The sequence below is a fragment of the Rhinolophus sinicus genome, chromosome 4 (assembly GCF_057876585.1).
Source record: "Rhinolophus sinicus isolate RSI-liver-muscle chromosome 4, RSI-T2T, whole genome shotgun sequence".
Lineage (NCBI taxonomy): Eukaryota > Metazoa > Chordata > Mammalia > Chiroptera > Rhinolophidae > Rhinolophus > Rhinolophus sinicus.
Genome location: NC_142504.1, coordinates 76810697 through 76954875, shown reverse-complemented (window position 1 = coordinate 76954875; position 144179 = coordinate 76810697). Strand labels below are relative to the sequence as shown.

Genomic DNA, 144179 nt, shown 5'->3' with positions numbered 1-144179 from the left:
AAGGCAAGAGTAGAATTAAGAAGACCCCCTAGAAAAGTATAGTACTTGTCCAGGGGAGATGTGATGGTATTGGGGATCAGGATAATAGCTGTAGAGCTGGAAAGAAGTGGATAGATTTGAGATGTAATTAAAAGGTAGAATAAATAGGATTTGGCTCGTGAGGGAGAAGAAGTTATCAAAGATTCACTCATTTAGTTATCCCATCCAGGAAATGTATCGAGTGTTTACAATGGGCTAGGCACTGGGCTAAGCGTTCAACTAGAGAGCCAAGTCCCTACCCTTCCTGGAGTTCATGTTCTAGTAGAGAGACAGACAAGAGACCAGCACACAAATAGGTAAAATATTAACATGCTTGGGAAGACATTGGGATATCAACTGTAGGGCTCACATTCTTTATTTCCCTTCTCTCGGGAGTCATGGTCCTGCACTACCTGTTGTCCAATCAACCAGTTTTCCAATCTCCTGAAAATCATTGCTGATATTTTGTTGTTTTTCAGTCTAAGAAGAAAGGGTGAATTTACTGTCTATTATTCCATCATGGCCAGAAGTGGAAGTGACTTTTTCTTCTGTGACTCTGATACAAGGGATGAAGGAAAGGGAGGAGTCAAAACTTACCACCAGTGTTCTGCCTTTAATAGCACAGTAGATGGTTGTGAAGCAGAACCAGATGGCTTTGGGTTTATTTTCCTTCCTTGTTTCCTTCCTTCCTCCCTCACTCCTTCCCTCCCTTCCTTCTTTTTGTCCTTCCTTTTGCATAGATGTGTTTTAAAATTTGTTTTGTTTTGAAGATTCTTGAGAGCGGAGTGATGGTGGAAAGGATGCAAACCAGGACAGGTTTAGTTTGAGATGCCTATAAGACATATGATATTAAGGCTGGAAGAGGAGGAGTAGCTCAGAAGTATCTTTAAGCACCTGGGCATAGGGAGATATGAGGTCAGACAATTAAGTTCACGATCTCATCCTAGAAAAAGTGCTATATACCTCATTGCCGACTATTACTATGGTCACCTTCGAAGTACTTCCCTTGGGAGCTATGCACCGATGCCAGTGCCTAGTCCACCGTTCAAAGCAATTTTGGAACTCTTTTTCTGGAATGGCCATCAGAGCTGTCATTGTATTACCCTTGATACCCTGAGTGTCATCAAAATGTCTTCCTTTCCATGTTTCCTTTATCTTTGGATAAAAAAAGAAGTCATTGGGGGCCAGATCAGGTGAGTAGGGAGGGTGTTCCAATACAGTTATTTGTTTACGGGCTAAAAACTCCCTCATAGACAGTGATCTAGTGCATTGTGGTGATGCAAGAACGATGAATTGTTCCCGAAAGGTTCAGGTCATCTAATTTCTTCACACAGCATTTTCAGCACTTCCAAATAGTAAACTTGGTTAACTGTCTGTCCAGTTGATATAAATTCATAATGAATAATCCCGCTGATATCAAAAAATGTTAGCAACATCGTTGCAACAAGTTTGCGAACTTAATTGTTGGACCTTGTATATAGTTCACTGAGATGGAGAATCCTGTAGAAGGAGCAGATTTGTGGAGGGAGATCTAGAGCTCAGATTTTGAGATGTTAAGTTTGAAATGTCTGTGAGATATTCAAATAACAGTATCAAGTAAGCAGTTCAATATTTAGATTCAAAGCCAAATAAGAGCTCTGGGCTGGCTAAAGAAATAAATTTGAGAACCTTCAACATACAGGTAGCACTTAAGTCATGAGAAATGATGAGGTTACTTCAGAAGAGAGAGAGAAAAAAGGGAGAAGGGGAAAGGAGAGGAAAGGAGACCAGAAGAGAAGAGAGACAGGAGGACCCAACAACAAGTCATGAGGATATCAGCATTTAGAGGCTGCACAGAAGAAGAGGAACCATCAGAGGGGACTCACAAAGGACTGGCCACAGATGCCAGAGAGTGTATTTTCAAAGGAAAAGAGTATTTCAAGCGGCCCAAATGTTGCTGAGAGGTCAAGTAAGACAATAAATTTTTAAGAATCCATTGGATTTAGTAACTTGGAAGTCAAGATTTGTGAGCTTATCAAGAGGAGTTTTGGTGGGATGAAGGACGGGAAGTCGGACTAGAGTCAGCTGAAGAATGAAAGGAAGGTAAAGTGAAGAATTAAAGGAAGGTGAAGTGTACTCAGACAGCTCTTTCATGGGGAATGCAAAGGTAGGGTGATCCTGCAGAGACATGATGAGTTAGTAGAGGTTTGTTGTTTATTTTTAAGATGTAAGCCACAGTGTATTTGGATGATAAAACCAAGAGGTTAAAAATGCAGAGTGAGGCCGGCCCAGTGGCTCAGGCGGTTAGAGCTCCAAGCTCCTAACTCCGAAGGCTGCCGGTTCGATTCCCACATGGGCCAGTGGGCTCTCAACCACAAGGTTGACAGTTCAATTGGGATGGTGGGCTGCGCCCCCTGCAACTAAGACTGAACATGGCACCTTGAGCTGAGCTGCCGCTGAGCTCCTGGATGGCTCAGTTGGTTGGAGCGCGTCCTCTCAACCACAAGGTTGCCAGTGCGATTCCTCGACTCCCGCAAGGGACGGTGGGCTGCACTCCCTGCAACTAGCAACGGCAACTGGACCTGGGGCTGAGCTGCACCCTCCACAACTAAGACTGAAAGGACAACAACTTGAAGCTGAACGGCACCCTCCACAATTAAGAGTGAAAGGACAACAACTTGACTTGGAAAAAAGTCCTGGAAGTATACACTGTTCCCCAATAAAGTCCTGTTCCCTTCCCCAATAAAATCTTAAAAAAATAAAATGCAGAGTGAGGGACTAACAGAAGAGCAAGTCTCCTGAAAAAAACTCTTGAAAGGTCCAGAACCCCCCTCTAATGGCCCTTACTGCACTCTCTTCTATTAGCCTTGGCAGACATCGCCCCTAACTGAGTAAGACCTCTCTAAAAGCAGGGACCACCCCCTTGATTCTTTTCTTTGGCCACATGTGGCATAGCATACATTAAGTGTTTGAAATATTTCTTCAATAAATTAATCTATATACTTATATAATTCAAGTGAATGAATAAAAGTTACCTGATAAAATCTGCCCTGAAAAGAGGAGCAAAGATTTCTATATCTTTAATTGCTTCGAGATCAGAAAACACTTTCTGTAGATTTTGGTTAATGTCCCCAGTGTAGAGAATAAACACAATAAAAACAAAATTCTTATCATTCATATTTTAGAAATAAAGAATGTGATTTTTTTTCCAAATTAATCACTACTGATGAATAGCTACTTCCTGTGTAGATCCAAAGGGCTTCTTTCAGCATTCTAGGGCAAAGAGTAATTGCTGTATTTTACATCTGAAATCCTTTCTCATTTATCAAAAAACACTTTAGTTTGGATAGTGCTACATAATTATTTCCATTATTTCCATAACATCTCTATATGTTGACATAGTATTATTATGCCATCAATTCTCAATCATTAGGCTAGTGATAGAATCAAATCCTAGATAATCCACATCAGTGAATAATAAATAGAGTAGAGGACAACAGGTTTGTCATCCTAATTTGGACTCATTTGGGCTAATAGCCCATGTCAACCCACTGATGACAGAGGTTCAGCTCAGAAGCCGTTTGTGTGGCAAGGGATCTGCTTGGGATTTTTTAATTTTTGAGGTTTATTCAGAAAGTGGATCAAAAACTGGCTAAAAGGATAAACCCCTCTACAGGAAGAAGGTTATATAGGTCAAGGACATGGCAAAGGCAAAATTAGATTCATAGCATTTAGAGCCAAGAACTAGAACTGATAAATCACCCAATCCTTCCCCGTCATTTTACTGATGAAAATAAAACTCAGAATGATTGCATGACTTGTTCAAGGTCACACAATGAGTTAATAAAACACCTTCTTAATAAATGATATCCTGTGTTACTCCCAGTCCAGTGCTCTACCCCGTTTTGCATCCCCCAAAGAGTTCTTGTTTCCTTTTGTCTTCTCCAGCAAAAAGAATTGTCTTCAAATTCTAAGCGACATTTAAAAATGTAAAAAAGAAATTGAAATTCAAAATAGATAAGGCACTAAGGTAAATTCAGATTTTTGAAGCTTATGCTACTCTAGACTCTTTCCCAGCTGTCAAACTCATTCATTTTTTTCAAGCCCCTGTGAGATTTTATCCCCGTTTACAGATGAGGAAACAGACTACAGAGACTAAATAATTTACTGCAGGTCATACAACTAGCAAGTCATGCAATCGATGAGAATTTAGGTCTAGAACTCTAGGTACACTTCTCTTTCCACTATATCACACTTCAAATGAGATCACACCTTCCAGACCAGACAGATCATAACCCAAAATACTGCAAGACTCAGAGATGTAATTTTGCAACCACTATTGGCAATCTTTGTGGGGTGGGTGGGAGAGCATGAATAACAAAGAGGTGCCAGAAAACTGGAAAATATTTTTTGATTGTGAAATTTGAGAAAGCCTAGATTCTGGGAACTACAATTTGGTCAAAGCAAATTTTTTATGTCAAACGTTGGCAAAATTCTAGAATAAAATTACTAACTAGATGGTTTGTGACCACTTAGAAAAGAGTGCTGTGATCACATGGAGCCAACATGGGTTCACTAAGGTCATAATGCCAAACCACCGTACATGTCCACTAGGGAATTAGGTTAAGTCTGTTGGGATGTCATTGTGGTCAAATTGAAAATATGTGATTAGGATAATAAGACAGTTGGATATGTTCACATGTTCACAACTAGTTGAAGTTGCCAGTGGCCTGTCATGTGACCCTTCCTGATATAATTCCATTAAAAATTTTAGCAATGTCTTTTTTCAACTTCAGAAATTGTCAGATTTATAGGTAACTCAAAAGTTCAAGGAGAGATGTTATATGATAAAAACCGATAATTATTTTGACAGACTGAAATGATGGTTAACCCCTCCGTTTAAGATTTAACAGAGAAAACTATAGTTATACTTTTAAGTAAAAATAGATGGGTAGATGACAAATTACGTTAGATAGATAAATAGATAGATAGACAATAGGTAGATAGATGATAGATAGATAGATAGATAGATAGATAGATAGATAGATAGATAGATAGATAGATAGCTATAGATAGATACATAGATACATCGATACATTGATGATAGAATAAATCACATAAGTTCCAAATGGAGAAAATCTGACTTAACGAAGATTTGTGGAAAAGACTAAAGTTTAATTGACCACAAGTTCACAAATCAACAGCAGCACAGATGCCCTGTAACATAATGTATAAGAACTTGAGCTTCAGCATCAGCAAAGCTGGACTCACAGTCCAAGTCCACCACGTAGCAGCTGTGTGACCTTGGGCAATGTGCTTAACTTTAAAGCCTCAGGTTCCTATTCTATAAAATGAGTATTACTCAATATCACATTGCTAGGAACAGAACTTGGATTACAACTCAAGCCTTCTGATTTCTCATCTGGTGCTTTTTCCATTGGAGGACTACCTTCCAATGGTTGAAAAAAGACATTTTAAGAAAAAAATTGAGTTATTTCATGGGATCTTAGAAAACCAACCAACATCAGATCAATAGAAAGACATTATTTAAAAAGCTGATTTCAGCTCACTTTTTGAAAGAACATTGTACCTGGTGGGCCAGCATGAAACAGGCTTTCCCATAAAACAGAGTAATCATGGCATGTTGAGCAAAATTCCATGACCAACTGTCAAGGATTCTGCTGCAGTGATTCCAGTGAGGATGGAAAATGGAACCAAAGATCTCTGAGGTTTCTCCAGCTCTAGGATTCAGAGGTCCCTATGATTCTGGGTTTCTATGATTTTGCAAGTGAGGTAAAAAACGATTTTTAACAAAGAATTTATCGTCATTGACTTTGCTTTATGGCAAGGAAAATTGGGATGTCATTGTGACATTGGAAGTGACAGGAAAAGAGATCCCTTTTCTCAACATTCATTTGACGGCAAAGTAATAGGAAGCAAAAATGATTCTGAAGTCACGCTTGATTCAAAGCAGCTCACAGAACAACCAGGAGTTTCTTCCCTGTTTTTTGACAATTACCTTTTTAGCCTTTTGGCAATTTCCTGAAATATTGTTGTCACCACACATGCCCTGTGGTTAATTTTGTTTTGCTACTCTATGCTGTCCCCTAGTGCAGATGCCGAATCTCCTTATGTTATCTCCTGTCCCATCAAAACTAGGTGTAAGCAGGTCATTCTCCCTAAATTACTAACTTAATCACACATTCATTCATTCGTTCATTCATTTATTCAACAAGTATTTATGACACACTATTTGTAAAAATACTTCACACTTAATGAACACAGGCCACTCGTTAGCTCAATTAATAATGTAATCAAGTCTGGGAGATTTATACAGTCTTAAGATAAGAAAATTAAAACGCACAGAATCAAATAAACCCACTCATGATTTGCACAACCAGAAAGTGATGAAATTATGCTGTTCTCTTTCTGCTACATATTACTGTAAGTCTCTGTGTTGTGAGTAAGTTGGGTAAGAGGGAAAAAATCTCTTCTATCCATCAACTTACCCCTGGATAGCAGATATTACGTGGGCACAGATAATTAAATTAAGAGTTTGTACTTGGTAAGTTACATAATACACTCTGGACAGAAACAGGATTAAAACAGCCCTCTAGGGAACACTTTGATAATTGTCATAATTAAGAAGTCTTAAGAAGTTGTAATGGTCAATTTTATGTGTCAACTTGACTGGCTAAGGGATGCCCAGAGAGCCGGTAAAACATTATTTCTGTGTGTGTCTGAGGGTGTTTCCAGAAGAGACTAGCATTTGAATCCATAGACTGAGTAAGAAGTAGGGATCTCTGATCTACTGAGGGCCTGTAGAAAAAAAAAAAAAAAAAGAGCAGAGAGCAGGTGTGTTCTCTCTCTTCTTAAACTGGGATGCAGAACATCCATTTTCTCCCCCATTCAGATATCAGAGCTCCTATTTCTAAAACATTCAGACTCTGGGATTTACACCAGCATCCCCCACTGCACCCTGTCCATTCTCAGGCCCTTGGCCTCAGACGGAGACTCGACATCATCAGCTACCCTGGTTCTCCAGCTTGCAGATGGCAATTTGTGGCATATCTTTGCCTCCATAATGGTGTAAGCCAATTCCCATAATAGATCTTCTCTTATATACCTCTACCGACTGTTTCTCTGGATAACCATGACTAACACAGAAGTCCATATTATTTGACATTCCAGCTGTGATATAGTAGGTTGTAACAGATTACACTAATACTCTCACAGAAAACAACTAGAAAAGCTGAATACAGTACAAAGGAACAACTGTTTGAGGTCGTGAAAGAGCTGTTTGGTCAGCCAGGACATGAGAACCAAGATTCTGGAAGGAGGAGAAGGTCTTTGAGGTAATCCCAACATTTTGTGTGCAACTTTTTTTCCTCATGACATTTGTGGACTCTTGGTGGAGTGATAGTCAGGGATGAAAAACTACATAAAGGACAGCTGTTAAGAGACAGGATGTCAACATATCTTTCAGCAATCCGACAGGATTGGGAGACAAAAATGGAAATTGGGAGAATATACAAAAAAGGTACAAACTTCTAGTTATAAGATAAATAAGTCAGAGAAATGTAATGTACAGCATGGTAATACAGTTAGTAATATTGTATGGCATATTTGTAAGTTGCTAAGGGAGTAGATCCTAAAAGAGCTCATTACAAGAAAAAAAAATTGTAACTGTGTGGTAATGGTTAACTGGACTTACTGTGATCATTTCATTATATATACAGAGGATACCAAAAAAATGTACACACATTTTAAGAAAGGAAAAAACTGTATTAAAATTGTAATAGACAATATATACGGATAACAAAAGATGAATACAAGTCATGTGTATATACTTTTTTGGCACCCATTGTATACACACACACACACACACACACACACACACGAGGTTGGACAAGTAAGCTAACCTTTTGATAACAGAGGGATTATTTATTATAAATTTGTACCAGTGGGACAAAGCATTAACCAAGTTTACTATTTGGAAGTACTAAAAGGCTGCTTTAAAAAGTTAGACGAACTGAACTTTTCACCAACAATTTATGGCTCTTGCATCACAACAATGCACTAGCTCCCACGGCACTGTCTGTGAGGGAGTTTTTAGCCAGTAAACAAATAACTGTATTGGAACACCCTCCCTACTCTCCTGGTCTGGCCCCCGGTGACTTCTTTCCTTACCCGAAGATAAAGGAAATATTAAAAGGAAGACATTTTGATGACTCTCAGGACATCAAGAGAAATACGATGACAGCTCTGATGGCCATTTCAGAAAAAGAGTTCCAAAATTGCTTTGAAGGGTGGACTAGGCACTGGAGTTGGTATATAGCTTCCCAAGGGGAGTACTTTGAAGGTGACTGTAGTGATATTCAGCAATACGGTATGCTTTTTTCTAGGACGAGTTCACAAACTTAATTGTCATACCATGCGCGTGCATTTATATATATAATATATCATATACTATATATAACATATAATGTATATAATATATAAATAATATCTATAAATACATAAAATACATAATATATGTAATATATTATATAACATGTATAATATATAATATATATATTATATACACACACACACAGAGGGCGCCAAAAAGATGTATACACATTTTAAGAAAGGAAAAAACTATTAAAATTACGCTGATGGTAACCACTTTGAGCACCTCCTGTAATAGCAGAAGTCAAACATGACTTGTATTCATCTTTTGTTACTGGTATATATTGAGTATTACAATTTTAATACAGTTATTTCCTTTCTTAAAATGTGTATACATTTTTTGGATATATATATATATATATATATATATATATATATATATATATATATTCACTCTGTTGTACACCTGTTACATGTCAATTATATCGCAATTTTTAAAAATTAAGTTCCCCCCTCTTAGATCATTAGGGCTGCTGTAACAGAATACCATAGACTAGATAGCTTATAAACAATGAACATTTATTTCTTACAGTTCTGGAGATTGGAAAGTCCAAGATCACGGCACCAGCAGATTCAGTGTCTGGTGAGATCCTGCTTCCTCACTGGCAGCTGGCTTCTCACCAGAACCTCACATGAGGGACCTCTCTGGGGCCCCTTTTATAAGAACACAAATTCCATTTATGAGGACTTCTCCCTCATGACCTAATCACCTCCCAAAGGCCCCACTTACAAACATCATCACATTAGGTTTCACCATGTGATACAAGCAAAAGACACAAATAATTTTTTTTTTTTAAATCAGGGTAGTATGGTTCTAAGGCAGCTAGGACTTGAGGTGACAAGATTCCTAAGAGAATGAAGGTATAGAAAAGTGAGTCCAACATTTGACGATTACATCTGAGGCACTTTCTAAATTCTTAAGCTACACAGGGAAAGAGGTGATAGTCTCACTGCACCGAAGAATAAAGAAAAAAATTGGAGTTTAAGAACTGCCATGAAGGGACTGCCCTAGCAAATACTCCAGCCCTTAGTTGAGACATCTGGAAGTGCAAACCACAGAGATGAGAACCAAACCAAACACAGACAAGCCTTACAGAGATGTAGCTCAGTCTCAAAATAGCCCTCTTTTAACTGCCTATTATAAAATGGTGTGAATCCTTTCTGGAGGAAGATCATTTCATCCAAAGTTTCTTACATGTTTTAACAAAATGTCTGGACTTTAACCAGCCGGAGAAGAAAGAGAATTAAAAAAGAGGCAGTAGAAACAGACATACAGGTAACCCAGACATTGAAGACAGGCTTTAAAATAATTGAAATGACGGTGATTTGTATGCTCAAGAAAATAGATGACAAGATGCAAATTTTCACCAAAGAGGAGAAGACACAAAATATGCAGAAGCAATTGATAAAGAAATAACACCCTAGATATTTCAAAACAAAGGGAATCAAGGACAAATCTGAAATGCTCCAGAATTTAAGTAGGATAAACATAAAGAAAACAACACCTTGATATATCAACATAAAACTGATGAAAACAAAGATAAAGACAAAAATATTAAAAGCAGCCAGAAAAAAACACATACATTACTTTCAGAGGAGTAACAATAAGGCCAAAAAACAAACAAAAAACAAAGGAATCGTGTCTTTAAAGTGCTGAAAGAAAATAAATGCCAACCTAAAATTCTATATTCACTGACTGAAAATATCCCTCAAAAATGAAGATAAATTAAAGGCATTTTCAGGCAAATAAAGACAGATAATTCATTACCAGCAGACTTTCAATAAAGAAAATATTATGTGGTGATGGATATTAACTAGACTTACTGTACTGATTACGCTGCTCACTTCACAATACATTCAAATATCTACTCATTATATTATATACCTGAAAGTAATAAATATTATATGTCAATAACATCTCTACAAAAAAGAGAAATATTAATGAAAATTCTTACATAAGAAAAATAATACCAGATAAAAATATAAAAATGCAGAAATAGAAAGGGTAAATTTGGGACACATTAATTTTTATTGTATTGAGCAAGAATAAAAATGTTTTATAGGGTTGGAAATATAGGGTACGTAGAATTAAAATGCATAGGAACAATAACAAAAAGAGGTGAGATGAGCTAAATTATTACTTAAGAAGCATTGTTTAATAGGAAATGGTAAGAGTGTAAATTATACTAGATCCAAAGAAGTCAAGGAATGATATTGTAATCTCAAAAGTAATAACAAAAAGAATGATAAAAGAATATTTAACAACCAAGCTAATAATAGGAAAAGTAAAATAATGAAAAAACAAAACACATTTGATTAAAAGAAAATAAGCAAAAAAGGGGGAGAAAAGGAACCATAAAACTGATGAACATAAAAAAAGCAATTATCAAGCAAATGGATATAAATCAAGTAATCTCAGTAATTACATTAAATATAAAAAGAATAGAAGCTCCAAATGACAGTTATTGTCAGTCTGTATAACAACCACAACAACTACAAAACCAAAACAAGTATGTAGCTTACAAGATACACACCCTACTGTGAGGACATTATTGAAAGTCCTTAATTACAGAGAGATTGAAAGTAAAACATGGAAAGAGATAAACCATGGAAATGCCAACAAAAAACATTATAGACACATTATTATCAATCAAAGTAAACTTTAAGGCAACATTATTAAAGATAAAAAAAATTCATAATGCTAAAAATATAAATCCATCAGGAAAATATAATAATTTTAAATAACAAAGCTTCAAAAAATTGAAGAACTAAAGGGAGAAATATACAATGATAGTAGGAAATTTAGCAAACTCTTTTAGCATATGAGAGAAAAATAGGCAAAAATAATAAATCAGTAAGGATGTGGGCGATATGAATAACAAAATTAACAAATTTGATTTATTTGACATATGCAGAATACTCCACCCAACAATAAAAGAGTACTCATTCATTCCAAGTACACATGAAACAGCCACAAAATTGGCCTTATGCTGTCTGTAAACAAATCCTCAACTAATTTCAGATTATTGAAATCATTCAGAGTAGATCTGCTGACCACAGTGAAATGCCCAAATGTTTGGAAATTAAGCAATTCATCTTTAAAAATAAATTAATATTTTTAAAAACCCACCTTGAGTCAAAGAATAAATTACAATAAAAATTAGAAAACAGTTTCAACTATACTGTAATGAAAATATAACATCATCCTGTGGAATGTGGCTAAAATCAGTGCTAAATGCATAACTAGCCAAAGAAAAGGGCTTAAAATCAATCATTTAAGTATCCAACTCAAGAATTCAGTATAAAAACAGTGCATTGAATCCAAAAAAGTAAAAAAATAAGTAAAAATAACATGAATTAATAAAACAGAAAACAAATGAACAAAAGAGAAAAGAGAAAATCAATAAAGTTTTTTGAAAAGATTAATAATAATAATAAGCACCTAGCAAGACTAATCAAGACTAAGAATGCAAAAGTTGCCAAAATCAAGAATGAAATGAAAAAGGAAACATTACTACAGATTCTACAGACATTAAAAGATAAAAAGAGACTTAATCAGAGGCTCCAGGTGTCTGGTTAGGGCCCAAGGTAATGAGTCTGGTAAGGCACCAGAGGAGTCCCTTGTCCCCCCACCCCCCACACCCTCATCTCCCCCACCTTTCCCACCCCCCACCCACCTCCATCCCCCTCCTCCACCACCACCACCACCACCTGACCTCACCCCATTCCCCCAAACCCCCACCCCCACTTCTCCACCCCCCCATACCACCACCACCCCACCCCCATCACCCCCACCTTCCACCCCCTGTTCCCCGAACAGAGGCATGTCTGAGACTTAACTCCGCCTGTGCTGACTCACACCTGGGCTAAGATAGGGACTACTGGCTGGTCCCTACAGATGATGGTGGCAGCCACGCTGACAGACCCAACTCAGGTAAATGCTGCCTTATTCTCCAGGCCTTCTCTATCCTTATCTCCACCCAAATTCTAATGCCCTTTTTGAGGGGCACCTGCTCATGTCACTGCAGCCCAGGCCCCTAGGTCCAGGCCAGTGAGATGCTCTGGAGTGAGGGGGGTTCCCTATTTCTGATAGACAGTGTGATAGAGTGTAGGAGAGGGTTCCAGGCAGAGGAACCACCATGTGCAAAGGCTCATAAGTGGGACTTTGCTGGGAAGATTCAGGAAACCTGAGGTCCTTCTTGTGTCTGCAGAGAACAGAGAGTGTGAACAGTCATGCCTGGAATGACGGTTGAGGAGTAGTACTTCATTCTGAGGGCCCTGGAGGGTTGTGAATAGAAGGAGGACATGGTCTGAGTTAAGGTTTTAAGAGTTTTTCAACAGCTGCTCAAAAGTAGAATAGACTGGAATGGGGATGATGGGGACATTGAGACTCAGGGAAGTTGATTCCTTGATGGAGGAATCATCAAGCCGGTAAGTGGCAGCAGTGAGGACTGAAGCACAGAGATTAGTCTGTAAACCTGAGGTCACCTGGCTCCAGGGCTGGACAGGGTATGAGAGGCCTGAGCCCCTGGAGCTGGCCCTGGTCACCTGCCTCTTCCTACAGGTTCTGATCGTGGAAGAAGCACTTATGGAATCTACACAGGGAAGTGGAGGGTGAACCAGTCTCTCCTTGGTCCTAATCCCACTCATGGTGTCTGGGATTGTGGTGTCTTGTCACCTGCTATTTTCCCAGCCCTTGGGTCTGGGAACTCTGGAGATACCCTAAGCTCATAGTCCTGAGTCTAGGACAAGGTCTAGATGAAAGTTTTCCCATTTCTGGCAACCAGTGGTAAGAGGTATAGTGGTTTATCCCAGGAACCAGTTGCAGGACGGGCAAATTCTTATAGACAAAGCTGAACCGGCAGTGCTCAGGAAACCACAAGTCTTTTTTTCAGGTGGGAACAAAAAGGATGGGGCAAGAGTCAGGACTGTCATAGCTGCCTGAGAAGTTAGGCATCTATTATAGAGGTTCTAGAGAGAGGTTTGGATCAGAGGAGGGAGGTGGGTTTACCCAGATACATACAGGCTCCATCTGGCTGCGGAAGGGAGAATAGATTGTGGGATGTGAGAGAGGAGGCAGGAAACCTAGGGGGAGGCTACTGTAATACAGTCTGGGTGAGTGTTGATGGACCAGAGTGGTGGCCTTGGAGGTAGCACAAGTGCTTGGATGCTGGGTCTGCTTTTTAAGAAAGGATAAGCAGATTTTTTGATGCAGTAGGTCACAGAAATAAAGGGGGATAACAGGAATGACCCTAGGGATTTTGATTCCAGCAGTTGGAAGGATGAGAGCTCCATCAACTGAGATGGGTATTATTGCCTGAACGGTGTCCATCTAAAATTCGCATGTTGAAGTTGCTCAGAATGTAATCATATTTAGAGATACGGTCTTTAAAGAAGTGATTACATTAAAATTCAGCCTTTAAGGTGGGGCCCTAATTTGATATAAATGGTGTCATTATAAAAAGAAAAACCATGATAATTTCAATAAATGTAGAAAAAACATTTGATAAAATTCAAAACCCATTTGTGATTTTTTAAAACTTCTTAACTTACTATGGCTACAAAGCAACTCACTAAATATCTTTAAAAATCTTAACCATCTTTTTAAAAACTACAGCAAATATAATGCTTAATAGCAAAATATGGAAATATCAGGAATAAAATAAGAATGCCCACTATCACTACTCCTAATCAACATTGTTCTGGAAAGCCTATAGATCAAGAAAAAGAAATAAAAGTTTTAGAAATTAGAAAAAAGAAATAAAACTGTCATTATTTATACATGACATGATTGTATACACAGGAAATCTAAAACACTCCACAATTAAAAAATTAATAAATGAAAAACAGGGTCTCTACTTATAAAATCAATATACAAAAATCCCATATGCCTCAACAAACAATTAGAAAATGAAAGTTTTTAGATGGTAATATTTACAATATGATTCAAAAACCAAATATCTAGAAATAAATTTAACAAAATATGAACAAGACCTCTACACAGAAAACAATGTAACATTATTATGAGAAGTTAAAGAAAACCTCAATAAACAGAGGGATATACCACGTACATGGACCCAATATAGTTAAGACGTTAATTCTTTCCAAATTGATCTATAGTTTACATTGATTAATCCTGATCAAAATTCCAGTCACAAAAAATTTCCATACACTTAGTTGGGCAATAAGACATAGATCAGAGAAACTACTACAGAATGTGATAGTACATAAATAAGAAAGTGCTCCACTTCACAAAATAGCTAATTAGAAACATGTAACTATACATGTAGATGAGATGTTATAAGGAGCTGGAAGATGGAGAAATCAAAGGCACAGATAAGGCGGTGAAATTGAGTCATGAGAAAAAGTCATGAGTAGTTGCCATGGAATACAATTTATATAAAAGGTGGCAACCCCCAACACTGGCATGATTTGCTTTATTTGCTTAAGAAACACCCAGAACTGGAACTGCCTGAGCAGGGATTACAGGTTCGGACGATGGAGCTCTGGCAGGCAGAGGAAAGAGAGGAAGTCATCCTGGGGACACCCACCCACGGCCCTCTCCCCGCTGACATCAGCCTCTCCCCGAGCACTTTGTCAAATGATAACTCTAAGAAGCCCTTTGTATGCCAGTATGGCACTATTGATCCTTTTTCAGTGATGGGAAATGTATATATCTTCTTCTCCTTCCCACTTTCAGTTTCTTACTTCACTAGATTTGGGGTAGAAACAAAATATCACCTCTCCAGAACACCTCCAAAATAAGATGACTAAAAGAAATGAAATTAAAAAAAGACACAGGCAGTGTATACTGCTAACCCACACAAATAAGCACACAAATTTGAGTTCACAAATTGACTAATCTTGGGGATATGTCTCCACATTTGTCCTTAACTCCTCCCGGTCTTGCCTCCTTGGTACTCCAACCTCTACCTGACTTAAGTGGGTGAATTATCAGTTTGTGGATATCTAATCCCCTATTTCTCCCTCTTCCTCTTGCTGGCTTCATTTTCTGCTTTTCACTACTTATTCTAGAATCTGCATCAGAGGATAATGGGGAGAAAAGAGAGGTTGAAATGCAATTAATTAAATGTCAGGGGAAAGGTGGAAAATACCTGAAGTCAGGGTTCTTAAGTTTTTTAATTAGTATTCTTATATGTGGTTTTCCTTTGTGCAGTCTCCCTTTTGCTCAATTTTTGTTTAAAGATTCTCTCCCTGCCTATCTTAAAGAATGAGGGTCATTTGGGCTCAAATGTTGCTAAGTCCTGGTTGACTATGTAACTTCCTGTTTAGACACGCTTTCTGAGGATTTTATTATTACAAATAATTTTTTCGATTACTGAATTACAGATGTAATGAAAGAAAAACACATTTGAATCATTATCTTCCTAGACTGTGAGTTCTTTATATAAATAAAATTTCTTTCAAAAGAAGCAAAATCATCTTCCACGCTCAAAATATGTTCTTCCTCTTTTATTCTAAAACTATCTCAGTTAGTGACACCACCATCCACTCAGTTGCCCAAACTAGATACCTGGGAATCACCCTTGACTCCTTCTTTCCCCTTACTTCCACCCCAGCAATCACAAGTCCTGTTGAATTCCCCGACTGTTTGTTTTTCTACATCCCTGCCTCCCCTCCTTCCCCAGGGGACCTGCCCACAGCCTCCTCACCAGTGCTTGCTCTAACGGCTGCAGTCGTCTCCTACCCAGACCCTTGCCTCTGGTCTCCCCCTCCAATCCATCCTCCACATAGAATGATCTATCTAGAATGAGATTTATCTAATCAATAGCTCCCACAGCCTTCAGGATGAAGGTCAAAGACCCTAGCGGAGCATGAGAAGACTCCAAGATCAGCCTCTTTTTCCAGCCTCCTTGCCCACCATTCCCAGAGTTGTACTTCCCACTCTGGCAACCTGACTTCCTTTCAGTTGCCCCAGTGACCACCGCTGTTTCTCACGTCCATGCCTTTCTCATACCAGAAGCCCTCCTTGACCCATTCACTACTTCTTGTACCTAAGTGCTTTCAGGTGTCTCCTATCACACCATTCTTTACTCTGGCTTGTAACTACCAGTTTGTGTCTGTTGCTTCCCACTATCCATCTACTATCTTCCCTCTGCATCACCAGCACTTAGCTTGTCACGTAGAAGCTGCTCAACAGATATTCACTAAATACAATGAATGGATAGTTGCAGAGGTAACATGTATATTTAAATAGTTTAGAATTTAAGCATATAAAACATAACATGCAAAAGAGTAAAAAACAAATATGTTTTTGAAACTTTTTCATTGCTTCAGATCCAAAGCACAGAACCAGTCCTTTGTTCTTCCCACAAATCAGTGGCATACAGCCAACGCATTGGATTGCTTTTGCTTCCTGAATAATCAGAGTAAACATCTATTGCATTACTTATTAAATGCAGGTGCTGAGTGTTGTCTTATTTAATCCACAGAACTACCCAATTGGGTAAGAATATTTTTACATTTGAGGAAACTGAGGCTTAGTAAAATGAATGTTACTTGTTTTGGTGAAGCTGGGATTTAGAATTTGATATCTGACCCCAAAGTTCATATTCTTAACAATTCTAATTTCCATGGAAGTTAGGGTCAGAAGGCAGTAAGCATATTGAAATATAGAGTCAAAATTACTCTTGGATATATCTTTTCATCAGAAATCTATACCTCTTTGGCAGGAAGTGGGGACGTGTTAAAATTCATAGGCAGACACACATAGTCCAGGTCCCCCAGGCTCAAGTCAAGTACTGTTTTAGTCTTCGCTATAATCTTCTACGCATTGGACTTGTCTCCTTAACCATCACTGTAGTACTCCATGGGACAGCTTGATGGCTTTTTTGTTTTTCAACTCTTCATGACCCCAGTTAGACTGAGCAAATCCATACTTGTGAACCACGTTGGAGACGGACATCCCATCTCTCAGGAAGCTCACCCAGCCAGCTCCTGCGCTAACGCTGAAAATAACCACTGAGCATTAGATGAAGATGATGATTTGCATGTGAGAGCCATGCTGTCCGGGAATTAAAACTGCTAGGATCACACTCAGCAGGGTGAGATGTTTACTCTAAGAGCATGTGAAAAAGCACAGTTGTGCAATAGCAAATTCCTGTCCCCTCATCCTGTCTTCCTGTGGGAGCTTGGGTGGAATGGCAGGCCTAATTGTCAGCTCTATTTAAATGGCTCCCTCCTCACTCAAATGTGTGCATATTTGAGTTCCTGTAAATTAAACACACAGATGAAATGATTCCATTGCTCAGAGTGGGGGCATCTGATATGGACAATGATATGTGTTTTTATGTTGCGATATTGATCTTGGGGAATGTAGGGTAACTAACATGCAGTTCTTCCTTTCCTCTGACCTAAATCCCTTACCTTGCATGTTAAAATGGTTTCTACCTGCTTTATTCTTCTCAGAGGTGGAGAACTAATGCCCATTCCCAGTGGCTCAAAAGAGGTACTTGCGACTCCTAAACTTACCTGTATGATGTTCATTTTTCCTTTGCTGTAATAAAATTAATCAGATGTTTGCAAGGTCCTTGAATGATAGATATAGTCAGATAGATGATGATAGGTAGATGATAGATAGATAGATGACAGATAGATAGATAGATAGATAGATAGATAGATAGATAGATAGATAGATAGATGATAGATGCAGAACTGAAAATATGGACAAATAAATGCTTTTTAATTTATTTGAGAAAGTTTAAGGAAGCCCACTGTTTTCTTGTGGGAAATTATGATTCGGGTCTTTTTTTTTTTTTTTTTGCTGTTTACACTAAGTACACTATGGCCAAATTCTAATTAACTTTAGGTGAAAGAGGTCAAGAACAAAAAGACTGAATTAACATAGAGGAATCATCAACTCTCACTGAACACAAAGAGTACAATGGAATCTACTATATGACTCTTTTTTTTTGGTGAACATAGTATCTTAGCAACACATATTTACTTCCTGTTATAAAAAAAGGGGGGGTCTTATAAAATGAAGAGTTCCTGCATGGTGAATCATATATGCAGCCACAGTTTTCCTTTAGAAATTATGTGTAGAGCCCTAAGAAATAGAAGATGCTCACAAGCTATTATCTTTCTTATAGGAAAAGTTTATGTCACTACCAAGGTTGAATACAAAACAATGAAAACAATGCAACAAGTCCAAAGTTCCCAGCAAAACCACCCCAAAGCAAATCAAAATGCTCCTACTGGTGGTTTTCCAATAACCACCACAGCCACTCATCACAGCTCAGGAAGCCTAGCTGGCAGCAGAAAGAGCTGGCTCCTAGAAGCTCTTTCATTTGGGTGGGGGCACAGTCCACCCAAGCTAGCAGGTGAGGCTAGGTCTCCTCATTCCACACCCCTCAGGCTGCGTGCATTCTCCAGGTTCTAACGTTTTAAACTCTTGTTTTATTTTATGTGTGTGTGGTAAAAATACACATAATATAAAATTTGCCATCTTAGCCATTTTTACGTGTACAGTTCAGTGGCATTAAGTACATTCACATTGTTGTGCAAGCATCACCACCATTCATCTCCAGAATTCTTTTCATCTTGTAAAATTTAATGTCAGTACACATTAAACAAAAATTCCCCATTCCCCTTACCCCAGCCACTGGCAACCACTATTCTACTTTCTGTCTCTATGAATTTGACTACTCCAGGTAGCTCATATAAGTAGAATCATACAGTATTTATCATTTTGTGACTGGTTTATTTCACTTAGTGCAATGTCCTCAAGGTTCACCCATGTTGTAGCATGTGTCACAATTTCCTTCATTTTTATGGCTGGTTAATATTCCATATGTCATATTTATTTTGTCCCATCGGTAGAATATTTGTCTTTGGTGAGGGGAGTAAAAAGCTGATCATATAGTTTACCCACTCCTCTCAGACCCTATGCAGTGAACTGGATACCTATCACTAGTGGGGCCACAGAGTATCCAGAAGAAAAATCCCTTATAGAAAATGTTGTGAGTCCATAGGTTAAACCAGGGGGTTCATGGGCCTTTAACAAGTCCATGGTTGGGCTCCAGGAAGTTTGTGAATTCTCTGAAACTGAAACCAAAATTGCGTGCCTTTGTCTTTTTCTGGGAAAAGAGTCCTTGGTTTTTATCATCTTTTTTAATGAGTCTTTGACCCCCAAATGCTAAGCATCACTGTCTCAACTACATTTCATTAAGGTTGAACTGGATGAATTGTCATTGCTCCCTTCCATCTTGGGGCAAAGTTCCATGAGATGACAGTGCTGCAGTCTTCTGAACTATCCATGACAATGGGAAGTCTCAGACCACTGTACCTTGGACCCCTGGAGTACCTGCTTCTCAGGAGGATGTTCAAAGAATTATGGAGTCAGCTGTGTTTGGTCTAATTATTCTTCACAGTGTGTAAGAAATTATTTCTACAATGACAGAAAAAAATTTAATACTCAAAATATTTTCACGAGATTCAATTTCAAATGAGTATGGTAATGGGAGGTAGAAAAAACATACAAAGCCTGGTCCCTGATCCTGAGAAACATGCAGTCATGTGAGAGAGGCAGAGCTTGAACACCATCGGTGAACACTACTCATGAACTCAACTCATGAACAACACATATAAGCCAGATGTGTGGCATCGACCTGAATTTGTTAGAGGAATTGTTAAAGGGTCACAGTCTGTTTAAATCATGCTGCCCAATAGAGAAAATTCTTATTCATGCTAAGGTCTTGGAAAAATCTGACTTTTGATACAAACTGGTATGCTTTCACTTCTTTCACAAGGAAAACTATGTAACTGACCTCATCTTCCTTTAAAATTTGGCCACCAGGAAGCTCCGAGCTGTATTTCTGGCTCAACAATGGCAATTATGTAAGTCCAAATGTTCTCCACATATTTGTTTTATTATCCAGCCTTTTTCTCCCGTTCCTCATACTTGACCTCTAATTTATGTTTTCTGTGGTCTGGATTCTATTTTTGAATTTGTATTTATTTCTTCATCCTGTGTTGTTTGCACTGCACACTGGCACAATCCTTGGTAGAATTTGTTGTCTGTACTACAGACAATGAATGGAGCTGGGGTACAACCAGGAGATGAGATCGATGTCTGCCGTGCTGGTATTTTCTGCTTCCCTCCAGGTAAACTCCCCACCCTTCTCCACCTGCTCCAGATCTCCCTGCCAAGCTGTGGGTTGGCAGTGGCTGAGTTCTTTACCAAAGTCCCGACTCCTACCCAGCAGCCTTCTCCTGTGCTCGTAGCTATTGTTTCCTTGGGGCTTTGATAACTGTTCCTTCCTCTTGCTCCTGCAGTGCTACTAGGAGTGGTAACAGCTCTTCCTTTCTACTCTTTCTGGGCCCCAGATGTGTCCACAACACTTACTGGTTTCTTTAAGCCATGTCCATACCTACTATGTAAGTAGTGGCTGTGCAGTCTTCCCAATTATTCCTTTTGAGTGTCAGCTGGGATGTTGGTTAATAAGCCCATCAGAATGAGTTGGGGTTTTTGCCATTTCTCTCCACACACTGTATGTTCCAGTCATACTTCTTTGTGTGTATTTCTGTGAAAGCACCAGCTCCCTCTTGCTTCTGAATCTTCCTATATTGTATTTCCTCCACCTGGAGCCCCCTTTCCCCCAGCTCATCTTCCTCAATTCCCTTCTGCACACTCATGGTGTTCAGTGGATGCCACCACCTAGGCTTATCCCACTGAACTGTCACTCTTCATTTCTGAGTCTGTCCCCTCCTCTGAACTGTAAGAGCAGGCTGTGCCTGATTATTTGTTGTGTTCTCAATACATGGTATTCAGTAAAAGTTGTTGTGTGGATTAATGAGTACACAAGCGAATGCAGAGCCACTGGCTTTTCCATTGGGCAGTGACACCTCTGGGCTGGATCCTAAGTATTTGCCTGCAGGGCTGCCAAGTCATCCTCCCCCAAGGCCTGCTGAGCTGGCCAGAGCCTTGCACAGGCTCAGTGCTGCCTGAAGAAGGCACACAGGTGGAATGGCGGCGTCCACGGAGAGCACCCAACGAGGTGTGCCTGAGAGGGACAGCAGATGGAAGATGAAAGAGGAGAAGGGGAGGGGAGGTCACTGCAGGCACCCTGGTTAGACTCTTGGGCTTGACTCTAAGATAACTGGAAGTCACTCAGGCTCCAAAGAACAAGATGACAAACCACAAGTGAGGAGGTAAGTTTGAAAATGGATGTGGAATAAACAGGAAGAGAGGGTGCTCTGCTGAGGGGGTGGAGGTGGCAGTTGAGCTGTGAGCGATAAGGAGGAAAATGACCATGGATGTATCCCACACAACTAACAGCTCCCACTCCTTTTTGTCACTCCCCAAAGTGTTCCCCTAGTTCCTATGTAGCCATGACAACCTTAGCAACTTGTCTGAAGTATGTGGTTACAATAACAGGCTGCTTTTGAGTAACGTCAGTATACTTCAGTGACTGGGAATGTGGCCTCTGGTATCATAAAACCCTCAGTTCCAGGCCCAGTTCTGCCCCTCATTCACCATGTGGTACTGGTCAAATGACCCCAACTCTTCAAGATAAAGTTGTCTCATCTGCAAAGTGGGGAGAGCAATGGTACCCACTGTCTAAGGTTGTTTTGAGTATAAATTCTTTCTACATGTAGAATGTGCAGCATGCTACATGGCATGTCATACAAATTCTATTGTTTTTATTTTAATACTTTAATTTTATGCTTAATTTCTAAGGCAACTCACCATGGGGAAATCAGCTAAGATACTAAGTAAACAAAATCACAGAAGTTCTACTAAATCTGTCCATCGTACTCCATATAAGGAGGGAAAAAAATCTGACAGGAGCTTAAAATGCTAAATCATAAATATCATGCATACTGTTTTATTTTTGTCATTACAAAAGTTTCCAGGTTTTGAATTCTTACCACCGCTGGGGCTGGGTTCAGCTCTTTTCACACATTATCTTAGCTCCTCAGAACAACCCATAAGTTCAGTATAATTTCCCCAACTTTGAAGACGAGGAAACTGGAACTTAGGAGACTACTGGATTTGCCAAAGGCCACATGACTAGAAATGACAGAAATTGGGGTTGGCCCTAAATTCTGTGCCTGTCCTGTAGGGTCACTGTACCTTCTCGAAGTGACACTTTCAATATTCCCAACATTATTTGGATGCAGGTGTTAAACAAAAGCATGAAACTCTGTGGCTACGTCGATTAGAAAACCCCTGTGTATTTATGAAAAAGAATTTGCTGGTTAGGGTAAGTGAATTTCCAACTGCTGACCTATGACATCCATCACATGTACAGAAATGTATTCTCGATTTGTCATTTCAAGTTGTACGTCTGTCGTGCTGGCCTCCTTTTTCTGCATAAGCTGGTCCCCTGAAGCACGCAGGGAATGTTTAGCCCCCACCAATGCTGGCACTGGGTAATCAGCTTGCCAGGGAAATCAGGGCCTGCACCCGTCCCCTGAACATCTCTAAAATTCTTGTCTCCATGTGTAATGTTTGGATCCTTTCTGAGCACCATCACCTGGCCTGTATTATATCCTTCACACGTCTGCAGATACTCTGAGAGAGGTGGAATTGAGCAAAAGAAGTAAAGCCCAGAAACAATTGAGGAGTAATAGTTCCAGCTCTCCACAAGTGCTATTTTGGTATCTTGGACTTGTACCTGACAAATGAGTAGGAATTCAGAGTGGAAACATAGATGTCCTTAGTTTGAGAAATCGAGGAAGGGATAGGCCCCTCATGATGCCTTCTTCGTTCTCAGCTACTCATTTATTTGACCTTATTCTCTCACAGGACAGGAAATACGCTGGGGTCTGGCGATGTCTAGCCCCAACTGCCACTTTGATTAAACGTGTCCTTAAAGTGCCCTACAAGAAAATAAAAGACAAATTATGCTAACACACTTTAAGGCCTACAAAATGTACCCATGTATTGTGATTTATGTGCTCTTCACAGCAAACCAGACAGGTCAGCAGGGCTGATAGTACTATGATTGTCTTACAGATGCAGCAACTGAGGCACAGAAGTTAAGTCTATTAGCCAAGTTCATGGAACTAGTAAAATCAAAACTCAAATCCAGCAACCGGTTAGTCTGAATCCAAGTTCACTGCTCTTTTATCTCACTTTAAAAAAAAAAAAAAAAAAATCACAGCCACCAGCACTAGAAGCAAAAAATACACAGAGAAAATTTGGGAAAGTACTAGGACAGGGTGCTAGAGTGAGGCAGTGTCCCAGTCAAAGAACCCCAGGTAACAACCCTATAAATCTGCCTCACTGGGCCTGCCCACTGCTGTGGCCTCTGCTTCTTTCTGCTCTGGAGGCCACTCTCTTCTACAGGCCTGCTCACGTCAGGAGCCACAGAGCTGGAGCTAGGTTCCCCTTGTATTGCCCCCAAACCACAAGGAAACAGGAACAGAGCACAATGGCTCATCCTTGACACTATGGGTTGGCCCCTTCCCACTGCTGCCCAGCCCTGCATTGTCCTAGAGAGACTGGCCACACCCTGCCTGCCCCGTGAGGCCGACCAAGGCTAAAAGGCCCAACTCCATCTAATATTTGTCATCTACTAGCTTCTCACTTGAGGAGGTAAATATCCTCTTCCCCAGTTTATAGAAGAGCAAAGTGAGCCTCAGAGATAGGAATACTGATTGAGCCCAAGGTCACCCGGCTACATAGTTCGTGGCAGAGCTAGGAGCTACAACACAACAAACGCTGCCCTTTGCTTATCTCCAGCTATCACACTGCACACTGCAGGCCCAGTGCAGGTAATGGAGACCTTGAGGCACTGCAGAGGCGTACTGGGCCAGCCTGGGAAAGCGGCCCAGCTTTCCTGTCTTCCAGTCTGGGCCTCCAGCCACAGGACCACACTGCTCCCCCTCAGTAAAACAATCTGGAAGTGGACAGTGGATCTCACTAGAACAAGGCAGGCTGTTATGGGGGTATTTTCCAGATGAATATTAGGGAAGAGGGAAAAACAAGGAGTTCAGGTTACTGTAGAGATCTATGGCCCAAAATACCAAAAGGGAAAGTACGGTAATTCACAGAGGGCTTAAAAAGAAAACAAAGCAGGGAAAATTGAAACAAAAGCTATCTCATTGACGATCTGCCATTTCCCTTTTTCCGGTTGCTTTTTTTTTCCCTGTTGGGAAACTGGCATCTATCTCTCCCTTCACCAAGCACATAACATGTAAAGACAAGGGCTTGAATAGCTGAGTCTAATGAGGCATTAATAGAATGTGACTGCAGAGCCCAGATATCCACGATCCCCTGAAGTATACCAGGCTGTTCAGTGATAGCCAGGCAAATAGTGTTCCACCTGCTTTGGAAGCTATTTACTGACACTTAGTGATTTAGAGAAGGCCACGGGTTTTAAAACAGGCCTTTTCCTGAATTTTATTGCCTGGTTCCATATTGTTCGACTAAAAATAATTACCTTTCCATAATATTACTTATACTGAGCTTTCATTTAGCAAAAGCAAGGTTAAAAAGAGAGCTGAGAGCTTTGCATAAAATGAACAAATGAGTAAATAATCCAAAAAGAAGGACAATCCACTTCTAGGCTATTCACCTCTTTTAAAGTTTGAAAGAACTACTAAATTTTTCTGAAGTTGCGGAACCAAGTAAACACTCAGAAGGAGCCCTGTGATAAGGCAAATGGCCCCACTCTGCCATCAAATGAACACAGGCGACTCTCAGTTTTCCTTGCTAATGGCTAAAATAGACACTCCATGCCAGGCAGATTTGGCTGGTTCATTTCCTCTGATATGACATTCAAAGGTTGCTGTAGTAGGCAGGATTTCTACAAACAACTCCAAGATTCCACAGCCTAATGCCAAAACCTGGGAATATTATTAAATATCACAACATGTTATATTACATGGCTCAATTGACCTTAAAAGAGGGAGATAGTCCAGGTAGGTCTAAGCTAGTCACATGGGCCCATAAAAGCAGAGAACTTTCTCCAACTGGTGGCAAAAGAGGAAAGTGGAAGAAGACAGAAGGACTGAAGCATGAGAAGGACTCGGTATATCATGGCTGGTTTGAAGATGAAGGAAATCACATGAGAAGGAAGGCGGGAAGCCCCAAAGAACAGAGAGTGGCCGAGGAGGACAACCAGCAAAAAAACAGGACTTCAGTCCTACAACCACAAGGAGCCAACAACCTGAATGAGCTTGGAAGTAGCATCTTCCCTACAGCCTTCAGACAGGAGCCCAACTAGCTGACATCTTGACTTCAACAAAGCCCAGTGGAACCCACCTACACTCCTGATTTATAGAACTGTGACATAATAAGTGGGTTTTGTTTTACGTTTGTGGTCATTTGTTACAGCAGCAATAAAAAACTTATACCTTTGGCAAAGATGAATTATGACAACACTCAAAGACTGGGACAGTAACAGAAAAAGAAGAAAACCAGGACAGGACTATGGAGAAAAAAGAGCAAGGACAAGATTTCAGGGGACTCTCTAAAGGGCCACTCACTATCATTTCAAGTCGTGATCTGGTCAACTCAAATCATCAGAGAACTAAGAAGTAACTAGAGAAACTTCTTCTGAAATTTCTTCTAAAAGAGAGTTTTTCTCCTTCCAAATAATGAATTTTTCTTCTCCTGATCAATGGGTACCAGATTTCTTTAGTCAAGAAGTTCTGCTAGGCTTGACATGAGAGCAATTAGAGCTGTGTGAAATACCCTCCAAGGCACAGCCTCCTGCAGAGAATGGAGAGTGCCTGGGGCAATGATGGGAGGCCATCCTCTCACAGCCATCTCTCTTCCTCCAGGACCCTCTGCCATGGCTCCCTGTCCTATGAGCCACTAGCTCTTTCTCAACTTATTCCACAAATGCTTCCCTTTTTTCTCAGCTTTCCTCCTTGTCACAATCTTGGCCAGATTCCATTTATTTTCTTAGAGGCAGTCACAATACCTAGAAAAGAAATATTATTTGGAGGAAAGTTATTTTTGAAGGATTTTCTCTCCTTACTCAAATCCCATTTTTTCCTTAATGTTGTATCGATTTGAAATAAAATTGAAGTAAAGGAAGATGATGGGAGGTTTTCCGGGGGGGGGGGGGCACAAAATTTAAATTTTTAGATTTACTCTTATATATTTCATCAAAGGGCTCTTACTGGCTGATGTCAGAAGGACTTAACCTGTTCTTCAAGTTTATTCAAGCTTTCATTTATGTCCAACAAATATTTAAGTAAGGGGACCCTACATGTGCTAGGCACTGGTACCTATAGGATCACTCACAGCAGGGAATCTTGGCACAAATAATTAAAGCACAATCACCTACTTGAGATGAGACTTTGTTAAGAATATTACAGAGATCGGTAGCCTCAGATCACTGCCCCAGAGCAACGAGGCAGCAAAGCCACCGTACAGAAGGAAGCACATGGTAGTGGATCCTAGCAAACCGCCGTGCTCATAACCCAAGTACAAATGTCTTCACACATCCATTCACTCCATGAATCCTCCTTGACCCCTTCCTCTGTCTGGGCACTAGGCTGTGGGTTGTGAGAGCCACGACAATAACTTCCTCCAGAATTTTCAGTGCGGCAGTGGGCAGTACTTATCCGCAAAGGTGGCCTTGGAAAAGGAAAGCCTTCTAACCAAATAAAAGAATGAGCCTTTCATTTCACTAAACTCTTTTGGATACTGAGTCAAAAATAGAAGGAAAGGTTTTGTATTTCTGGGTCTCTTCTGCCACCTTCCATCTATCTCGTGGGTGTGGTCTCCCAAAACAACTTACAACTTACGTATTGCTTTCTTTTGCTGGTGTTGGGGGATAAACATCCAGTGGAGATGGAATGATAGTCCTGGCAGAAGGAGCAGTGTCACACGAGTGGCCCCACCCTATCTACTGCTTAAGTAATTCCCCACCCATAGCAGTCAGGCCATCACTGATGAGCTTGGAAACTGCTTTTTAATGGTGAATTCTTTCCTGAATCTTCAGAAAACAAATCATGTCCCCTCTTTCCAGAGTGCCTCTTTCCAGAGTACCTATTTCTCTGTTTATAAAATGGGGTGTTCCATATCTTTCTGTATGGACTGCTTATAATGACCAGCAATATTTATGTAAAGTATCAGGCAAAGAGGCTGATACATAGCAGACAACCCCGATACGGTACATGTTGTTGCAATTGTGATTTGTAATGATGATGATCATTCCCAGCCCTCTGCTGAGCATCTATACTTACATGTCCCAAAGGGCCCTCAAACTCAACATGTCTAAAATTAAACTCATGACCCATACCCCCACGTGTGTCCCGTCTGCTGCATCCTGCTTTTGTCTGATGATACTAACACCACCCAATTACCCAAGCTACGATACTGTATGTCTCTTCCTCCTCTTCCCCTTCTTCCTCTTCTGCTCCTTCACTTTTTCCTCCTTCCCCCTCCTCCTCCTCCTTCTCCTTCTTTTTCTTCTTTCCCCATCCACCCTCTTCTCCACTTTCTGTCCCTCCTTTTCCTCCTCCTCCTTGTTCTTATTCCACAAGGATTGATCATTGGATCCTAACCATTCTGTCTCCCAAAGAGGTCTTAAATCCATCTCATTCACACAGTATTAGTCCAAAAATGTATCATTTTCTGCCTGGACAACTGCAAAAGCCATATAATTTGTCTCCCTTTCTCTATTTCTACCCTACTACAAACCATCTTCTTCATTGCATTCTACAGCTTCAATCTGATCATGGTACTCTCTTCACTAAAACCCTTCAGTTACTTTCCACTAAGGACAAAACAGTGCCCAACTCCCTGGCACACAGAAAATGCTCTTCACAATCCAGCCCCTTCCTACCCTTCCAGCCTTGTCTTCTGTCACCTACCATGACCTACACTCTAGCCACTCCAACCTTCTGGCTAGTCCTCAGATGTGCCATTCCTTTTCATACCTCCCTACCTTTGCATTATATCATACCTCCATTGCTTCTGTTCAGAATGCTTTTCCCATTTGGAAAATGTGTCTGTCGAGAGCTAATTCAAATATCCCTCCCATTTGAAACCTTGGGGTATCTGGATCAAAATTAAACTCTCCTCCCCTATATTCACATAGTTTTATTGAGATAGAATTCACAAACCATAAATTCATCCACTTAAAGTGTACAACTCTGTGGTTTTCAGTATATTCACAGAGTTGTGCAACTATCACCCAAATCTAATATGAAAATACTTCATTCCCCATAAAATAAACCTTATACGGTCACTTCCCCTCCTCCTGTCCCAGCTTTAGGCAACCACTAATCTTTCTGTCTCTATAGGCTTGCCTGTTGTGGATAGTTCATGTAAATGGAATCATACAATATGTGGAATCGTACAATATCTTTTGTGATTGGCTCCTTTCACTTAGCATAATGTTTTTAAGGTTTGTCCATGTTATTCATGTTTCAGCACTTTATTCCTTTTAGCTGCTGAATAATATTCCATTGTGTGGATATCCCATATTTTATTCATCCATCCATCAGTTGATGGACATTTGGGTTGTTTCCACTTTTTGATTATTATAAATAATGCTGCTGTGAACATGTGTGCACACATTTTGTCTGTCCCATAGCATTTTGCACATGACTTCATTATAACATTGCTCACATTATCTTATTAATTATTTTTATATTCTTTTCCATTGAATTACAAAATCTTCTAGTAACATATCCCTCCCAGAAACTGCCATGTCACAAGCAAATCTGATGAATGAATGAATAAATGAATGAATGGATGAATAAATAAATGAAGCTAATAATGAGTGGATGCTCTTTTTTAAAAATAGATGTTATTTTTTAGACTAGTTTTAAGTTCACAGTGGATACTCTGTGGAGAAAGGTCAAGAATGCATGGTCATATTTATTTCAAGGAAAAGAAAATTATTCCTGGCAATATGCCAGGAAGGCAGTGGCAAAGCAGGACAAGCACAATCCTAAATTCAACTACCAAATAAGTGACATCAGCACCTTCCGCGTGCATGTGGATATGGCTTCCCTGTCCTTTCATAAGATAGTCTCATGTGACAATGTCACACTGACAGAAAAGGCTGCTATGAAAATGAAGTGAAGTGTCTTGGTCAGTGCCTGCACCCCAGCTGCCCCCCAGTAAACCAAGGCCGATGCTGCCTGTAATGGAGGACCCAAGCGCTGCCCAAAGCCACCCAGCGGGATGGAGCGGAATTGCAGGGATCCCAGCTCTTCTCTCCCCTGGCCCACCACTCTCCTTCAGTCATGCTGGCTCCCGGTTCAGTTTTGAGACCCACATTATTTTAATCCCATATTTTTTGTCCCTTCAAGTCACAGGACGTCAATACCTGCAAGAAACCACTGGAGACTACCCTTCTTTGATGCCATGGAAGTGGTGCCCAAGGCACCTCCTTGGTGCCCAGACACTCAGAGTAAGCATCAGTGGCCAGCAGGGCACTCACCAAAGGAGTCATCTCTCTTTGGATTCTCTTGTTGGCTAACTTGAACAAATCATAAAAACTCTCATGGGTTTGTCTCCAGAATGGTCTGGAGTTCTCCTCCATGGAGAATATTCCTCATCCTCTTTTGAGCTGATTAGATATGTCACAGAACATTCCAGGCAGAGGGCACAAGTTGGGCGGGTGCTATTTAGAGCTCCCAGCAGGCCACCCAGGCCTCTGAGAGCCTCTCTGCTCCTTGACGTTGCCTCGCTGGACACCTTCAGTCACTCCAGAAGTTCAGGAGGTTCTTGGTGACAGCTCAGGATGCATAGACCCTAAAATAACTGATTAAGAGCTGAGTGCTATTTCTAAAACTGTACAGCTTGTTCTGTTTTGTATGCCAGGGGATTATCTGTTCCCATTACAAAGGGATGCTTCCTGGCCTTCGGAGTACCCACTCCCAACGCCTACTCCACTAAGTGGCTCCTGCACAAGTTGGGGCCAGGAATACCAAGCAGCTGAAAGGTAGGAGTTTCACCTACCATTCCCAAGTGAGGAATAGTCAAAAACATTTAATCAAGAGAACAGGCATTCCAGGTTGACATGTTTCCTGTGTGGGAGGAGGAGGCACCGAAACCCTGAAACTCACAGAACTTTCAAGTGACCTGAAACGGCTGAGAACAGAGACTCACTCCCAGGAAAGAAGAGCAGTTCCTTTTCCTTCCAGCATGTGACAGGTGATATCAGGGGACGGGAAGTAGCCAAGCCCTTTTACCACCATGCCAGGAGTAAAGTAAGGATGCCATGTCTAACCTCAGCTGGAAGAATGTATGTGACTCAAGACCACCAACCACAAACTGGAAGTGATGAAGAGCTGACCCGAGGCTCAGGCTGCTTGTCTTTGGATCCCAATCCCGCCACTTACCCAGAGCAGCCAGCGTGCCTTGGGCAGGACGCTCAAACCATCCCTGCCTCTGCCGAAGGAGGTCAATGTTAATATCTAGCGTGTAGCATTATTACAAGGATGGAATGAATTAATATTAACATTTAAAACCTTTCTTAAAGGCCTGGCACATAACAAGTGACATGTGTTTGTCACATAAAATAAAAAGTTAGACTGCCACCCTGACTTCAGAAGGATTTTCATCTAACCGTCAACCTGTTGTATTTCTGTAGCAGTTTGATAAAGCCTCAGTACCAGCAATCAGAAATCTCTTCATGCACCAACTCTTCTAAGAATGGAGGACTAAAGATACTGTGAGTGATGCTAATGTTAAAACTGTTTATAAAAATGTACAATAAAACAAAGGCAGAGCTGCCCCTGCCAATATAGGTTAGGTCGTTTAGTCAGATCCTTCCTTTCTAGCTATCAAGAAGCAAGGAGCACCTGTGATCTGGGGAGCTCTTCAAAAGTAAGCTTGGAGGAGAGAAAAGAGTCTTTTTCCTCAATCCCTAAATATTTCAAACTACGTAATAGATAACAGAAATGATTATCATCATCAGTTTCTTTCTGGAACAGGGAGAAACTTTCCTTGTGACAACGGAAGACAGGAACATCCCTGGGTCCAAAAATGTCAAATGCTCTGCAACTTTTTACAATATTTTTTGGGGAGAATTTTATTCATTACAAAAGATAGCTTTTCTATTCAGGGACACACTAGGAGCCAAATTGCAGCTCTGGGCTGCGGGGTGCACCTGTGAAAACAGACTCTCCCACCTGGACCTGCCAAAGCCTGAAGCATGTGTGGCTGTCGCCATCCATGGAGTGTGGGAGGGAGGGGTGAAGGCAGGCCTGGGGGTGAGACTCTGCCCACAGCAGGGGCTGAGAGTGGCTTCATTAGAAATGAGCCTCGAACACAGTGGAGTTTCTGACTGCAAAGGCTGCTAGATGACATGGTAACTTCCTATTCCAGCCCCCTTTTATTTTTATTAAACTTTATTGGGGTGACAATGGTTAGTAAAATAACGTACGTTTCAAGTGTACTATTCTGTAATACATTATCTATATATCGCATTGTGTGTTCACTACCCAGAGTCAGTTTTCCTTCCATCACCATGTATTTGACCCCCATTACCCTCTTCTAACTCTCCTGCCCCCTTACCTTCTGGTAACCACTAAACTATTGTCATGTCTATGAGTTTTTGTTGCTTTAGTTGTTTGCCTTGTTCCTTTGTTGCTTTCAGTTTTATATCCCACATGTCAGTGAAGTCACACTCCTCACACAAGCTTGTACTACAGGGCAACAATAATCAAAACTGCATGGTATTGGCAGAAAAATAGACACAGGCCAATGGAATAGAATTGAAAACACAGAAATAAACCCACATAAATGTGGACAGATAATTTTTGACAAAGAAGCAAAAAACACAATGGAGAAAAGACAGCCTCTTCAATAAATGGTGCTGGGAGAATTGGAAAGCCACGTGCAAAAGAATGAAACTACACTGCTATCTGTCACCATGTACCAAAATTAACTCAAAATGGATCAAAGACCTAAACATCAGACCTGAAACAATAAACTGCATAGAAGAAAGCATAGGTACTAAACTTATGGACCTTGGGTCCCTTTTTATTTTTAACTAAATGTCTACCGCCATAGGATTCCCACCTCAGGTGTGCAGATACCACCTGCAATGGGAAACTTTATTAGGATATTAAGAATATCTGTGCTGGGACACACCTCTTACTTATTACCATTTTAAGACATACAATGAGAGAAACAGGAATATGTGTTTTCCCAAGAGGAACATCTCAGGAACATAAAACCAAACACATACTCAGAAGAAAAGTCTGTTCGACTTTAAGAAATCAAAATGAACAAGAATATTTTTAAACCATGAAGAAGAAGGAGAAGAAGAAAGAAGAGGGAGAGGAGGAGAGGAAGAAGTAGGTGAAAAGCAGGTGTGACCAGGCTCTCTTTCCTCATCAGTAAGAACAAACTAAATATTAATATGTTTTATTTTGTTATACATGCACACACAAAAAAGACAGTTTACTCATTTCTTCACTTAACAAACACCTATTTGGCACCTGCCATGTGCCAGGCATGTTCTAAGTGCTGAGGCTCCATCACTGAACCCTACAGCTAAAAATCTCTGCCTTTCTCATGCTTACTTCTCATGGAGGAGCAAGACAAGCAAATGAAGTATATGGAATATTGCACAGTGCTAAGTGCAACTTAGGAGAATAAAATAGGGAAGTGAAGTCTGCAAGCCAGGGAGAGAGCCTTCACCAGAAATTGAACCCAGCTGACACCATTTTTATTAATTTACTTTTTAATTTTAATTGACATACAATATTATGTTAGTTTCAGGTCTACAACTTTGTGATTAGACATTTATAAACCTTACAAAGTGATCACCATAAGTCTAGTGACCATCTCATGCCATACATAGTTATTACAATATAATCGACTACAAGTATATTCCCTATGCTGTACTTTATATCCTCATGACTAATTTTATAACTGGAAGTTTGTACTATTTAATCCCTTAACCTTTTTCGCCCATCCCTCTACCCCCCTCCCATCTGGCAATCATCAGTTAGTTCTCTGTATCTACGAGCTTGTTTCTGTTTTGTTTTGTTTGTTTGTTTTTTAGATTCCAAATGCAAATGAAATCATATGATATTTGTTTTTCTCTAACTTATTTCCCTTAGCATAATACCCTGTAGGTCCCTTCATGCTGTCGCAAATAGCTAGATTTCATTCTTTTTTTCATGTCTGAGTAATAGTCCATTGTGTGTACACACACACACACACACACACACACACACACACATATTCTTTACCCATTTGCCTATTGATGGACACATGGGTTACTGCAATGAATATGCATAGAAGTGCATATGTCTTTTCAAATTAGTGGTTTTGAAATCTTGATCTGGACTTTCCAGATTCCACAACTATGAGAAAAATAAATTTCTGTTGTGTAAGCCACCCAGATTGTAGTATTTTGTTATGACAGCCCAAGCTGACCTGAGTTGGATACCAAGAAGTGGAATACTGCTGTAACAAATACCTAAAACTATGGAAGCAGCTTTGGAACTGGGTATTGGTTGAAGCTAGAAGTTTTGAAGTGCACCATAGAAAAATTCTAAATTGCCATGAAGAGATTGTTGGTAGAAATATAGACGTTAAAGGCGATTCTGGTGAGAGCTCCAAAAGAAACGAAGAGAACTAGAGAGAGAGCCTCCCTCTTCTTAGAGAATAGATAAATAATAATGAAGAGAATGTGATAGAAATATGGACAGTAAAGGCCATGCTGGTGAGGTGTCAGATGAAAGTGAGGAACATATTATCGGAAACTGAAGGAAAGACAATCCTTATAAAGTGGCAAAGAACTGGCTGGATTATGTTCTAGTGTTTTGCAGAAGGTTGAACTTGCAAGCAGTGAAATTGGATATTTAGCTGAGTAGATTCTAAGAAAAGTTTTGAAGGAGTGGCATGAATTCCCTTTACTACTTACAGAAAAACGTGAGAGGAGGGAGATAAATCAAAGGAACTTTTAAGCAAAAAGGAAACATAACTTGAAGAGTTAGGAAATTCTAAGCTTATTCATATTGCAAAGAAATGAGAAGAAAAGTGTTCTGAAGAGAACACTAAGGGCGTGACTGAAACACTTTTGATATGGACATCTGTATGGGTGCAAACCACAAATCTAATCAGTCACTGCAGAAGCCAGGAAAAGATGGTATTAGACCAGCAGAAATACTGCCAGAACTAAGGAAAGAGAAATGAAAGACAAAATGAATAAAGGCTGTTGGACTTCTTGGGTCCTACAGGGCTGGACAATAGAGCTCTTCAGCTGCAAAAGTTTGCTATTCTTCAAGAGAAAGGGAGAATGATCCCAAAGATGATTCAGACATCATGAGCAATGCCTCCATCTTGGTTTCAAAGGGTAAGGCCACTGCTGTAGTTTCAACAGGCTGAGCTGCCACCACCCAGAGCCTGGGGGGAGCGGGGGAAGACACAAGTCAGTCCATAGCATTCCACCTCTGGTCCTCGAAAATTCAAGTCCTTATTATATGCAAAATACATTCTTTCCGTCCCAATAGCCTAAGGACTAGCAGAGGAAAAAAATTTTGGGGGGTGCCTACTACTGACTGAGCAAAGCTTTGAGAAAGCTACAGGACCAAGAGGACAAACGAACATAGATAGAGCCTCACCACCAGGAACTAAGCCAAGCTGCCTGACAGCTCTGTGACCTGGACTATGACATCCCCAAATCACTGCAGGACCAAAGTTGTGAAAAGCCATTTTAAGCCTGGTTCTGACCTGGAGATCTCAGAGAACTGGTAGAGATCTCAAACCCACTAGAGAGAGAGAGGTAAGCCAGAGGGAGAAGACTAATTCAATGAAAGAAAGCCAGCAAAATCAACAATTGGAATAAAACTTATGCCAAACTGAATTCATTTTATAGAACACCAACTATATACAGAGGGTGCCGAAAAAATGTATACACATTTTAAGAAAGGAAAAATCTGTATTAAAATTGTAATATATAATATATACTGATAACAAAAGATGAATACGAGTCATGTGTGTACATTTTTTGGCACCCCTGGTATATTTAGGATGTTCAAATGATGGAATAAATTTCATTTTAAAAATATAAGAAATTATGACACAAAAAGAGTAAGAAATAAAATAACAAACAAATATAAACAATTAAAGACATTGGAAATAAAAATATATAGTCATTAGTATATAGTGTAATGGACATAAGAAATGTCCAAACCTGTAGAGAATATTTATAAGAATTTATTTGAGCCAAACTAATGACAATGCTGAGAAGCGAGATCTTAAATGCTTGGGAGAATGACAGTTTGCAGTTCCTTTTATGCATTTGCAATTAAGGAAGATTACATGCAGGTGGGAGAAACCAAGGCAGAGATTGGATTACAGGATACTTAACAAGATTACCTGCTCTCTGGAGGGTGGTTAGCCTTTGAGGGGTCTGGAAAAGAGGATTACTTCTGGCATTTCAAAGGTAAGTTAACCTACATGTACAAAAACAATGGACAGGGCTTGCTAAAAAAACTTTCACTAGAGAAGTTATAGGCTTGGGGCCTGACTACCCACCATGACCTGCCTTGTTAAGAATTTATGATTAGATTACCCTGTGAGCTTACTTTTGGTTAAATTGATTACAGCACCCCTTTTTGTCCACAGTATAATAACAAATAAAAGGGATAAACTCTGGACACAAACTAAGAGAGACTACGTGAAAAGGAAATAGTTCTAAGGAATGCAAGCAAGGCCTGTACTCTAAAACTGTCAAAGGTAGGGGTCTTAGAAGGAAGGATTAAGGAACTATTCCAGATTGAAGGAGGTAGAAAAAAACATGGCAAACTAATGCATCATGTGTTTCAGGACGGGATGCTGGACCAGAAACAAACAAAAAGACATTGATGGGACATTTGGCAAAATCTCAATGGGATCTGTGGACATTACAGTAGTGATATATCAATGTTGATTTCAATGTTGAGTTGGAAGTTATTAAATGGTTATGTAGTAAAGTGTTGGGGAAATACACCCAAGAGTATTTGGGAGTTATGGAACATTGTGTCTGTAGCTCATTCTCAAATGGTTCAGAAGACTAAAAATAATCATTTGTGAGAGCAAGGGAGAGGGAGTGAAGGAAATGGGTGAAGGTGTTCAAAAAGGTACAAATTTCCAGTCATAAGATTAATAATTTCTGGGGATGTAATGTATTATAATATATAGCATGGCAACTATAGTTAACAATATTGTAATGTATATTTGAAAGTTGCTAAGGAAATAGATCTTAAAACTTCTCATCATAAGAAAAAAATTATAACTAAGTGAGGTAATGGATGTTAACTAAACTTATTCTGATAATCATTTTGCAATCTATACTTAAATCAAATCATGATGCTGTATATCTTAAACTAATGCAATGTTATATGTCAATTATATTTCAATAAAACTGGGAAAAATCATTAGGGAGAGAGAGAGAAAGAAATGGTGCTCGAGCACATGTAGTGAAATATAAACAGTTGGGGGAACTGGGTGGGGAGATGTGGGAGTTCTTTGTACTAGTCTTGCAATTTCTCTGTAAGTTTTAAATTATTTCAAAATAAATTATTTAAAATATAAATAGGGCACAGGGATGTAAAGTACCTCCTAGGGAATATAGTCAATAATATTGTGTAGCAACTACTCGTATGTACGGTGTCAGATGGGTACTAGGCTTATCAGGGTGATCACTTTGTAAGTTATATAAATGTCTAATTACTATTTTGTACACCTGCAACTAATATAATATTATATGTCAATTGTAATTGAAAAAAATTTAATTTAAATTCATTTAGTTAACTTTTTAAAAAAGAAAGTGAGGGGGAGGGAGTGAATATTTTTGAACAATTATCCAATCTAACATAGGCTGTTAAAATGATTAAATGAATTTATGTTTGCAAAGCTCCTTGCATAATGTCTGGCACTAAAGTGTTTAATAAATGTTAGTTCCTTTTCCCTCTTCCAAAAAAAATAATAAAATAAAAATAGGAATTTCATTATTTGTTAATATGACCTACTATAGCCTCAAGCAGGAATAGATGATTTTTGATACCAGTATTTCTTAATCAAACACCAAAAACATTTGTCTTACTATCTAAAAATTATTTCTAAAACCCAGAAACAAGACCTTCCTCCTCTTTGTCTTAAAAAGGAAGGAAGAAAGAAAAAAGAAAAGAAAGGAAAGGAAAGAAGGAAGGACCAATTAAGCTTTATCTCAGGAAGGCAAAGAAATAAGACTGTTGTCCATGCATGTCAATAATGAATTCATTTTTATTGCTTATCCCTCAGAAGGCAAAGCCTCCATAGAGTCAGGAAGGTTTCACTGTAACTGACTAAAGTCAAGATGTGGGAAAGTACTACAGTCTTCCACTCTACCAGCTGAGTTACTGAAGGCAGCATTATGCTAAGTGAGATAAGTCAGACAGAGAAAGACAAATACTGTATGATCTCACTTACATGTGGAATCTAAAAACACCAAACTCACAGAAACAGTACAATGGTGGTTACCAGGCAATGGAGAAAGGGTTCAGGACAGATATCTAAGGGTACAAACGTGCAACGAGAGCTAAATAAGTCCTAGAGATCTAATGCACAGCATAGTGAATATAGACAACAATCTTGTATTACAATCATCAAACTTGCTAAGAGACTATAATTTAATTATTTCAACAACTAAAAATAAAGGATAAGTATGTATCGTGATAGAGGTTCTAATTAATGCTACAATGGCAATCATATTGCAATAATATAAATGTATCAAATTAACACGTTGTATACCATAAGTTTACACAATGGTATATGTCAAATGTATTTCAATTTTTTAGAATGATGTGAGAAACCATCTGATTTCTTTTGGTTATTCGCTTTTCCTTATATTCATGCCCTTTCACATGTGACTTTGCAGCTCTTTAGGGGTTTCCTGGGGGAGGTGCGGTTTTTTTTAAGTATATAGTGTTAGTCTTAAATTAGCAATAATAAAAGTGAACTTTTATTAAGTGCTTACTATTTGAGCGAAGTGTTCTTCTGACTAGCTTTGTTTACAAGATTTGTGGCGAGAGTTAAATGCAGAGATTTTACATCACAAAAGCAGGATACAGTGTAAAGTATTTAATATCCTACATGTGGTTTATATAGTTAGGTCTGCCAAGCACTGTTGTTGTTTTTCTTTCTGTGATAACAGAGAAAATGTGGATGACACATTTTAAGAGTGGCATGTGTAAATGAGAGTACTTCCTGAGGAAGTGACGGGATGGCAAACAGTCTGGGAAATGAGGTCTATAAGGACCAGTCAAAGGAAGTGAAGGTGTTTATACTAGAAGAAGGAGGCCTCAAGGAAACACAAGAACGGCTTTCAAATCTTCAACAAGATAGTGTGTGGAAAAGGGATTACATTTAGTCTGAATAGTTCAAAAGGACAAACTATAACCAACAAATGAAATTCATACAGTGGAAATTTTTTAATTAAATAAAGGAAAATTCGCCAGCAATTCAAATTATGTAATACAGGGTGGGCAGCTGCCCTGTAAACCAATAGTCTCCTATCCGGGATGTCCATGAATAACAGAGCTTTAAAGAAGAATTTCCTAAGTACAAAATTATATCACAGGATAGCAAAAGACTATGCCAAGTCTAAGCTGCTATTGTGACATCTCCACAATTGATTCAATCACTTTGATTCAGTACGCTTACTATTGAATATTGAAATGTTTATACATAAATCTCAGAAATGCGCCTGTGGTGAGGTCAGACTGCATATCAGTGATGTTTGTGAACAGTAAATACACAATAGACTGAGTGAGGATGAGAGGCTATTATTGAACTAATGATTCATCCTTTGGGAAAGAATGGGCCTTTTTAAAGAAATAGTAGAACAATATTTAAAGTCTATAAAATGAACGTGTATTGGGCCACACAATATTTAGTTCTTGTGCATCCCTATTTTATGTTTAAAATCACCATGTCCATTTCTGACTAAACCTCAGCTCTGTCCTCTACTGGGGATTTAAGAGATCTCATAAAGGAGGGGCTTTAAAGATGGGATGCGTTGCTCAGGCAAGGAGAGCCCCATCCTCAGCCTCAGGAACACCTGGGCAGGACTGTGAATCCCTCCAGAGGATGATACCAATCCTGCTTCAGGCCCAAAGTGCAGAGTCTCCCCCTCACATCCATGCTCTCCATGGAGGTAGATGTGACCTATACAAAGTGAAGAAGGAAAGCTCAAAGGACTTAAATGTGCAGAGAAGCGTTGTGTGCATGTGTGTGTGTGTGTGAGAGAGAGAGAGAGAGTGAGAGAGAGAGAGAGAGAGAGAGAGAGAGAGAGAGAGAGAGAGAGAGAGATGCAGTTTGAATATATGCTTTAGCTTAGCTCATTAGAATGGCCTTCAAGACAGAGGATCTGGGTGCAGCTGGAAAAGCATGAGGAGATCCCTGATGGTGCTGGCACAGTTCTGGACCTTGATTAGGGTGGTGGCCACCCAAGTCTGCACTAAATAGATCTCTCTCTCTCTCTCTCTCTCTCTCTCTCTCTCTCTCTCTCTCTCTCTCACACACACACACACACACACACACACATACATGCAAAACTTGGTGAAATCTGAATAAAACCTGCAGCCTTGTTAACAGTTTTATCCTAATGTCACTGAACTGGTTTCGGTATTATATTAAAGTTATGCAAGATGATTCCATGGGGGACGCTGGGGGAAGGATAAAGGGGCTCTGTACTATTTTTGCAACTTCTTATGAGTCTATAATTATTTCAAAATAAAAAGTACAAAAGGGCACCATCCACTCAGAACATGAGAAAGAAGGAACAGGAGGAAGTAAAGGAAGAGGAGGAGGAAGATGACGATGGCCCTTATGTCACTTGACTCAAAGCTATGGAAGAAGAGGGAAATGTGAAAGGGGAAAGAAGGAAAACCCCACAAGAACTGGATTACCTATTTCTGGAGCCCTTAGTTGCAATAAGTCCCTAACAGACTTCTTCTCTAGTCTTGCCTCCCTCAACTCCATCTTCCTCTCGGCCACCAGGTATACTTTTTAAAAATCTCACCAAATCTCTCTCAAGCTTGCCCATCATTAATGGAGCACCTTGCCCCCACTGCCCTCCCCCACCCCATGGACTTGGCCGTCAGAGGTCACTGCACACAGCTTGCCTTCTAACACTTCCTCTCATTAGGCTCAAGCCAATTCCACTGTCTAGGATACCTTTTCCCTCCTCCTTCACCAAACTCTTCCTCCTCTTTCAAATCATCAACTAAGTGACCCCGATTCTGAAAGGCCTGTTTTTCCTTATCCCAAAGCTGAGCTAAGTCTTTCTCCTGGTGCTCTGCTTGCTTCTGCCCAGGGGATATTCAGTTCTATCTGGGCACCATCCACTCAGAACATGAGCCCAAACAGTCAAAATGGAGGCTGGGCACAAGCATCAGGTTTGGCTGAACCAAACATTCAGAGGGAATTTTTCAACCTCCCTTCTTTCTACTCCTCAATTCACCACATTGTTTTGAAATGATATGTTCGTGTTGGTCTCCCCGAGACCGAGTTCTTCAAAGCAGACGTAGTCTTTCTTCTCTGGACTCTTAGCGCCCAGCAGAGTACCCACCACAGGGTTGGTATGCACCAAATCTGTGCTCTGCTTACCTGACCTAGAGGACAGACTTACTGACCACACTTCGCTTAGAAAGAACTACGTCACACCGAAAACCAGTAGAGAGGATGAGTAGCCCTTTCCGAAGACTGTAAAAGAGGCCGCCAGAGTTGCACCCAAAGTTGGTAGAGACCAAAGGGAGTCAGCATCTGAGTCCGATCAGAGGGAAGCTGTGGAGGCTGCAACACCAGAGCCGATGGCCTGGGCCCCAGCTAGAACAGGCGAGGTGGTCGGCGCAGTGCAGTGAGCAGCCACACAGCCGAGGACAGTGCTCCTCACAGATCTGGGAACCTCACCTAAGCATGGTTTTTCTGAACACACAGAGAGAAGTGTCTCCCATAACACAGAGAACGTCATCAAATTTAGAAATGTGCTGATGCAATAAAATCACAGCAGCAGAAATGGAGTAGCAGTTAAGGTAGAAAGCATACGGATTTCAAAAGCAGCATAAACCTGCAGATGGCCTAAGTCTAATATGGACAACAGTGGAAGAAGACCCAGATCAGCAAGGACACACGGATAAGCCAAGGAGGACTACAAAGGTTGGCCAGTCTCTCCTATTCCAGATGATATAGATACTACAACTAACTTCTCTGTAGTCTTTTTCAAAGTTCCCCAGTTTTGTCTGGGTACTTCTCAATTTAGGTTTGCAAACCTCGGAGTGACAGACTCATCTCATACTGTGAAAAGAGAAACCACTTAAACTAAGGTGTCATTACTCATCACCTTACCCTGATTTTCATGCCTTTACCATCACTGCTAATAATTGAACCTTCCAGGTCTCCAATCTCACAGACACTGGTTGCCCAATGGGGCTCTGACATGGAATTCTAGAAATCCAGGCTTCACCTGACCTTGCAAAGGTCATATGCTGACTTAGCCATGGTTTGGACTTGGGAAAGCTCTCAAGTATGTGTGTCTCACAAAGACAGTTGAGGAAGAAGAGGACAATTAGCCTAGCGATGCTTTCAAAAGGACCTGGGACTCATGTACATACAAGTATAAATCTGTTTCCACTACCAGGCGAATTAGGAGGTCAAGTCTGCTCCGCCAACACATTGCTCAGGCTGCCCCTTCTTCTCGAAGGCTCTCCTAGACATACACTGAGACCTGAGTATTTTGTTTCTACAATTATATTCTGGAGAGGGGGGCTCTCAACCAGCAGATATAGGTCTCCTTCCCTTGTCCCTCTCAGTTTTCCCAGCCCTTTAGGATGACAACACTGAACCGGCACGTCCACCCACTGTGTGAAGTGGAAAGCAGTAGGAACAGGGAAGGATGCTTGTGTCAACATAGTACCTACTTTGTGCCAGACACCTCTCACGGACTAGCATTTGGAAGAGGAATAAAAGGCTACCCAATCAAGTGACAAAGACAACTCCCGAAAGATTGGTTTCACTTCCATTTTGATGTTTTCTCTTTGTCATGGTCCATTATTTTTATAAATTCAGAGAGTCCCCATGTAGAAGTAACTCTGCCAGGTATCACTGCCTCTAGCTTAGAATCAGAGGAAGTTGGGGTTTTTTGCATCTCACATAGAACTTCTAAATGCCAATCTCACACCAAGTCAAAGACACATTGCCCTGAGATTTTCAGTTATAGGAGTTGGGGAGCTGGGGCGTGCCTTAGTACAGGTCTGCTTTTCAAACATACTGTATTTACATTCCAACATAATTGATGGGCAGTATCTGGAAATTAGTCATGGAAAATGTTATTTTTGGTAAATGCCAACCTCCTAACAAAACAGAACTCCCTTTTCCTATTACTCTCTCAACAGCTAAAGAAGAAAAGGGATGGACAGTGGGCAGAGGCCAGGGAGAAGCATCCCAGGTTATTTTCCAACTGGGCTGTGTGCAGTAAGTGGAATAATAGTAAGGACAAGAGCGCTTAAATAAGAGAAGCTGATAAAAAGGCAAGGTTTTTACAAGCAGGTGTAATCTTTGGGCCTGGTTTGTGATTCTAGAGCTAAAATAAAAAATGATCACCCTAATAAAGACTCTGGAAGATCACTACGTGAAAGTTCTATTGCCAGACCATGCCTTATGCCAAGTCAGTGGATATTTGCTGGAGAGTAGTTCAGAGGTCAGTCCCACATAGGAAGAAAGAAGGACAGAAGACGTAGAGAAGTAGCCTCTGGAGAAGGGGCTTGAGACATACCTGAGGTTTATTGCCTTCAGACAAAGCAGAGGGCCTCTGTGTGGGTCTCATCAGAGGCTCACTGACTCAGAGAACATTAGACCTTAATGATTTCAGCCCTTTCATCTTACAAATGAGGACACTGAGGCCTGAAAAAGTGATGTGCTGTGTCCAAAGGTTCAGAACAATCTGACAGGTGACACCCAGTGTGTGGGGGTATTTCTCCAAATTTAAAGCATCAATCTGGGCTAACCAATTTTCCTGATTTTGAGCACAGAAGTTGCCAAGGGCTATTTCCTCATACAAAAGGCCTGTCCCATCTACCCTCAGAAGTATCCCAAACAACCAGAAAGAGAGTTACTGAGAAAAACACTCACCCTTGACATATTTTTTTACCAAATGAAAAGAAAAAATAAATAAATAACTCAGCACAGTAGTGACTAATTTCTGACACAATTGTATAAAGTATTTGTAGGGAGCCACTAACAGAACCATTTGGAAAGTTTTGTATTTTTTCCCTAAAGACCTACATGCTGCCCAGAGCCGACTGTAAGCTTGAAAGACTTTGCTCTGACACTTTCCACTTCCTGCTCATCCTCCTGTTACCAGGATGTGAAGGGGGTGCAGAGGATGAGAGAAACTTCCTGCTGCTGCATAGCTGAGGCTAGGCTGACCCAGGCTGGAGGAGGCTCTGTCCAGTGGAGCTGGGAAGGAGGAAATCTTGTTTCCTCTGAAATCACCCAAGAGGTGGTACAGAAGGACGTGTAGGAAGTCAGTTAATTGTTGCTGAAGTCACAATCTGTTTCTTAAACATGAAGATCACCACTCCGATTACCTGCTGAGAGAGAGGAGGGAATAGAAGGAAAGATTTCCTCTGTCACTGGGAGAAGGGGCTACATTGGTCAAAGAAGGTCACATGACATTCCCAGCCATGAAATCCAGAACCCAGGCACCGTGGGTGCCTTGCCCTCCCATAAGCAAAGGCTAATGGCGCCCCACTTAGCTTTATGCAAGCAAGCAAAAAAAAAAAAAAAAAAAAAAAAAAAAAAAAAAGTCTAGTTTTGAAAGCTTCTCCTGTATAGTTCAGACAGGATCATTCACCATGCTTGGGAGGGGGCCCAGGGAAGGAAGGCATTTGGGAACCATTGTTAGCTGGAGAAAAAAATGCTCATACTGTAAACATGTATAAATGGTCTGGGTAACTTAGTTGCCCAAGATCCTGTTGCGAACTTTTACTCATTACTCTTATTGTTATTATCAGAGACATTCCCTCCTACACATCCTTCCTTGCTCCTGGCAGGAGACATGTCTTGATCAAAAGCAAAGAATATTTTCTCTCTCCTTCCAATTATGAAGGATGGGGCTGGTTGGGGTGAGGGAGAAAGTACACTGTCAGAGCAGTTCACCATTAGTAAGGAACGGGGCTTTTCATAGGCATGAGCCAAGCAGAATAACTTACTCCAAATAGTGATTTCTGAAAAGGAGCTACAAGCCCCATGATTTAGGGAATTATGAAGGGCAATTTAGAAATACCTTTCGGAAAGGAGACATTGACAACACAATTTCTATCAAACCCACAGAGACTGGATACCACACATAACCAGGAACTCAATACTCTCATGTAGGAATTTACATTAAAGAAGTCTTGATATAAACAGGGCAACCTGAAATGAAGCTGCATTCTTTTTCCCCATTAAATCAGGGTTTGGTCCAACCTTAGTTTACCAGCAATGAACCCCTGAGATGGAACATGGAAGTTCATCTCTCGAGGCCCAGGTCCAAATGCCACAGTCTTCTCAAGGCCCTCCCTGGATTCCCCAGTCAAAATAATCATCCTTTCTTTGTGATCCCACAACACCTTCCTCCTACCTCTATGGAGAGAGCTTTGCCTGGCACAAAATAAACACTAAATTAATATTCACTTAATGGCTTATTAAAACATAAATCAGTGAATGAATGAAAGATGTGAGAATCGTGGACAAGTCTTTCAAGGTGAAAGCACAGCCTTTAATCTATAAGTGCTGTGCAAATATTTCTCCACCTCTGGGAGTAGCATATCTTAAGGAAATAAACTTTTTGGAAGAAAACAATAATACACTTCCTAAAGACTAGAAATTAAAAGAATAAAGATTGTACTCTGAGATTTAAATTTTAAAATCATACCCAAAACAAGAAAAGGAATACTTGTAACTTATTCTTCAAGTATTGGTAAAAATTAACTCTTTCACCCCTGAAGTGCAGGGTCTTGGTAATTAATAGAGCACAGTATTTCTGATCTAGTTTATTCTGAGGTGAGGGCTGGAGCCACGGTGTAGGAAAATATCTTTCACCTCACATACAAGAGAAAAGAATTGGGGTCATTCTGATATTTTCGATGGCCCTTCTACCTCATCCTCTCCTCTCCCATTGCAGCCCTCCCTCCATTATCAGGGCCATTCCTCATTGATGGTTCCCTTTTTTCATTGAAGAAGTGGCAAGGGTTTAGAGAGCTGCCTTCTTTTCCTCTGACCCACCTCCCTTTCTGGTGCCAACTCCCATTTGGAGGAGAGTAAAGGAATTGTTTGTGTAAGGAGTGGCTCGGCCTTCCTTTTCGGTCCCTGTTGCCACCCCCTCCTCCTCTGAGCTTTACCACCTAATTCCCAGCAGCTGGCTTTGTTGCTGCAATAAGTGGGAAGGGTTTCTTAATGTGGCACAGAGGTGTCTGTAGGCAGGCAACTATGGGACACCGCTGGTCACAGCTGGCTAAATGTGGTTTGAGAGACTTGTTTGTGCTCCTGTGTGACTAATACTTACCTACCGGCTGGCTGGCATGAGACCTCTCTCCTACTCATCTGGCACTTGTACACAATCGATGGGCTTCCCAGACACTGCCAAACTCATTCATTGGCAAGACAGAGAGGCTGGGTTTCGGTGGGACTGAACAGAAGGGCTCCCAGAGGCCCTGGGGACGCAGAGACATCAGGCATGTTCTTCCCTTGAGGGTTTACACCCTCTCAGCTGATGGGGATAATTTATGGATGGTTCTAGCAAATAGTAGGAAATACATGGGAAGGACTTTAACTTCTCTAGTTGAACAAGTCTTTGTCTATTTGCAAAATAATATTATGTTTAGGAAAAGAAAGGGAGGTTTAAATTAGTCAAGGACTTAGAGTGATGGGCAGCATATGACAGGCTTTGGGGTTAAAAGAATTAGTAAATAAACAAATGAGTGAGTGAGTAAATGAATGAATGGACTGATAAGGAAACGTGGAGGCACAGGGAAGGCAAACAGTCTCTGTATTCTAGGAATTTACCCAACAGATACCCTCCATATATGCAAAATGACTAATGAACAGATTAAATAAATTATGGTACATCTGTGTTATGGACTACAATACTATGTGGCTGTTAGGAAATGAAACATCTGGAACTGGCCTGGTGGCTCAGGCGATTGGAGTGCCGTGCTCCTAATGCCGAGGTCGCCGGTTCGATTCCCACATGGGCCAGTGAGCTGCGCCCTCTACAGCTAAGATTGTGAACAATGGCTCTCCCTGGAGCTGAGCTGGCGTGGGCTGGCGTGGGCTGGCATGGGCTGGCGTGGGCTGCTGCGGGCTGCCATGTGCTGCCAGGAGTGGCCAGCAGCCAGCATGAGTGGCCGGCATCCAGTGAGAGCTGCCGTGAGCTTCTGTGAGTGGCTGACCGACAACTGGTGACCGACTGCCTCAGCTGGGGGAGCACAAGGTTCATAATACCAGCATGGGGGCCAGCCCAATGGTCAGGCGGTTGGAGCTCCGTGCTTCTAACGCTGAAGGCTGCCGGTTAGATTCCCACATGGGCCAGTGGCTCTCAACCACAAGGCTGCCGGTTTGACTCCTCAACTCCCGCAAGGGATGGTGGGCTCTGCCCCCTGCAACTAAGATTGAACATGGCACTTTGAGCTGAGCTGCCACTAAGCTCCCAGAGGGCTCAGTTGTTTGGAGCACGTCCTTTCAACCACAAGGTTGCTGGTTCAACTCCCACAAGGGATGGTGGGCTGTGCCCCCTGCAACTAACAACAGGCAACTGGATCTGGAGCTGAGCTGTGCCCTCCACAACTAAGATTGAAAGGACAACAACTTGACTTTGAAAAAAATCCCAGAAGTACACACTGTTCCCCAATAAAGTCCTATTCCCCTTCCCCAACAAAAATCTTTAAAAATAAATAAATAACACCAGCATGAGCCAGGGAGCTGTGTCCTACACAACTAGACTGGGAAACAGCAGCTTGAACCAGAGTGTGTGGCGGGGGAGGCGGGAAAAAAGGGCATGGGGGTGGAATGAAACTTTGTGTGAATAAAACAAAAGCTAAGAATAGAACAGAATGGATAGCATGCTACTATTTGTATGGATAAAATATTTTTTTATATATTTCTGTAAATGCATAGACTGTCTCTGAAAGGATACAGCGTAAATAGCAATAGTGATTGTGTCTGAAAGGAGAAATAGATGGCTGGGGCCCAGCGGCAGATGGAGACTTTCTTCTCACTGGGCACCCTTTTATATCTTTTGAATTTTACACCCTATATGTATATTACCTATTCAAAAAAATCAGTACATTTTTCTATTAATCAAAAATAAAATTAAAAGAATAGGTGAATTTATAGCTATAGAAATAAACATATCAATCATATATTTAAAATTGAAAAAAGTCACAAAACATTTACAGTATGATACCATTTATGTTTCTAAAACTATGTTGCATGTGTGTATACATACACGTGTGTATGTTAAGACATTTTTAAAAGTTGTGGCAGGGGAATGGTGAAGAGGAGTTTACTTTTTATTCTATATATTTCTATAATATTGAAAACCTTTATAACGTGATTATTTAGTAATTAAAAATATAAATCTTAAAAATCAGACAGCTCTATATGTACTGACTAGTTATCTCTAAAATATAGTGTTAGATAAAAAAGGAACAAAATCATAGACATATATATTATGCAACTGTTTGTGTGGGAAATTTGCATATAGAATGCATAGAAATTCTCTGGAAGGTATATGTGGCATTGGCACCAAGGGTTCCCTCTGGGGAGGGAAAACGAGTGGCTAAGGAATGGATCAATAGGAATATTTCCTTTACGTGGAGTACAATTTGTGTATTTTGACATTTTTGTGCCATATCTATACACTACCTAGCACTCTAGTCAAATTTTTAGCTTATTTTAATTTTTAAAACATGGAACTTCCTTATTAGACTAAATTGTATTACAAATAAGATTAAAAACCTGAAAAAAGTTGGAACATCAAGTGGCTTATTTCCCTCAACACACGCACTCCTGATTCCCATTCTAGAACCTATGTTTTCTTGGAAGCTAGTTTTTCTAGGCACACAAAAAAACACTCCTCAAAAGACCAAAACACAACTTCCTTTCTACTCTCTCTGCAATCATCATCCTTTTGAAATCCAGCCTAGAGGCCCGCCCCTGGGTAAAAAAAATATTGAGACAAGACTAAAATCAAACTATTGCAATATTTGCTGGAAGCAAATTATTCTAATCATTCAAGATTGTTTATCAAGAGCCTATTATATATGTACAGGGACTGGCAACTCACACCCCCATATGTCTCTCGTTTTTTTTGTTTGTTTGTTTGTTTTTAATAGTAGCTTTGTTTTATAAATTGTCTTTTTTCCCCCCCTTCTTCCACCCCCCTCCCCCACTCCGGTTCAAGCCATTATTTCTCAGTCTAGTTGCGTAGGACACAGTTCCCTGGCTCATGCTGGTATTATGAGCCTTGCGCTCCTCCCGGCTGAGATAGTTGGTCGCCAGTCGTTGGTCGGCCACTCACAGCAGCTCACGGCAGCCTCTCGCCCCTGCCAGCCACTCACGCTGGCTGCTGGCCACTCACGCTGGCCACTAGCCACTCATGGCAGCACACGGTAGCCCACGGCAGCACACAGCAGCTCACACCCCCATATGCCCCTTAAATGTGTCAGGCTCACAGATATTGAGGCCCACTTTTTAAAACTCAGATTAATGCAACCGATGGAATGTTTATTTTTAATTCTACCTGTTTCAAACCCTTCTCAGCTACCAATCTGAAGCCCACCATCAAGACCAACCGTAGCCTGGGCCCTTTCTTCTTTCTCTAACCTCCCATCCTAAACAGCTCTCTTCTTTCACACTATCAGTCCTTCCATTATTTTGACTACTTCTTTAGCAATTCACTGTGCACCATCCTGGGACAGATGACTCTTCTTTTACTGTGAATCCATGATTCATATTTGCTGGTAATAATTACAGTGAGAAAGATCTAGGACTTACGAGGCAGGAAGACAAGTGGGCACATTTTGGTGGTACAGCCTGGCAAAGAGGAGGGAAACCAGGTTAGATGCATAGAGCTTTTTCACTGCCTTCCTGGCAATGGGGGAGAACCCAAGAGAGGAGAGGGAGGAGAGAGGTGGGGCAGCTTCAACCCCTTGGATCATGACAGGCCCGGTCAGCGCTCCACAGCCTGAGTTCTAGAGTGGGGTCTAGAAGCCAAAATGTTGGTGCTCCACCCATGGCACTCCCATCCCTCCCTCCCACACCCACTTCAATGAGCTTTAATTCCCGCAGCAGCTCCCCCAGGCTTCCCTGAAAGACCAACCCTCGAGCTACTGGAGCCACTTTACGCAAAGAGCAGAAAGCCAGAGGGCCTGCAACTTCTTCCCCACAGCAGCCCTGCCCAGTAACTCAAAGGTGCTGGGATAGTTCTGAGGTATAATTTACATTCTTGGATTGTGCCCCCTGGGGACTTCTCCTGAAACCACACCCTGGCTTGAGGACCTCTGCTTCCCTGTCCTGCTTCTCCTGCTCCCTTACTTGTCTCCCCAGGGATCATGTCCTTGATAAATCACATTCACAGGCAACCTTCTCTGGGGGCCTGCTCTGAGGAGGTTGTCCTAAGACAAGCAAGGTGGGGGCTGGGGAAATGCCCTTGGCAGTTGGAGAAGGGAAGCAACAGAGTTTTGTTTGCTTTTTATTTTCCTAAAATATCCAAGTTCTTTTGTGCAACACCAGTTGATGCAAGCGAACAGGATGACGCTTTGACTTCTGGTGTACTTGCATCTCATTGACTAAACTGGACTGTAGTGACCAAGGGCAAGGCCAAGTAATTAGGCTACATTCATGATCGTAACCTCCACTTACTGGACCACTCTATGCACTGTGCCAAGAAGTCTCAGCTCGTTCTCTCCCTGTTTTCAATTCCTCAGAACAATCCTACATAATAGTGTCCGCATTTTATAGACTAGAAAACCGAGACTGAGAAATGAAGTAACTGGCCCAAGGAGACACATCAGCGAGCAGGCTTGCCTTCTCCTGTAACTCGTTTGTGCGTGTTGAACCACAATGCTAGATTCTCTGTATCCCCTGCAGGCCACACAGCACCTTGAAGACCATACTTCCTCAAAACTCTTTCCTGATTTCTCTGAATGGGAGAATCCTCAAAATAACAAGAAATAACCCTTCAAATTAGCAGATTGCAAAATCCTGATATTACTCAAATCTAAAATAATCTAGTTGGGGGAGGGGAAGCTAAAAACAGTTTATTTTAGGATCACAGATGCCCATCAACTCTCCCATACCCTCCTAAAAAGGCATGGCTAGAAAACAGGTCTGCGGTCTCCATGGTTGATCTGATTTCAACTTTACAACTTTATAACTTCCACTTTCTCCCTTGTTACACATGAGCTTTACCTTTGTCTTTCCCTCTTCCCTCCCAAGTAGGCCAGGTGAGAATTTTTATAGAAATGTTCTTTGTACACTTATAAAAAGTAAGAAAAAAAGTGAACACTGAGCTTTTCTGGCTGTCAGGAAATGGTATCTATAAAATAGTATTTACAAAATTAAACTCAAAACATTGTGGGTCATAGTAAGAAGGGATACCACATAGATGCATATAAAATTCTTAAGATGGATTAAAATTAATTCTTTGTTTGCTTCATTAATTGGAGAGTCATTCCATGCACTAGCTTATTCAGTGGTTATTAATATATTTTAAACGACAGCACAGCACCATTATAAAAAATGCTGAGCACTACTCATTTAAAATTAAAAAGAAAGCTCCATTTTATTTATCAAGCTTGCTGCCTCTCTTCTCTATCTTTGTTTTGGGCTCAGATTGTGGGTGTATCAAATAGGACCAGGGACCTTCTCTTCCCTGTGCAGAAGCAGCAGTGTGTTCAGGGCTGAGAAAGCATCAGAGGTGGGGATTGGAGTAGGGGTGGGGGCATGAAGGCAATGGTGTGCCTGTGGAGCAGCAGAGACAGGGAGGGGAAACTGCAGAGGTGGTGGCATGCCCAGTGGCCAAGCCAGAGGCAGGATGGGGAAAATGGGGACCACAGAGGCAGCTCACCAAAGAGGCAGTTGGAGTAATAGGGAGATCAATGGCATACAGGGCATTGAGCAAATAAGTATACACAGTACTGAGGATCACGGGAGGCTGCTTCTCATCATTAGAGATGAATCTGCAAACATTGAAAGGGAGAACGCCAAAAAGAATATTGAGGTGTTGGATTCAAGTTAGATGCATTGGTGTGCATTCATTTTATAATACATGCACAGGAATAGTGTGTGTGTGTGTGTGTGTGTGTGTGTGTGTGTGTGTGTGTGCCAGATCTTGGATTTCTAAATATCACCCTCTACTAAAAGAAATTAGAGAGCCCTCTGGAGACATGACTGATTCCTAGACTGGGGCAGTGAATCTGAAATATCTTGTTGTGCAGGAAAAGTTAAAAAAAAAAAAAAAAAAAAAAGAAAGAAAAGAAAAAAATGAGGAGGACATGATTGGAGCCAGTTTGAAGAGGTTCTCTCTGGTCAAATATGTATCACTTTGAGCATCAAAAATAAATAACGATAGAAGCAGATAGCCCATTAAATAATAGGACTCCATGCATCTATTCATATATGAAAAGCAAATAAATGAAAAATGGAAAGTTCTGCTTACAATAGAATGTCAATAGATGGCAGAAGAAATGACAAAAATAGAAAACCATTATTTGACAGCCATCACCTTGGTGGTTGATTCATAAGGGAGTCATCAGCGGAGACTTAGGCTGGTGGGAACAGGATATCGATGTGGTCTCCTCACAAAATCTTAATCAGTTATGAAAGGAAAGTGGAAACGCTATGGTGGAAAAAGCAGATAACAGAGGCTAACATCTCCAGTGGTGAGAGAGCTGACAACTTCTCAGTGCACGGCATCATTTCTATAGGATTCGTGCCAAGAATGCATGGCCTGAGTCTGGTCATGAGAAGATATCAGACAGACCCAAGGGTGGGCCACCCTACAGAATGAAATGTCAGTACTCTTTCCACTCAAGGTCCTGAATGATAGGGGAAAACTTAACCAGTCCAGATCAAAAGAGTCTGTAGAGACTTAACAGCTAAATGCCACATATGACACTGAATGGTATCCTGGACAAGAAAGAAAGACGTGACATCAATGGGTCAGTTGGCAAAAGGTAAACGGAGTCTGTGGGTGAAATGATAATGTCTAGAAGTGACTTGGATGGCTGTACGGTGGTTACGTAGGACAGTGTCCTTGCTTTGGGGAAATACACACTGGAATAATTAGGGGTGATGGAGTAGCACGTCTGCAACTTGCTCTCGAGTGGTTCAAAAAAAGACTATATATAATTATTTATGTATAATATGTATAATCAAACTACATATATGGAGAGAGAGAGGGAAGGTAAGAGAAAGAGCCTGCAAATATAAAATATTAATAATTGGAGAATCTGGGTGAAAGGGATACAAGGTTTCTTTGTATGGTTCCTACAACTTCCAAAAGTTTAAAATTATTTTAAAACAAATTATTTTTACAAAATAGAATCTAGGCAGCACTTGAGATGACCAAGAGAGGAATTAGAATGGAAAAAAAACTAAAAGCCAACAAAATGGGAGTTGGAAAAAAAATCAATAAAGCAATTTATGACCTTCTCCCTCTTGTCCCTTTAAAGCAAATGGATTGGAAAATACCTCAAATAAAATTCCAACTGGTTCCCTCCCAAGCCAAACCTGACTCTATGTGTTAATATTGTGCAGCAGAACAAGCAGGGGCTTTGCTGTCAGACAGACCTGGATATAGAAGCTGCACGTGGAACTCTGTGCTCTTGGGCACATTATTTACCTTCTGAGCCTCAGTTTTCTCATCTGTAAAATGGGGCTGGTCATAGATATTTCACAAGTTTCTTTGAAGATCGAGGGGAGATAATTTATAGACAACACATAGATCATCCAGGAGCAGACCGTATGGAGACAGTTGTTGAAGCAAAGTTCTCACCGAGAACTCACTACTCTTTGGGGTTTACATTGCACATCAGTGAGTTTTTGAATACTGAAAGCTTAACTTTCACTCCTGAGTTTGTCATGTAACAGTTTGTGTTTAAAGGAAATAAAGCAATCCAAAAACTGTTGCAATTAGGGATCGGGATTGCTATACACAGAGAACGGTATAAAGGGGACCTCAGATGCATTTATGATTCTGATACCTGGTGAGACAATTACTGTTTAAACAAATTTGTAACTTGCTGGGTGTTATTTATTTACCCTGTGCTTGGCAGAATGTGCACAGCAAAATTCCCTCCATCTACTTCTGAAACAAGTGTTCCTCAATCACAGTCCCTCTATTACACCCTGAAATTTATGACATTTCAAATAAAATGTCTGTTGCTGACATTTGCCGGCTTTGTGAGAGGGTTTTGGTGTTAACCAATATTGACTTGTCAGTTTTCTTGACTGTAAGCCCCTCAAATCCCATCTTTGTAACCCACAGAGGTAGGCGGTGATGGGTCCAGAATTTCTATACAGGAGACGATGAGGTTAAAAGGAGAGAATTGGGGAACTTATCTTGACCGAATGTTTTTACAGCAAGCGCAAGTTTGATACAAATAGCTAAGTTCCCTCAGAATTTCACACAGAATTGAAAAATAACAATTGTCCAGATCAAAAGACATTCTTAAGATGACTATTATCATGATTGCTGGGTCGGCCACTGTCCTCAGCCCAGTACCTGGCACAGAGCAGACTTTCACACCAGCCCACCCCTGTACTGCCAGCTGAATTGTAGACGTTTAGATTCAGCTCTCAATGACAAGGCAGAGTCAGTCACCGTGCCTTCACTGGGCTATTATCAGGTGCTACTCTGTCTGTCCTGAGACTCTTACACTCAAAAGCACAAGACAAAGCAAACACCTGTGGGAAGTAAAGGCAAACGTAACTCAAAGAAGGTGTATAACCACAGCTATGTCGTCCTGGGTGGAGAGGGGCTGCCAGAGTGATTGTGGTGATGGGCCACCTGGGACTAATGTGGAAGGAGTCGGAGGGGAGGTCAGCAGACCTAGCCGCACTGTTTCTTGCTGCCAATTGAAAACAAAGGTCTCAATTTTTTTTTTTAAACTGATGACACCTCCCCAAGGAGTCTAAATGGTTGAGCCACCCCCAGATTCCCAGGTTCAGCCCTTCATTCTTTCCAGGGACTGTGTATAGCCTTGACTTGCCTGTCTCTAGGAAGATCTTTCCGCCAAGAATGGAAGCAGAAAAAGCAGGCTTTGGGATATTTTGGCAAGTTGACCCAGCGGCAGGCCCACTTCTGATGGCTACTTTGCATCCATGTTTCTGTGCGTGGTTGCAGGACCAGGTGCCCTATAGGACTCACCAGCCCTCGGAGGACAGCCTCTCAGAAACCACAGTTGGTCCTCAGAGGGTCTTTGAAAGCACAAAAATGTTTGAAGCTCAGAATATTCTCTCCCATCCACAGTAGCCATCCTGTAGATCTGAAACACTTAACTGATCATTAATCATGAGGAACAGGTTTTGTGGGCAGACACCCGTACAAACACCCAACTGCCATTAACTTGTATGTCGATAGGTGAAAACACTGGGTTCTGAATACCAGGAATGTGTTTCTCGCCAATTGGAGGACGATTGGGTGAAAAGAGAAATTTATGCAATGCAAGCTATCTCTCTTCTTTCTTCCTCGGATTTTTCTCTATCTTGAGTAAAGTTCATTTTCTAGAGATCAAGCCTGGTTGTAAACACAGTCTTTAAAACCTTTGCACTGCTTTACTGCAGAATTTATGATCTGTTTACATTTGAGGCGAGGAGCAGGCAAGAGGGGTAATCCTGAAGCCTTTGGTAGACTACTCAAAAGAAAAAAGGGAACGTAAGACACATGAATAAAAATACTTCCTTGTTCCATCCATGATTTGTGTGTGCAGAATTCTCCCGAAGGGAGAGGTCATGCCCTAAGGAAATTGGCCCAACCAGCCCTCTGTAACCATTAGAATAAGCCACTGAGATCTTAAGACAAACTGCCAGAAACGCACAGATTTCAGCATTTGGAAAATGCACATGAAAATATCTGAGGTAAATGCCTCAGTGGCAATTTGGAATGATGCCAGCACTAATGCCTTCTGGGAAATAAATGACAATTGCCAGCGTGGCATTGGATCTTCCCCGAGTGGAACTTAAGTTCAGCTGGGTCCAGGGCCACAAGAGAGTCTGGAACTGTCCCAGTCACTCGGTGGACACCTGGAACGAGAACCTTCCAAACAGGAACTGCCATTTTGGTGAGGACTTCTGAAAATCAGAGGCCAAGGCTTAGTAAGAATCAGATAATCCAAGATCTTTTCAACATAAATCACAGAAGATTTAAATTCCTCCCTCACAGCTACAGAATTATTTGTCATCTCAGTAACAGAAGTTTTAATGTAAATGAATGGATAAAGGAGAAGAATTAAAAGACCTCGGTTCTAATGAGAGCTGAGACCTACTGGTTATGTGACCTCCAGCAAATGACACCCAGCCTCCAGTACCTCACCAGTATATTGGACACCAGTACTTGCCACTCAAAGGTACAATGAGGATAAGATAGTGCATGTGAAAGTGTTAATGAAAAGTTAATATCACAAAACGTAAAATATTTTATTACTAATAATGGTGATAATGGCTATGATAAATACTTTTGAAATAAACTATCAGCCTCCTACTCTAGAATGAATGGGTTTTAGAAAGAGAAATGTTCCCATTTTCTTTCTTTTTTTTTTTTTAATTGGGGAAGGGGAACAGGAATTTATTGGGGAACAGTGTGTACTTCCAGGACTTTTTTCCAAGTCAAGTTGTTGTCCTTTCAATCTTAGTTGTGGAGGGTGCAGCTCAGCTCCAGGTCCAGTTGCCATTTCTAGTTGCAGGGGGAGCAGTCCATCATCCCTCGCGGGAGTCGAACTGGCAACATTGTGGTTGAGAGGACGTGCTCCAACCAACTGAGCCATCCGGGAGGCAGCTCAGCTCAAGGTGCCGTGTTCAATCTTAGTTGCAGGGGGCTGAGCCCACCATCCCTGGTGGGACTCGAGGAATTGAACTGGCAACCTTGTGGTTGAGAGCCCACTGGCCCATGTGGGAATCGAACTGGCAGCCTTTGGAGTTAGGAGCATGGAGCTCTAACCGCCTGAGCCACGGGGCCAGCCCCAGAAATGTTCCCATTTTCGTAATAGGTCCCCAGTTAGGGCACCCAGGACAGCCACAGCTTCTGCAGATCAGCTTCACCTGTACGAGCTCCTATCTCAAGGTACAGTCTGACAATGCTTTCTTCAGAGGGGGTGTTGAGGTCATGGCTGGGTGTGGGCACTGCCATGTTAGTAGAGGAGAATCAACAGGATAGGGTCAGGAAAACGGGCTTCTATTCCTGGCTTGGTCACTTATTATCTCTGATATTTCAAAGAAATTGTTTGATTCCTTTGGACATTCAGTGTTTAGGACTGATGTAAACCATAGGCTTCCTAAGTCTTTTCTAGTACTAAATTCCTATGCTTCTCTATCAGGTAATAAGTAGATAAATTCAAAAATAATAAATAGTTGACGTCAGGGGGTGTTTTTATTATAAGCCATATGTTAAGTCACAAAAGGGATTAAACTGAGATCTACTGTGAATCAACATCAAGCAAGAATTAACTTGGGTTTTGTTGAAAAGACTTTTCTAGTTACTCTACCACTCATATCTGCACTGGGCTTGGCAGCCATTCTTACAGGGTACACTTGCAGTGCGCTGTTTGAAAGACAAGATTAAAAATCTGTAATCATTGATTTAAGGAATTTGAGTAATACTGTCTGGCTTTTTACCAGGCATCTTAAATATTTAAGAGAGAATGTGTCAATATTTGGATTAAACAAAAGGAAGATACAAGAACACATGCACTCTTGGTTACGGAGATAGCCCCCACTTCAGTGAAGAGGCAGATTTTCTTGCCAGCATAAAGCTGCCCTAGTGTCAAACACGAAGAAACAAAGTACTAAACAATTTGAATTCATGTATGTTCTATCCTCCTTAAGGCTTCTTTGAATCTGCTAATATATGAGACATGAAGTAAATTGGATTAGATCATACAAGGTTTGGAGGGAACTAGTTCCTTACAGGTTTAGCTCACATCATTCAATTCCAAAATATAAGGGAGAGAATGTGAGTGAGAAACTGTAAACACTAAATCTATATAATAATAGAGTACTCATTTAGAGCACGTCAAAATTCTGGAGAGTTGAAATTTCCAAGCAAACATAAGAAGATATAAATGACTTCTGAAATGTTTTCAGTCTAGCAGGTTCAGGATGCATTTGCCATTGCCTAATTTTGGGAAAGTCACATCATTTATTTATGGGTGCATTTGTTCATTCATGCCTAATAAACCATGTGCTAGGCTGTGCAAGGTGCCTGCTGGGTGAGCGGGGCTGGCTAGTCCATCCTGCCATCTTTCTCTCAATACTCTTATGAATGAGTATCCATTGCCATGAACTTTGTTTTAGGAAGTGTGGCGGGTGAATTCTCCTGCTCTTGGCTTAGATTCTCTGACATGGTGGGGGGGAGGGGTGATGGGGAAGGGGAATAAGCAAGATGATGGCAAACAAGGTGTTGACTCCTGCAAAAATAAGAGGACTCAGACTGCTAGGGCAGGCAAGGAAAGAATGCTAACAATGGAAAACTCTCACACTTTCTTGTCCCAAAAGACGTCCTTGCGTATTTCTTTTAGTAAAACATGCTACCCAGAATGAACTGAGGGGTTTTCACTGCCTTGGGCCTTCTAGAAAACTCTATGGCCCTTAGGAGATGTTCAAACTTTGTTGACTATTGACAGAATGGGCTTAACACATAAAACATGGCTACTAAATAAGTGAAATTTCACCTCAATCCTGGAACTTGATTTATCCACACAGGGCCCCAAACTCACCCACATTATAGCGTCATCAGATGTTATGGCTGCAAGACCCTATTTAATACAATTTCCTTATCTTACAGATGAGCCATCTCAGACCCAACATCACCACAGAGACTATAGCAGGAGCACTAGACTGGGAATCAGGAACAGACTCCAGGCCTATCATTTCCCCTGTTTATCTAAAGGGTCATCTGGAAATTCCTCCAGGAATGCAGGAGGCAATGCGGTGTGCTGGTTATGACTATGGTCTATCGGCAAATTTGGGATGTCCCCTGACTGAATGTGGCCTGAATGTCTCTGAACCTCAGTTTCTCACCTGTAAAATGGGGAAAATAATAGTGCCTCCCACACTGGACTGTTTTAAGGTATAAATGAGGGAAGGCGTGTAATCCCACTGCCCCTGTGAAGCCGAGAAGATATGTTGCACTGTACGTGCCATGCAAGCCAGCCCAGGGAATCTTTGTGCCCCTTGTACACTGCGAAGAAATCATAGCCATCATCAGAAGCCACTGGGCATGTCTGAGAGACATCAGAGCCAACCTCTGATGATGGAAGGGACCCATCTACTGGACATCCCTCCAGTCACTACATCTCCCTTTGAGGAGAGGAGCCAAGAGGCTGAGGTCTGGGGAAGACAGACATGGTCTCAGTCTCTCCAGACCTGTCTGCTGGAGAAGTCTTTTGGGGAGGAAAAAGTGACCCAAAAAAAGTGACAGGCAAACTGATGAGTAAGAGCATAATTGCAGGATATTCCTAAACTCCAACACTAAAGCAAAAGGATTATTGAATAATGTTAACTTTACGCAGCATTTCAAAGAAAGGGTCATAGAGGTTTGTAGGAGGAAGAATTTCCATTGCAGTTGCCCACAGCAACTTTAAAAATCTTTATTAGACATTTCTCAGCAATCTTCTCATCTGCTGCTCCCCCTCCACCGACCCAGAGAGCGGTTCTGTCTCGCTCCTACCCCATGAAATGCCTGGTCCTGCTGGCTACTCTTTCTCTGTTGGATGTTTTCCTCTTCCAACCCCTCAACTTTGAATCCTTCTTTCCACCATTGTATAGACTGGTCAGCTCTGCTACCTCATATTCCAAATCTGGCACATTTTCAAAGACATCACCACAAAATGCTGTCCATATAATAACATCCAGCATTGTTAGAAGGCAGCTGTGGTTATAGATAGCAAAATTTTTCCCTTTTCATCTTATCATATTGCTTTTATCCATAGTATACATGCTTACTGGTCAACCCATCATCCATTGGGCCCCTTTTCAATTGAACCCATACTCCCCTTTCAGTAACTACCCTCCTCCATGCAGTCATATGTTTCCAAGGACATTGACCTTTATCCCAGCTCCAGTGGTAAACCCTGATTAATCTGAGCCAATTAGAGTATAACCATTGCCTTTGCCAACGGATGAGTGTATAATTAATTAGGGACAATGAGAAGTGACAGGAGGCTTTCTGAGCATTTCTGGGAAAGGAATTTCCTTGCTTTTCTAAGAGAGTTATAGGATGCCAACTCTCTCCCACTAGACGTGAAGAAACAGCCTTAAGCCTGACTGCTATCAGCTGCCATCCTACAGCCCAAGGTGAAGCAGCCTTGGGATTGGCAGACAGAAATGACTGAAAGAACCTGGGTTTTAGATGTTTGGGGGCCTCTGGACCTCTAGCCGAAACCAATCCTATCTCTGATGTCCATTTACTTAACCAACTACTTGTTTAATCCAGTTTCAGTTGAGATTTTTGTTTCTCACAGTCAAAAGCATCCTGAGATAGACCCCATTGTTACCTATGTACTGATCTTAAGATCCAACTAGACCACAAATTCTTGGAGGACAAAGACTTAGATTTCTGTTGTATGTCCCACAGTAGGTGGGACAGCATTGCATGTACGGCAGGAATGCAAGTATTCAACAGTGGGCTGGTTTGTTGTTATAAGATCCTTAAAATAAGGATCGTTGGTTTTTGTACATTTACACTGAAGTATTAGTTGGAGCTCAGATACCCAGCAATAAACAATTATTAGTTACTTAAAATAATGGCATTGGATATTCTGGAATTTTAACCATTTTGGAATCATAATTATATATTACAACTCTGAGCTTCAGGGAATTTGAACATTCTCCTCTATCTTATCCTCTGTATTCCTAAGAATCAACTTCCACATAGGTAGGGTCTGGCCAAACCCCCACATTGCAGAATCTCGATGGTTTTTAATAAATGTGTTGTTGAATTTGGAAACAAGATTTTAATGGACATATTAACAAACATTGAAAAAATAACCCTTTCCAGGTAAATTCAGCTGAAAATTCCCCAAAGTCCAAGACGGAAATAAAAACGAGCTTAATCAAGCAGCAAGTCAATGAGCTGCACCTGCTATCCCACAGGGTACAGACTATATTGTTTCAGGAACCATACAGCAAGCAAAATATTCAGAAGCACCCAGAGCCTTTGACAAAATTATAACACACAGCAGCACTGTACAGTCTGTAGTCCAAGCGTCAACTCTGACCAGACTCGATGGCGTACATCTTTAGCAAATACATTTGCACTTGCACAGAAAGCCTGCTCAGAAGCCACACACATCCTCTGGAGGCCTTCAGTAAGACTCTATGCATAGTAAACAACCAAGCACTTGTGCCAAGTTTAGGAAAAGAAAGATATCTTTATTAGGCTTTCAGACAACACATTAAAATTCTCGTGTTGGCTCAACATAGTGTCGATAATTTATGTAAGATTTCCTGCATATTGCAGTGATCAACCTGCAAATTTCTATCCCAGGCTCCAAGTTCTCTCTTGAGCTTCATTCATCCTATGCCTGGAATCCCCTACCACTCATCTAGAACTCTTATGCTGTCACTCTGAGGGCCCCTGAAGTCCCCAATTCCCTAGGAGATGGGGACATTATCAGGCACCTTACCTGAAAATAAACTTCACAGCGTTCTCCACTACTCATCTCCCAGACTGCATTTACCATAATGGAGATACTTTAACAGATATTTGCTAATGTTTTCAATGTGTTTACTTATATCTCCTTTGTACCATGATCATGAGCTTCTGAATGACAAGGACCTTGTCAAATTTATTCAAATTGGGCAACAGGAAAAAGACATAAAGCAAATGGGCTTTCATTGTTCCTTCTCCTCTGTTCTGGCATGCTGCTCCTCAGACATCTAGTGCCGTAGATACCGCCAATCTCTGGTCATTTGCTTCCTCTCCCTCTTTTCCCATTTCAAAATGGATCTTTCCTTTGCCCCAGCACCTCTGCTTTCTGCCAAATTTTCAAATACGCTACATTATAATGAGTATGGGTTACTAAGCTATCCCAGCCAATTGGCATAAAAGGAAGACAAATGATAGGAATTTGATGTAACATGACAATAAAAGAGATTTTGGCTCTAGGAGCCTACAGAGTTCAGTCAGGTGGGTATCTATTTGCATTACATACTAAAGCCAGCTTTAGAAAATGGCCCACCATGACACCCCACAAAAAGTAGAGCTTTAATATATGGTGTTAGTAACAGAGCAATAACAATAAGAATCACTTTCCTATATACACTTCTTTCACTGCTTACGAAGCACTTTCACATATATTATCTCATTTTTGACATGTGTGAAAATAAAACCTTAGAATCTAAGTGGCTCTTTAAGCATGCCACTCAACATTTTTTAAGGCAGTTCTTACAAACTTAGGGAAATTGCTATTTTGTTTGCAGGTTCACTCTTCTACTTCCATAGACAGGCAGGAAAGGACTTGAAACCATTATCGTCTTATTTTCTATTATACATCTCTACTATGCTATGACCATCTCTGTGTCTTGGAATGTTCGTGGGAGGGAAGGAGAAGCTATTTCTTCCTGCTAAGAAACCCGATAGCAAGGCAAGCAACATGTCAGGAAGTAGTGTTCTTCCGCAGAGGAAATGCTTATGACTTTTTGACCTTCAAGGACTACATAAAGGGAGATATCCTTCCTCACCCCCTCCCCCATGACCCCATTATGCCACTTAGGAAGGGATGAAAGAAGCAACTTCAGGGAAAGGGTGGAAGCTGGAGACCCAGGAAATTGGGGGTTGATTTCACCAGGCATCGCCAGCATGTTGGACCCAACCCAAAAGATGAGTTTCCAGCCAGGACCTCTACACCTTCACACAAACATAAACACTGTAGGGGTGTGCCTGCCGAATCTCCAGGTGGTAGTGCAATTCCTGCCTTCTCCCCAAACACGCACATTCACAACTCCCCAGATTCCAATTGGGAGTAGGAGGCAGAGAGTGGAAAGGCAGGTCAATCAGATACTTAGAGATGAAACATCCCAGGTGTGAGGCCAGAGGCCAGGTGGCTCTGCATGAAAGGAAGGTGGCAGTTTTTGTTTATCTAGAAAATGCAGGAGGGAAGGCCTGGCATACTCAAAATACCTGTTTCTCTATTCTTTTCATCCAAATTAAATCACTGGAGAAAGATAGGATTTCACAATGTCTTGTGGATATAACAATTTCTAGTCTCTGCTTACCAAAGTCTTCCTCCTCATAAAATACCCCAGGAGATATAAAAGCTAATCAGGTTATGTTTTATAGGAGGGGTACTCAAGGGAATTCAAGAGCAGTGAATGGTTCACTTTTTAGTTTCCAAAACTTTGCTCCACAGTTGGGGAAATGCTACATATGATTTCTCCCTCAGGAAAATTCCCAGTGCCTCTGAGCATATTCAGTGCTCTTAGGATGCATGGATGAATAGACAGATAACTATAGTAAAATCTGTATATCAAAAAGACAAAAGATAATAAGTGTTAGTGAGGATACAAAGAAAAGGGAACACTCGAACACTGTTGATGGGATTGCACATTGGTGCTGCCACTATGGAAAACAGTATGGAGGTCCTCAAGAAATTAAAAATAGAACTCTGATCCAACAATTCTACTTCTGGGTATTTATATGAAAGAAATGAAATCACTGTCTCAAAGAAATATCTGCACCCCTATGTTAATTGCAACATTATTTACAATAGCTAAGACATGGAAACAACACAAGTGTCCACCAACGGATGGTGGAAGAAATGGGTAAATGTGGTCAAAAAGTATAAACTTCCAGTTATAAGATGAATAAATCCTAGGGATGTAATATGATGCAACATCATGACGATAATTAACAATACTGTATTGTATACTTGAAAGTTGCTAAGAGAGATTGTAAAAGCTGTCAACACAAAATAATGTAACTATGTGAGGCGATGGATGTGCTAACTAACTTTATTATGGTAATCATTTTGCAATATATACACATATCAAATCATTACATTGTACCCCTTGAACTTACACAATGTTATATGTCAATTATATCTCAGTAAAGCTGGAAAAAATAAAATCTCTAGCCCCTACGTGGTTGCATCTAGGTGTGCCCACCTGGAACCCTTAGGTTGCCAATAGTTCACTTTGTGAGCTCTAAATAACTACTGAAGCAGCCCACTTTGGAGACATCTGATGCTCTTTGACGTTTAATAGTTTGCCAACCTAAGATCTCTCACATGTATTTAAAAGCATGTGTTTATTTGACACATGCAAACTAAAGAAGCCCAGAAGAGTTAAATACAAATTCAGCATTAAGTATAATAAGTACTTGCCTGAAAAGCTACACATTAGAAACTTCTTATAATAAACCTTTTCTGGGAGAGGATGAGATCTTTTTAAGTAGAATTCCAGTGACCACCACCATGTTTCCCCGAAAATAAGACGTAGCTGGACAATCAGCTCTAATGCATCTTTTGGAGCAAAAATTAATATAAGAGCTGGTATTATATTATATTATATTATATTATATTATATTATATTATATTATATTATATTATATTAGACTCGGTCTTATATTATAGTAAAATAAGATTAAGTCTTATATTAATTTTTGCTCCAAAAGATGCATTAGAGCTGATTGTCCGACTAGGTCTTATTTTCCAGGAAACACGGTATAATTTCTAGCACATACTCAATACATGTTTGTTGAAGGAACATAAGAAAGCAAATGAATTTCAAACTATCTCTTTCCATTGAATTTGCAGACACGTGCCAAGTTTCAGGTCAGTTACCTTCCAGCTATTCTCATGCTTACCAGATTCATAGTACCACCAACTTGGAGAAACAATCTCAGAGAGATAGGGTTATAGACTTCCCATTTTTATTAATCTGTTTGTTCCCACATCCTTGACTTTCAGAAATTAACCTTCTAAACTTCTGGCCTTCTTCACTTCAAGAGATACAGTAAAAACACGGAGTTAAGTTCCTTACTTAATCTAGAAGTCCTAGAAGACCTGAGTCATGAACATCTAAGCATGGTACATAGGATTCTGAATGGTCCTGTCAGTCACTGATTTGCTGACACTTCAAACAAATGATATCTACAAAACGGATGTGAACTTAGGCCGTTACCTCTCAGGGTCAAAGAACTGATTGAGCAAAAGAAGCCAGTGAAGTGAATAAAAACAAACTGGAGAAAGGAGACAATGAAAATGTATTAGTGTCAGCCTCCCAGTTGCTCACAGGACCATCAGGCACCGTTGTCTGGCTTTCCTCCGCATGGCCTGGTCACCCTGCTCGCTCCTGCACTGTGCCATTCCAGGAAAGGCAGCCAGACTTGGAGCGGGACTCGCTCTCTGAGCACTGCACACACAGCACCTACACTCATCCCTTCCGTCGTCCACTCCCCACGTTCAAAATTGTATTCTGCCCAACAGTGTGAATCTACTTAATGCCACACACCGGTATGCTTTAAAATGGTTAAAATGGTAAATTTCAAGTTATATATTTTACCACAATTTTTAACAATGAAAAAAAAGAACGTATTTATCACCAGTTGAAGAGCAAACCTAACAACTATAATACATTAGAGGATAAATGAGCATTTATCATAATAACAATAGTTAACATTTATTGAGCCCACACCAAGGCTCGCATTTAAACAGTCAATCCACATAATAACTCCATGTGATAGAGGCTAATATTATAGCATAAATGAGGAAACAGAGACACAGAGAGATGAAGTCACTTGCCCAAAGTCACACAGTAGTAAGAGTAGATGTACCAAGAGACCCCAAAGACATAGATAAGCAATATATGTGATTTAATTAAATGCAATTTAAACAGTTATGTTTACCTGTTAGGAGTTCACTCCTGGTAGGGCACCAAAATGGGTATTAAGGAGAGCCTAAATCTACTGGAGATTCAAATCAGCATTATCACGGCAGATCTGCAGCATTTCTGGAGCAGTTATAACATTCCAAAAATGACTTACAAGTGCCAACTCTTCTGCAACCCACATGTCAGAACACTCTGTTTAAATGCCTCATGTGGACTTCACATGGTAGCTAATGGCTTCTTTTAGCTGACTAGCTTTCCTTCTCTTCCCTCTTCCAGGTCTGTTTCCTGAAAATACCTGAGGCTGCCATTTCTGGGCCACATGTATTAACTGTTTCACCAATACAAAGTCCAATGTGTTCGCTGGAATTTTAACAACACAAGAATGACTCCCATGAGACAGAAATCCTATGAGAAGAGACAACAAAAGCAAATCACAGAATACTTATAAAGAAAAAAAAATGATGAAGTTACACCAGAAATCACCATCATTTCCCGTATCAGAGAGACAGCACAACACTAGACAAATACATGCTGAGTTTAAATTCTGACTCAACAATTTACAGCGTGAATCCTTTGCATTCTTTTGCCTCAGTGTTCACTTCTGTAAAACGGAAGCAGACCTATAGCTACTTCACAAGTTGTTATAAGAAAAAAGAGAAAATGTATATTAAAGCATTTGTTGAACTATAGAACAATATGTAAGCAGAGTTATAGGTATCCGTCCTATGTAATTTATATAAAAATAACAGCAAATTCATAAGCATCAACACATTTCAAATACAAAAACAGATTCTGCATTAGAAAGAACCCATTTGTAGAAACAGCTGATTCATCTAAGTTGTTTTAAAACCTGATGTGAAAGGCTCTTACCAGATAGGATTTTGATTTCTATCCTACTTGATGTAATATCTATTTAACTAATAAAAAACTTTAGCTAAAATGATCAAGGGAGATTAACTATATATCATTAATATCTTAGGATAAAGTAAAAAAGGATAAATTTTTACACTTTGTTGATGTCAACAGAGAATGAACAATCCCACATATTTGACCCAACAAGACATTTTTATATTTGAGAAATCCTCTCTATAAAGTTTACCCTCCATTCGGAAACTTCAAATATTAATTGCCCAATGTCATTAAATGATTACTCAAGAGGTGTTTGTGTGTCATTCCCTTTTCTATAGCCGTGAATTCAATTTGGCGGGACTCAAAATGCTCCATGAAGTGTAGTTCAAGTCGATAGTACCCCCAATCAAGCATCTAGAAGAACGGCAATACCTCCCAGTAGCAGAAACTCCAGATACTTTTCTGAACACATGGGTGACAGCTCAAAACCACCCGCTTTTTGTAAAGATTCTTTCTTTAGTGGTCTTCCCAGGAAGCCCCATTCATTTCCAGCCCCAGTTCTACCTCCCCAGAACAACCACTCACATCTTCCAATTATTAACAACTTACAACGGCAACATTCCACCTTTGCCAAGTGCCAGCAGCTCTGTCTGTTCTCCATGGCACATGTAAAGGCACGGCCCTTGCCTTGTGGGCTTGTGATGTAAGGAGGACAAGAAATAATATTTAGATAAGACATCAGATCCAGAGGCTGATAAGATTCAAATGTATGTTGCTCCCTCCCCTCTGTATCCCTCTTCAGAAAGGAGCCAGGGCTGAAAAGATGGGTTGTTCGGGTGAGACCCTTCCACGAATTGGGAGATAGATGTTTGAGAGGAGTCCAAAGGGGCAGATTTGGGCTGAGGAAAGATAGTGAGAGAGTGAGTGGGAGGAAATGAAGGTGGAAGAATAAGTAGAAACCAAGAAGGGATATTTTAAAGGGACTGAGAAAGCACCTCAAAGAGCAGCCTGTGAGATAGTTTGAAAGCAGTGAACACTCCCTCCAGCCCCACCAAAGCAGAAGAGTAGCACCATCTTCCCAGACCCCTACTTTCAGTTGTCACTGCTATTTCTTTAAGAAAACAATTTAAAAGAAGACAAAGTATCTACGCAGCAAACTGTTCCTTGGCCACTTAAATAATAGAAAATCTAGAAACAATCAAAATGTCCAACAGAGGGGTTGGTTAGCACATTGAAGGTGTCAATGTGATGAATATTTTGCAAACACTGAAAATGATCATTATGACGACAATGTATAACCATGCAGAAACATGTATGGTATAATATTAGGGGAAAAAAAGCACAACACTAAATGGGTATGTTACAATGGCCTTGACAAAACACCAAATAAACGTGTATGTGGACAAAAACCAGAAAAAAATGCAAATATAAAAATACAGCAATCACATTAGGATGGTAGCGTTAAGGATTTTTTTAAACTTTTTAAAAACTTTTTTTTTTTATTTTTATTGGGGAATATTGGGAAACAGTGTGTTTTTCCAGGACCCATCAGCTCCAAGTCCAGTCGCTGTTTTCAGTCTAGTTGTGGGGGGTGCAGCCCACCATACCATGCAGGAATTGAACCAGCAACACTTGTTGTTAAGAGCCCGTGCTCTAACCAACTGAGCCATCCAGCCATGCCCTCAAACTTTTTTAGCATTCGTTTAACATCCATCCTTTTGGTTTAAAAAGTCTTAAATGCTATGTTGGTCTCATTAATGGAGACAGCCTTCCAGTATTAATCCAAGTATCTCAGAAGGGAAGAGGGAGGGAGGAGGTGGAGTGGTTTTCGTTATATCACCTATAACCTATACTGCTTTAGCAAGGTAGAGGGGTGCTAATTAGCAATTTCTCACATTTGCTAATGAATAAGCCACCTCTGGGAAAACTGCTCACAGGTCACCTGGGGGGCTCCCCCTACCCAAGTGAGTTTTTGGCTTGAAATCGAAGCTGTGAAAGCCCTAGATGCTAAACAGCCACTTGGACCATTTGCCTCAAATTCTGATAGCCCGTCTTGTCAGTAACGCCTGGCTTCCCTGAGGCCAATTTCCTCGCTGTTCACTGTTCGAGTGAGATCTGAGCTTGGCATCCCTAAGCCAAGCCTAACCATCTCATTCAGCCTTGATTTTCTCGGTATTTTGTTTCTTAAAACTTGGCACCATGGATAAAATTAAGAAAGGGCTATTTAAGTGCTCGGCCACAACAGCACAGCCAAATTTTTTTTATGTCATTTTAAAGAATCACTTTTGTTATACTGTTTTCCAGCCTGATCCTAAACCTCCTGTGAAAGTGTTAACTCTCACAAATACAAACACATGCAGAGCTAGTTTCCTCCCTCAAAGGCTAACAAGTAAAGCATCACCTATTTTGCAGACCTGGTTAGTATTTAAGCAGCACAAGTGGTCTGAGACCCCAGGGCTTGGAAGGCCAGAAACCTTGAGGTACATGGGGAAGAGTCCTGAGAACCATAGCCCACGTCACCTATCTCACCCACCAGCATGAAGCTGAGGCAAGTCACTTCACTTACTGAATTTTTGTTTCTTCATTATCCAGAGGATGAGTAAGTAATACGCAGCCTCCTTAATAGTGTCATTCACCCACCCATTAACCAGACATTGTCACAGAATCAAATGAGATACAGGAATAAAACATTTTAAAAGTTTTATACACATGTTAGTAACATTATTCAAAAAAACAAGCAAAACACAGAATAGGGTATGTTTCAGGGATGCTAACTGCCCTCAGGAGCTGACATCGAGGGCACAGCATGGGAACCGGCCTGGAATGTCTGTAACCCTAGGGAGATCCAGGGCTGTCCCATGGTAGCAGAGCCCTTTAAAGAGCCACCACAGGTCACAAGCATCTATTAAAGAACAAAAGGGAAACTAGCCCAAAAACCAGAGAGAAGCAAAACCTAGCGCCTGGAACTTCTGGGCAGGAAGGAGCCCACAGCCAGAACCTCCAGGTTCTCATTACCCATCATCAGAGCCTGCAAGAGCCCAGCAGGTCCCACCCCTTCCCACCAACTCCAAGCTCACTGTCAGTGGTGTGGGCCCCTGAGCCACCCACACGTCAACACCCTGGGTTTCCCTTGGATCCTCTCCCACTGGTGTTGCCAGATGATGAGATCATGGCACTTGACAAAACCCTCTCTTTCAAAAGCACCTTTTATCCAAATGGATAAAAAAGGAATTGAACAGACTTTATCTTACTGGCTGTGCCATCTTTGGCAAAGGCCACAGCTCACATACTCAATTATTGCTGTTATTTTTAATATATATTTTTAGAGCAGTTTTAGGTTCACAGCAAAATTGAGTGAAAAGTACAGAAAGTTCCCATGTACCTCCTATGCTACACACACACACACATACACACACACAGCCTTCCCCACTATGGCCATTCTCACCACAGTGGTACGTTTGTTACAATCAATGAAACACCTCATCGCCCAGAGTCCATAGTTTACACTGGAGTTCACTCTTGGGGTTGTATGATGTATTTCATCTTCAAGGGAGAAAACAGGCGAGAGGGATTCAGAAATTCACAAACCAATCCCTAAGCAAGGACTCCACTCTCCACAACCGGAATGTCCCTCTCATTCATCTTTAGTGCCAGCCTTTTCTTCTTCAATCATCAAGCCAGGGAACACTTGATGTGTATTAACATGTGGGACAAGTTTTCTTTTTCTTAAGGCATTTATACCAGTGTTTCTCAAATTTTCACGTGAATACGCATCCCTGTGAGTCTGGTTAACTCTATATTTTGCTGGAATAGGTCTGGTGTCAGGTCTGATCTGTTCCAACAAACCCCTAGGGGACACCAATGCTGTTGGACTTCAGAACACATTTGAGAAAAAAAGCTCTGGCTTCAAGGTGTGGGAGCAGGGGTGGGAGCTTTCAAGTTAAGTGGATTTGGGTTCCAATCATAGCTTTGCCACTTACTGGCTGCCCAGCCAATGATTGGATCTGTAAAATGGGATGAGCCAACCTACCTTGCAGGATTCAGTGAGATCGTGAACGCAAAGTTCATTTCAGAGTTGCCACTCGAAGAGATGAGCAGCAACTGTTATTATTCCTTACATTGCTATTATCCTTATTGTTATACAGGTAACAGCTTTTTTTTTTTTTTCATAAAAGTGAAAAATCCTCTTCAAATTTCTTTCAGTTGTGAAAATAGGTGTACCAATGGAGGCTTTTCGTAAAAGCAAAGTGGCATATCATGAACTTTTGGAAAGAGGGATACTCTTTGCTTTATACCATTTCAGTTGATGAAAGATTTCATAGGAACATTCTACTTTTATTAAGTTGGTGCAAACATAATTGCAGTTTTTGCATTGTTGAAATTTGCCGTTTGATATTGGAATACATTCTTAAATACATGTGGTTATGTTACATATCATTTTAACACACATTTCTCACTTTATGTTTTTTTGCTAATGAGTTATTATTGCTTGCTGTTTATTTTATATTTATTTTAGACTATGGAAATGATGTTAGACAAGAAGCAAATTTGAGCGATTTTCTTATTCGAGTTCAAAATGGGTCGTAAATCAGCAGAGACAACTCGCAACATCAACACCACATTTGGCCCAGGAACTACTAATGAACGCATAGTGCAGTGGTGGTTCAAGAGGTTTTGCAAAGGAGACGAGAGTCTTGAAGATGAGGAGCACAGTGGCCGGCCTTCCGAAGTTGACAACGACCAATTGAGAGCAATCGCCGAAGCTCATCCTCTTACAGCTACACGAGAAGTTGCCAAAGAACTCGACATCGACCATTCTACAGTCGTTCGGCATTTGAAGCAAATTGAAAAGGTGAAAAAGCTCGATGAGTGTGTGCCTCATGAGCTGACCGCAAATCAAAAAATCGTCGTTTTGAAGCGTAGTCTTCTCTTATTCTACGTAGCAACAACAAAAAACTATTTCTCAAACAGATTGTGACGTGCAACGAAAAGTGGATTTTATATGCCAACCAGTTCAGTGGTTGGACTGAGAAGAAGCTCCAAAGCACTTCCCAAAGCCAAACTTGCACCAACAAAAAGATCATGGTCACTGTTTGGTGGTCAGCTGCTGGTCTGATCCACTGCAGCTTTCTGAATCACGGCGAAATCATTACATCTGAGAAGTGTGCTCAGCAAATCAATGAGATGCACTGAAAACTGCAATGCCTGCAGCCGGCATTGGTCAACGGAAAGAGCCCAATTATTCATGACAACGCCTGACAGCACGTCGCACAACCAACGCTTCAAAAGTTGAACGACTGGGCTACGAAGTTTTGCCTCATCTGCCATATTCACCTGACCTCTTGCCAACCCACTACCACTTCTTCAAGCATCTCAAAAACTTTTTGCAGGGAAAACGGTTCCACAACCAGAAGGATGCAAAAAATGCTTTCCAAGAGTTCGTCAAATCCCGAACACGGATTTTAATGCTACAGGAATAAACAAACTTATTTCTCATTGGCAACAAAGTGTTGATTGTAATGGTTCCTGTGTTGATTAATAAAGATGTGACTGAGCCTAGTTATGATTTAAAATTCACAGTCTGACACCACAATTACTTTTGCACCAACCTAATATTATTAGATAGCAAGGGAAACCTGTGTCTGATTTTGATCAGTTTGTCCTTTACCCATCTCTGTAGACAAAAGCCATACTCTTTTGCAAATTTTAAATACAACCAAAATTTTTTCTTCCACTCTAGTTTTTACAAAAAAAAATCAAGAAACAGCATTCTCTCTCTGCCCTTGATCTTCTCTTTCAAGACTCTGATCTATATTTCAGCCTTTCCCACTTGGCCTCGGATATATTCATTTGAATTATATAATGCTAGATTCAGACAGAACTTTAAAAGGTCTCAGTTGAACTCCCTCATTTTTATAGGAAAACTAAGTCCCAGAAAGATGAGGTGCTTTGCCCACCCTCTTCCTTTTCTGGGAACCAGAAGTTGGGTTTAATTGATTACACAAGGAGGCCACTAGACTGAGGCCATTCTAATGACATAGTGGCCTACATAAACCAAAAGTCTGTAAATGCCTCAACGTTAAGAAATTAAAAGCTAAGGACACCAATCACAATCAGCCAATGAGGCGTTCCCAAATAAGGCAACAACTTAAGCTATAGCCAATTAAATCCTTTTCCTTGCTTTGCTTCTGCGTCTTCTCTATAAAAGTCTTGCCCCTGCCTCCTGTCAATGGAGCACAGCACTTCAGGTTTGGTGCTTCCTGATTCAAATCAATTTTTGTTCAAATTAACTCTCAAGAATCTTAATATGCCTCAGTTTATTTTTTAACACATCACTTTCTTTAAATCAGCTTTGTGTATAATAAAACACAACTCTCACGTACAGGGGACAGTGGGGGAGAGGCAGAGTGATACACAACAGCACACTTCAAAATCATGTGCAAATATAAAGAAATCCTCTAGATTCGTGGTTCCCACAAGGGGGGTTTCATAGGCCAGAAAAAAAAAAAAATGTAATTGGAGGTGTTATCAACTTTTTATTTGTCAAGAAAGAACTGTTTTCTGTAGTTACTATTCACCATCACCATCATCCCATAAATGAAATAAATATTTTATACCAAAAAATCAAATGAACATAGTCTCAGAATAAAGAGCACTTATAACTTTAAGTTTATGAAAAACTCAATTATATCTCCTTATTTTTCTCATTGTACTGCAAACCAGCAATCAGAAGTGAACACTGATTTTTAATCTACATTGAGTCACAAATACCTTTGAGAATCTGATGAAAGCACTCCACCTTTCCCTAGAAAAAATGCACATACCTACATACATATGAAATTTCACAAATAAATCCAGACGTTTGTAGGCCCCAGGTCAAGGTCACCTGAACTTAGCTGACAATTTAGCTTCCCCCTGACTCACTAGTGACTTCATCTTCTGGTCATCATTAGTGGCTCTGGAGTCCCCTATAAGCTGTAGGAGATTCAGGACAAGGTCTCACAATCAGGCAGTAAAGCTCTTAGGATTAGACGTCTGTAAAGTGGCATGAATTTTCATGAGAGGAATAAGAAAGAGTTTTTCTTTCCTTTTGCCTGGGCCCTGCCCATCAATGATACTGCCAAATCCAAAAAGATCCCGGAAAAGCCCCAAACCCAGAAGTTTATCAGGGTCCAGGACCAAAAAGCTTCACCTGGTGGTGTGAGGTCATGGGAATTCTGGGAAATGGACTGGGAAGAGAAAGGGCCATTGTGAAACAAGGCCAAGGAATACAGATTTAGGTTTGTCTGGGCCTCACCTCCAGATGATTCTCAAAGCCCTGTGGAGGGGGCAGCAAAAGGCGGGCGAGCTGACAGTTGGTCCAGGTTCAGCCCAGTGGGCAATAGTGTAGGAATGGGGTGGAGGGCACCTAAAAATCCTAGGCATAGGGTCTAGGGACACTCAGAAAATGATGGATTGGCAGGTACACAGATACCATGATGCATGTGGGAGACAGAATCATCATGCCTGCTTTGGATTGATGAGCAATGGTAAGATGCTTCTTGACCTTCAGTGGCAGGTATATACTCTGTAGTACTCAGAATGGCTTCTCAGCAGTGTCTGTCTTAAGGTGGTCAAACCAACGTGCACCACCCATCCATTCAGCTCGTAGTTCCTAAGGTCGTCCATATAGAACGTATGAAATGTCTATAATATGCCTCTGGAAAAGGCCCGGCAAGGAAGAAGAGATCTTGGTTGCAAGCCTCAGTGCCTGTGTATTAAAGAGAGAAAATCATACTTACAACCTACCCTTCCATCTCCGCTCCCTGAAAGGCCTGAAAATATAGAGTACCTTATCTGTGCTGCACAGGGAGGCATTTGCTGCTTCCTTAAAGTCTATAAGGATTCTTGGCTCTAATAGCTTCAGAATTTAGGAAGAATTAGTAGCTAAATAGATGTTATTCAACAGAAATAGGTCTCCCTATGTGGATTATCAACGTGTTTTTTGAAGACAAAAGTTGGGGAAAATCCTCACGGTGGCTGCTGGGATGAGAGAGACACAGATGAGAAATCTTTGGGGAAGTAGGAATCCTTTAAATAATTGAAACCAATTCTTATCTGGAGAATGCTAAAAGAGGTGATAATTTGACATATTTAAATGCAAATTTACGGTGGATTCAGACATTTGGCTGTGGGTTAAGTAGCCACAGATAACTGAAACTGCCCCTAGGCCCCACAAGGCGTTCAAAGATACTGGTAATACCTGATTTCTGTTTGTTATTTTGTGTGTTGTTGTTTTTTTTTTCTTTTTTTGGTAATGCCCTATTTCTTAAGTTGGGTGGTGGTTAACTGGATATTTGCACTATTATCATTCATTAAGCTATATATGCGATATATATGCTCTCTTGTTTATAGATTTCATTAAAATAAAATATTTCATTTAAAATTCTCTATTCCCATTGCCTACTCTACCTGAAGTTAACAGAATCAGCCAATGACCAGGTCAGATTTGCGAGTGTATCTTTTCTTGCCTCTGTGTTTTCAGGTCTCTCCCTCTGTACTTCTTTCCTTTGTTGGGCTTCCTGTTTCCTGACCCTGCTGGAATGTGAGTGCAAACCCTTCAAGAAGAGAATGTGTGAACAGGACTAAGTCTCAGCCTTGTGTGTTCAGGAGTGAGGCTGGACCACAGGCCTGCCTTTCCACTTTGGAAAAGAAGAACAAGGAGCCCCAAACCATTGGCCTTAGTTCAAATCAGCCCTGTGAGAAACAGCTTTGTTTACTCCATGCGGAAGTGGAGTTGAGACAAGTAGCTGTATTGACCTGGCTGGTTTGTAGTAACCAACCCAAGAAGACATGAGTCAAAGGGCACGTGTGACACCAAGTTTCAACTGCAGCTATTTCGGGAATGTCAATTAAAGTCACATTTAGAATGTAGTAAAGTGACCCCCACCCCCAGCCAAAATTAAAGAAAAGAATAATTTAGAACCTTTCTTCTTTGAAGAGCAGAACAGTTGAAAGAAATTGGTTAATGGTAATTAACAGCAATTTAGGGCTTGAATGAAACCACGTGGAGAGAGAGAGTGAGAACGTCCTTGTCCCACACAAATGATGCTGCAAAGAGTGGTCAGAGCATCAGGCTCACCCCTGCGGGGGGGCAGCGCCAGGGCCTCAGCTGTCTTCTGCAGCCGGAAAAGAGCTTTTCTCCAGCAACCCGTAGAGGTCTATTTGTAGTTGGTTATTTAGAACATTATTTCCTATCATTTCTATCACTGAAGGTTTTCTAAGTCTTCTGACATAAAGCTGTATTTTAAATTTTTTTTCAATATACAAGCCTTTCGAGGCCTTGGAGAGATAGTGACAGGGATTAATATCCAGGATTAACTAATTCAAAGACGTTGGCTCCAGCCCTGGGATGTCCATTTCCACTCTGGCTCCTCCCAAAATTGTTCTCAACTAAAGGTTCTATTTTTAATTACGTTCATTGATAAGGTACTTGAGGGAAAAAAATAATATTTCCTGTAATGATTCATCACTTCTGCCTAGAATGGAAGAACTGCCCATTCCTAGAATACGGAGAATCCGTTTTAAAGAAACATGGCCTAACCCTCCCGTTTCATATGTGACAAGCTCAGATGACCACACCCTCATGTGTTGTTTTGTTTTGTTTTTTAAAAAGGACAGCTAGAGTCTTTGATATCTCTGAAAGTGAGCCTCTTGCCTCAAACTTAGTAGTGGCTCTGCGGGGCTCCAAGACTTCCTAAACAATCCGAGGGGAGAAAAAGGAACTAATTTTTATTTCAGGTTCACTCTATGTCAAGCGTTATGCTTAGTAGTTCACATACAGCTTTTCATTTAATTCCACAACCTTGTGAGATAGCCCATTACCCCCATTTTACAGATGAGTAAGCTGAGGCTCAGGCAAGTTAAATATTATGATGAAGTTAGCACAGCTGGTAAGTGAGAAGGCCAAGATTTAAGTCAAGATCTCTCTTATTCCAATGCTTTGGTTCTTTTCAATACACTCTACAGTTCCTAAACTTCGAGAAAGCGAATGCAGAGGGGGCATCTATCTATCATTACTCTGGAGCTTCTGCTATGAACATGTCTTTATAATGAGATATACTTTTAAAAAATATTTTGTAATCCAAAAAATACCTATTGAGCACTCACTAGATGAATGACATCATCACATCATAGTGATTAAAAAGTCATCACTTTTCTGGTCAATAAACTTTTCTGGTCATTAAATTCTGAATGCTCTGAAAACATGGAGCCATTTCCAAAAAAGTGAAGCAATCACAAGCTGTAAATTCCTAACAAGTCTCTGCAAATCATGCACCAAAACAAGAGGAGCAGAGAAACTCAACATTAAAAAGTGAGAAGGGAACTCAAATGGCATCAAGTCTGAATGTCACCCTTTCTACACAAGTAAGCTGAGGCCAAGAAGAGCCCAGTGACTTGTCCGGGGTCACACATCTAGACCATGGTGAACCAAGCCCAGAGCCGAGCAGATGGGAGCAGGCAGCTCCCGCACTTCAGGGTAGCACCTTCTACAAAACTCCCTCCACCCCCCACCACCACCATCCCCATAAGAACCTTCAGAGAGTCACCAAGAAATAGCCAACACAGATGACTGATCCTGGGTGCATTCCAACAGGTGGCTAAGGCTCCCTCTAAGCTGTATCATCTCAATGTCCTTTAACCTTAGACTGAAGGCCAGTTCCTAAAGATCCACAGCCAAACTTGTGCAATGTGATGGTTCACGTTACGTGTCAAATTGGCTAGGCTATGACACTCAATTGTTTGGTCAGATACCAGCCTAGGTGTTGCTTCAAAGGTATTTTTTCAGATGTGACTAACATTTAAGCAGTAGACTAAAGCAGATTTCCCTCCATAACCTGAATGGGCTTCATCCAACCAGTGGAAGGCCTTAAGAGCAAAAACTGAGGTTTTCCAAAGAAAAACTCCTCCTCGAAAATGCAACATGGAAATCCTGCCTGAGTTTCTAGACTACTACCCTGCAGAATTCAGACTTCAGACTCCAACATCAAATCTTAACCTGCGGCACCAGCTTGCTGGCTGGCCCTATGGATTTCAGACTTGCAGCCCCCACAATCATCATGTGAGCCAATTCCTTAAAATAAATATCCCTCTGTAGATAGATTAGATTAGATAGATAGATAGATAGATAGATAGATAGATAGATAGATAGATAGATAGATAGATACAATATAGATAGATGATATATAGATATAGATATGTAAAGAAGTGCACACACATATACATATACATATTCATATACACATACATGGTTTTCTTTCTCTGGAGATCTCTAATAGCTGGGGAATGAATAATGAAGTTCTAGGCTACACATGAAAAGTAGAAAGCAGCTAAATCAATGAATGTCTACATCATGAAGGCACCGTGCTAGCACCTTGCCCAGGGTTACAAATGCTCCTCTACCCATCACAAAGCTGAAGCTGAGTAAGGCTTCCAGGCTGATGACAGGGCTGTGAGGTGGTAATATTACTCTCCATTTTGAACACTGAACACTGCAACTTGGAGAGGTTCAGTTACTTGGTCAAGCCACAGAACTGGTGTATGGGGTAGGATTCAAACCCACATTTGCATGACTCCAAAGTCCACCGCTTTCCACTTCCTCACACCCCTGATTTATCTATAACGTCATAAAAGTCAAAAGGGGAGGTCTCAGGAAAAATGGGAAAAAACTGTCAAATGATTCAAAAAGATCACGGAAAGAAGGTTAAATTGGGAGCGGCTCCCTCCACTGCCTCGATCCAAGATACAACCACCAACCAAAGGCTTACTGGGATCAGTTCCAAAATGAAAGAATGTCTCACCCATTTGTAAAGGAGAGGAGGCACCTTCAGGAATTGCTCCTGGAAGGACCCAGCTGGAAATCCCACCACTAAATCTAATGGTATCAAAGAGTCAGAAATAGTTGTAGACTCAAGTCATCCACAAAATAGTTAAATGGAAAAATAGAATAAACAAAGGAAGTCCTGGTGAAAGCACAAAGAATAATAAGAGTGTAAGAAAGAGTACATGGGATGATAAGAGTTACAGAAACGTTAAATATTGTATAATCTATGCCAGTGTGTTCCACACAGACCAATCGGTATTTGGCATTGCTTTATAACTGATAGGTAATGCCCAATCGGTGCTCCCAGTGATTTTCCATGAGCAAGATGTCTTTGTTATTAAAATAAAAGATGCTCTGCATTAAGTATAGTGGCTTTATAAAGTTCATTCAACTGGAGTCATTGCTGTCCCGGCCAGCCCAGCTACTGGTCATTGCCCAGTTGATTGGAGCCGGAGATGTCCTCTCTGCCAGATTCAACAAGAGGGGAGCATGAAGGGTGCAGTCTCTTATTTACAAGCTGTGAAGCCTACAAAAACTTTGCAAGGTCTATCTGTCCATTTGGTGATAACTGATCTCCAGCGGCTCAGAAAGGAAAGCTGTTTGGGTTAGCAAGTGTAGGTGTTTGTCCTGATTTCCTGCTCTCATAATGCTTTCATTTATTCCAGCAAATGTAGCCTGATGATTCACTGGAGACTAATGGTCATTTGTGCTACTCCCTGGCGGTAACTCAGATCTGGTGTTTGGGGACATACGCAATCTTAGAAAAACTGTATTGGCGCAAGTCTCAGGAGCTTGTTAATTCCTACGTTAATTAGTGAAGCAATATCCAGAGTAGTAAGAAGTTACCAGCCTCTTCCAAAGGCCAACCTTTTGCTCACAATCTTTGGTTCTCGAGTTACATACAGTGACCTCTCAGCCTAGCCCAGAGCCAAGGCCATTGAGCCAGGAGTCTGGAAACCTAGGTTCCACACTGACCAGCAGAACTTAAGCTCTTGAGACTCAGTTTCCTCAGCTGCACTTCAGCAAAGTCCTTTCCATTCTCTAAAGTTATATGAATTCATGATTTAAGTGAATAAGTGCGTTAGGAGACACTTTTCCACCAACACCCAAGCCAACAGCAGGGCAAATACAAACTGCATATTCTCCCAGAACATGCAAGAGAATTGACTGAAAAAAGAAATATGAAAAGGCACAATGATTCTGGGAAACAAACTTAATATACTCAGCATACATAATGACCAATTAGAAGAGATACACAAACATCAAAAAGTGTGAAATACCTAGGAATAAACTCAACTGGAAACGTGCACAAGATCTACATGAAGGAAAGTTTAAAATGCTAATGAGGGATAAAAAAATATTTAAGCAAATGAAAAGACATACTTCATCTTGAACAGGAAAACTTAACAGATATTAATTCTCCCTAAGTTAATTTAAAATGTTAATAGTATTCCAATAAAATGCCAACAGGATTTTTAAAAGACTGAATGAACTGATTCTAAAGTCTGGATGGACAAATAAATAAATAAAAACAATGATCAAATTCTTATGTTTTTAAAGATGAATGAGTAGCAGCTAACCCTCTAAATATAGATTGCAAAGTATAATAGCCAAAGCAATATGGTATCAAAGCATAAATAAACAGATCATTGGTACAGAATAGAAAAATCCAGAAATAGACCCAAATATATATAAAAATGTATATTAAATATACATCCACATATGAATTTATACAAGAATACATATACACATGAGAATCTATATATTTTTTTAATTCCCATTTGAATCAGTGGGAGGTAAATGGATTATTGAGGAAATGATGCTGGGACAATTAGGTTGCCATTTGGAAAAAAATAAGGTTGAATATATATGCTACATGTTACAACAACCAAAAACATAAATTCCAGATGGAAATAAAATGTAAACCTTAAAAGCAAAATCATAAATGTACCAGAAGAAAACACGGGACTTTTAAAAAAGAAAAGATGGTCACGATTTTTTAAAAAGTATAAACAAAATTAAATGAAAAACCAGGAATAAATATCTTTAAAGTATATTTTAGACAAAAGGCTAATTTCCTTCATATGCAAAGAACTTCTCAAATCAATGAAACTAGTAAGCCAATTGAAAAAAATAGGTAAAGAATATGAACAGAATTGAGCAGAGTTCACATGTATGGAACTACATATAGCTCTTAACTTTCAGAAAAGATGTTCAACCTCATTCACAATAAGATAAATGCAAAACAAAACTCAGAGATGCAAAAATGACAAAGATCAGAGTATTTGATAACAGACATTTGACTAAGGGAAAACAGGCACTCTTGTACATTAGTTGGGGGTGTGCACATTGGAACCTCTGTGACAGCAATTTGGCAATATAAACTAAAATTAAAAGTAGATACTCCTTGACTCAGTAATGCCACTACTAGAAACTCATCCCATAGGTCTATTTGTATAGGAGTAAAATGACACAGATATGGTATAATAATTGCTTAAATAGCAAAAGATTGGAAACAAATATTCTTCAACAGGGCACCAATTAAATAATGAACTACCCAAATATACTAAGCAAAAAAAGCAAAATGCAAAGCAATGTGTATAGTATGCTACAACATCTGCTTACAAATGTGAATATATATACTTGTATATGCTTGTGTATGCATCTATAGTCAATGCATATAATCAATACAAGAAATAAGAAGTTAAATCTGGGAGAAGAACTGAGTGAGTGGTGAGCAGGGGTGACAAGGGCAATTGTTTTCCACTATATTTCAATTTACAACTTTTGAATTGTGTAGTATTCAAAAAAATATTAATTAATGCGAAAGCCAAAATACACAGACCAGCAGAGGACCTGCAGAATCAGATTCTCTGGGGAAGGAATCAGGGGCTGTGCAATTTTATAATAACAAGCACTGTGTGTGATATAGTGCACCTAGAAGTTTGAGAATCCCTGACAGACAGCATCATTAGTAATGCACACTTATCAAAATAATAATAGCAACAATGATGTAAGCAGGAATAAACACTTATTTAAAAAGATAAAGCCTAAGACACCACTGCCAAAATATTGCACAAGTGTTCCTGAAAACAATTCTTTGGCACGAACAAGCATAGAAAGATTTTACACAACGAAGTATTCCTTGTTCTCACCTTCTGGTGTTCAGTTTTAGCCACTTTTAATAATTCCCCCAGCTTTTCATACTTTGCAAAATGCTTTACCCTAATCTTTTGAGCTAGATAAGAGCATAACAAGCCTTACTTGAAGTTACATGGAAAGGGGAAAAATGAATTACTCAAAGACAGCACAACACCTCCAAACTACTTTCCAGCTAACAACTACGCACTAACTTACGTATTCTTAAGAAAACTGTAACCAGAAGAAGCATATACGTTTGTAAGGTTTCCTCAATCTAGGAATGCCTGTGTTGCAAATCACAATTGTATAATACATTTCTGAGATGCTAGGGGAGAGAGAAAGGACATAGCCTCAAGTCTCAGAGAGTTCTGACTCCCTCCTCTGTGTTCGTCAATTTCTTCCCCTTTAAATCAAGATGAAAAGCCAATACGGTGGAGTGGTTAAGAGCCTGTGCTCTGGAGCCAGACGGCCACTGTGTAACCTTGGGCAAGTTACTTAACTTTTCTGTGCCTCTCTGTAGACACATCTGTAAAATGGGACAGCACTACTTCATTCTTTTGGTATAAGGATTATATATATCGATATATGTGTAACACTTTGTATGGAACCTGGCACATAGTAAGTAATAATATTTGCTATTATTATTTCAGACCCATCTTGGAGTGTTAAAGGAATAAAATTCACCAAAATAAGGGTAAAAGCCAGGACAGGGGTCGAGAGACAGGGAGGAAAACTCTGTAATGGCTAAGGAGAAGACACAGAAGGCAAACAACAATGAAAAAGTTGGTTGTTTCCAAGACATAAAAACCCAACTACAAGATATCGAAGCAATGGGCCAAGCAAAGCAAAGCTGTTTTTTCCTTGTTCTGCGGACTGCTCAGCTGCCAGACGTTTCCATTTTCCGGTCTGGGTCCGTATCACTGCAAGTTTTCTATCTGGGGGTTCGGCATTAGGGGATGACAGCACCTCTTATTAAGCCCCTGTGTTCATCAACATGACCAGGACTCTCACCTTCTGTTGCCTCAGGCAACAGGAGGACTCGGCCTCCATAGATCAAAACCTGAGGAGGTGAGGGAACCAGAAAAAAGCTAAAAGGAGATTCCAATCTCACCAGCTTCCCTAGTCATGGAGCGGCCAGTGGAGGCTGAACCACAGACCCACCATTGCCTCCTTACCTAAATCTGCACATAGGACTGTGGAAGGAACCTTCAGACGATACTGCCCGATTTCTCTATTTTATGGTGGCTGAGGAGACTGAGGTCCAGAGAGAGGAAATGACTTGCCCAAAACCTCAGGAATGTCTAGATGATTCTCTTACCACAGGGGACCACTGATGACTGAACTATAAGCCCTTCTATTAATTAAACATTATTTCATCTTTACTTACTATATTTTAGCCCTTTTTAGAATGTCCATTCTTTTGAAAAGCCACGAAGCTAAATGAGTATCTCTTCAACTGAAAGTGACATCAACTGTGGGACGATCACTTTCCTGTGACAGCTACTGAGCAGGAAGAACAGTGAGCAGCAACTGTCCTGCTTGTTCTCCAGGGCCGATTGGGGAGATGCCACAGAAGACTTGGCGGGAGCGGGGCCGCTCACTCTGATGTGAGTCTCGGAGGCTCAACACGCGCCTGCAGCAGCCTGCCTCTCCGTTAGAAGCCATTTGGAACTATCAACCGTCATTTATTGATCCAAAGTTCCTATGAACTTACTCGGGCTTTCAGCCTGCTAAGATCTCAAAGTTGACACCATTGAAGACAGCGTATCATTCCAGTCCTCTGTGGGTTCCACAGGTGAGCACCTTGCCTCTGAGCCTTGTCCCCCCACCTCCAGACCATAGCAGAGGGGCCTGCTGTCGTTGCCGCTACAGGTTCAGCCACACATTCCAGCTTGAGACCTCAAGTGGCCAGAGCCGAATTTTTACCCACAGACCATTTTCAGAGATTTGGCCTAGCAAATTAGTTAATATTTCTTTTCTCATTTAAAATAATCCAACTCATATCTGACTGCCCATGAGAACTTCCAAACAGGAGGTAACTAGTGTTGCCAAACCTACTTGCTCTTTCAACCCAGAAACAAAACACATTTTAATTAGCTAGAGACGCTTTATTCTGAATATTTGGTCCCTGTTCCCTGCTCCGAACGTCCCCCCCAACACTCACATACACACCTAGTGTTTCCTTTTTAGAGTCACAGGGATCCAAAGACCCCATGGACAATGCGGGGACACAGAACTTAACGCACCAAAGCCACCACACTGCCCCAAATTGAAAGCAGCCTGGAATCTGGCATAGCCACCAAAGACGCTGTGTTGCCCTCCCAGCAGCTAATTTATCTATGATCTAAAATTACATCAAATTTCCAAGGACTGGGGAAAACATTTCCCATGAGCAAGAAGTTAATTTATTTGCAGGGGGAAATGAATGGCTCCCTTTGCTTTCCTGACCCTCCCATAGGCACCAGGAAACAACACGAAGTGACCCTGAAGAGAAACCCCAGACAGAGCTTTTGGTTATGTAAGATGGCCTAAAATCAGCCATGGGTGACAGAGGACATAAATCCTGCAACCCACAGTAATAGGTCTAAGGACTGTTTAAGCAGAGGTGCACCATCTATGTAAATGCACTCCCTATTATGACTCGTTTTTTGTATGTCATACTTTGAAGGACGGGTATAGATTGTGTTTGGAACAAATTATCAAACTTCTGCTTTATACAATCACAGGTGAGAGAGTTACCATTGAAAAAGCCCAAATTAGTGGAGTTCATTGTATTAGGACAGGCTACAAGAAGCCCCTTCCGTCTCCTTCTGCCTCTTGTAATTTATTTAATGAAAGCTAGAATTCTCTTCCTTTTGTGTTCTAAAGAAAAAAGGAGCTTTATTTAGCAACCTAATGGCATTTTAGGATTAGAAGTAGCAACAATTGTGACCATCCCCAGAAAAATATATATACATATATACATATACATACACACACACACACACACACACACACACACACACACACACTCCAATCATTTGGAAGCCCCAATAAGAAAAATTCATTTTCCAATCAAAGCTTATTAACTCTAACAACTGCCAACCCTCCAGAAAGCACTCAAAGTAATGAGAACCATAAGAGAAGGGAGGGGGGAAAATGAGGGAATAATAATTTTCTTCTGCTGTCAAACCAGCCCTGTTCTGTAAAACAATCAGCTGAACTCAGACTAGTATCTCTCAAGCATCCTTCCCATCTATCTCGGCCACCCCCAGGACTGGGGGGCAGGATCCCTCGTTTCCCTCTCCCCAGCCTTGTTGAAGAAATACAAGTGAGCCAAGGGACATCACTCTCAGACCATAAACTTCTGATTCTCCACAGGAAGTAATGCATTCCAAACACCCATGTGGTAAGAGCTCCTTCAAAGTCAACACTCAATGCTTACTAAGTGCCAGGCCCTGCGCTAGGCTCTTCACATGGACTCTGATTTAATCCTGTGTTATGTTACTGGCCTCATTTTACAAGTGAGAAAAATGAGTTGGATAACTTGCCCAAGGTCACAGAGTTGGTGCATGCAGAGCAGGAATTTGAGCCTAATGGTCTGACTGCAGATGCAGCACTCTTAACCCATTGTTCTAGCCTCCCATTTGGTTTCAGGCTGCATGTGGGCTTCAGTGACTTCCCCAGACAAGGACAGACACCCCAGCCCTGAGTCTGACTTCCAACATCACCCCACCACAAAAGAACACTTCCCGTCCCTTGAAAGATTCAGACTGGACCCCATAGAATGGCCATAATCAGTACATGAAAAGAAGTCAAAAACACCCCACACTTCAGGAGCCAGAATAAAATGCCACCATATTGTGTAGTGGAACAGCCTCCTGGTTTCCTGAAATCCACCAAACAATGAAAAACAGAGACTGTTCCGATTACGTCTTCTGGAGAGTATAAGGACTTCAACCTCAGATGAGCTTTGAGACTTAGTGACACTTTGCAAAACAGGAGAACTGAAAGGAAACAGTTTCTGGGCCATACAGCATATTTCATTCAGAGAGAAAGAAACTCTGAACTTTTAAAATGTTTTTAAGGATTGATCCTAAACAAAATGCTTATAATCTAGATAATGTCATAATCCTGGATCCCTTTCACTTATAAAAATTGTCCCCAATGCAAACTGAAAGTAATAATTCCATGTGCCAACTTCAAATAAACCAAGGTATAAAACAGCTCCAAAAGTACAATTCATTGAAAGGAAGGCCGTAAGGCAATTTGCAAATGTCACATGCACTTGTTTATATGAATATCTATAGCCACATACAGTATCAAAATGAAACTAAAAGGGAAGGAATTCACTGTACAGAAGACAAAACAATACCCTTTTTATTTTTAAAACTCTGGTGAAATAGGTTTCCATATGACATCCCATTTTTTAAAAAGTTAATGTAAACCAACCTGCCTGTGGGTTAGTCACACTATAGAGATTCCATCATAGTGTGTACAGATGCCTAGAGTATTTACAAATGTTGTCTGTTAGGTAGTAAAGTTTTGTTGCAATTTTTCCAGCACATATTCCACAGTAAAACAAAGGGAGGATACTGGTGTTCTTGTATAAAAATTCTTAACAAATGGATAAAGGCAATTTTCCTGAGAGAAGATTTGTTCTTGAAATATTTTTAACAATCGGAAATAGAGAAATGGGATGTAGTTGTAAAAGAAGCATAAGAATGTCTAAGTTAACATTTTTCTTTTAAATTATTTAAGTACCATTAAGTTAAAATGTTTACATTCATTATAAAAAATGTTGTTAAATCTTATGCAAATGATTTAACACTGATTGCTGCAACGCAAATTGCACTTTTTAAAAAAAATTATTGTATACATGGAAGAAAAATATCTTGTTTGCTACCCTGTTTACAAATTTCGACCGACTTTTCAGATCAGTCACACAACATGAACTTTGAGAAACTTCAGTCACAGTGTACGTTACAGTTATAATGCAGTCTTGCAAACTGAGTAATATTTTTGACAAGAGACCTCATGAACCAACTCAGCCTCCAGAGGTGTGTACCAAATGGCCTCAAATGGTCTTCTCCATGAACGCATGTGAAATTTGTGTGTGGAAAAGGTATGAAGAAATTCTGGAATAACCAAAACCGATCAGAAGAAGCACATGATTTGGGGCAATACACATAAAACCTTTTTTAAAAATCTCTCTCAATGTCCCTTAGCAGGCAAGGCCCCAGTCCTAGTCCCAGTTTCTGGAAGTGGCACAGTGGACACTGAATCCCCTGGCAGAACCAGAGGCAGGCTGGCTGGAAGTGGCCATGGCCGTGGCCAGGGAGGGGGTGACGTGCTGTGGGCTGCACTGGCCCTTCCCCAGATGTGCTCCATCTTCTCCCTGGCTCTTCATTGACAGGGACTGGGTGGTAAGGCAGAGCAAGCCTCTTGGGAAATGCATCTCTTTCAAAATAAAGGCACGGAAATCACACGTCAGAGGAATGTTCCATCAGCATACTCGCCCGGTTTGGACGGAATCACCGCAGGTCCCAAGGGCCCTCCCGCTCCCAACAGCGGGCTCAGGCCAGGGCGAGCGCGCACCACGAATCCTGTCTCACCGAGGACGATGTGACTTCGGCTGGCGAGGCCAGGCTGACGCCTATGTACAGCCCATCTTGACCTGAGTACTTGAGCTCACTGTTTTCGGGGTTAGTGCTTTCTCCCGCGCCAGACATCACCGGGGCACCAGCCTGGAAGAAGAGGTGGGCAGAGAGGAGAAAAAGAAGGGGAGAGAGTTATCAATAAATTTGTCCAGTAGTCTACTCTTGCTAGGTAAACACGTGGGGACAAATGAGGTGGGCAGTGCCATTGACCTCACTCTAGAGATTTAAGCTCTCAGAAACATTCCCGTTATCTTCAGGACTCACCGAAATAACCAACCGGCAAAATGCACAGCTGGACAACAGCAGACAAGCAATTGGAGGAAGGCTATTTGTAAAAGTGCCAAACCCTAAGATCTCTGACAGTGAAACAAGCCACACCACATAGGTATACAGGCCCTAATGATGCCCACACAATCTAATCATTTCCAAAGAGAAAGTGCAGCGCACTGTACACACACACACACACACACACACACACACACACACACACACACACAGCTTAGCAGTTATGTCAAAGTCTTAAAAGGAAAGCTACACAGTTCAGCAAGGCCTGATAAATGAAATTTTTGAGCGCTGACTTCATGGAAAATTAACCCATGCATACACAGGTTTAAATAGCTACCTCATTTACCTTAATTCTTTCCAAGAAGAACAGGCTATGTTTGAAGCAGACCACATTATAAATAAAAAACATCCTATATCTGTCATGATCATGGCAATTATTTCTTGAAGCAAAAGGTCACCTTTCTCTTGTTAAAGACCAAATAGAAAACATTATATAATTTAGTAGAATCAAATCAAAACAACTAAAACCATGTTTAGACTATGGTTTGAGAAAACAGGTGCATTTGACTTTTTAAGAACAAAATCTAGTCATAATTACATACTTTTTAATCATGCCCCTTTCCTTCTAAAAGCTCAGCAGCCTTTTATTTCCTTCATGCTTTCAGGGTCCCATCCCATAAATTACTGGATATTTGTTTTTTGACACAGGTAGAACATTTTGTACTTTTCAATGCATTCCTTTTTTACATACACAATCCCATTAAATCCTTAAAACATATGTCGGGCTGAATTGATGCTACATTCACTTCAGAGACACACATGGCACCAGACACAGGCAGAATCGAATGAAAGGTACACCAAATTCCCTCAGCTCCATTCAAGGGCCTCAAAGTAAATGTGGTCTTACTCTTCCCTGGATAAAATCTGGTTTTCTCTTTCATCTTCACAACCTCATAGGGCTGGGAGGTGGGACTTCAAGAGGTCTGACCATGTGACTGCCTACCGTGTTTCCCCGAAAATAAGACTTAGCCAGACAATCAGCTCTAATGCATCTTTTGGAGCAAAAATTAATATAAGACCCAGTATTATATTATATTAGACCTGGTATTATATTATATTATTATTATATTATTATATTAAAGACCCGGTCTTATATTATAGTAAAATAAGACCGGATCTTATATTAATTTTTGCTCCAAATGAAGCATTAGAGCTGATTGTCTTATTTTCAGGGAAACACGGTACCTGCCCCTCCCAACTGCCTCCCAGCTGGACAGATCAAATCCAGCCCCTCTGCATGTAGCGAACCCTTCCCTTCCCTTTCTTAGCAAAAAGGAGGGTTTGTAAAAATCCAGCAACAACAATACCTCCACGTCCAAACTTTTTTATTTTTTATTTTATTAGTTTTTTTAACTTGTATTTAAGTGTGTTTTTCCAGGACCCATCAGCTCCAAGTCAAGTAGTTGTGGAGGGCGCAGCTCACAGTGGCCCATGTGGGGAATCAAACTGGCACCCTTGCAGTTAAGAGCACCGTGCTCTAACCAACTGAGCTAACCAGCCGGCCCCCAAACTTCTTTTTAAATAACACAAACTTAAAGACTTAAACCAAGGGATTTGGGTCCATAAAAAAGCAAATTTCAAAGTCATTGAGATGTCTACAATTTTAAATAGAATCTTGTGAAAATTTTGAAATAGCTGAAATAATTCTGTCAAACACATTGAATTGATGGATTTTGTTACACGTATAAATATGGTATTAACTTTACCCCTTCCATCCAGAACCTCCACTATGAGCAAAGCCAACGTGGATCCAGATTTAAACCCCAAGGAAACACACAAAAGGGTGATATTAAATTACAAAAGGACTCTTCATTAGCTATCATACAACTCGTAGAAAGAGTGAGTTCCTTTACAAATGATGTATGCCACACCCTACTTTGTATTGAGCTATTTATTCCCCCAAAAAGAGCACATCTGCATTTATCTAACTAAATCTGACTTTCAGCACAGCAAGTGCTATTCTCTGAAACGAAGAGGGTGCCTGGATTGGCCCAGGAAGCAGCCCACCTCAAATGACCAGAAGTGCAGAGATAGCAGAGTGCTCTGTCGTCACCACAAGCCAGCAACGAGGCACATTAGCAAGGTATCCATGAGAGCCGGGCTCTGGGAGTCTGAGCCCCAAAGAGATAGTCACTCCCTGGACAAGCTCCCAGGCTACATGAGAAGCCAGGACACATATACACTCAAAAGTAAGACTGCTCAACTGCCTGTCATGAATGATAAACTCGTGGCTGAGACAGAGAGATGGGGCAAGAGGTCAAAAAAAGGAATCAGAGAGGGGAAAGGATTCCTGGGAAACAGCCATGGGCAGCTTGCATGGTGGGGATAATCGCGGGCTATAAGTACCATCCTGGTTCTGTCACTTACTGAGTATGCTCACCTCAGTAACTGGCCCTTGTCTTACCTACCTCAAGAATGGCTGTGACAATTAAATGAGATGTTTGTAGAAGCATCAGCCTGAGGCCTTGCCACATTAAACATTTCCATAAAGGTAAGCTATTGTTATCAGGTGAGGAAAGGGTGTTTAGAATGGGAGGCATGCAGGACATGGGGAGGCCTGTTCACAAGAAAAGCCAGCTAAAACAGAAAGGTTAAGCAAAGGAGTCAAAAGAGACAATGTGGCAGAGGTAAATGAGAAAGCCTGACCCAGAACGTTCTGTGTCTCCGTTTCCTCACTAGAAAATGGAAATAAAAAGAGGCACCGATATCATAAGGGTGTTGCAAGAATTAAACTAGTTAATATAGGTAAAGCCTTTACAACAATGTCTGACAATAGTAAAGACTACATACGAATACACTACCGTACTACTAGTATTTTATTATTGTTGTTAAGGAGTGTAGACCTAATCAAATCTCCCAATTCCATCCTTCACCAGGTGAGTTACTGCCATCACTGGGTGGGAACAGCAATGGGAACTCATCCATAACTAAGTGAAAACCACCTCAATGATGACCTTATTCTAATTGTTACTGACAGCTCTTTGCAAAAAAAAAAAATGGTGTTTCCGCAGCCCTTTAAAAGGCTCACTGCCCCTTTTTCAAATAAGCCACTTAAAGAAATCTGAATAATTTGAATATTATTCTTACACCTGAACAATAATCCCAAAAGCTACCAGTTGAAATACCTATTGTCTTTGTCCAGACAATAATATTAAACTGTATGGTAGGCCGAGAGTCCTACTGTCAAACGGCAGGCAAACCCCAAATTACATGAGTGATGAGCTCAAAAAAAAAAAAAAAAAAAAAAAAACCAGCTCATTTGAAATCAAAAGCAACATCTGAGTCTCTTATAAAAAAAAAAATGGAGCAAGTACTTATGCCTAAAACTTGAGAACCTTACTTGTAAATGGGGATACACTATTTAAACATGAAATACTACAATGTAAAACTTTTATGTATGTCAATTGTACCAATAAACAATAAATTAAGATTTTTATGTAACGGTGCATAATGAGATCATAATGATGAGATCTCATGAAACTGATAACCCCAGTACTCTCATCCATGGCTGGTGGGGCTTTATTCTGGTACATGCCTTAGGAGGCAGTTACAGTTTGCAGAGCCATCAAGAATTTTATATTCTACTTAGCTCTGTGATTTCACTTCTGGAAATGTATTATAAGGAAAGAATTCAAAGGAAGGGAAAGGCCCCACATGGGAAGACCTCCATTGCAGGTTTACTTATAATAGTGGAAACCATGGAAATAATCTAATGTCTAATAATATGGGGATGGTTTGGAAAAGCAAGGCACATCCGCTTAATAAACTATTATGCAATTATTAAAAATAATAAGCTCATGCAGCAAAATGGAAAATATCCTGTAATGCAACATTAAGTGAAAAACAGCAGGATATAAATTCTAAGTATGTCATAATTACAACTTGTCTATGCACACACAAACACAGGAGTATTTCAAGGGTGCCCAAGAGGGCATGGGGGACAATCTGAGGGGGCCCAACCTATTAGCCACCTATGCCTTTCTCTGAACATTTGCATTAAATGGTATAGTCTAACTTTAGGGGAAGAGTAGAACACACCAGCAACAGAAACATGGGCACAAGCACTGTACAGATGAGCCAGCCTGGATGAAGTAGCATGAAAAACAGGGAGGCACCAGAGAGAAAAGAGGATCAGAAGGGGCCTCCTACAGCTTTAAACTCACCTCCAGCCACCAGGCATAGGCTGGAACCTGGCCAGCCATGCCCACGTGAAACATGGTTCCACATCAGTTAAATAGCAAACACACTACATGGGTTCACCAGTGTAACTAGAGCTCTTGAAACTGGTATTCTAACTGTAGAAGTCTAAATTGGCACAACTCCGTAAGAAACCTGGCATGTCATATCATTATTCATTTAAGTGCCTTTCCTCATTGGTGATATTCAAGAGCTACCTATTGAGAATCAGTACAATTTGGGGAGAAAATCAGAGAAAACTTATGACGACCCTGGACCTAGTACACACACACACATACAAAAACACAAGTATAAGTTTCAATTGGTTCATATGTCTTCCCACATCTAGTTAAACCCTTGAAAGGACTTGAGTTCAGATCACAGACATCTCACCATAGCAAAAGCAGGTACTTCATTAACCTAAACCAACCTAATCCATCATTGTTTCTGAAACAACAGTAGAGAACAGAGCTTGGGAATGCCCGCAACTGAACCATCCTTCCTCCTTTCCGAGGGCAGCTCAGGCAGGCGGAGGTCTTCCCTTTCTCTGATCAAAGTGCAATATGAGGGTGGAGCAGAAATCTGTTCTGTGTTTCCATTCACAGCTTATCTGCCCTCCACCCTCCCACAGACAACTGAAAATGGAAGCACTTCCTGTTGAAAAAAATGTGTTATCAGCACCAGACCCAGCCTGGGCTTAGTACTGAACGCAGGCCAGTGTAGGTGGGAGACAATTGACTAGCGACGGGCAGCACAGCAGCTGGACTGGAAAACTCCCTCCTAAAGGAATAAATGACTTCAGGGACAACTTGGCTACTGCAGACCAGGACATGGAAAATATCTACTAGCCTGTGAAGTAGGCACAGTTCATCTTTAGATCACTGGATTTTTTTTCCTGTGAGAATATGCCTTTGTTCATTTTCAGATATATATCTGAAAATTCAAGGATTTCTGATTTGATAAACTCAATGTAGTTAATGCCCAGCAAGTGTCTCAATCACAGTTGGCTCACCAACTTAGTCAGTTCTCTTTCTTCTCGTTTACTCCACATATCCCATAATAGGCAGACCCAGACAACCACCAGCTGGGATGCCCACCTAGGCAACTCTGGAAAGGTAACATATCTGAGCAAAGGAAACCCTTAAAGGACACAGCCTGTCCAGAAGAAGAACAGGTTGTCTGGCTTGTGAATTATAAACATACATTTCATTTTTGAGGAAGAAAACCAAAAAAGGAAGTCGACTGGGAGGTACTCAGTCCTCCGAGCTATAATCTCTCTTAATGCAGGCTCGATCTGAAGAAACAAAACACTGCACCCCAGGCAGGTTGAGGATGAGTGTGTGATCATTTCCAGAGCGTAAGACTTTGATGATGATCATACTGCCGTCTTAGCTCGAATTCAGACTGTCGGCTTTCATGGCCTCTGATCTGTCCTTCCTACACATCTAAGAAAGTTTGTGGTTACGGCTTTTTCTTGTGTGAGGGGAAGCCAGCAGTCTGTCACTGCCAAACTCTCTTCTCTGCTTTTGTAACCTCTTAGGTTAGATTCTCGCAGTGCTTTACAGCTGCCTTCCTCAAAAGTAAAACTATACATAAGTTCCAACAAAAGAGAAACACTTTCAGATAAATCTAAATTTCCACCCCCAAAACAACACTCGTTTCAGTTTGGATGAAGGTAATAGGACCTGACATAAAAGTGATTCAGTAATAATTTAGGAGGCCATACAAGGAAGGTACACAAACACACAAAGGTTCTGTCTCTACCCAGACATGTGAGAATCGTCAATCACAACAAAACCCTCTAATTCTCCCATAACAGCTCAAACAAAGCAAGAGGATACGAGCACCTTCTCTCACAAGAAGGGAGAGTCATGGTCACCTCAGCTGATGACCTAACTCAGTTTTTAGCAGAATAGTTATTTTTTTTGTCATTTAACAAACAAATTCCTTACTGGAGAGCTCGCTGGCTGCCCCCTTGACCCCTCCTGCCCCTTCTGGGTTTGAGTAAACTAGGTTATATTCATACCCCAGGATGCTGCCTTTTCAAGGAGAGAACAATTCTACAATCTACTCTGGTCAAAAGAGCAAATTGTTTTACACATTTATATACGCTCAAACAGCAAGCATGTTGTGGTAAAGAAAGGCATGGCCCAAAGTTTATAAGTATTCTGGGATTGTCAGTAAAATACTGATGTACAAATATAAACTGTGGGGTAGGGGGTGTAGGTTTATTCTACAACTTGAAGTCACAGCATACTAAAGAAAAAGTTTTTCTTTTGAAATTAATCAAAATGAATAACTATTCCAGTCTTCAAATTAAGTGGTAAAGGATCCTGAGGCAAGATTTAAAACCTGGTAAATTACGATCTGGCTTTTCAAGAGATTGGACGAGCATCTGAATCTCACCATCTCCATTAGAGAAAGCATACCATGGTCCAAGGACGAAACAGCATTTACAAGAAAGTACTACGTATCATAAGGAATGAAAAATTGCTATCAGATAAATAAAATTAGTATTGTTTTAAAAAATGGTTACTTTGTTAATACAATAGTTCTACGTCTCTAAATTTCCCCCATTAGGAAAGTAAGGATTTATTTCTAATGTCTTGGAATGAAAAAAAAAAATGCCATGGAAATAAAGCACATCACTATTAACTCCCAAGATTAAATTTAAATAGTGCTATTCTTCTTAAGCTTCAAAGAGGTCTGCAGGCATCTCCCACTTATGCTACGCCATACTCCTAAGGGCCAGATGGTAGGAATTACTTTTCCCCTTTAGTAGGAGGGAAACAGGCTTCACAAAACCTTGGCAGCTTACTATAGTCACACACAGAACAGCAGCTAAGCGCCTGGCTGCCTGAATCTGTTTCCTTCCAGCTGCTAATCTGTGAACCCCCAGAATAAACTTCAGACCATATCCAGGCTACCCCATCCATCAAGCAACTAAACTTAATGAGAGCTTTAAATTAAAAGTATTTGTGCTTAATAAGATAGAAATGATACTGGAGTGTGTGCCCCAGCTCTGGTGAAAGGAACCATGGATGCGAACAACTACCAAACGGGGCGACACACCACGTAAATCAGATTTTAAACATCATCAGATATGGACTCGGAATTGTTTACTCATAAGACTCCAACGGGACATCAAAATCAATACGTGTTTATTTGTTCAAATCTTTCTTAAAATCTGGGGTCAATAAAATAATCTCTGTGTTCAGTCTCACAAAGTCTGAGTGCTGGGCTGGTGTGATAAGTAGCAGAATTATGAATTATCATACATGCCAACACCTGTCTTTGGAGATGCTTTTTTAAACTATTAAAATTTCAGAGAAAATTAACAGGTAGGGCTAAACATGAACAGAGCTAACAGAGTGTATTTAATTCATATCCATTAGTTCTTCATATTCTAGTAACTCTTTTGGCAGACACCCATGAAATGCATAATAAATTACTTTTGTTCCAGTAAAGGAATTCATTTTCTTCGAAGATTCATTTAGCAATAACATTTCAGAGCATTCTAAGCCAGATTTCTTAAATTTAGCCATGTTTTCCCGTAACATTATTTCAAGTTTTGTGACAATTTTGTATATTCTTAGACACAGGGGGGTAAAACTGCAAAGAATCTGTAATCTACAAAGAAAAGCTGTGTTCTGACATGAAGCCTTCTAACCTGAGGCTATATGAAAAGGTGAGTGACATTCTTCCCACACTTATTTTTTACCTAGTATTCTGGTTTTCAGATTGTGATAATGTGTCACTTATTAAATAAACCACACTCCTGTGACAAATTGGGTGGACATATATGTTATAAAATATTTAAAGAGCAGAACAGTTTTACCATTTCCTAATACACATACAAAGCCACTGGATATTAAGGTAGTACTATGTATTTCTAACTAGTCATTCTTACCATCCTCCCCGTGACACATACACGCGTGCGCACACACACACACACACACACACACACACACGAAAAAAAAAATCTAAAAAAGGCCTTGAGATCAAAAGGAAAGTATGCAAACTCCACATGCTTCAAAATTCCCTGCCAGGGTGACGTGTGACTTTCACAGTGAAGGCCAATGTGGTCAGAGAGGAACGTGAGTTATTAGAAGGGGCTGTGAAAGAAGAAAGAAAGGGAGCCTGGCACATAGGGAACGTGAAGATAAAATGCCAGCAAAATATTTATGTTCATGGCTTGTAGCAAGTGGCAAGTAGGATATTAATAACTATGATGATTGGTCAACTCCTGGGAGTGGTAACGTCCTGGACTGGGAGGCAGGAGACGTCGGTTCCAGTCCCGGCTTCAACACTGGCTTGTTTTGTGACCTTATGGAGTCACTCCGGGCCCTGGTTTATAAATGAGGCAATAATAAGACGTAACCGCAACTCTTAGACACTTGTGGGAGATTAATGACTTTTTAACTCTTTTTATTCATTTAGAAAAAGAGTATCTTGGACTATAAGCTCTGGGAAAAAATGGACATTTGCCTATTAAAAACTGGTTTTTTTCGATGCTTTTATAAAAATTAATTGAAGTCAATTTGAACATTCTGAAAACTTCCAACTAACTTAGTAGTCACTGTATGTACTTAAATTATACCATTAGAAGTATTCTAGTACTGCAATCTTATATTTAATATTTTAAGAGAAATGTTTAATAATCACATTAGGTACAACAACAGTAAATTTTGCTACCCATTTTTTTTCTATTACCCAACTAACATAGCCTTAGTACTATAATACATTTTATTAATAAGTATAATATTAACAAGACAATGCACACAATGTGCCTTACATATTTGGTCACGAGCAAATCGCTTCTCTGGTGCTATTTTCCCACCTGTTTTAATGGGACAATATTTAATGCTGAAAATTACTAATCACAATTAGTCACATTTCATTAAGAAAATGTTATACCTTCTCTGCACAGACTTCAACATCACATATACTATCGCACGTTAAGCTAGCATGCCCTGGTGATGACTCTGCATCTGCCAGACCTAAGTCCACGTCCAAGTCCTGCCTCTTAATTTGATACATAACCTTGGTCCTGTTACTTACCTTCTGAGCTCCCCCAAATGAAAAATGGTAATAAAAACATCTTCTTAGTAGAGTAATAATTAGGAATAAAAGAGAAAATGTACATAAAACACCTGGCACGTATAATGTATTGACAGAAGCTTGTTTCCTGCCTTCCTATGTCCACTATCTTATGAGAAAGGGAGAAAATTCAAAAGCAAGAGTACGCTGATAAAATGCAAGACTAATCCACTAATGTCTGGCTTTCAAGTACTCTAAAGGCTCTTGTGGAATAGTTAAGTTAGGAGCTCAGCAGTAACTTTTTGTCCCTATTTCAGCAGCCTCTTGAATTATACCCTTTCTTCATAATCACGTTCCTTAAGTGAAAGCAACTCTACTGTATATAAAAGTCCTTTATAGATGTACCTTTTAGCTATTTAACTATTATAGGAATAGTTAATAATAATAGAAACTATTATTTTGTGGCCAACCATAATGCCATAGTAAATTCAAAGTGCTTCAATCACTTGGAGAAAAGGACATCGGAGTATAAAATTTGCTAATAAAGAAGTAAGCTACATGACTAAAGTGGTGTTTTCCCATTTTCACAATAGGATGCAAATATTAATACATAAAATAAAATCTATAAAAAAATATTAAATATTAATCTGCAAATTACCTAACCTTCCTTCAGAAGACCTTATAAAGACATCCAGATACCCTAACAACTGTCGGTCCCTAAATCACCGCCTGTCGGCTACAAGCACTTAAAGATGGGCATTAACTCTTTCAAAGCACTTCAAGCACAAGATTTAGCACCATGCAGCTCAGAAGTACATCTTCTGACAAGATCAGTGAATGATGTTATTATCAAGAGGTGACGACAATAAGAAAACAGGTCTAGCTCGGAACATAGCAAATCCCAGAAGAATGAGACAGGAATGAAGATACCTATTTGAATAGTAAGTGACCACAGAGTGGGTAAGGTCCACCCAAAAGCACAGAACCAGTCAGTGAGGAACCTGAGGTGAGGTCCTTCTCTCCGTCTAAAGATGGCTGCCTCTTTTTGTGGAAGTTTGTCACCAACAAGGAACCACAAAGGTGAGGAAACTTTTTTCCTATCATTAACATACCACATCTAATGTTTCCATTTGGAAGAGTCACCAGGCAGCCACCCCAAACCTTCTTTCCCTGAGCAGCCCTGGGGACTGAGAAACTAATTATAAGCCATAAGGTCAGTGTGTGTCACCAACTCCAAGGAAAGATTTTTTTTTTTACTAATTGTGAGGAGGAACCCTGCTTATAAAATGTACAAGTAGGAGCATGCTAGCATTTGTTTATATCAATTATCAAAATACTCCCAGCTAAGAATGTTTTAATTGTTGGACTCTAGCATAGAGACAGAAATACATTTGTCACTTTAGTGAGGGATAGAAAAAGTCCATCATTTAGCAATGAATGTAGTTTGGGCCCCACTTAAGGCCAACTTGGTATTAACTTGAAATTGTTTCAAAGATCTACCTTCCGCCTATTTTACCAGCCTCACCTCCTGCCTTTGGCTTCTTATACCCTGCACTCCAGTCATACTTACTGAACTCCAAAATCTACGTCTCTGAAGTGCCACAGATACCATGCTCCTCTTCCTCCTAGAGACCTCTACCCCATTGTTTCCCCTGCAAAAATCCTACCAAGTAAGTCAAACTTTCTCTACTCTATGAAGCCATGTCCAGCTCTGCAGTCAGAATCTACCATTCCCTCCTCTCACCTCCCACTGTACTTTGTCACTCATTTAAAGCACTTCCAAATCTAACCAGCAATAAGTTCTGTCTATACCTGCCCCCATCACCTTATGAACAATTTGAGGCCAGGGCCCTTGTTTTACTCAATTGTAAACAGAGCCTCACAATGCTTCTCAAAATGGAACAACAACGTAAAGCAAGGGCTAGTCATACATAGTTCATCTCCATTTATTTCAACATTATATGTTTAATGATGACTTCAACATCATATTTGCAGTTTTAATACAAATTTAAGTAGATTTTAATTTTTTAGCAATTATTTATAGAACTATTTTTAGGCAGGCAAAATATGTTCAGCGATTTATTCTCAGACATTAAGTCTCACTGTTTATTTTGTCCCCAAATTAATCTTTCCTGTTTCAAAGGAAATTAAAAAATACCTTTTATTTAATAAAACTTGGGGATTGAACTATAAAGTTTATAAATGATATATGTTATATGTACACATATTACACTTATATACATTATACACACATAACACACACAAACTATCCTCCAGTTTTACAAATGTTTAGTTACAAGTCATAGGAAGAATAGGAATATTTATAGACTATTAAATCTTATTTAGGAATCACTGAAATAGAACATGTTACTATGTCTACCTCCTAACTAACAATAACAACAAAAAAAACCTTATAAGACATAACTCAGTCAATAAATGGAATTCAATGCAAGATTTAAATATTCCTACACTCCACAGATAATATAAATGCCAAAGAAAATTTGATGTGTATTTAAGTCAACTAAATACACATTTTTCAGTAAATATACATGTATAAGAAAATTTTAGACAGAATGGAAGACTATTTTGGGGAAATTTGTCTTTAAATTCAAAAGTCACAAAAAAAAATAATCAACTGTCTCTCAAAAATTAAGTTTAACACATTTCTTAACAAAGAATTCCAAAGGAACGAGACACGAGCTATTTTAACCCTGGGCTATATGGCAGTGGGTCTTCCTGATCTTACACAGGACACAAATTGCCTTCTCTCTACGTCCAATATATACACACAACACACGCACAGTTATAACAAAGAGAAACTGAGTCATAAGATAGCTGGGTCAGCAACCTGATGTCCATCAAAAGGAATGGCTCCTTTTTTCCCAGGCAGAGGTTTACTTAAAACATGATGTAGCAAGCTAAGACGTGCAAAAAAAGTTAAAGAAATGAGACCTCAGAACAGTGCAAAAATGATTTTCGTGGCACTTGGACACTTGTCCTAGAAGAATGCCTGTTGCTGTGTGATAGAAATCCTGCCCACACCTTCATCCTGCGGGGAAGGAGCTCTGGAGCCATCCCCCCCCACCCCCCCACCCCCACCACACACACACACACACACACACACACACACAGCACTAGGAGTGTCTCCCTCCAGAATACTCAGCTCCCGCCAGGTTAGCTCAGGAACCAGCCACACTGCGGACCTGGTGCCACCTCCTGAACGTGCCCACATGCAGGGCAGGGTAGGAACATCAGGACTGAAAAGAAGCCTGCTGGGAATGCCTACTAGTGATCTAGAACTGATTTCTTGGGGACATGAGGGGGGAATTAACACAGCAAGTTTGATAATACTTAGGCAACTTCCTTGCTATAACTCACAAGGTGGAGCAGTTACGCTGCCACTTAATCTCCAAATAGGAGAATGATTGTGGCCCCCGGTTCCTGCCTTTGACTGGGAGTGCGCCTAAGATTGCCCTTTGTTTTATAGCTCGGTTATCTCAAGTAAGCTAGGCTCCCCCTAATTTCCACCGCAGCTGGCACTGGAGATCAGTGGGATAGACCCATCATCATAAGAGGCTTCAATGCTGAGCCCCTGGAGGTGCAGGGTACTATGTACCAGACACAACCTTGCTATATGGATAGAACATTTTCCTCACCTACATATAGCACTTCACAAAATCATAGAAGCAGTCGGTCCCAATACCAACTGCCCTCCAACAGCTTAAACCATGATCAAAATGGCAAAATGACACATCTTAGTCAACATGGCCACCTTCCACAAATGCTTCTGCCAGCTGCTCACAGATAACTCCTCCAGCATGCTCTTCACTGCTCCTCAGCGGCCATGCTGGCCACTTGCAAAGACCTAGTCCACCCAAAGAAGGCTCTGAAAAGTGCACAGAGACCCAAACTCACACACGGGCACTCCTTGGTAGTGACCTGGGGAAACCACTGGAGCCTACAATTATTCTTGGAGGGGGACGGTTTCCAAAGGCAGCCAGTAGATTGGCTTCTGCCAAGCAGGCCTAGTTCCCCACAACAGACACTTCAGGTAGGGAGGGGCTGATGGAGACATCAGGATGGGCTCACCATCTGGAGAAAGCCCGGAAACCCAGGTGCCCTACCAGTGCCTGTGGAGCCAGGAGGAATGGGTCCCTGGGGAGAGGGGAGGAGGGCGGGCAATCCACCCCACACATCCCTACACTGCCCCCCCAAACCCCTCCTACCCCTGGGAAAGCTGTGGAGAAGCATTGCTGAGGCTGCCGGCAGCTCACACAGCCCCATCGTGGGGGCTGCCCAGGCTACAGAGGGATGGCAGCTTGCAACAAAAGACCTGTGTGGAACTGTTCTCAGATTCTCCCAATCTCTCAAATCCTGCTGCTTTGCCTCCTGGTCTCTGGTAGGGAACTGTGCGATCCTCCAAAGGGTATGGAGTGGCCCGCAAGTCACCTCTGGTGTGCTGAGTCCCAGGTGGGAGATGCTGGAACACCAAAGCAGCCCGAACTCCCGAGGTCTGTCTTCCAGACAGGCCAGGACCAAAACCTGTCACTGCCTTTTCACTGCCTTTTCACTGCTCCACTCCTGGGAGGGCCACTGATTGGAGTTGCAAATAGCCAGTTTTGAAATTTTACATCACAAAAACCACGAGAGCAAAATGGATTCCATCCATTAGGGTTCCAAGTCCCTGAAGACCATTGTTGGGCAAATAGCTCTATTTCTGTGCCATTTATCATTCAAATTTGGCTTTTGCCATGCTTAAGTTGGACTATATCACCAACAAAAGTGACTTGGAGCTGGCAGCTATCCTCATTTCAGCTCAAAAAGACAGACACTGAGGCCAAAAACCTGGCTGCTCCCTCAAGGCTTTGGAAAACCAGAACATTGTCTTGCCTCATTTAGCTACATAATTGCTTCTGAGGACTTAGTGCATAATCAAAACTATTTTAAAATAATTTTGATCTTTTCATTTCCCCACAAGGGACCCTCCTATTTACCACTGTAGATCATTAAAATTACATCTAACCCTCCTGTAAAAACATTGTACGCCAGAGTCCACCTTTATAAAGGATAGGAAGATTCTTTAACTGTGTCTGCAACAAACAAAAATCACAAAGGCTTTTTTCCTTTCCCTCTGATCACACTTCTTGTTTCATTAAAGAAAACACCCAAAACAATTTGGGTTAGAGGACAAAGAGAAAGAAATACTATTTTAAGCACCGTTTAAAATTGTTTTAAATGTTTAATTTGTTTGTTGAAGACAATAAAAATACGATGAAAAGAAACCAGCTCTGTGGTTCCCAAACCCTGGCTGGAAGACACCTTGAGGGCAGCGGTTTCAATTTCACCTGGGGCGCTTGTTTTAAAAAAATTTAAATTTCCATGCCCCGCCCCCAGAGACTCTGACTCAGAAAATCCAGGGTGGGGCCCAGGAATCTGTAGTATTTCAAAGTACCCCAAATAGGGCAAAACTAAATGTAGAAAAGAATTACTAACTAAATAGGGATTTTAATGCTGGTGTTTCGTCCTAAACTACTGAGCATAATTCTACCATAAAGTCTGGCCGCCCAGGCCCCACCCTAGATCTTAGTGAGACCCAGTCATTTTTAAAAGGGCATTCCAGATAAATTTGGGAAACACTAGGGTGGGAAAATGCTCTTCACTTGAGAAAAATGGATTTTCAATCACAGCTCTATGGAAACTAATTCTGTGATCTTCACAAAGACCCTCGCTCACAAACCAAATTGCTCAGTTTTGTCACAGGCTGAAAGAAGCCTAGGCACGATAACTAAGGGGCATTTGAAGAAGGCAAGGCTTTCCAGCAAGAGGACAGTTAGGTGAAGGAAGATAGGTGAAAACAGTAGCACATGACACATTATGATGAGCTGTGCTTTGGGTAGACGATTTTTAAAAAGGAAGGAAGGAAGGAAGGAGGGGAGGGAGGAAGGAATAAAAAGGGGAGGGAAAGGAAAAAGAAAAAAAGTTAGACTTGATATAAGCAAAAGCAATTTAAATGTCATGGGCTCTGAGATATATGAAACCACTGAGCTGGTAGTTTTTCTGATCTACATTAGAAATAGATATATCAACTCAGATAAAAACCTGGAAATAAAACAATTTAAAGCACTTCAAACCAAAACTTCTTGCTTTTACTTGGGTTAATTTAACCATAAAAACATGATATAGATCTTAATTAAGAGGTTTGTAAAGTACTTAAGTTTGTCATTTTGTTGACATTTAAATGTAATTTCCTCTAAAAACTATTCTTAGGTATCAGCTAACTAAACTGAACTGTTGGTTTAGATTATTGTACTAACAGATAAGATAAAATTTGCGATAATATACTAGAGAGCTAGTCACTAGTTTTTTAAAAAGAGTCTACACTGTTTTAACACTTACCCCTGAGGCTGTCGGTTGTGTTGTAGGGGAAGTATTTTTGCTGCAATCATCTGAGTTAGAAGAAGTGGAAGTTGGAGTCATAGGAACGGAATTATTGCTATTACCTGCAACAGTCAAAATTAACCTCATAAATATACATACACTCTACTGTTGAGGCTGGCAAATACTTTACAATCAAATAGCATTTTATTATATTTACCAGAGCAAGCCTTTGACTTATTTATATTCTTAGGTTTTCGTTTCCTGGTTTGAATTCCCTCTTTTTTCATAGCAAGCGGTCGAGGCACCTAAAAAAAATTTCACATAGGCCATACGCTTAATAAATGTATTGAAGAAAAAGCACACTTTAACTAAAGACCCAACATCAGTACTGAAAGCCTTCATTTAAAAGAATTTGGCATAAATCTCAATCCAGTTTTTATATATACTCAATAGATTCCAACTGCACAAAGACTACACTTTCCCCATCAAAGGCAGAGGTCCCCACCTTCAGAGAAAATGGTGTGATTTACCGGGAAGAAATGATTCCTTCAACTAACATTTATTGTTTTAACAATTGCAATTACAGTGTAAAATCATTGAATGCATATTTTTATTTCAAAGAGATCATATATTCTCTTCCTCCTATATATACAAAGTTATTTTCCTTTTTTACGACTGACATGTTTATATTTTGTGCTATCCTTAAAATGAAGTATAGAATCTTTCTAACTATAATTTTAACTATCAAATATATTATTACTTCTTTGTATAAATATATCTGATTGTATTGAAATTTTTAAAGTTAAGATATAAAACAGTTACTGTGCATTTCTAGTTGGTTCCATGTTTTTTCTTTATGCAGTTTTTTATTTTTAAAAAAAGGATTACTACTGTCATGTTAAATTCTAAAACACACATTTTCCACATTTTAATATTTCTAAAATTGGAATGTCTTACAATGGACATGTGTGACATTTTAATTGCCATCATTTTTTGTTTCTTATTGGTATGCAAGATAATAGCTTAATATGATTAATACCTTCCTAGATTCAATAGAATGCATATAGAAAATCAGGTTTTTCACTTTCATCCCTTCTCCATTGCTGATTTTTTTCTTCACTGAAACTATGTACAAACTCTACGAAACGCGTCTACATGTGAGCAGAATACGTGACGCACCCCATGGAGTTTCATGTAGAGTCCACATGCATTGCACACAGGCTCGCCCTCGGCGTTTCTGCGCCACAAAGTGGTGGTTGTGGTGTGGCAGTTGGCACAGGACAATCCAAGCCGCCGGGAAGAAGGCTACAACAAAGCAGCACAAGAAAGTAAGTGCACAGTTAGAAGTGATTTTTATGTATATGCTACACACATCAATGTATTGTGTCTTTGTCATCAACAAACATGGACCTGGTTATTATAAATAAGAGGTCCCTTGAGAAGAACAAATTTGAAGTGTAATTAGGTTGACCTTCCTGGACCAAGAAACTTGAGTGTTACATAGTGTGCTCAATCCTAAACATATGACTAATGTGCTCCAGTGTGTTGGTGTAGATTATACTCATAGAATAACCGGGATGCAGTCACAACGTTGGCCAAAAAGTGCACTCACTGCTGTCAGGTCTGAGATATAAGAGTCATGAAATGCAATTGCAAATGCCTGCCAATGTGTTAATCAGGTCTATTTCTCAGATATGTGCGGAGGAATAAACCAGAAACTTCAAAAGTGCCAATATATAGTAATAGAAATTGATTTTGGAAAATGTACAGAATTTTTGTCAAAAAATATTTTTAATACATTCCATAATTATCATGATCAAATGCTGCCTGAATTTTTGTATTCTCCATTTTACAAAGGATAAGCAAATTTTATGGCACTGTTTTAATGCTGGCATTGTCTTATATACTATGAAAATAATATATTTTATTTACTCTGCCAATACAGTAATTAACTTTTGTTCACACAAAGGGTTAGATGGTATTATCACAAAAAGTTAACCCCCTAGCACCGACATTCTGATTTCCATGTTCCCTATACCCGTAATATCATTAAAAGGAATTTATTTCCTCTAAATTATTGTGTGAATTATAAAGAATGAAAATTTAACCCACTATAAGTTCCTCCCCTGAATGGCAAAAAATCTAAATTTGTTTTTAAATTACCGAGATACGCAACTCAAAAAAAACGGTGCCATGACTTCAGTAAAAAAAAAAAACGTGGGGGAAATCCAGGAACCAAAGCAAGTTTAAAGTTACAGAATTTGGGAACTGAGCTGCACTGATTAAGAAAAGAAGTTATAAAGAACGCACACAAAATAATTGAGCATGTATTGAATATTCACAGATTAAAGGACAGAGATTGCCAAACCCTTTGCTGGCAAATTTAAAAGATTAAATTTTGTATTTACAGTTCACATCCTGTTATATTACTTTAGCAACACTCTTTACAGACAAGTTATAAAAACAGAGACACTGGTAATCCTCTTAGCACTAAAACATTTGAAAAAGTTGGTGCTAAGAAAAAATCAATTTGACTTTTGGTTGAAATGAATATGTTTGGCTGACAGGAGAATTATTTGGGGAATTGCTTTGCTAAAATGATGAAAACATATAAAAACCTTACATATCAGGGCTTTTTTTTTCTTTATTTTTTTTTTTCTTTAGGGTTAAAAGAAAATTTCCTAGGAGAGCACTCTTTTCTCTTCATAAATGTGAAATCAATAAACTAGGGACAGGAAGGTTCATTTTATAAACAGGTCATTTATGACAGTTTCCAGTGGAATTTGGAGCCAATGTGAAGCAAACCTGTTATCAGAATTTGCCACTATAACAAAGAACTTTATGACTGTCAACTGCAGATCATAAGTGAAGCCAGTCCTCATAAACATGTAAAATGAAGGTGAATGGGTTATAAAAGTTCCTTGTAACAAGTGATCTCAGTTATGTTCATCACTGACAAGGAATTCAAGTTACACCATAAATCTCTTATTTTGCAATGTATTACAAGTTCAAATTCACAGTGATTGGTTCTGTACTGCTGGCTAAACAAACTTGGGTTCAACATTCTACTTCTGATAACTAAGGTAGATACATCAAAACCATAAATAAGAAGCCCACAAGGAGAACTAATTGATAAACACACCCTGCAATTGGTATCATTTATAACCCATTTACAAAGCACATTGGTTGACCTTGGTTACTGCCAAGACACCTGTCACACAGAAGGAAAACTAACTGATTTAGAGATGTTAAAAATTATTTTTCTGGTAAGTTATGTTTATTGGTAAGGGCACAAAACAAATGATACTATCTAAATATGGATGTTACTAGATCAAATTTATAACGTTACTAGAACCTAAATGGCTACTATCCTACCCATTTTTCCCTCAATCTATAGAAAAACATTACCTTTCCGAGCTCAGCTAATACTCAGTTCAACGCGCCTTTACAAATAAATAAATAACAATGATAATCAGTTTTATTGTGAATACACTGGCTAATATATGAGAACAGGAATTTTCTTGGAATATTTTCTGGCCACTACTTTTTCTTTTTTTTAATATGCATGTAAGAAAAATAAAAACCATAGGGAATCAGATACTGAAGTTAAGGATGGGCTTTGAAGAAAATTTTAAGTTGTGGGAGGTTGTAACAAGATTAAGGCACATACACTCATTAAATTAACCTTGGCCACTTTATTTTAAATGCATTAAAAACAAAACAACCATAAAACTAATTGCTTCTTCTTAAGGTGTCAGACTTACATTGTGATGCAATTTCACTCTAATCTATTTAACAGAAACAACATGTGTAGCATTTGTTACTGCTAATTAGAGTATAACAATTAAATAAATTACTTAGATACTTAAGATGTCTGGGATCTAACTGTAAAATATTTTACTTTAAAAGGTATTAGAGTAGGAGTGCTTGGCTAAACAAATGTTAGTCTTACAGTGGGGCTTGTGAAAGCTTTATTTTCTCTAATCACTACAGCAGTAAATACCCTCTCCTAAACACACACACACACACACACACACAACACACACAACACAATGACAATAAGAGATTAATCCCTAAAGAAAATCAAAATGTCCATACTTTAAAACATAGTAAAATGTGTCCATATTGGTGAAAATCCTCAACTTAAGAACACACAGACTGCGTTTTTTCTCAAGTTCTATGTAGCTCTCTGAAGAGCCAGATTTCAAAATAGCTAAGGTTAGAGTAAGTAAATTTTCACCAGAGTCAAGGGCAAACCAAAAGATGGATGGAATTTGGGGCTAAAACCTGTCTCACTCCAAGGAGAAAAGGTAGAAGGGACCCAGAGGTAGAAGGGACAGAATCAAAGGAACCCCAAACAAGGCGGTGGGGAGAAAAGGAGTCTGTTGTCATGTTCTGTGGGGTGAGGGAGTGGGGGTGTATCACAAACAAGCATGGTTTTTCAAGAATAAAATCCAAACCAGACTAGAGAGTACATAATGAACAAAAAAATCTTCCTTCACCTGACCTGGGTCGGTCCCCTGTCTTTCTCCCCAGGGGTAACCATCATTACTAACTTCTTGTGTTTCCTTCCAGGATTATTTCTGTGCATTTACAAGGACATATAGAGATATGTAGATATAGATTTTTGTACTGCAAAAAGATGGTAGCACCCTACACCTTTCTTTTTCCTACCTCTTTCATTTAAGGATGTCATTCTTTCTCTGTCTTAAGTGTGGGAAAAGGCTGTTTTCGTTTCCCTAGACTTCCAGTCGGGCGCCAGCGAGTGGGGAGTGAAGGGTACAACTTGGTCCCTGAGCTCAGGTCAGACCCAGGCGGTCTCCGGCCGCGCCGCACCTGTCTCCGCGGGGGCTCCGGGGTCGGGCGGGCTGGGCCGGGCGGCGCTGGAGCAGCGCTGCCCAGGGGTCCCGCTGCAGGCGAGAGTGGCGCTCGCACTTACCACGCGCTTCTGCGGCTTGATGAGGGGCCGGCTGAGGCCGTTCATCTTGCTGTAGAGGCCGCAGGCGTTGCACAAGTAGTGGCCGGTGCCGTCCCGCCGCCAGAGCGGCGTCTGGATGGAGCCGCAGTTCACGCATTCGCGACTCTCGGGGGGCAGGTCCTCCAGCAGGTCTGCGGTGAGAGCGGGGACGAAAGGCCCGGTGAGGCCACACCGTGCCCGCCCCTCCCGAGACTCCCCCGAAGACCCCCAGTCCCCCTAGTCCCAGTGCTGGCGACACACTGCCACCTTCCCCGCCCGCGCCCGACCCCTCGGGTCTTTCGGGTCGGCAGCCAAGCCGGAAGCTGGCTGGTCCCTATCGATCCTGACCATTCTCTGCACCCCTAGGCGCGCCCAGTAAAAAACCCAGGAAAGTAGGAGCCAGTTCTGAAAACATAACCCGAATCATTTGCCGTTTACCACCAAGAACCTCAGGGTGGAGAGATGAGCTGTGGAGAGGTCGCTTTGGGTCCCCTGACCCCTTCTTTCTGGCTGTTCCCAAGCTTTTCAAAACTGAATCCATCATAATTACAGTATGCCATTTGCCAAATCCGAGCAAGCCGTACAATATTCACACTGATCACTGACCCCCGCTCCAGCCCACTAATATCCCAGGACACACTGAGGTTGCCTTATTTCTTCTTTTTTCTTTGAAAAAGTATTTACTATATCTGCCACCTTTTATTTTCCCCGATTAAAAAAACTAGACAGATTTAAATTAGAAATACTGTTCTTGGGCATTTATATCAATTAATTAGAAAAATGGCTCAGGTCTCCTCAGGGAAAATAACGCACTAACATCAATAGGTACAGAGACAAATGTATTCTTTTCATACTACAAGGACCAGAGACTAGAATATTCTGATTTTCATTAGGTTGCTTCTATCTCCAACATTTCTACAAACGGTTGATATTTTATTGATTCAGCAAATTACTAAGACCGCCCCAGTGCTAAATAAAACCGTTTCCTATTGTCCTACACTAAAATTTCAACTTATGAATCTTTCTAAATTGTGTCTATTTTGCTATTTGATTAGTTTTTGGAGTTCACAACTAACCTAAACCTGTTAATAAGAGTAAATGGCTGTAACATTTATTATTTCCCCATCAGTTAAATATGAATGAATATTACCTAAAATGGGATAGGTACTTATTAATTAAGTACTTTTTAAATAGACTTAAAATAAATATCTCCTTCTGTTTAGGGTTATTTATATTACAGAAAGTTTAAACGTTCCAATTTGGCTTCCTTTAAAGAGCATTTCTGAATCAATTTTTAAGTAAATAAACATCACACTTTAGAGAAGATTATGCATGCTATCAAACCATTCTATTCTTTCTCATTCCCATGCAGTTTACTACTTATTTCTAACATTAACTGTTTGACATATATTTAAATGTGTCTTTGGTATAAATACTCTTTAATTCCATTACTACTTTTTACCCTTACAAAAGTCTCCTTTCTCAAGAAATAAGTTTAAAAGAAATGAGCATCCTACATAATGAGTTCAAAGTTGTCATGGGGATACTGCAACTTACAACATATCACAAAGATTTATTCTTCTCCACCCTAAAAGCCGCTATTGACTACGGTAATCAGTAAAACGCTCAGGACTTCAAGGACACTGAAGTTAAACAAGGTATTTGTCTTTGTTGTTGACTTTAAAATGTTACCTATCAGAGCCTCTCTCTATAGAAGAGTGGGCATTCCCTGGAGAACCCAGCCCTACGCCAGGCCTTCTACCCCGGGCTGGAAACAATAAAGACTCCCAGGAGAAGATAGTGTGAACTCTCCGGGTAAATCTCTTTAGTCATCTGAAAACCCAAAGACAAAACTTAAAGTCCACTTTGGATAAATAAAATTTATGAAGTTTACTTAATAAAATCTATAGCTCCCATTCTCTCCCTACCTCTCCCCACCCCTTACCTAGCAGCTACAATTCTATCAGTGATTAAAATAAGATAAACATTTTTAAATAAAAATTACAAAATCTGAAGGGGCTGGAAGCTCATCAGTTTCCCCCTAATCATCATCTCTCCTAACATGGCTGCCTCATGTGCCTCTGGGGAGTGAGAGACTCAGGGGAGAGGGACTCAGCCAGTGAATGTCCTCCCAGGCAGGACCCAGAGAATGGAACATAGTTTCCCGGAGCTTAGGAGGGCACTGGGCCTAGGGACTAGAATGGCTTGTGAGGACCCTGAGCTCACCCCAGGAATCTCCACTACACACTGATCATAAAAACCTGGGAGAGGTGTATGGGGCAGGTCCCCAGAGGCCTCCACACCTGGCGGGTTGAGAAAGCTCAGCACTCAGGTTTTAGCCCTGCTGTTTGCCCAAATCGATTCAAGAGTGCCTCCAAAAATGGTTTGTTTAAAAAACTCAAAGGGGAGAAGCAGAGAATCTAGCTAAGAAGCTGAATAGGGGTTGGGGACCGAGGTCTCTCTAGCATGAAAACACCTGTGAGGACAAGCAACGTGAGGGTCATTTGCCCTCCCCACCTCGAGACTAGTTTATTCTCATTCAGTAGCTTCCCACCTTCTTAAAAGACTGCAAAAAAAAAGCCTGGGTGTGTTCCCAAATCCCTTCCCATTTTTTTGGTTGGCTTTTCTTTTTCACATACTCTGGGTCTACAGAAGATTTTTGTAATTTTTCAGTGTCTTATCCAAAAGGTGACAAAATTAATGAAAGGTTAGCCTATGTTTAAAATGAAAAGAAACATAACTTGCCTACAATTGCACCCTACTGCTTCTAAAAGCATTTTCCACAGAGCTAGTTACTTTAAACACCAAACAAAAAATGCCAATTATGTTTTTTGGACTACTTCTCTTTCTCAGGACTGTGAAATGCTGGAAGACTAGGGGAAAGGAGTATGGAGATGATGCTAAGCTGTGTCACCAACTAAACAGGCAGAATTTGAGGACCTTGCCCCAACTGCAGCTGCCTGCCCCCTACCCAACTCACACACCCTTTCAGAGTGCAAAAGCCTCACACCCTAACCATTACCACCCTTCCCATCCTTTGAAGATTCCTCCTTGCCTCGTCTCTCTGCTTCAGGGAGCCAGACGTGGGTCCTTATGCCGCAGAAAGAGTGACAATGCTCTCTGCTCTCTCAAGTCTCTACTCACAGTGACCTCTGCAGGGCCTCCCGACCCCACTCTACACAGGAGGTTAAAGATGGTCTCCAGAGACAGCTTTGTAGGGGCAAGAAGAGCGAATTTTTATACCAAAATCTTAGAGAGGGTGGAGGAAGAGCTTGTTGCCCCCTCCCAGTATTCCTGGGAGGGTGCTTTTCAGATAAGATCCTTCACTTTCAGGCCACTACAGTTTCCAGCGTGTCTTTAGAACCTAGCAATGCCTCACTTTATCCTACCTAATTAGGGCCCCTAAAGTACTTGGCCCTAAATAGATGGCTGGGGCTCCCACGAAATGCCCAGACTTGAAGTGTGAGAGCACCAGGTAGGATCGTGTAGGCTGATGCGCCTCCTTTGTCATTGCCACCACTGTGACTCCCACAGCTCCCCTCAAACAACAGAAAAAAAAAAAAAAAAGCTTTGTCTTAGGAGTCCCTCAGGTTATCAAACAGGTTAAATATAGAGAGAGACCTGTGAAAACACCAAGAAAGACACAGAATGCTGCAGCTGAGGAAAGAAGCCAAAATGTCTTCATCAGGCTAGAAAAGATAGTTCACACCCTCCCCTGCTGAAGCAGAACAAAACACTTCAAAATATGGGAGTTTCCAGGTATTTTGACAATTATGTTCTCCCAGGTCACCCCAAATTGCCCCAGACACTGGAAATAAAGTGTGAGTGGGATTGGAAACTGAAAATTTGGTGGGCTGAACTCTAGAGGAAGAACAGATGTGCTCCGGGACCCCTGAGTCCCAACAACAGCCCCAGACACCCTGCCAGCTGATGTGAAGTCAAAGCACACCTCCCCCCCCTCACCCCCCCACACACACATCAGTTTTCCCTCAGGATAGTCACAAAGCTGACCAGTCTAGGTGTCCATCTCACTGAAGGGGTGGCGGAGATGCCAACTAGGTCCTTAGGTCCTTTCCCACTGTGGAGTCCTTTTAAAACACACTTCTGCTCACCTTTGGAGAGGTGAATCGGTCGAGACTGTATGTGCATATGAGGGGAAAGTGAATCAAGTACCCAACACACTCCTAAGCTTACCCCCTCAAATGGAGTCTCACTCTCCCACTCCTGTAAACTAGTGTCTGCGACGGGGCTCAGGTCCTGTTGGTTCCCTCCCGGGCTCATTTTTTTCCAATTGTTCACCCCATTCACTATTCAAGTCCCCGAGCTTCTCCTAGGCACTGAGCATTCAGTCTCTTTAGTGGAAAAGAACTGAGACAGTTCGCAAAATAGAACCAACACATCAACGCTGTCAGATTCTGGGTCGCCCAGCCAGAGGCTGGCAAATATTGCCTGGGGCCAGGCCGACTCCTGGGCACCCCGACGGGAAAGCTTTGAAAACAGGGCCCAAGTCAAGTAGCTGCTCCACAGCCACTAGCGTCCCACAGTCTCCGGTCCCCACCCTCACGATGCGGCGAGACCCTTACCTGCGCTGGGGCCCCGCGGCACTGGGAGAGGGGCTCCGGCGCGACTCTGCAGGCTGTGCAGCACCGGGGTCTCGAAGGGTCCCGCGGGCCAGGCGGGTGTCAACGGTGCACCCACGTAGGGCGAGTAGGGGCTCGGGTGGTGGTGGTGATGGTGGTGGTACGTTCCGTTCAGTGGCCGCGCGGCCGACAGCGAGCTGTACTGGTGCTCGCGGCCGCCCATGACCGCCAAGCTGCCGCCGCCGCCGCTGCTCACGCCGCCCGCGCCCCCGCCGCCGGCCGCCGCGTAGCCCCCGGGGTCCCGCGCCGCGCCGTTGGCCATGGGCGGGCTGGACGAGTAGGAGAAGCGCGCCGAGACGTGCGCCGCGGCCGAGCCGGCGCTCCCGGGCCCCGCGGCCCCGCCGCCCGCCGCACCGCCTGCGCTGCCGTACGGGGGGCTGTCGGCTGAGGCCTGGGGCCAGCCGGGGTGCGCGCCCGCGCCGCCCGCGTGATTGGCGGGCCCGCTACCCGCCCCCTGCAGGTACGGCAGGCCCGGCAGCATGGAACCTACGCGGGTGGTGGGCACGTAGACTGGGGAGCTGGCCGCTGCCGCCGCCGCTGCCGCGGCGGCCGCCGAGTGCACGAAGCCGCCGGGCGCGCCGTCGTAAGCGGCCGGCCCCTGGCTAGAGAGGGCGGCGAGGGTCTGGTACATCTCCTCGGGCTGCTCGGGTGCGAAGGGACTCAGCTTGGCGCCGCGGCTGGACCACAGCAGCTTGCTGGCAGTCGCGGCCTGGTCGAGGTCAGTGAAGAGCAGTAGGTCCTCCCAGCTCGACAGGGCGCCCCCGGGGCCAGCGACCCCGGGCGCCGAAGGTCCGTGGGGAGCCCCGAAGGGGTGCGAGGCGTAGGGACTAAGCAGCAGCGAGCGGGCCGGGGTTCCCGCCGCCGCCTCCGTGTCGAGCTGCGGCGTTCTGCAGTTGCCGGCGCTGCCTGGGCCGCGCTCCCCACCCCGGGAGCAGCAGGAGGAGGAAGAAGAGATGGGGGAAGGCGGCGTGGAGGGTTCCCGCGCTGGAAAGGGTCCGGAGTCGCTGGCGTCCGCAGCCGCGGCCCCGAAGCGCTTCGGCAGGCACCAGCCGCCGTCAGTCAAGGCCATCCACAGTCCGGCGCCGCTGCAAGCTGACTTCTAGCTCCTGAGGCAGGGAGACAGGGACGAGAGGAGAAATAAAAAGGGGTACCCAAAGGGCAGACTGTACGGCATCTCACTTCCACCCCTTTTCCTAGCTAATGAAATTCCTCAAGATCCCGTTTCTGCCCTGGGTGTGGGGGGTGGGGAATGAGAGAGGCATGGAGCCTGCGCAGCCGCCACTGGATCTTCCAAGGACCAAGATACCCGCCCTCCCTCACCGCACAACTCAGGTCCCGTCGCCCTCCCCGCCCACCCCTTCCACAGCATCCTTCATCCGCGCGCGCGCCAGATCCCAGGGTGACTGCGAGGCTGGCCGAGGTTTTCCTTCCTCCCCACAGTGGCTCCCTTCAGGCCGATGACACACAAAATAACTTTTTAAGTAGCTTTGAGTGTGGGCGCTACCTTATCCCGCCTCCTTGAGGGTTCCTCTCACCCGGAATGCCTCAGAGTGAAAGTTGCTTGTGTGAAAATCACTAGCGCTAAGAAGGCAACCTGTCTCCGAAAACGAAACCGCCGCGTTCTCCCACACTGGCTCTTTCAGAGCTTCCCGGACTGCTTTGACAGACGGAACGCAAGCCCCAGAGGAAAATGCAACTCTGGCCGGGGAAGGTGGGGCGCCGGGGTGGTGACAGCAGTCTCGGACCTTCCGGGCACAGGCAGTGCGGGGTGCCCGCGGGGCCGAGTCTCACGCCCAACTCGCGTCCCCGCCGCCGCGCCTCACACCCCAGACGCGGCTAGCAGTGCACTCACGCCGGCCGGGCCACCCCAGCCCACCCCGCGGTCATCCCTAGCCATGTAAAGGCCAGACCGTTCCGGAATCGGACGTAGCGGGGTGGAGCGGAGTACAGAAAAAAGGAGGGGGGACGTGAGACCGCCCCGCAGCCAAAGCCACCCCAAAGGGGAGAGTAGAAAGAATGACAGGGAGACTCGGAGGGGATGGAGGAGGGAGGTGAAATGCAATGAGGCAGGCCTTCTTGGGGCTACCTTTCCAAATCTCTTCGGCTCATCGGAGATACCCATTCTAAAGTGAACGCTCTCACACAGACCCGGGCTAGACAGCAAGAAAGAAGTCTCTTTGCCCGCCTGACTGCGGCTCCCGCCCCTTTGCGCCGAGATAACTCGGAGATAAGGCTGCGCGCAGATAAGCGCTTCGGAGAGAGGAAAAGACACCAGAAGTTGGTCTGCGGTGTCCCAGCAACTTGGAAGCCACTGCAGCCGGGAGTGGAGAAGGGAGACACCCTCGGAGCCCACCGCGGCCCGCAGAGGGCCGGAGAACCAAGGCCGAGTGGCCCGCGACGGGTGGGGGGTAGAGGGAAGGAGAGAGAGGAGCATGAGCAAGAGAGGAAGCAGCCGAACCTCGGGTGGGCACTGCGCATGGAGAACGGCCACGGCGGAGGGTGTTCCTGAGCGCGGAGAGAGGCCGAGGGTGCCGGCAGGCGAGCGCGAGTCCGGGGTCTGCGCAGCGTTGCTGGTGAATAAAAAGGAGAGAGGAGGCGCCTCTTACTGATCTGCCGGAAAACTGCAGCCTGCGCTCCTGATTGGACTCACCGAGCCCTAAACAAACAGCGCTCGCCGAAGGGTGCCAGGCTGTGGGTCGGAACTGCGCTCTGCGAGCAGCTGGGCGCTGGAGGTGAAGAGGAGGAGGAAGAGGAGGAGAAGGAGGGAGAGAGGGGAGGAGAAAAAAGAGGGTGGGGAGGAGACAGCGGGCGGCGGGGGGAGGGGAGCGCGCCGCCCTGGCAGACAATGAGAGCTGTGCAGCCTGCGAGTGTGAGCTGAGCTGCGAGCACTGTCCTGGGAATGGGGGCGAGTGCATCCAGGGGGCGCCGAGCCCAGGGACGCCGGGGGGAGGGGCGGAGGTGGCAGAACGCCTGACCTGGCAGGCGACTCACACCCATCCTTCGGCGAAGCACTTTCCTCCGCCCCAATTTACACACGCACTCATGGGGGTGGTGCTGGGGGGTGTTGGCACGGGAGGAGTTGGCTGTGCACAACCCCTGCGGGTGAGACGCGCCAGCCCCGGGTCAACGCACCCCCAAAATAAGGGGTAAAAATGCTTTGCTCTGCTGCCTTCCCCGTTCCTCCCTCCACATTAAATAAGCTTTTTTGCTCTGTATCTGTGTGTGACCGACCTTAAACTTTCCCCGACCTCTTCTCAAGACCCTGGGGCTCAGGTCGTGGTGGCCGTCGGGGTCGAGGCTTCTATCATGGAAAAGAAGGAACTCGAGTGCTCAGCTCCCTATCTCTGCCCTGCTTTTTAGAAATATACTAAATTCCTGGGGAATTTAGGGAAGTTCACGTCGACACTCTCTGCTAACCTTTGGGACTTTTAATTCGGGGTCGTGGTGTACTTACGTTAGTAAGTGGTGTACTAGGTCATTCCCTGAGGTGCGCAGGATGGAAAAGGGCTTCCATTCCAGTCGCTCCCGTTGATGCTCTCCGAGTTTGGGTGTCCCGTTTGCCCTGAGCTTTCTCTGGAGAACTTCAGGTAAGTCTTAGATTAAGTCCCTGGAAAGAGGGAGGGGGTCACCTTCCCTGGAACTAGCGCGAAATACCCTTCCCACCTCCACCCTCACATACACACCCCTTCTTCGCTCCCTCCAAATGGTTATCACAACTGTGTACAAACTGATACGGCCCTTAGCCGGCACAGGGACTGGAAATAAACGTCGCGGGGTTATCAGAGCCGATCTGTCATCAGCGAGTGCGCGGCCGCAGGTTCGTCCGCGGCAGGAGCCCTGATATTAAGTCTGGCTCCTTTTCTCTCACAAAGGGGACTTCTTCCGACAGACGTGACCCCAGAAGGCTGGCGAGACAGAATTTTAACTAGGGCAGGAGTTGTTTTGTGGGAATGGATTTTTACACTTTTTTTTTTTCCAGGTAAATCGAAGTGAATGATTTTCTAAAGGTCAGTCTCCCCTGAAAGCGTTTGGGCTGTTTTTGTTTGTTTGTTTTCATGTTTTTCCAGTTGGGGAAGGGAGAGAAGACTCAGCAGAGTTGAACTGGGGTAGGTAGGGGCGTTGTAAAATATGGTTTCAAAAGATTGTGAGACCTCGTCGCTAAGTATATGCTTCCTCTCGGTTTAACTGTGAGCTGTGAACCTGTGTATCCTGGGGGAGTAGGGGACAGGGCCTGGCAGCGCGGGGGAGGAGGGCACGGAATCGAGGAAATTGGCGATAATAATTCTTTTTTCCCCACTCTTCGTTGTAAATTGCTGCTAAACATTTCTGAATTTTAAATTGCTACTGAGAAGGTCCATAAACCGTTCTCATCCAATTTAGTCACTTTTATTACATTCCTCTCTGCCTCCCCCGATCACTGCGGCGGCTCCCAGTTTCAATGTAGTAGCATTACCGAAAGACCGAAGGTAGAAAACTCTGGAACGGAGACTGGCGACTGGCGCAGGATCCAAAAGCTTTAAATTTTAACCCGAGTTCGATCGAGTGGGACTACCAGAAGAGAGCCGGGAGTCCGCGCGGTCCGCTTAACTCCGACCAGGGCTTCGAATGCCTTTCTTTTGGTTTTTACGTGAGTTCCAAACAAATTTTTAAATAGACTGAGTTTTGCAGAAGCTGCTTTGTAGGTAGGTATTTCTGTAAAGAAATGTTTGGTTTCCTTTGAGTCCAACTGTTTCTCGGCTTTGCTCTTAAAAGCAAAATTTGCTTTCTTAAATTCAAATCTCAGTGAGATGGTTTCTATAAAGACGAGTTAACAAATAAATCCTTTGGCTGTGAAGGCCCCCAAGCCTGAGACCCGAGGACACACAGCCCGCCGCGCCCCCAATTCCTGCTGTGTGTTTCTTTATATTTGCAAGTACGGGGAGGGGGGTGCCCGTGTGAATTTCCTTGGACATTAGCTAACCCCCTAAGGACCTGCTTTTCCCGAAGCTCCACAGCAGTGGTGAGATGGGTGCACTGGCCCCGGCACCCCTGGGACAGAAGTGAGCGGTGAAACAGACACTGACGGAAGTCCCCAACGTGAGAGTTCTAAGGATTCGAAAAGGGACCCAACATTTTGCCCTCCAGATTCCCAATCTCTTTTTAACATTGCCTAAAACAAAGAAGGGGAGGAGGGAAGGTCATTGTTTGCTCCTCTGCAGGGTCACAAGTTGGTGTTTTTTGTTTTTGTTTTGTTTTGTTTTTTTAGAGTGATTTTCCAACCAAATGAGGGAATGGGTAATGAAATGATTTTTCGGTCGATTAACTTAAAAATAAAACACAACTGTTTAACCAGTAGAGTTTACTCAGACAGAAAGAAAGCCAGGTTGCATGACTTTTCCAATTTTCAGTTTTCCCAACGCATCGGCTTTGGCCCTGGGGACAACACCCCGGGAGACCGGCACATTTTCAAAGCCACCCCCCAAGGTCCCCTGGCCCCGGCGCTCTGAGCCTCCTCTAAGCGCTCCACCAAGTCCAGGAAGGTGGAGAGAATATGGGGTAAAGAGGAAAGAATGCACCTCAAACTAGGGAGAAACTCAAGAGCTTTAGAAGGCCCTCATACTGCTGCAGGTAGACAGGCAGGCTCTCTGAAGTTGTTCCGTTTTCTTCGTGTTTTCTTTCCTTTCCTTTCCTTTCTTCCTCCACCCCCCCACCCCCCACACTTTCTTTTCTTTTTTCATTTTTTTTTTCCCTTCCGCCTGTCTCTTCTTTTGGGGGTTGCTAAACTTGAACGAAATCGTTTCTCTCCGGACTATTTAGACCAAAAGGATGGCCCCTCCGCAGTGAGCCGTCCTTCCCCAGCCGCCCTCCTCACCCTTGGAGAGGGGCTGGCTCCGGGGCGCGGCCTGTCCCCAGGGCTGATTTATTTGGGCCGAGACACACCACTATTCGCGATTCGAATTCAGCAAGAAAACAGCAGCCAATTGGGCAGGGGGCGGAGGCTTTGCTGCCAAACGGGAAAGGGTGTTTGGGGACCAAGTCGTGCGCTGCTTCCGGAGGAGCAGCGAGACCCCGAGGACCCCCGTCACCATGTGCCTTTACCGCTGCAAATTTAAGCCCATTATATTGCCATTTGACAAAGCTCCTGGCTTCAGACGTTTCAGAAAGAAAAAGAATACAATGTCTGACTTAAAACATAGTTTTAAATTGAGAGTTTTTTTTAAACCAGATTTATGGGGCCTTCTCGCTTATACCGTATTTCTTTCTGTGCCGGGGCCGCTTTCCCCGAGGGACACGAGGTTACCTAGGTGCCCCCCATTCCCGCCAGAGTCCTGGCCCACTAGACGAGTCCCAGCGGCGGCGGCGTGTACCCCCATTCAGCAGCGACTGTCAGTCCAACGCAGGCCATCGCCCAGAGTCCTGACGGTGGCTTCTTGGGGAGGGGGGGGGTGTTGTTTTGTTTTGTTTCTTAATGCTCGAAAATCCAAAAATACTCTTTAGAAATGTCAGGTGATGGCTGCGAAAGCGCGAACACTGTACAGCCTAGAGATCGCCCCAACCCCCCGGACCCTCGACCCGCCGCGTGTCACTTTGGGTAAGGAACACGCAGCGCCAACGCCGGCCCCGGGCGGCCGGAATCAAGTCTTCGGGGCGCGGCGGCCGAAAGCCCGGTCCGGCAGCCGCTAGCCCCGCAGCCCCGGGTCGCCCCCCGCGCGCCGCCTGCGGCCGCCAGCGCGGCGCGGAGGTGGGCTAGCTACGGCGGCACACGAAAGGTCACCGCGGTGGCATTCCTCTGCGCGCGCTGTTTACGTGACTTAATGTACTTCATACGCCGCGGGTAAGTTAGGACCGCGATAAGGGGGCGAACGGGGGAGGGTCGCTGTAAAAGCCCCATGCTGGGCGCCTTCTAGCCCTCCCCTCATCCATTAACCTTTTTACTTTCTTCTCCCCTCTCTCTTTTAAAGCTTGTTATCTAGGCCACCCAATGACCGACGAAAGATTTTCCCTCCCTTCTTCTCCCAAGGCCGCTTTAAACCAAATAAATTTAGCTATTAAGGGCCAAGATGTCTGACAAAAGATCGAAAGGTGTCTTTCCGAGATCGCTTAAAGAAGCGAAGGAGAAGCGGGTGGCTCTCGGATCCCGATAAAGACATTCCACCCCGGCGCCGGCCTCCCTCCCCTCGGCCTGGATGCGCCCTGACACCCTGAGATCACCACTTCGGCGGCCCAGACCTCGGAGGGGCCCGGCGGGACCTAGGGCCCCAGCACCGGGAATGTGGAGGTCCCAAGGCTGCCGGGCCTGGTGGTGCCAGGCCCTGGGGTCTCAGGAGCCGGGGGACTCCAGGCCGGAGCTGAGCTCCTAAAGCAGCCCCACTGCACTTTGCAGAAAAACTAAACTGAGCTCAGTGGGGCCTAAACTACCATCCCATTTTGATTATTTTTTGATAGTGAATAATACTACAAAGCCAAACTACCCTACCTTCCCGCCCGCACTCCCTGCGGTTTTGCTGAAGGGCTGTGTTACTCCACATCTCTGGTTGTGGGGAGCAGACCTTCTTTTGAACCCTAGTCAGAACGTGGTGGCTGGAACCCGGCAGCTGAATTAGACCCAGGCTAATGGGAGGGTGTAGATTCGCAGACTAACAGCGTGCAGGTGGGAGGCAGAGGTCCAATCGTTCAGTCATTCTCAGGTTGGGTTTGGTTATGAAGTGTGGTATTTATTATTATTAATTACTACTGGCATCACTACATAAAGCCTAGGGCTGCCAGCTGGGCTGGCCCTGCCCCTGGGGTGATCCCTTCCCTTTCACCAAAGATGAAGTAGGAAATATCCAGTTTCCTGATCCAGGACTGGGAAGTGGGCTTGGATAGTAAAATGACATGTTTTTGAGTTTCCCCTAGAATTGTCTGTCCTCCCCCTAAGTAGATGGAGCATTCCCCATACTCCAGGCCTGCATATGCCTTTTCTATCACTTTGAATATGGCAGGATAAGAAGCTGGGGGTGGCATATGAGACCCCCTTGGCTCCCCTACAGTGGGGCTTCTTCCCCCATTTTCTGCCTTCCCCCATTGTTCTTTTCTGTCAAAGCTGGAGACAGCCCTGATTCCAAACTTCAATCTAGCATCTTTAGCTTCTGTCTGTCACCTCATGCTGCGCCCAGAAGTTAAAGATGCCTCTTTTCTCATCTCCCCCTCCAAATAAAGTGAACTCTAAAACCATCACCTTATCTAATGCTTGCTCCTCACCCAGGCTCCAAGGAAGGGAAAAATTGGATCATCAGAGAGAAAGGGGTAATTTCTGCACCGAAGAAGGCGAAAGAGATGCAGAAAGTTCCAACCCACTAGACAGGCAGGACCTGAGCTTTCCCTGGAATTTGCTAGTATCACTAGGTGTGCAGGCAATGCCAATTCGAGGGTCAGGGTCCAGATGCCACTGCCCTAGAGCTGTCTCAGGTCAGAGACCTTTCTCACTGGATTTTTTTCCCTGTGGGGGTGGGGTTTTTAAAGGGCAGCAGAAAAAATTGGTGATAGGTTTTTGGAGATTTGCTAAGCAACTAACACTCCTCCCTGAGTCAATTAAAGGGGGGGGGGGGGAAGTGCCCAAGAAATAAAAATCACTGCATTTGCCTCCCAGAAATATGACCTCTCCAGTCAGCTATGTGGCAAATATGCAGAGAATTAGGACCAAAGGGTTGTCTACCTACATGCAGTCCTCCAGTGTCCTGCCCTTGCCCAATACTGGGTATGCACTGCGTAAAGAAGAACTAGAAGAGTTAGCCTCTAGTTTTGAAGTGTTTACAGTCTAGAATGTTGGCACTTCTGTAGAGCCGGTCAAGCAAAGTACCGCAGACAACTTCCAAGATGAAGGGGGATGTCTGAGCCTTTTTTCTTCTTTAGTAAAATACCCAGACTCAGATTGTCATCTAAGCTTCATCGTAAATTTGAAAAGAAGGGAGTCACTCTAGTTCACACAGTGAGGGATTTTCTAGAAGCCCAGACTCTAGGCCAGCCTGCCTGGGTTTGGATCCTGTCCTCATCACTTACTAGCTGTGTGACCAGAACAAGTTACCTAGCTATTCTGTGCCTCAGTTTCCTCATCTGTAAAATGAAGATAACAAAAGTACCTCCCTTCCAGGATTGTTGAGAGGATTAAAAGATTTCTTATATGTAAAGTGCTAATAATACAGGAACATAGTAAGCACTATGTGTGAACTGTTATTACCAATGTCTACATTGTAATAGATTCACATACGTGTGTGCCACACCAAATTTTAATTTCTTGTGTTACCCAACTGTCCCCAGAAGCTAAATTAATTCCCAGGAAAGAACTTCTTTGAGACTGCTCTTCACCAGAGGTCTCAGGCTCTTCCTACCTACCAGCAGTGAGGACTTTATTTATTGCATATAGTAGGAAAGGGGGGAGGAGGGAGGTGAGACAGAAAGTTTCTTGTTTTTGGTTCCTTTGAAGAGGAAACATTCCTTGTTGTTCCCTTTGCACATGCCAGCAACAGACCAACATCTTCTACAGGACAAAGATAGTAATCTTGAGGCTCATCCTCTGCTCCAGGAAAAGAATCCGTCTTAGCAGCCCCTCTCTGGAAACTTCTTTCTGCAGTAAGAAGGAATGAATTAACAGATGAGATGGGGCCTCGAAGAAGGGTAGCAGTGAGGACTGGCATTAGATATAAGCATCCCTTATATCTAATGGTGGGAGAGAACTAATTAAATTGACCTGGTCAGCTAACTATACTTGTCTCATGTTTTTCACCTTTCAATTTGGTATTGTTATATATGTAGGGCACCTATTCTACTTTAATCACATTTTTGTTGAGGAATGAAAAAAATAAAGATCTCTGAGGAGCTATGGAACACACTACTTTTTTCCCAATTCTATTGAAAATAGAATGTACTGTTGACAGAGGAAAATCTAGGCCATTCCAGACATTTTTCAACTGATTTTCTTTCTGTTTTTTTTTTTTTTTTCCCTTCTAGCACCCCGTCTTCTAAACCAAGGTCTAAACCTCGATCATGAAAACTTTAAAAAAAAAGAAATCCATGGGACATAACAAAGAATACTGTTCTCTAGATAAAATGACAGGGAAAGAGATTTGTTTTTCAGAAGGCAAAGTCTGGGGGGAACATAAAAGTCTTCCCCTCCCTGCAGGTTTTCAGCCGGGTTTGTGCCCAGAGCCTGTTTTTCTCTTGTCTCTGACAGTCCTGATCTTCTCTACATTTGATTTACTGAGTGCTGTCATTTCTCTGCTCTTTACTTTCACAATCACACATTTAAACCTGATAAAGTTCAAGACCCTGAATACTTGCAGCTTTCCCAGATTTACAGTCCTCCTGCCCCCCACCCCGGCCATCGGTCTGAGGCTGATTGAATCCTCATGGACAGAAGCTATGGGGGATCAGCAGAGAGCCAGTGGGCCCAAGAAAATTGGGCCCATGGGGGAATGTTAGCCCCCATGTCAGCTCTGTTAGCAAAGCAAACCTTAGTAGCTTCCTTCCCCTGGGGTCAACATCCTCTCATTTTAGTTCCACCTTCCGGTTTGTAACCTACCTGTGGGCAGGTATAGGAACTGTAAGTTGCAAAATTTAGTATTGATGAGAATTGGGTGCAAAATCATGGTCAGCTGGCATGAGTGCCTGATTTTCTTGGATCTACTAAACAGACTTGTGGTCAAGGGCAAGCCACTTAACCTCTCCGTGCCTCAGTTGCTCCATCTGTAAAATGGTAGAAATATTACTTTCTATAAACATTAATCACCAACTAATGACTTAGATCTTCCTTCCTGCATGTAGCTCTGTCAGGGCCCCAGGAAAACCTCTGGCATATGTCTGATCTGGCTCTTTGGACTCTGTCAGGTTAAATAGAAGCCTACAAGTTAATCTAAATACTATACCAGTGGGCTAAACAAAAGGCGTGATTCATCTCCAAAGACAGAACAGTTAGCTTAGGCTCAAGTTTGCAAACCAGTGAAATGTCTTCTGATGGAAAATGCTATCTAAATAATCTGTTCATTGCCTATAAATATATAATAAGTCAACTAAATCACAGAACACTAATGAAAAGCAATCACTGACAATGAATGTCCTTAATTTAAATATGCTTACTATCTGGGTCTTCATATTTACTAAATAAGTAATTATTTTACACGATTTAATGTTTCATTTATCTTGAACTATCAGAATTTTCTGAGTAAGGTAAATATTTTAGGTAGCAGCAGTTTAAATATGTCTTTAAAAAACAATCACTCCTGCAAGTCCATGAACTAAAAAACGTGTGTTTTTTCCCCCTTTAAAATTTATATTTTAAAGGAAGCTAAACTGTCATAATATCTAAGAGGAAAATTGTATTCACCAGTTAGGGAAGGAAGCAAAATTGTTGCCTACCTTCTTCAAAAGGCTTTTTCTTTCTTTTTTTTTTTTAACCTATCTAGTCTGAAGACACCCACTAAAATATATTCCATGATGTTGCTTTTTTCTGACCATAATAATATTCACTTCTACAGAGGTGAATAAAAATAGAAACTTGATTTAATGGATATCAAATAACTTTCTCTGGCTATTCCTGAGCCAGATTACTGCTCTGTTTATAATACGACAAATTAAAGACATGCAATTATCCAACAAAAACAGTGAGAATATTACACCATTTTAAAAAACTGCCTACCACAAAGCCAGTGCCCAGCAGACTCTAGCCAAAAACCACAGTGTGGATCCACAAATAAAGCTGTCAACCTTTGCATTTCAAAGGCATCTTTCTATAGAGAGCTCAGCATGCTCTGGGCAGAAGTGAAAAAGGCTAGGCGAATGGGGGAGAGCCTTCCAAGGGCTGAGGTGGTGGACCAGCCACAGAATCTGTCTATACCTCAGCACTGCAGCTACATTAATATATGGATGTCTGGGTTCAAACCCCAGCTCGACAGCTTGCTCTCTCTCTCTGGCGGTGTGTCCTTATGCAAGTTCCTTAATATCTCTACTTTTCCTCATCTGTAATAAGGGGGTGGTAATAACAGTAGCCACCTCAAAGAAGACTTATGGAGACGGAATGAGTTAATATTTACGAAGTGCTTAAAAGAGTGCCTTGCTCAATATGCAGGCTGTTTGAACTGTTCGATGAACAAATAAAAACATAAACTATTTCAGGCCACTTCTTAAAGGGAAGAGAGATGAGAGGGAAGAGAAGACATACGAAGACCTCAAAAAAAGTTACGTAGAAAGTGACCGAACGCATTAGAAAAAGATATGGGAAAAAGCCTTTGAGAAAGTTAGATATTTCCTACTGGGGATTATTTAAGATCATAAACTCACCCTTTCTGTATACAAATGTGCCAATGATTTAATCTGTGAATGGAGTCATAGGCTTTTGCTCAGCATATCAAGTTTATATCACAGGCAAAAGTGAAAGTTGCAGAGCTAATGCAACTTTCAGGGTGCACATATTTTAATGTCTAACAAATGTAAAAGGTTCTTCTTTCTGACAGAGTTGGCACCCTTTCTCCCTTGAAGAAGCACCACATGATGGCTAGAACTTTGCCTGGGTTTGCAGCACCCATTCTGTCCTCATGAGTTCCCAAGTTGTGTTCACAGTCACAACTGGTGTGACTCTAATGACAGTGAAACCCATCACAAAACTAGTGAAGGCTGTCACATGTATTTCCATCACACAATGTCCTCTTTTTTCTCCAACCCCCCCCCCCACCACCACCACCACCACCACACTCCCACAATCATGGCTGCCCTCTTTATGCTCAGTCAACACTATGGTCATTGTGACATGTGGTGGATCACAGGTGGCTTATCTTTACTGTGTCCCTGCGCTCCTCTAGTCTGTGAGACCTGAGGGGCACAGATCATGTCTCATTCATCGTGTATCCCTGTCAATGCATACAGTGTTTAGCACATAGCTCTTACTAAATGCTTGTTGAGCTGTGTAATACTGAAAGTTTTAAGATATTATGCTCCAAGTCCAAAGCATGGATTTCAGCACTATCAATATCACACCATGCTACACTAAAGACAATGGTTTCTTTATATGACTTTTTTTAATTAAAATTTTTTCTTCTATATTCTCCTAAATAGAATCCTCAACCGGAAGGCTTAAATAGCAACTTTTGGTAGGATTCTATATTGAGTAGAGTTGATCATCAAACGCTATCATTATAAGTTATTTTGTGATCAATAATCCTAATACAAACAAATCTCAGTGGTAGCCTGTGGAAATTCACTAATCCTGGGTATTGTATGCTTGGTCCTTAAAGGAGCTACTGTGAGACTATTATTGCAGCAGGCATTATTCCTTTACTTCCCAGACTTTGTCTCAGTTTTTATGGGCTTTATATTTCACTACATTCTATTGCCTCCAACTTCAAAATGCTTTCCGTAATGTTTTTCTCCTAATTCAGCCTCTTAAGAATATTATATTATCTGTATTCAGAATTCTGTATTAGTCAGTAATTTATTAAGCCTATTAGAAAGAGCACTTGAAGAGCAGAATTAATGGCTAATAGTACAAATCAGCAAGAATTTATTAAACGTCAATGGCATTTCCAGCACCATGAACACAAAGCAGAAGTGTAACTTCCATTGTCAGTGCTGGACGCGTGCATTTTTTGTTCTCATTGTTCCAATATTAAGGAACAAATTTTAGTCTCGAGAGCAACAAAACAGATTTATGACTGGTACCTACCAAAAATAAAATAGGAAAGGAGTGCAAGAGAAAGAGGGTCACTTCTGAAGGGGTCATTCAAATAAAAGGTCAAGTTCCTTTCATTTTTACTGAACACAGTGTAAGAATACTATCACTTACATTTTCCATTGTGTTGTTTGGGGGTAGTTCAAATTTCTTTTTATTGGTGGGGATGTGCCTAATGTGAGAACAGGTGCCCTATTTGAAGAGAACCAACCATCGTTCACACCACAGATCCTCCCTCCTTGGTAGCCTTCAAATACATGGGAGACAGAGCAAGACCTGCTAAAGAATTAAGTTCAAACACTCTCACACAATACCACAAGAGGTGGAGCACCTTACAAGAATACTGTAAAGTTTCTGCCCTAAGGATCCTTTCTTAAAGAACTGTCACCATAAAATATTTTACCAAAAAATAAATCATATATATATATATATATATATATATATTTTTTTTTTTTTTTTTTTTTTTGCTTAACTAGATGTACCCCAAATATAGATTCATAGCACAGACCCAGAACTGCAACAGTTCAATTGTACTTCTGTTCCAACATCAAGACCAGATGTCCATGTCATATTTTCTCTTATTTGCGTCATCCCTCACACTGATACAGGGGCTGTGGGCTGGAAGAAGAGGCTGGAGAAAATTGTTTTTCACTTCTTCCCTCCATGCATTAACCCAGTGCTCACTGAAGAAGCATTATTTCTGGACATAACCCTAAGTAAGTCCTTCAAGAGAGAGAAACAGCATCCAAACAGCTGCTTTTTTGCCTGCAGAGCAACTGCTGATCCGCATCACAGGGGTCCCGGAGACACTTCTTTGTAGGTGACCATGCTATGAGGCAAAACAAGGCAGAGAATAGGAGTGATATGGAAGGAGGATCTATTCCAATTGGCACCCTCTGAGACTCAACAGGGAGAATGAGATCTACGGACTTCTTTTGAATCAAGATATATAGGGAAAGCCTAGGGCAACGTTATGAAATAAGGCAAGTTGTCTTTGGTTCCTTGTTCCCATATCCTGTGTAACCAACAGGGTCTCTCATCAGGCTGTCCCACATTCGATCCTTCCCTTCTTCCCTCTCCCAGCAACTCATCCCCAAACAGGTGGCCACCGGGCTTATCTAAGCTAGTGTGCTACTGGGAGTTATTGGGCTAATAACTGGCCCTTCAGGGTAGCGTAGTATTGTTTCAGTGGGGACTTTGTGTAGTATAGTTTCTTAAGGGAGTGACTGGTAGAATTTCAGACTCCTAAGCAAGTCTAATGGGAGAAATTTGGTGAGAGAGGTTAAGGGGAGGCTCCAAGGAACATTTCATTCTTACCAGGTGGGCCATCATCTGCTACATTGTAAGTAAGACAGCTTTTGCCTAATCATGATTCTAAGCATGGATCTTTTTATTTCAAGGCACTCTTTGTGCTTACTTGATCACTTGTTTTTCAATCTATAACTTAACTATTGAACCAAAAATACTATGAACCATTACATTTTTGTATTGAAACCATCTAAAGATGGTAAATATCTCTAGTCTTAGGAAAAGTCCCTGCTTTGACTAACCCAAGGGTGGAGAAGGAGGAAATTACAATTTGTTATTGCTTAGAAATACGAGCCTATGTGGATCTCTCAGGTTTCCATAAAACTGAAAAATCAAAAAATGAATATGCTGTAGGACATAGACATAGGGTATTCTGTGTATAAATATTTAGAGGCAAGATGTAAGCACTATGCTAGAATTTCATAAATGGTTAAAATAATGATGCCAAATCCTCAACTACTGTGAAAACAAACAAGATACAGCTTGCTGAACGGGAAATAAACAATCTTCAACTGCCATATTATTAAAAAATACTGCTCTATTACAGGGATTTGCTTGTACTTACTTAAAATGAACCAGTAACAAAGAATCGAAGAATATTAAAGCTAGAAGATGCCTTAAACTTCATCTAACATTATACTCTCATGAGAAACCTGAGACCTAGAGGGTCCCCAAAATTCATTTGTAAGTTGCTTGTTTGGAAATTGGAGCAGATTTTCTCATAGAAATATGTGATAAATGATGGCTAGATCCCAAAATGCCACCCTTCCCCTCCTTATCATACAATATTATATACTTGAACAGTTTTGTTTTCCACTATTATTCACTGCAAGTGCATAACATTGAATCTATTTTCTGGGTTAATATGAGTAATTGACTACTATTCATAACATGTCAGAAGGAAGATACAACCTTTATATATGGGCCATATGATGCCTAGATACAAGATATAATACCTCCAACCTTCGATAAAGGTTGGAATGTTTTTGGTTCCAAGACATAGAAACTCTTCTCTAACTAGGTTGAACAATGAGGACATTCATGTGTTCATGTAACTGGAAGTCCAGAGTCAGTTTAACCCAGGAATTCCTGCTCCGTTTCTCTGTCACTTTTTTCTATGTGTTTCTCTCATATGTTAACTTCATCTTTAGGTCATTTCTCTCAGGTGGCAAAAGGACTGTGATGGTTCCTGTATATCATGGCATCCAGAAGAAGAGAGAGAAAACCCCAATTACAGGATTCCAAGCAGGAGTCCTGAGATTGATCTTGATTGGCCCCCATAAGTCATATGCTCACCCCTGAACCAATGACCTTAGCTTTGGAATGGAATGGGTTGATTAGGTGAAACCAACCAAGAGTTAAGGTTGAGGTTGTCTGCCCTCAAAGTATGTGGGAGATGCTGTAAACTAAGAGGAAAATGTGGGTCCACTGAAAGGATAAAGGAGATGAATAGACAGATAACCAACAATATCCTCTAAATCATCTTTTCCTGTTGACGCCAACACCCTTTCTCCCTCTCCCCCGCCCCCACTGATGAGGTAGAACTAAGGAAGCCAAATTGGAATGGCACACAAGTGTGGGGATCAGAGGAAGAAAATGGAAATATTCTACTTCTGTTCACTCTATCCTAGAGTACCACATCCTCTAGATGCCCCAGACCATAGATCCCCACTCTCTGTCTCGAATCCTAGCTACTTAGACTTTTACTCCAGCTTAGAACTTTTAGATCTACTGCCACCACTAGAAAAGAAAATATCAATAGAAAAAAATATATTTTCTTGCATTGTTTAGAAGTGGCTACACATCTTCCATCTTCCTCTCCATCTCATTCCTTCTCAAAGGAAAACATAAGGGTCCTAGAAATATGACTTATTCTTTATTCCCTGACAACATAACCTTGGTACCACTGACTTCCCAGCATGCTTTGGGATGAAACTATGGTGGCTTTGAATCCACTTTTGATGATCTGTCTTTAGCTAATCTGTCTTTAGCCAATGTCTTTAATAGAATTGCAAGGTTAACCATGATGCTATCTAAAGAAATGTACAAAGAAAGTGAGATTAATACTGCTTTCCCATCATATTAATAAAAGTACATTTATCCAACTCTCTACAGAGTATCCTCTTTTTGACTAATGGTGGTTACAATATTCATTCATGAGCCATCAAGCTGTAGATGTAATAAATAGGCTTGTAATTGGAAAATAAGCTGGAATTGGATTTATGACAATCAATGAAAACACAAATGTAAAATAAAGAAAGGGTCAATTACTCAAGCTTTTCAGCAAAATTGTCCCACATAAAGATTGATTTAAATTTCACTCCCACTGTACTCCAAAAATGCCGATTTCTAAAATGGTGGTTTCCCACTGAATGACTGGCTCAGCGCCCAGACCTCTACCTCTAGAGCTTTCCAGAGTTCCAAGTAGAGGGATTTGCTTGACTGGAAACCTGGAAATAAATTGTCCTATTAAGGGTTAAACTTAAAATAACTATTATGTTGCAAAAATAATAATACTTTACATGTTCATAATGGCTTAGAGTCGTTTTAAACTCTGACTTATCAAAGAGATATGTTTGTGCTATATTTAGGAGCTGACGGATACCTGCTGTAGGTACTGAGCAAAGCTTCCAGGCTGACACCTGGTCTACCAGTCTCTGAGGTAGAATATTCAGTGGCAGAAAAAGACAAGCACCAGAATGGAATTTTCTTTACGATAATGGCAAATAATTTTGGAAAGTTTTGGCTTTCATTATATACATTTTTTAAATTTTTTGTTTGTTTGTTTTTTTGTTTTGGAATAAAACAAATACGTAGAAGTGAAAGTTAATTTTTTAAAGTACTCTCTCCTTTTGACTGACTCATCTTTCCAATAGTTTCTCCCTTTTAATTAGCATAATTTTATCTTGTAAAGAGAAAGTCGTTTTTAATTTGAGGCCATGAATAAAGTGACAACAATCAGCATAACAATATTAGTTGTTTTGTGTTATTAATCGCTCAGTTTGGGGCATAATTGCTCCTTTGCTTTATCTCACAAGCATTTTTTTTTTTAAATGTCAAATGCTTTCTCCTCAACTTAGATTGAGGTTTCCAGGCATGTTTTCCAAATTATCTATTCCCCTTTGGTTTACTCTACCCTTCACAGGGGCCCAGAGTTAAGTCTGGAGGAAAACGTTAGTTCATTCTCATCACACTGAAGTCTGTTTTAAAGGAAAGGAGTTGTTTCAAAGCCTTCATTTCTCTCAATGTCAGCATTTAAAATACCTGAGGCACTGGTCTTAAATGGATATAATCCTTTTGGAAAGTAACTTGATAAACAGCTCTAGTAGTCAGAGTTTATTTTATAACATTACGACATAATCTTTAACAGTGGCAAATTGTAAAGAATTTATATGACCCACAACAAAAATATGGTTAAATATGGCACATCTGCACAATGGATCATTCTATTGCCATTAAAAATGTATTTTTGAAGAATATTTCATAAATGGGAAATGCTCATCATATGGCATAACATTTCTATGGCTGGTAAGATAGGGAGAGCTTTATTTTCTCTTTTGTGTGTGTGTTTCTCTATTTTGTTTCTATTTTGTTCACCAAGTTTCTATAATGAGCATGTATTGTTTTTTGCAATAAGAAAAAAAAATTAGGAATTCAGGACTGCCTAAGCTGGGCCCTTGTTCTGGATGTGAAGTCTGGCTGTCAGTGGATCAGTGGGTGAGTCAGCAAATATTTATCCAGTGCCTACTTTGTGCCAGGTAAGGGGACACACACGGGAGACACAAATGACTTAAAAATAAAATTAAACAACAACCAGAAGGAACACCTATGCTGAGGCATTCAGAATTCACAGTGGGTCTTGATTCTGTGAACAAGTAAGGATGCTTGGTATCTCAGTAGTGGAATCTAATTACTGGTACCCTAAGGAAAAGAAGTATAATGACAGATATACTGGTAACTTTTTAAAGTTCAAAATGCCAGTCACCAATCACAAGTTCCCCGCATCTAAAATTTCTTTTTGCCACAAGCTATTTTTAGGAGAAAAAGATAAGTGACGAGAAAACAAGGTAACACAAATGATGGTTTTTTTAAAAAAATTCATCTCCTCCCTCTTTTTTTTAATGAGACTATGCAATGAGAGTTACTGTTCATACTAATGTGAGGTACTGTGCGATTTTAAAGAAGTAAAACCTTTTCCTTCATCTTTGTGCTTGGATTCCTTGAAGAGTGGGGACCCTGCTGCATACAGTAATGTTCAGTTAGCCAGAACTTATCCATTCTGGATAAATGGAAGATTCCATAGTTAGAAGTTAAGGTCATTATCTAGAATTCAGCTTGAGGTAAAAAAAAAAAAAAAATTATTGTAATTTATGTCTGCAAGAAGCTTCTGTTTGAAAACCTATTATTGTTGTTTGCAAATAATAGATTGGAATACAATGGGTGAAAAGTACATAATAATTAGCCAAAAAATTATTTTGTTCAAAAGCAAAATATTTCTTGAAGAGATATTATATTATCCATACACAAATAGAAGTTTTTTTTTAGAGACTACTTTTTAGAGTAGTCTCAGGTAGGAACTGAGAACGCAGGCCCTGGAAACTAGTCCCAGTTATGCCACTATATGAACCGGAGTAGTGTATCTGCATTCCTGGGTTTCTCATCTGTAGAATGGAAGTGACAATTGCTACTTTCTTATTACTTTACAGTGAGGATTTAAGGATAAATAACATATTATAAAGTGCCTCTGATTCCTTGGCAGAATGAGCTATGACTAGCTGAGAAAGACTCGGAAAATCAATAGTCAATGCAAATACATGCACATGCTCCATCATCTTCATGCCTTTGTCTGGGCACCTCTACCTTCTCCATGTGTTTTGAGAACAAAAGCAACACAGAATAAGTGGTAGACAAACATTCTCTTCTTTTGCTTTAACAAAGGGTCAAGGAAATCCATAAAACCTGTCCAAGGTAAATTACAACTAATAACCATACAACAAATAATGAAAATGGAAAACTACCCTCTGGAAAACATCACAGTAATAACTGATTGAGGGAAGAATCGTCAATGAAAGCTAAAATTAGTAAAAGTATGATGAGAAACCAAGGTCAGATTTCCCATTACAAATTTTGAAAGGATTTTATTTGGATGTTTTATACAAATTTGATATTTAATATTTGCCCTATTACCTTCTGGCCAAATGGTACATAGCAATTGCTTTAATGTTGTAATCCTCTCTTTCTAAATATTCACCTTTATGCTCTTCAATGGCCTTCCACTTAGTTCCCTACAACACACACCAATCTTCTTTCCCATCTCACAGGTACGCTTCTTTTGAATGGGGAATAGATTTGAGTTTATCACTGTATGTCAGTCTTGATTCCCATCAATAAGATTTCAATGAGATCATCATGTTTACACCTGGTTTTATAATCCCAATTGCTACCTATGCCCTGTGTGTTTGTACGTAGACATCTAAAGCCCTAAGTATTATTTCTGGCCTCCTTCCCAACTGTTTTCTCATGTGAATCACCAGGCACCTACTGCTGCCTTATTCTTTCTATGTAATTCCTACTACTCTTCCGAATAACTGGATTCACAGGTTTACCTGGGTGCTTTCTTCTCTTCCCTTACCTATTCTCCTTTTATGCTCCATGGATAAATTATTACTTATCTAGTAAGCTCCTGGGTTTATTATTTCCCAATTTTGTGAGATATCCTCTATCCCAGCCAAAAATCCATCATTTTCATAAAATAACTACCCAGAATCAAGATCCATAAATCCAAATTCAGTTAAAAAAAAAAAAAAAAGTAAAAGAAAAAAAAACAAGAACAAAAAAGAAAAAACCATCTTCATGACCTGCCACTCATATCTCAGATCTTCTTGCATGCAAACTTACAAATGTCAGTAGTTAAGACATAGGGAAATAACCAACTGGACTCCCAGGTCCTAATCTTCATAGTCTCTTAAAAATGGTCTTTTCTGATGAAGTCATTCATTTCCACGGGAGGCAGAATGACCACTTTTCAAAGTCCTAAGTATTATCTTCAAGTAACCAATCTCTTCCACTCATCTCAGCCAATACATTGTCCTGTCAATTCTTCCTCTCTAAATGCTTAGTTCGGCCCCATTTGCATCTCTTCTGCGTTGCCTTAATTGAGGCCCAGCTTGAAACATTGTAATGGTTTCTTACAGTTTAGTCTTCGCACTGCCATCAGAATTATTGCCTGATGCTTCTCCAAAACTGTCAGTAGCTCTCATTACTACACAGTGAAATTCATCACCTTTGACAATATGGCCCCAATCCTCTCTTCTGGCCTCATCCTATATTTTGCGGCAATCCAGTGCAAAATGAGCAACTTGAAATTCACTGAATGTATCGTGTACTTCCACACTTTGGGGCTTTTCTCTTTGCTGTTCTCTAGATACATAGCAATGACCTCATCTCTTCAAGCTCATTCAGAAAACCTTCTCTAGTGCTCCTCCTTACCCACACTTTGCCAAAGTTAATTTCTCCTTCCTTCAGTTCCTCTTTGAGCTCGCCCACTATATTTCTGTTGCCTGGCAGACAAAGACTGCATCATAATCTTTTCTTCATCTTCCCCAGCACCTGACTCAGAGCCTAGCACACAAGTGCTTGAATTATTAAATTTCTAAGAATTTGTGGGCTAGTTGGTTCTTACGTGGATTGCTTGAAATTAGCCATGGTGGAAGTATTTACAGCACAGAAATTGACAGCACTATAATAGAAACTATTTTTTAAGAAGCATTAGCTGCTTCTTAAACTTTTATCAGCCCACCACTGATTATACAAGTAATACACAAATACAGTCAAAATCAACTGTCCTCTTTAATACCCCCCATACCCAGTCCCAGGTTCCTTCACAGAACTGAACAGTTTGGTGTGTGTCTCCAGACCCCCTTTCACATGCCTTATGTGTTATAATATTCGCAGAGTCTGAGCCTGCTAGTCTGTTGCCTCTCGTCCATGAAACCGTCTCAGACTCCCCTGCTATCACTATTGTGACTTTCTTCTGACCTCCTTCAGCACTAACTACATCATATATAATTTTTGCGTACTGGTGTTAGTAAGATTTTAAGTTATTTGGAGAAAGGTATCATACATACCTTAAATGCCTATATTTTCTATGGAACAGACCCTCATTAAGATGAATAAGCTCTGGAGATCTAATGTACAGCATGGTGACTATAATTAACAATACTCTGTTATACTTGATAGCTGCCAAGAGAGTAGATCTCAAATGTTCTCACTGCATAAAACGTGGTAGTTACGTGAGGTGATGGTGTTAACTAATCTTCCTGTGTTAATCACTTCACAATACAATGCTCTATGTTAATTACCTCTCAATAAAGCTAGAAAAAATAAAAATAGAAAGAACACACTTTGAAAAATGTCAGTTGGTTAATTCCTTGATTCAAAACCTGGAATCATCCAGTGCTGCCTGAATAGACCATGAGATATGAAGGCATGAAAACAATAATAAGTACAATTGGAAATTTGCCTTTGCTTTTTGTATAAAGAGCAACTTCAGTTTTCTCAGGATATTGCAACGCCCCACTCAGGGAATAAAAGACAAGGGAGCAAGGCTATGTTTTCGTCTGTTAGCATGTCTTTAGGTAGGTAAAGCGTCTCTCTCTTCCTACTGCACGCTGCAAGCCTGGAGCCGCACAGTATAGGAGAGAACCTTTGTGCTTTCAAAAAGCAGAGATTCTAATGCTCAGCAGCCTTTCCTTGTGGGTGTTAAGCTGCCATTTGTCTGGTAAACCTACTCTGCTGTGTCCAGCAAGACACTTTGCTACAGCTTAAGGGCCAAACTTGGGTTGCCGACCTGAATTTCAGATATGGAGAAGAGGTTGTACCTAACAAGTCTAATGCAATTGAATTTCTTTTTGACCCCCAGAAGCAGAAAGATTAGGGGTTCTCCCATCAAACCCCTCCCTCACTCTCTGCCACAGCCCCTCCTAAAGTGAGACCACCATGCCATCTATCTGAAGGACACCAAGATATTGGTATATTTAAACAAATGAATCAAGCTAAACCAGCCCTTTTCACAATAAGATTATAAAATTGAGATATCCGAGGCAAGGTGATAGAGGTCATAGGTTTCAGTCCTTATGAATTGTTTTCTTAAATGTTAAGTGAAAAAGTTAAAGCCAATGTGGCTATGCATGGGGGAACTTAGTCCTCCTGGTTACAATGTACGAAAGGTGGTTAAATCTTCCCCCGAGATGAGAAATCACAGGTATGGCTACCCTGTGCTGTAAATCACTTCAGAGCCATATTGAAAAACTAGGAGATGCTGTTCTCCTTAGAAGGAAAAATGGGTCCCGCGTCCTTTTAAACGTTTTCCTGACATTTCAGGTGTGTTCCTTTGCTTCTTTTCAAATAAACAGAGGGTTCATCCCCTTTCATTCAAAACTTAGTTGTAACAATTTAGGGCAATTATTCTACAAGGCTCACTCCTGATGGATTCCAGGAAATGGGAAGCAAGTTATTGACAAAAAACAGGGACCCCCAAGAGCTCACAAAGTCCAGGGGTCCCTAAGATGTTACCAATGCTAAGGCTGACACAATAGCAGAGCAATTCTGAGAAACTCAACTCCCCCTGGGTCACCAATACCCTCTTCAAGCAGGATCCCTGACAGCCACCAGCCCTGGCAGCCATTTTATTTTATTTTTCACAAAGGAGCATAAGCAATCTCTTTACCAATGTTGAAAAACATTTTTGGCTTAGATCTTTTAGGGTGGTCAGCTTCAGTATCTTCCAGAGCTGACATACACGTGGCTAGACCTTGCACTGGACTTCTCTTTGCTAATCACTTTCTTCCTCACGGAGCTGCATTTCTCCAAATCTACCAGGCCTTGTCAAATTCCCATGCCTTCATCCATGCTGCTTCCTTTGCTCAAAATACACTTCCCTGGGATAGCACCATTATCAGGCCATATTGTAGGTTTTCTGTTTGTTTTATGGTCTCTCTTTCCCGATAAGCCATGAGCAGCTTGAACTCAGGAAGCAGGACACACTCGTTTGGTTTATCCAAAGGCTATCATAGTGGCTAGAACATAGTGGTGTTCAATACATGACAACTGAAAGAATCAGTGGGTCTAGATGAAGCATATCATGATGTTCGTTGTACTAGTCTTTCAACTTTTATGTAGGCTTGCTTGAAATTTTTCAAGAAAAAAGACTGGGGAAAAAGATGAATTGAAAGGAGGTCACTGAATTTCTGAGTCACAGTACCTAGGAGGTGAATTCGGATAAGTTTAGTCCTTCCCTAAGAGCGGCAGCCCCTCCAAGGATCTAAAAGTACTTTAAAATGTTTAAGGTGGCTCTGCTTGTATGTGAGTGTGCTTTGGAGGGGGTGGGAGGGGTGGGCAGGAGCTGCCAGGTGGGGACATGACTACAGGAGTGAAATATCCCAGCTTCTGTCAGGGGAGGAGGTCCCTCTCGAGCCTTGGGTCAGCTCAAGGAGGACTTGAATAAGGACAGTGTAAGTGGAGTGAAAATCTGAGAGGCAGAATTCCACCTACTCCACACCCTAGGAGCAATAGCCCTCTATACTGCTCAGAGGTGCAGCAAATCCCACCCCTGGGAAGTGGCTACCAGGGATATCAGCACCTCAGCAGGCTCCACGGTGGCCAAATATTTCCGCCACAAGGATCACTTTCTCAGGTTCAGACCCCTCTGCTACCAGGCTGTGCCTACTAATCAGAGTGAGTCAAGACCTTCATCCCACCCCCGCCCATAGCCTTGATCTGGCCATCCTGCCACCACAGCCCCGAACCTCCACTTTGGAGACAGAGAGCACTTGAATTGTTTGTCGTTTGAGAAATTAAGAATTCACCGTACATCTTTGCTCACATTTTAGAAATCTTCAGCCCTAGGATTCAACTTCCTCCTCTTTTTCACCTAATGACAAGTGTCCCAGTGACCTGACCCTCACTGCACCCCCAACCCCTTCCTAATGTAGTTCCCTCCTCTGAATAGTCGCCTCTCTTTGGTCATTGTCAATAGCAGCCACAGAGGAGCCCTTGAGGAATCGGATCATTGACTTTTTTTTTTTTTAATTAGTTTCAGGTGTACAAAGCAATGTAATTATTAGACATGAACACCCCTCACAAAGTGGTAACCCCACCCATCTACTGCCCCTCTGACATCGTATACAGCTGTTACAATACCATTGACTATCTTCCCTATGCCTCACTCCACATCCTGGGCCTATACGTAATCTTTACAACTTTATTGATTGTATTCCCCACACTGTACTTCACATCCCCATAACTATATTGTGTCTACTAATTTGCACTTTCTAATCCCTTCACCTTCTCCCCCATCCCACCCCCTCCCATCTAGCAACCATCAGTTTTGTTTCTCCACATCTCTCAGTCTATTTCTGTTTAGTTTGCTCGTTTTTCTGTTCTTCAGATTCCAGATATAAGTGAGATCATATAGTATTTGTCTTTCTCAGTCTGAGTTATGTCACTTAGGATAATATTCTCTAGATCCATCCATGTTGCAAATGATAAGATTTCATTTTTTTTTATTTTTTTTTTATGGCTGAGTAATACGCCATTGTATAAAGGTACCACAGTTTCTTTAGCCAATCGTCTATTGATGGGCATTTTGGTTGTTTCCATATCTTGGCTATTGTGAATAGCGCTGCAATAAACATAGGGGTGCATATATTTTTTCAAATTAGTGTTTTTGATTCCTTTGGATAGATACCCAGGAGTGGAATTGCTGGGTCATGAGGTAGACTCTTACCTAACGAAATTATTAGTTATCATCTACTGAGCACTAATAGCCTTAATTTGAAGTGGAATGAGTAACTTGAGTTCTAAAATAGTGCTGAAAAGTAGGCAAAGTGTAGCCCCCTAAAAGGGTGGTGTTCTTGTTCCTTTGGAAAACCCCACATTTCATTCCTTTTCTTGAAATGGCAATACTGTCTTACAGGCTGGGGGCTGAGAGATGCTGCCTCCTACACCCCCAAACCTCCAGGACTATCAGTGCTGGAAACAAGAGCTAGGGGTAATCCCAGCAGCTTCCCCCAAGGGCTCTGGGCATAAGAACGGCTGGGAGGGGTCAATAATGGAGTTGAGACCAAGCTCACTCAGTCTCCCTTCAGCTCTGACATTTCCTCTGTGTCCTCAGTTAAATCATTTGATTTTTCTATTCCTTAGCTCCCAATTTACAAAATGGCCTTCTTTACACTTGTGTTATACATTTTGGTAATCATTTAGAGGATTAACATCAGGTAATGACTGTAAAAAATATTTTAAGACTAAAATAATTGTATAGATTTTTAAATACGAGGCATATGTATATAGACATTATCACAGAAATCACAGGCTATATTAATGCAAAACCTAAACTCATGTTTCATGCGACACACTAACAGTGAGTGTGTGTGTGGTTCTCGGAATGTAGAAGTTTGTTTCCTTACTATGCTTCCCACATTATATAATTCTTCTAAATTTATTTATATTAATTCTAAAGTAAAAAATGAAAGAACATATTTCTGAAGTACTTCCTAAGTGACAAGCACTGCACTAAAATTATAAAGAATAAGATAGGATTTTGTTCTCAGAATACAGATTAGCAAGGCAGGCAGATATGTAAACTATCTATGACTAATGAGGAAAAAATATAAATGGCTTTAAAACACATATGCTGGAACTTATGAATTGATGAGGGTTATATCTTTCAAGTCAACACCTTTCTACCTCCTGATGGAAGGAGGAAGCTGCCATTATTCAGAGTATTTGGGGAAATTCCAAATTGAGAATTGTACTCAGAGTCCAAATTTTCTTTTCTGAATATTTTCAATGACTGCAAATATTCATCCTTGAAGGATAAATTCAATTTAAAATATGTTTTTTTAAAGAGCCTGGAACATCTTGTCATATCGAAGCAAAAAAGAATATTAGCCATGTCAAAAGAATGTAAGAGCCCATTTGAAGGGGCCCCTGCTGGCCAAAGATGTGACCATTTCTGCATCAAAAAGGATAACTGCATTGGAATGAAATGCATCAACTGTGTTTAAGTCTTTGAAATCATAATGATGTTAAAAAAACAAAACTCATTTTTCATCTGTGGAAAATAGCAAGGGACTAACTCATTACTTTGAAAACTGATAGGCAAAGCTTTTAATCTGCTTTTCCTATATAAACTGTATCTCAGGATAACTAAATAATAGAGGGAGAAGATTATATTTACTGAGGTATTCCAACTAACAAATGAAGAAGAAATTAAGGAATCAATTACCATTTTAAAAGCCCTAATGAATTCATTATCCAGGCAGTGACCATCAATGACTACAAACATCATAAGAGACAACTAGACATCATGTACCTCTTAAGGGAAGTATGCAGGTAGTCTTGATTTTTTAAAAAATCTGAATTTTATCAAGCCGCAGGAACTATCAACTTATAAAAAAATAGGGAATAGGTGAACATATTTAACAAATATCACAGGGATGCAATCAATACAATCTAGGCTGTAAGAACTCTACAGGACTAGCAACCACTCTCTGAATGTCATCCACAACAACAAATCTAGGGTGAGAAAGAAATTATACAGAAAACCACATATAAATTAAAAGAGACAGGGGGCAGCCGGTTAGCTCAGTCAATTAGAGCACAATGCTCGTAACACCAGGGCTGCCAGTTCAATCCCCACATGGGCCTGTGAGCTGTACCCTCCACATCTCGATTGAAACAACTATTTGACTTGGAGCTGATGGGTCCTGGAAAAACACTTAAAAAAATCAATAAAAGTTTAAAATATATATATATATATATATATATATATATATATATATATATATATATATATAATAAAATATCTAAAGATCCTCATTTTAAGCATCCCTTACTCTTGAGTCTTGCTTTTGCTAGGGGCCCGCTCCAAACCCTTTCAAGTGTACTTTCTGTTCTAATAATGGCCTTGAGCCACTGCTTTCTGCTTAGGCCCACTTTTAGCTCTTTGAAGTGTACTTTTTTCCTAATAAACTTTTTTCCACTACTGTAAAAAAAAAAAAAAAAGAGGCATATCAACCAAATTGCAATGTATGGATTTATGTAGATCTAAATTTTAAAAAATACACGCACAGTTACAAGACAAAAGGAAAATGTGAATGTTGACTGGGTAATTAACAAAATTAAAGAATTATCTTTTTTAGGTATGATTATGGTATTGTAGTTATGTTTTCAAATAAGAGCTCTTATTTTTTAGGATGCATACTGGAATATTTATAAATTATTTTTATTTCAAAGACAAAACTGGAAACAAAAAGATTTTAAATGACTCTTCAAATGTCCGGTCAACAAGCATTTTAAAGCTGGGCATTATTTGGATTTTCAGACGGTCTGATGTGGCTAATAAATCTATTCTGCAGACAAATGAAAAAGAAACATTTTCAGCAAATGCAGTATTTTTAGAATAAGTGTTGATCTTTGCAATGAGATGCCATTTTCACAAATTAAATTAGCAAGGATTAAAGAAACATATGAAAAACAGCATCAGTGAAATTTTAGTGAAGTAAGCACAATGACATGGTGCTGGTAGGGCATATACTGGAGCAGCCCTTTAGGAAAGCAATTTGATAATGTACATAAAGAGTTAAAAATCTCTGTGTTCTCTAAGCCAGTAATTCCAGCATCTGCAAATAATTTGAACTATAGAAAAAAATTATGCACCAAGATATTCACTGTATCATTTTTAATATCTCTGAATTTTAAATTACCCAGTCCTGCAAGAGGAAAAGGGTTAACAAATTTTAATCCTACCATAGACATCAGAAATGACAGTTGTGATGAATTTTTAGTAACATGAAACTTGTTTCTTTATGTTATGTGAAATGTTGGATACAGTATCTTTACAAGGTTTATAACTATGTAGTTTTACTTATAATATTTAATTTCAGTTTGTTTCACGTTTAAAATCACACGTTATATAAAAGAAAAAAACAATTTTGAAATGTTGCCTTTTCTCACTCATTTTACGAAAAAAATATTAACTTCACAAACATCTTGAAAACAGTGTCTTTTTCTTTGTTAAATGACAATTTTTAAACTGGATCTTTCTTGACATTTTACATATAGAGGAGTGTGTAAAACCATGGATTTATTGCTCAATAAATTTTTTCTAAGTGAGCACAGAGATATACACAACACCCAGAGCAAGAATGCAAACATTGCCAGAACCCCAAAACCCTCCTCAGGCTTCCTCTCAGTCACTATGCCACAAAAACAAACCATTATCCAAACGTGCATTATCCTAAATAAGTTTTGTCTAATTTTGAAGTGTATGAGTGGGACTATACATTATGTGCTTCTTTGCATCTGTTATCTTATGCTGAATTTACATTTGTGACATTGATCCACAGTGCTGCATTTAGCAGTAATTCTTTCTTATTGCTGTGTGTATTCCCTTATTGACACTCTTATCTGTTCCACTGTTGATGAACATTTTATTGGGTCTAGTTTTTAGCTATTACAAATAGTGTTACAATGAACATTCTTATATGTGTCTTTTATTGTACAAATGTACACATTTCTGTTGAGTATATACCTAGGAGAGGAACTGGTAGTAATAGAGTGTATGTGTGTTTTTAGCAAATTCTGACTCAAAATTTTCCAGAGTTGTGCCAAATTATGCTCTCATGAGAAGCATATGAAAGTTCCAGTTGCTTCATATTCTCACCAACACCTGATATTATCAGTCACTTTAATTTTTGTCATTTTGAGATGTTTAGCGGTACATTCTTATGGTTTTAGTTTGCATTTCCCTTATGACTAATGAAGTTGGACCCTTTTTTGTATGTTTATTGGTCATTTGAATATCTTTTTTTAGTGATGTGCCCATTTAAGTCTTTTGCCCATTTTTCTATTAGGTTGTCTTTTTCTTATTAATTTGTGGAAACTTTTTAATATTCTGGATATGAGTCCATTGTCAGATATTTTTATTGCAAATATCTTTTTCCCAAGAATGTCTATGTCTTGCATTTTAACTCTCTATGTCTATGTCAAGTTTTAAAAATTTCGTTATGTGGAAAAAAAGACAACATAAATAATTTCATTATATTTTAATTGGTGGAAAATATGTGACCTTTTTCTTCTTATTTTTACTTCCTAATATTTTCCTAAATTTTTATTTCTCATTAAATTCTAATGATGAAATCATTAAATGCTAATGAGGATGATGAAGGAAAATATCCAGGAAACAAACTTGGTTTTATCATTTGAAATGAAGAAGGAATTTTCATTCTTATTATTAAAAAAGCAAAAATTAAAGTCACCCCCTAAAATTCCTGGAAAGTTCTCAAGAGATAATACTGTGAATGGAAGAGAGTCTTGAAGGCAAAGCCTCTTTCCTGTCTAAGGGACATTGTGCGTTCCTCGGCTTCCTTCATTTTCCCTAAAGGACAGGCACACCGTGGGCCACCAGTTATCTGACATGACATGACAGTCAGGTGCTTCAGCAAGCCTGTGAGTTACTGTATCCTTCTTGGAATCAGAAGGACCTAAAGCAGATAGAGGGCCATGTTGGTGGGTAAGAGCCTTTCTGGTCAACTTTGAAACACCCTGTCAAGCACTGGATGAATTTGCAACTTATCTTCATGTATTAGAGCTTTCAGTTGAACATGGGACCATGAGTTTAAAAGAATTTAGATGCAACATCTACATTCAGTTTTTCTTCCTGAAATGAATTAGAAGATGTAAGTATTGAGGAAGAAACCAGTGGAAATGAAAACTATTTGGATGTGTAGTGAGCCACGCTGTTCCATTAAGAGTGATTTTTAATAATGCTAATCTCGCCCATTTGTGCTTAGACACAAGGCACAGCTTCCTTCCTTTGCCATTCCTAAAGGGTATTTTTATTTCTTCTTTTGAATGGAGTTGTTTTATGTGGACACAATTATTTTCCAACATTACTTCATAACTCTGGGAACATATCTTTGACCTGGAATTTTTTTTTTTTTTTTTAATATGACATAAAGGGGTTTTTAGAAACTGCTGCTGACTGCTAAGAAATACAATCATTCTGTTTTGTTCTATTTTACACCATAACCACTTAAAGATGCTCACAGATTTCCTTACTTAATATTGCCCAGTCATCTAAATCTATAGTTTCCAACCATAAAATAGGGAACAAAAAACAACTTTGCTTGGAGGGTACATGGAGATTCTTACGTCTACCTTCCTCGTGTCTATGATCACAGGGATACATTTCTTAAAATTTCTGTGCTTAAAATGTAAAGGCAGAGCTAATTTTGTTCCTCAAATGTGTTAATTCCTCTTTGAAAATATTCATTTTTGAACCTGGAAAGTGTTTGAGAAAGATGCAGGGTACTGTCAGCTCAGAGGGGCTGGGCCTCACGCATCCCCTGGCACCCTTTCAGATTCTGCCTGGCACAGTTAACAGGACCAATACCCTCCCTGGAGTACTGCACAGGTGTTTCAGAGTTACACAACCTGTACCTGCCCCTGGATCCTGCTTCAGCTCCCCACCCCAGCCTAGAAGGTGCTGGCCATGCTCCCCGCTCCTATTCCCAAGGCAAGGAGCAGCTCCCCCACCCCTTTCCCTCCAGCCTGACCAAACCCTTCCTTCCTACCTAAATATTCACAAAGCACCAGCACAGACTCCGGAAGCTGGAAAGTCACGTGACCTTCATG

General features: G+C 41.2%; 1 protein-coding gene and 1 pseudogene across 5 annotated transcripts; one reads left to right on the top strand and one right to left on the bottom strand.

Annotated features, from left to right (window-relative positions):
• Window positions 1–70835: 70835 nt before the first annotated feature.
• LOC109452344 (histone-lysine N-methyltransferase SETMAR pseudogene) lies at window positions 70836–72284 on the top strand (annotated as a pseudogene).
• A 13370-nt stretch (window positions 72285–85654) lies between these two features.
• GATA6 (GATA binding protein 6) lies at window positions 85655–116072 on the bottom strand. 5 transcript variants are annotated; one of them, XM_019741248.3, is made up of 9 exons: window positions 115950–116072; window positions 114954–115065; window positions 112439–113601; window positions 107838–108007; window positions 104078–104203; window positions 103116–103203; window positions 102917–103020; window positions 86915–87046; window positions 85655–86759 (listed from the first exon to the last, which is right to left on the bottom strand). In XM_019741248.3, the coding sequence occupies exons 3-9, from the start codon at window positions 113562–113564 to the stop codon at window positions 86706–86708; spliced, it is 1800 nt and encodes a 599-aa protein (XP_019596807.2). In that variant the 5' UTR covers window positions 113565–113601; window positions 114954–115065; window positions 115950–116072; the 3' UTR covers window positions 85655–86705. The 5 variants fall into 5 exon arrangements, with proteins under 5 accessions (XP_019596807.2, XP_088654059.1, XP_074196345.1 ...); XM_088797933.1 differs by lacking the exons at window positions 114954–115065; window positions 115950–116072 and adding an exon at window positions 114582–114651; XM_074340244.2 differs by lacking the exons at window positions 114954–115065; window positions 115950–116072 and adding an exon at window positions 114000–114509.
• Window positions 116073–144179: the final 28107 nt, after the last annotated feature.

Excerpts from the sequence above, each read along its gene's own strand:
- GATA6 (XM_019741248.3), bottom strand. The coding sequence starts at position 113,564 with ATGGCCTTGACTGACGGCGGCTGGTGCCTGCCGAAGCGCTTCGGGGCC. Across the intron at positions 108,008-112,438 it reads GCCGCGGGGCCCCAGCGCAG|ACCTGCTGGAGGACCTGCCC; the intron begins GTAAGGGTCTCG and ends CTCTCACCGCAG. Across the intron at positions 103,204-104,077 it reads TCTACATGAAACTCCATGGG|GTGCCTCGACCGCTTGCTAT; the intron begins GTGCGTCACGTA and ends AATTTTTTTTAG.